Raw genomic sequence first — 134,445 nt, forward strand, 5'->3', positions numbered from 1 at the left:
CCCTCTCTCTCCCTCTCTCTCTCTCTCTCCCTCTCTCTCTCTCTCTCTCTCTCTCTCTCCCTCTCTCTCTCTCTCTCCCTCTCTCTCTCTCTCTCTCCCTCTCATTGCGAACTCCATGGAGAGCAGGCTGGAGTTGCCTGGTCCGCTACAGTCTGGGGCTCTGCAGCACCAACTTGTGATGCGGAGCACAAGGAGGGCACGGGCCCAGCCTTGGGAGTGAAGCCCCGGCTCGCCGGCCCCTAGAAGGCCTTGCCTGGGGAGACCAGCCCGGGCACCAGTAGCTGCAATTTACTGTTGTTTTCAAGGGTCCAGAGGCTTTGGAAGGGGGACAGACGCATCCCCAGGCGTCCAGGAACTCCAACCTCCAGAGACAGGTTTTCTCTGATGGATTCCACCATTGCTCAAGCCCTGGAGAGAGCATGGATCCCGTGTCCACCTGAGGCCAGCTCAGCCCAGAGCTAAGTCGCCATGGTTACCAGCATGTTTGTTTTTGCTGAGCTGATGGCAATTTGTGGTACTCCAAAAACAATATTTACAAGTCAGAGATGCATTAGCTGTGACCAGCGGGTGGACATCTGCTCCAGCTGGAGCTCTGGGCCCCTCTGGTGGGAGCTCATGCTTCTGGACAGCCCCAGGTCAAGGGAATCCTGAGCCCAGGCCACCCTTGACCCTTAGCCCAGATCTGTCTGGGTTAGGTGATTTTCCTGCCCTGAAAGAGAATCAGAAATGGAGACAGGGACAGACTGGCCTCCCGCAGCCAGGATGTGTCCTTGAAGGAATTGAGCACTCAGAGGATGTTCAGGGAGTGCCAGCTACCCTACCTTCCCAGCCATGTGTCTTCTGTGCAGTAAGGGGTTAACTCGGAGGGGTCAGGTGATCAGACCCTGCACACTCCAAAGGACTGGCTTCGCAGGGTCCTGGACTTGACCTCCGAACCCTAAGAACCTCCCCGCCTGATAAGAACATGTTTGGGCCCCTGGGTCTGACCACTGCAGCGGGTGGACCTGGCAATGGATTGATGTGGGCAACTGGTTGTGAGTGCCTGAGGCTTTAGGCCTCTTTGGTGTCTGCAGTCTGAGAAACTGACCTCAATAATAACCCTGGACTCAGAGGCTTGGGTGGGCTTCCCTGGTGGCAATGCTCAATCTGGTTTGTCATACATCACTGCTGGGACAATCAAGTGCTATCTGAGGACCTCCCCTGGAGGCTGAGTCTCTCCTGGCCTCTCCTGGTCTCCTCCCTGTGTGCCTTTCAATCGTTGATTGTAATCTGTCCTTTGGTTACAGAAGGCTGTGCCTCTGTCCTACCCGTCTTTGTTTTCTCCCGGGGGGTTTCTGTCTTTGTTCTTTTAGGTATACATGACAGTAGAGTGCCTGACATATTATACATTCTTGTGGCTGTACATGACGGGGGGTTTCACTGGTTGTGTGTTCACATATGAACATAGAAAAGGGAAGTTGGGTTCATTCTACTCTTTCCTATTCCTATCCCCCCTCTTCATTCCTCTTTGTCTAATCCAATGAACTTCTACCCCCACCCCACCTTATTGTGAGTCAGTATCCGCATAATCAGAGAGAATATTTGGCCTTTGGATTTTTTGGAATTTGCTTACTTAACTTAGCATGATAGTCTACAGTTCCATCCATTTACCGGCAAATGCCATGATTTCATTCTTCTTTAAGGCTGAGTAATATTCCATTGTGTATAGGTACTACATTTTCTTTATCCATGCATCTGTTGAAGGACACCTAAGTTGGTCCCATAGCTTTGCTATTGTGAGGAGCTGCTATAAACATTGATATGGCTGCATCACTGTAGTATGGCCACTTTAAGGCCTTTGGGTATAGGCCAAGGAATGGGTTAACTGGGTCAAATGGTGGTTCTAGTCCAAGTTTTCTGAGTGATCGCCATACTGCTTTCCAGAGTGGTTCGTTCTGAGTCTTTCTGGAGAGACCTCTATCCTCAGGGTTCTTGGGGGACCCTTGGCACACCTGTCTCCCTCCTGTCCAGTGGAACAGGAGGCCGTTCCTTTCTGCCCTTTACGGGAGGAATTTACCTTCCAAGCTTCACCACGTCATCTCAGAGCAGGGAGCAGGCTGGTCGCTGTGCACTGGGGAGAAGAGTGACCAGCCAGGTCCTGGGCTCCACTGCCTTCCTTCCCTCATCTGAGACTCCAGGCCCAGGCAGACTCAGCCCGTCCCAGGCCCTGGAGCCAGTCCCCAGAGAAGGACAGCAATCCTCCTGCCTGGTCACTGTCCTTCTCGGGCCCGGTCCCGGGCAGCCTGGTGGCCCGCTCTGGCAGGGAGCCAGGCCTCACTCCAGGCTGATTTCTACCCTCGGGCTGGCTGTGGCCGCCTGTCCTCCACCTATGTGCTGTGTTGGAAGCCTGGTCTGCCGGGCCCGGGAGTGACCTGGCAGCTCCTCTCTGCTGTCTCTCTGGCTGGGGGTGAGGGCAGGGGAGGTCGCACCCCATGTGCAGGGCGTGCACATTGCCCGGCACACGATGGAAGGTCCCCAGACGTTAGCACTAGCAATCTTGCCTGTGGCCACCTCAGGGCCGGGTCTCACTCCCGGATCCCAGCAGCAGAGCCGCCAGCTGACAGCGCTGCCTCTGCCCGGGTCCCTGCCACTTGCCTGCCCCAGAAGCTCTGCTGTTGGCTCCCCACCCGGTGGGGTGGCCTGGACACCTTGTGTGGGACACACCCACTGCAGGGCCCCCATGTGCCCTCCAACTTGGGGGTGCTGTTCTGCCGAGGACTGTGCTCTGCCTGCAACCAGCATGTCCTTGGGGCTTTCTGACAGGGCTGTTCCACTCGGCCTCTCTGGGGCAGGGCCCGGTTTTGCAACCTAACCCAGCACAGGCGATAAGGCCAGGCTGAGGTCTGAGGAAGCACAGGGCTGTGGACAGTAAGCTCAGCTCTGCACCGGGAGGCCGGGCTGGCATCACAATGTCACCCCTGCTTCATCCCAACAAACTCCGGATGGCCCATCACTCTGACGAGGATGACAACTCCTGAGCCCACTTCTGTGACCCTCTCCACAGACCAGACCCCGAACTCAGGGAGACGAGATAGTTCCTCCCAGCCATGAAATCTGTAAAAAAAGCATGGTTAAGAATTCACTTAGAACTGGTCAACATGAGCCAAGGTGACCTAAAGTTGCCATGGCAGTGGGGACTTGAAAATCTGATGTCATCCTGCTGTCAGTCAAAAGTCAAGAAATGGAGCTGGGCGGGACACTCTGGAAACTTCTTTGGGATCCCAGAAGGAGACACTGCCCCTCTCCTCTCTGAGAGGACCCACTCTCTCTGTTGAGAGTGTCCCCTTTCCCTTTTCCTTCTATGAACTCATGCTCGTTTCTCTGAGCGACATATCTGAAATCTTTCTGACTTGATCACAAGAACTCGGGTTTGCTGGGGGCGGGGGGGTCTTTGTGCGCCTCAGTTTCCCAGAAGACCCCAGCCCTGTGACAGCTCCCCCTAGCAGGGATGCTCCTGGAACGAAGACAGGCCCTGGGCTGATGTGCACCAAGCCCACTCGGGGGCCAGGCGCTGTGTCCGTGCTCATAGCATCTCTAATAACGCCACCTCTGCCTGCAGGAGCAGAGACTTCTCTTCTCAGAGAGGGAGAACGAAGTCAGGAAACGCCCGGCCAGCGTGCGTGGAGGCCTCCGTCTGTCGCGCAGTGACGGGACAGGAAATCTCCACACTTTGCCCAGCTACACTGCCCTAGAGATGAGAAGGGGCACTGTGTCTCCTTCCCTTGGAAACCCAGGTGGGAGAGCAGAGTCCACAGTGCACTGCCAGGCAGGCCTTCCTCCTGCTCTCCGGGCACTCACAGTGGTCATTTCCATCCTGAAAGTCCAGCATCACCTTCTGAACTGTTGATAGGTCCTCCCAGGAGCCACCCAGCAGAGACATGGCCCAGCACCCAGCAGGCCTGAGGAACAATTTCAGATTCATCTTTGCTCGCACACAAGAGACTCAAACCAGGCAAAAAAAGAACAAGAGAAGCCAGGGCTGTGGTTGCTATAGAAACAAAGGGATGCTGCAGCCCAAACTCAGACCCTGGCTTAGGGCGCCATCTAGTGGACATCTTGAGAGTTGCAGCCCTGGCCGAGGACCAGAAGAAAGTTCCAGTGATCCTCCACCTCTATGGGCCCTTCACCTCCAACCCTCTTCCATCAGATTCCACCTCCATCAGACCCTTTTCCATTAGCCCCTCTGCTGTAAGTCACAGCCTGGGATCCTGGGCTCCAGGTAGTGTCTGAAGATCTGGACTTTCAGGGACACAGAACCCAGCAGGCAATGACCCACCAGCCTCAGGGAACCCCAAGACCACCTCCACGCCTCAGAGGTGCTCTGCATTCTAAGGTACAAAAGGGGCCTCCTGCCCATTCCCTCGGGGCAGAGTGACAGCATGGACTTCATAACCAGGTGGGTTTGACTTACATTTCACCCCCGATAGAGGAGTCGAGCATCTTTGGAAAAGCTGCTGTTTTAGTCATTTTTTTTTTAGCCTCTGTGATCAAAACACCTGACAAGAGCAATTTTAGAGGTGGAAAGGTCTATTTGAGGATCATGGTTTCTGAGTCCTCCGTCCATAGATGGCCAACTCCATTTTTCTGGGCCCAAGATGAGGCAGAACCCAGAGTGTGGAGGAAGAAAGCAGCTCAGGACATGGCACCAGGAATCAGAGAGAGAGAGTGCCTCACTAGGGGCAAAACCCCAAAGGCACACCCCCAGTGACCCGCTCCCTCCAGCCACCCTACCTGCCTACAGCTACCTCTGGGTTAATCCCTATAAGGGGATAAATGTACTGATTAGGTTAAGGCTCTCATAACCCAATCTTTTCACCTCTAAACTTTCTTGCATTGTCTCACACGTGAGCTTTTGGGGGACACCTCATCTCTGAACCATAACAGCTGCATGAAGTCCTCAGCCAAAGAGGGAGCATGCTCATGCCTGGAGGACTCAGCACAAGGGTCGAATATGACCATGCCTGCAGGGTCCCGCCCACCCTCCACTCTGCTTTGGGGGGCATCGTCTGGAGAGTCTGCGAAGCCCTGAAGTTTGGCCTCGCAGGTGTTTCGTTGCACCACCCAGGGTGACATCTGCATCAGGGACACCTGAGACCTTCCCTCTATTTTGACCCTCTCTGGACGGATCCCATGAGCCATGTCAGCAGTGAGCCTGACTCAGAGGCTCTGAGCTGGAAGCAGTGCTCAGACCAAGGATATGCCTGCGCAGCAGCTGAGACTAGTTGGCATCCCAGACTCTCTAGTGCCGAAGCCCCGGGAGCACACGAGTCTCTGTTCCTCTCCCCTCCGCCTGCCTGAGGTCTCCCGGCTTTATGGTGTGTGTCGTGCCCACAGCGGGTTTTCTTCAGCTGGGTTGTGAACACTTGGGAGCAAGGACTCCCTCTCATCCTCCTTGTCTTCCTGATGTCAGCGTAAGGACTGGGGTGTGGTCCACCTTCCCTGGTTGGATGTAGATGGATACGTGGGTGGGTGGGTGAAGAGAAGCACGGAGAGATAGGATAGAGGGTGGGTGGGTGACCGAGCGCGTGGGTGGCTGAGCGCGTGGGTGGCCACAGGAGTAGAGACCTGCTGAAGCTTGAGGATGGTTGCGTGTGGCCAGAAGAACAAGAAGATGGCTGGCTGGGTGGGTGGGTGGACGGACGAGCAGGTGGACGGAAAGATCAGTAGGTGGGTGAGGGGCAGGTGGCTGGCCACAGGAGTAGACGCCTGTTGAAGCTTGATGACGGGCACAGATGTGGACGGTTGGACAAGATGGGTGGATGGACGAACGGATGATGAGTGAGTGGACCAGATCAGGGACGCCCACAGCATCAGGCCCTGGTCTCCATCAGCCCCCGCTGTGCTCCGCAGCTGTGGGGGGAGCGTCTCCTTCCTGTGCTCTCTGAGGGCAGGGCTCTGTCTTAGTCTCACCATTTTGTCCAGAGCGCTGAGCTCAGGGCCCGGGGCACTGTGACTGCTCAGGAAGACCTTGTCAGAGCCTTGGGCGTGGGAAGTTAGGAGAGGGGAGACGGAGTTCTCATTACTAAGAAAACACAATAATAGGTGGAAGTAGCCTGTTTATTGAGATTACATAGGAACTGCAGATGAAGTTTGAAAGATGGGGCTTTAAAATACATGCCAAGGACTTCGCCTGAAACCCAAAGAGCCACCCGGTGACGGAGCTCAACACCTGGGCTTCCTGATGTCTCATGCTGCTTTTCAAAAAGGCAAATGGCAAGGACTGCCCTGATGCCAGAACCAGCGGGCACGACTCAGGAAGGACCAGAGATGTGTTCCAGGCTCCCCAGGAGACCAGCCCTCAGAGGACGCTCCGTGAACCTTGGTGTGAACTCAACCGGATGGAGAAGCCAGCACACTATCACGTCTCAGTGCCGAGGCAATTTATTCTGCTTGTTCAAAATGGGTCATCCACACACATGACTCACGGTTACTCTTGACCTGAGAATATCCAATAAATCAAATTGTTCCTTTTCCCAAATGTCCTGTAGGAGTAAGTTAATCATTTTCTTTAACAAACTCTTTTTCAAATTTTTTTAGGTGTGGATGGACAAAACACCTTTATTTTACTTATTTGACGTGATGCTGAGAAGCGAACCCAGTGCCTCACACGTGCGAGGGAAGCGCTCTACCTCCGAGCCCCAGACTGACCGCTAATTATATTCAGCGAAATTACTGTCAAGACTGAAACCTAAGACCCTGTTGTCCTTCTAAGATCATCAGGGGGAAAACCTGTATTTCTAGATGTGAGCTCTCAGGACAATTCTGAGTTATTTCAAATGAGGGGAAAGCAGTGTCTCTTAGCATAGCGTCATCGAGGAAACCCAGGGGAACACATGTCCATTCGAGACCATTTCCTTGTTGGTTCATCCTACGACCCCAGGAGCATCCCTGTCTACCCCTTCCCTGCGTTCTCACCGTGTGGTGGGGACATTGCCCCCTCCCGCGGGGTGGGATCCCATGAAAACATGGCTGTGGGCACGTTTGGAAACGTGAAAGAGCAGTGTGTGTGTGTGTGTGTGTGTGTGTGTGACATCACTTTTACTCACTAGAAATATATTCCTATTAACAGAGTACCTTCTGAGTCACCTTATTTTGTAAGTAAAAACAACCTGCTGGTAAGTGGAAGACAAGTTAAAGTGCATCCACATCTACTAAAAATAGCATTCGCGCTGCCTTTACAAGATGGATCTATTTCTGAAAGAGTGTGGCAGGGACGGTCAAATATCCCCGGATCGTGAAGGGCCGTGGGATTGACCGCGTGCTGGGCGCCGGCTTGGGCGAGCCAGGGTGGCAGGACCCGTCGGGGAGGCGGGGCCTGCGGGCGGTGTGCCGGGGCTGGTCGGAGGCCCGGACTCTCCAGCACTCTGCCCACGTCTCCGACAGGACGGGCCCTGGGCACAAGGGGCTGTGGTCGTCGGGCTCATCCTAACACTGGCACAGAGCGCCACGCTCCTGCTAGTGCTTGACCGGCGGTGACCTGGGTGGGGAAGGAGGCGCCTGGGTCAGGGGGCAGGCGGGAGCGAGTTCACAGAGCAGGCGGGCTCCGCACCTTTTAAAAGTATTCCTTTAAAACAAACAACACAGCGCGGTGGCCCCTCGCCCAGCCTGTCGGTGCGGAAGGCACTGAGTCACCTCTGGTGGCCTCCAGCACATGCAGGTGTAGAGGGAAGGCTGTTCTCACCCTCCCCAGAAAGTCTGCGTGACAGGGCGGAAAGGCACCCTCGTACATGAAGCTTGGCCGTCTGTCCTAGGCATCAGCCGCAGTAGGGGGCCACCCAGAGACCCATCCTCGCATGCAGCCTGGTCCCTGGTGAGAGCCAGTCTTTGGGGACATGCCTGAGAACAGCCCCTGGCATGTTCAGCATTTGGGCTGGGCCATACCTGGGGGAGGCCCTTCGGCCATTTCTGCAGTTCTCAGGCCCCTCGTGTGGTTGGACTTACCACACTCCTTTACACATGAGGAAACCGAGGCACAGAGAGGCTCGGGAGCTGGCCCAAGATGGCCCAGCAAGGGAGTGGAAGCAGGGGATTTGGGGCCGGTGCCTGGGGCTGCTCTCACCACCCTGCATCCTACTGCCTCTGGTTTCTTGGGGATAGTGATATGCCACCAATCAAGCCCTCATTGATGTACCATCATCCCTGTCCTCTTTCTGGCCACTGAAGGGTGCTTTCCAGGAGGAGAGGCAGCATCTCCAGTTAGGGAGCCCAAAACACCACCGGCACTGACTGCCCTTTGCCACGCTGAGATGACTGAGGGGGGCAGGACACTGACGTCAGCGCCTCGCCTACACCCACCTCCAGGTCGCTGGGCCTCCTCTTCAGAGAACACCTGGTAGCTGAAGTCGTCCAGCTGGATTTTGAAGTCCTTTGTCCGGTCAGTCTGTGGTAGCGCGTGATCAGGAAGGCCGCCACCCCTGCCACCACGGCAAAGCCGGCCACCACGATGAGAATGAGGTAGCCGGTCCCCAGGCCCGGCTTTGCACATGCAGCTGCACCTGTGGTGTGAGACAGGCCCCAGGTGAGAGACCTGTGGGGCCAGGAGGAGGGCAATGCCACGGACAGCAGGACCTGGAATGGCGAGCGCTGCCCACGGCCACTGCTCCTCAAAGCATGACCGGTTTGGTGGGGGCAGCTGGCAGAGGGGAGGCCTGTGTGTGCTGCGGGTGCCGGTGGGTACGCTGCAGTGAGCACGGCTCAGGCGGCCCAGGGACCTGGCTAGCTGTGGCTGCGAGGGCAGAGCACCAGAGAGACAGGAGCGTGCAGCCCGCTCCCCAGCAGCACCACCTGGGCACCCGCACACCCGCCTCCTCCCCGGAAGGGAGGACAAGCGCCCCACAGGTGCTGGTGCACCCAAGTTCACAGGCACTCGCCACGGTAGCTGCAAAGCCAAGCAGCCCTCATGTCTACACATGACTGGGTGGGCCAGTGCCGTCCAGCCACATGAGGGCAGGGAGAGGAGGAGCCCCCTCACTGTACCCGACTCACTGCAGCAGAGGAGTGGAGAGCGTCCCGTGAGCGACAGGCCCGCCCCACACATCGCACAGCCCTGTCTACACAGAGTAAATGCACCAACAAAACCAGAGGCGGAAAGCAGACTGGCAGCTTCCAGGGCCCAGGGCCAGAGAGTGGGGAGACGGGGAACCGGCAGGGAGCTGGCCTCCGGGGAAGACGCGTTGGACTGAGAGAGGAGGTGGAGGCACCGTGAGCCGCTGAGCCGGGGTGTCAGCACCACTGCCCGGTGCTCTGTGAACCTGGCCACACTGCCTGAGAAAGATGCGGGCCTCTGCCAGCCCCCAGCCACTCCAGCACCCCAGGGGATGGACCTGACCACCCGCCACAGGCCCAGCCCGTGAACAGGCATGAGTCCCAAGTGCCTACAGCAGGGTGAGCCGGGGCCCCGGCCACGTTCCCCCAGCCCCTCCGTGCCACTGCAGGGGGGCATCTGCAGCACAGTAGAAGGCCTGTCTGGGATGAGCCTTCCTGGGCGACCAGAGGCCCTCACAACCCCACTTCCCACCTGTGGCGATCTCTGGGCAGTTGCCCAAAGTGGTTGCTGCTCTGGGCCTCCCAGCCCACAGCAGAGGGTGTTGCTGTCCACAGAGTCATCCCAGCCTGCTGCTGGGGCTCCCTCGGGGATGCCTGGACAGTGAGCTGGCTGCAAATGGACAACCATATCTCCCAGGAACAGGAAAATTCTGGAACCTCCTGCCCCACTGCATGGGCCCTGATCTCCCAAGGAACCCAAGACCCCCAGGCCCTGGCCAGCCATTTCCCTGGACAACTGCATGGGTGGCCTAAATCCAGACCCCAGGGGCAGTAGAGTGGGCCCTCCCCTTGGGCTGGGAATAAGCGTCCTCCTGCCAGTACAAGGGGTGTCTGCACTGAGGATGCTGGAGACCAGGACAAAGGTGACAGGCACCAGCTGCAGCTGTGGAGCCAGAGCCAGCCCAGACTGTCCACCCAACAGTAGCCCCTGTCCCACTCCTCCCCAGCTGGGCTTCTGTTGCCTGCCCTGGAATACTCCTGACTGGCCCGCTAAGTCAGGTGGCTCAGAGTGGGGTCCTCAGGCCAGAAGCTGCCCCGACTGGTCACACAGTCCAGGAAGGGCTCCAAGTCCATGCAAGACGCATTAGAAGTGGGGAAGTGTCCATCACAACTTGACTTAGGCTTCGGCAGGTGCGTCCCGTTGTGCAGGGTACCCACCTCTTCAGGTGGCGTGGGTCATACGGGCAGGGTGTGTGTTCGTCCAGGGTGCATGGGGAACTTAAATAACTGCAAAGACACTAAGCTAGGAGGGCTTTTGTAAAGGGGACAGAGAGGGAAAGTGTCAAAGACCCTCCTATCGCCTTCCTGCGCAGGCCCAGGAGGAGCTGGCCTGCCCCGGAATTTAGAGTCCTAGGTCAGTCACTGGGGAGGCCTGGCCTCTTCACTTCTGAGCAGCCTCGGCAATCATTCCAGACCCTCCCACTGGGGGTGTGTGCACGCCGTGGACATCAGCCTAACACTCTGCCCACCTCTTTCAAAGTGGAGCTCTGGCAAGTGTGAATCAGTGGGCCATCGAGTGAGGCAACAGCCGTCAGGATTCCCACAGACTCTGATGCTGATGGACTGTGTGTGGGTAGCACCTGGGAAGGACCAAACGGATTCTACCCCGTGCTGGGTGCTGGATCGTGCCACCACGAGACACTCCAAGACCAGACTCCCAGTGCTGCAGGGTGAGCTTGGTCTGCAGGACGTGACCAGTGAAGCTGAGGCCCTGGGGTTGGCGGCCAATCTGATCCGATTCATGAGCGTTCTGATGAGAGGTGGCCACGCGGAGGCAGAGACACGGAGAGAAGGACACGTGAAGACAAAGGCAGAGACCCACGTAACAGCCTCCAGCCAAAGGACGGGCAGCAACTGCACCTCTGCCGGACTTGGAGTCAGCCCTGCCCCCACTGTGGCTCCAGACCTCGTTGTTCCAGCGACCAGGACACCCGAAGGGCTGAAGTGGAGGACCCCTCTAAGGAGCCAGCCCAGCTCCCTGGGAGCAGAGGGGCATGGACCCAAGGGCTGGAGCAGAGGCCAGCTCCTCCAGACGGCGGCGGTGCAGACTCACACAGTTCCCAAGGTCTGGAGGCTGGTCTTGCTTCTTCCCTTCAGTGGGGGTGACGGTGAAGGCAGGGACGGAGGACAGATACGGAAGGGATCTGGCCTCCAGCCTCTCCTCACTCTGCAGACGCCCATGCTGCTGCGGCTAACGTTCTCTGTTACCCTGTGGCAAAGTCCCCACCTGCTGCCAGATTCCACGTTTAAATTATTTTCTGCATGTTGTGTGATACTATTGACCAAACGAAAGCTAAGACTACAATAAGTAAGAATGGCAAACAAAATGTATCATCCGAGTCCTCGTTTTGAGCCGACCAGTTGCACGCTGTCTGTGCTGGATATGCCAGTACGGTGCCTCCCAGTTACAAATGGCTGACGCCATCCAGCGATTTACACGGGCCAGGCTCTGTGTGAAGTGGGAGTTGTTATCACCCCCAGTTCACAGGTGAGGGAAATGAGGCACAAGGTACTATCCAGCCTGCCCACAGTCACCACGTCATCATCAAATGCCAAAGTCAGGTTTTGAATCAGGACACCTCACAAATCAGCTTCACACAAAGATTTTGCTTCTCCTACAGCCCCATCGGACACTCACAACCTTCTGATGTAGGTTGTGTCTAACCACTACAACTTCCCTCTACAAAGAAAAAGCAGAGTGCCTGGCACATAGTAGATGGATGAAATAGTAAACATGTGGATGGATGGATGAAAGGATGGATGGGTGGATGGGTGGATGGATGGATGGATGGATGGATGGATGGATGGATGGATGGGTGGATGGGTGGATGGGTGGATGGATGGATGGATGGATGGATGGATGGGTGGATGGGTGGATGGGTAGATGGATGGATGGATGGGTGGATGAGATGGATAGGTGGATGGGTGGATGGATGGGTGAATGGACAGATGGGTGGATGGATGGATGGATGAATAGATGGATGGATGGATGAGTGGATGATGGATGGATAGACGGATGGTGGATGGGTGGGTGGGTGAAAGAGTGGATGGACAGATGGATAAATGGATAGATGGATGGAAGAGTTGATGGATAGATGGATGAATGGATAGATGGATGGATGGATGATGGATGGATGGATCGATAGACAGGTGGGTGGATGGATGGGTGGGTGGATGGATGGGTGGGTGGAAGAGTAGATGGATAGATGAATGGATGGATGATGGATGGATGGATGGCATTCAGGAGATTTAGTAATTTCCATTTGACTGCACAACTCATACATCGCAGCCTAACAATCATACTCAGTTCTACTAACTCCAAGTCCAGAGCTCTCCATACTCGTTGCGATGTTCCGTGCAATGCCTGTGAGTGCATGGAAAGGGAATATGGTACATGCTGGGGTCCCAGACTGACAGTTCTCTTCAGCCATTTAAGAAAATGAAGCATGCTGCCTGGCATGCAAATGAGACAGGTCCCGAGGATACCATGGAGCAACTGCCCAGCCAGGTTTGGAACTTGTGCATTTCAGATGCAGAGTGAGAGCTGGGGTCCAAGTCCTGTCCAATGAAGTGTGCTGTCCCAGAACCTAAACTAAACCAGCTGTCCTCGGAGAACCCCTCCATGAGCTTTGACCTAAATGCAAAGATTCTGAGTCCGTGGGCCTGGGGTGTGGCCTGGTAGCTATGTTCTTATTTATTTATTTATTTATTTATTTATTTACTTTAATTTCCCAGATGCTCTGGATGAGAATTGGCAGCCGGGAAACACTAGGAAGGATCTCTTTTCAGCTCCCTCCTGCTTCCTTGCTTCCAAGTCTTGGACAGGACTTGGACCCCAGCTCTCACTCTGCATCTGAAATGCACAAGTTCCAAACCCGGCTGGGCAGTTGCTCCATGGTATCCTCGGGACCTGTCTCATTTGCATTGCCAGGCAGCAGGATGGGGACAAGGAAGAAGGGACAAAGGATGGCTTTTGGATAGTTTTTAAGGAGGGTGCCTCTGAGTGGCCACCACCGTCCCCAGGCCTGTCACTGGCCAGAGCCCACTCCTATGGCCACACCCTAGCTGGCAGGGAGGCTGGGAAACCAGTCCCCTTCCGGGAGCCATTGTGCCAACTACCCCCCCGGGCTCTCTCACTGCAGAAGGGAAGAGAAGGAAGTTGGGGACCTCTGGCAGTTTCTGTCTTAGTACTCAAACCACAAAACCATTATTTTTTTCAAAACAATCTGATCGATCACATTGAAAAGAACTCGTGTTCCTGAAAAACTGATTTTGAGAATATGTGACATGTAATCAGCCGAGGAAGACTCACCCTGGGGGAGAACAGAAACACTGGCTTCTGTTATTGCAGCCTCAGAATAAAACAGCATTTTCACGCGCACCAAGAGTTCGATGCCACCTGTTTGGGCCTAAGCCCTTCCCCTTCACACCACTGCGTCTACCAGGTTCCGAAGCTCGCCCTGGCTCCCCACGGCCCAGCTGAGCAGCTAGGCTCATCCTGTGGCTGACTCTGAGCTTCACCTCCCCATGGGCTTGTGACACAGGGAACCAGGGTCACGCTGGCTCACGGCCCCGAGAGCTAGCTCGGCTGCCGCTGTCTCTATCATCACGGGTCTTTGGGAAGCCCTTTACAGCTCCACGTTTGGAAGCAGTTGCTCTCTGAGCTGCCTGCTGGCGAGTGGGGTGTTTTCTTGTTTATCCAAACCCAGCCGTGGACTCACCTTGCGACCGAACGAGGGGCCCCCAGGACATCTGGTGCACGACGGAGCCTTCTCTGCTTCTCCACAGCCGGGAGTCATGGCAGTTCTGTTGTTTTGTTTGAAAGGAGAAAAGCTTAAAATTAGTTTTGCACAAGACTTCTGGGGCATTAGCCAGCTCTCAGGGTGATCATCTGATAATTCTGTCCTCCAGGTCATCAGGTCACTGGGTGGATGAGTCTAGGAGGGACCTGGGAGACCAGACAGTGGCTCTTCCCAGTGGGTGGTGCCTGGGGCGGAGGAGCAGAGCACACCCACCTGGGCGGTGGAGGGCCTGTCCCTTGGATCCCTCCCTCCAAACAGACCCCGCTGGGTGGAGGCTGAGTCCCCTGTGCATTCTCCACAGGCTACTGGCACCCTCACTCCTCCTAGTGCCTTTGCCTTGTGCCACCAGCTCAATTGCCTGCCATGGGTGGCACTGTGCCCTACAAAATCACCGACTCCGAGGCCCAATGCCGGTCACTGGGACCTTGTCGGGTTCAGGAGCCCGTAGGACAGGCTCTAGTCCAGTGCAGCTGGTGTCCTTATAGGAAGGGAACACTAGACACGGAGACAGACGTGCACAGACGAGAACGACCTCCACAGGCCAAGGAGAGCTTGAGCAGGGAGAGGCCTGGCAGAGGCGTCCTCGCTGCCCAGAAGGAAGCAGCCCTGCTGACACCTTGAAGGTGGACGGTGAGCTTCTGGCTTGTTCTCGGTCCAGTTTGTGGTACCTTGCTACAGCCCCCCTGGAAATGAACATGATGCCATTCTGGAGGATCTAGAAGGATCTATGTCAAGGTCAGACCACACACAGCACAGGACTGGCCTTCCTGCAGAGGGAAGCTTGTGGCTGGTGACCTTCTTTTCACTTCTGAGGACCAAACGGACCGGGTGGGCACACGAGTGTACCCTCCGGGACCTGTCATTCGGAGTCATCTGTTCCCTGTAGGACGGTCTACTATTTGAGAAAAGGTGACATTAACTAAACCGGCCACACACGTTTCTTCTCTTGTGCACAGCCTGCCGACAGGTGTGGGTGGATGAGCTCAGAAACAGGCACCCCCTCCAGAGGAGAGACACACGTAGTCTGAACCAAAGGCCCACAGAGCCATCTCCTGCTGGGACAGGACATGACCACACACATGGTCACTTTGCCTGTGTCCAGTCTAGAGGACAGCTCTGAAGCCTCAGGACTGCAGGGCACCTTGCAAATCCAAAGGTCTGAGGAGGTGAGATCTAAAGCTGTTCGTGCTCCCTGCGTGAATTCTGGGCACGGGGAAGGAAAACCCACCACCACCTCTGGTGCTTGGCAGTGCTCGTCGACGTCGCCAGACCACACTCAGTGAGGCCAGACTTTACACCTGAGCCTTCAGCTAGCCACCTTGGGAGGAGACTCGTCGCTGCCGGGACAGCCAGCTGAATAGCACAGCCTTGAGGTTTGTTGGCCAATGACACACCCATGTGCCCGAGCTCGCCCGGGCCCTCCCCCAGTGCTGCCTTCTTCCAGGGCCAACCTGCAGGGCCCAGCGTCCCCACTCAGATGTCCCTGAGCGCCCGCTCTTATTAGCAGAGCTGCTTCCTCATAACATACAGATTTGTGCCGGCCACAAGTCAAGGAGCACAGACACTTACAATCCTGCACGTGGCTCTGGGGGACTCCACGCAGACACGCAGCCGGCAGTGCAGGTAGACCACGGAGTTATTGATAAAGGAGAAGACCCTCAGCTTGAATTGGGCCTTGCTGGAGTTGCCGTTCTCAATCACACTGGTGTAGGTGTTGGGGACGGGGCAGCTGAGGGAGGAGACAGGCTTCTCAGCATAAGCAGCCCCCACTATCCATCTGCATCCCCCAGGCTTCGTGGGGGTCACCAGGTCCCCTGAACCCAGGTCCACATCAGCGTTGGCCTGGAGATTCCAGGAGTCCCTGGCAGGCGACAGGGCCAGGCAGGCAGGGGTGCAGCCTCCCCCTGAGCCCTACCTGTTATTAATGAAGCCGAAAGTGAGGGGGTCGCCCGCGTTGCTGGAGGGGGTCGCCCAGCACTCCGTGAGGACCACCTTGAGCTGGCTGGTCTGCCTGTAGAGCCCCACTTGGATCTTGACGTAGTCACTGGCAGACACACTGTGGTTTTGAGGTATGGGAGAATCTCCAACGAACAGCTGCATTTTGGTGACAAAATTCCCAGCGCCATGGAGGTCCTCAAGGACAGTGTGGAGCCTGCGGGAGGGAGCAGCCTCAGGGGGCGCCCTCTGCCACATCCTTGACCCACGCCCCCCTAAAGCAGCTCTGAGGAAGGGTGGAAATGGAGGAGGACCCTCCGTGAGAGCAGACGGGGGCTGTGTGTGCAGAGCTGGCCTCCTGGGTCAGACCCCAGCTGTGGGCAGAGACTCCTGGGCAGAGGGGAGGGGGCCTCGCAGCAGGCAGGGAAGGAGCCCCAGGAGTGCTATGTGGAGGCTGTGGGCCCTGCAAGCAGGAGGCCCGGCCTCTTTGCTGCTTGGCAAGGGGTGCAAACTTAGCCCTCTGGCTAAGCCTAAATAGGACTGAGGCAGGAATTTGGGAAGCTGCTAGCATTAATCAAATCCCAGCCACTGTCTATTTGCATAGTTAGCCTCAAAGAAGGGTCTCAAATGGTTGACACCGTGAAGACCTCTAAGATCAGGTGCTAGGGAGAAGCCAGAGCCATAGCAGCCAGTGGCCTGCCACTCACCCCCACTCTGGAGCATAGCCTAAGGATGTCAGGAGGTCATTCCGGAAGGTACAGTGGATGGGGCTGAGGATCTTCAGGTGGTGGATGATACCCTCCGGGGAGAGGTCACTCCTCAGCACGGTCCTCACCACGGTGTTTGTCAGATTCTGGGCACAAACAGGGAGGCAAGTGAGCTCCCAGGGCCCAGCAGGCCCCTGCGTGAGCCGTGGGCCTCAGCTCTGGGTGCTGGGAAGCTTACCCCCAAAGGTGTAAGCCCCTGACTACTGTTCCCTGAAGTGAACTGCCGAGGAGAGCGGGGAGTCTTGGCTTCTGCTTCTAGCCGTGACCCCCCCGAGGGAGGGGAGGCAGAGCCGGCCAGCTGTGCACAATCCCTTTCATTGGCGCAGGTAAGTCCTTGGAGAAGGCTTAGCTTCTGACAAATCTCAAAAGCCCTGGAGAGCTCCTGTACACTGGAGCCGGGCCGCACAGAGGGAACGGAGTGCTCTTTCTCAAAGTGCCCTGAACCTGCGCAATGCAGCTGTCACACCAGGTCTTGTCGGGCTGAGAACTTGGGCCTCCATCTCCAGGCCCCACCACCATCCCGTAGGAGACAGTGACTCGGCGGAGCAGCTGGTGTGTGCCGCGCCCCGTGGGCTGTGGTGGACCCAGGCCTCTGTGGCTCGCACCTTAACGTCTGCCCTACGCTCCCGAGGCCAGTGCTCGCTTGGGCCCGAGGAGCCAGCTGCCACCTGCCACGGCCACCTCTCACCCAGCAGGCAGACCTGTGGAGAGCTGCCTGGCTCCCCTCTGCGGCCCACACCCCGCAGGAGCCCTGAGGCTGGGGCTGCCGCTCGCCTCCCCAATGAGACTCCCCCAAATCTTGAGGAAAAAGAAAAAAAAATCCAAAAAACTCTTCTTCAGTGTGCGAGTTGGGAGCGGGGGACTCTGCAGCCACTGGGATCCTGCAGGTGGCTCCTCAACCCAGGGCCTTCAAGGAAACGGAGTCACGCTGGACGCCGCCGTGCTTGCATACAAACACTCACTCTGCATGGCCTCCGCTCCAGGCGGACCCCACCTTCCCGGCCCCCCGCAGCCCCAGCTGCTGGTGTCCGGCACACTCCGCATCCACCACGTTGCCATTTGGATCTACCTCTCCTGTCTGTGCCTCTGCCTGGCCTCTGGACTCTCCCTGCCTCCCCTCCCCTGGGTTGAGTCCTTGATCAGCCCCAGGGTTGGAGTCTGAGGTCCTCCTCAGGATGTCCCCTGTCAGCCTCCAGCTGTCACCCCCTGTGCCTGTGGCTCTTGGTTTCATCTGCAGCCCTCCTGTCCCTCTGAGCAAGCATCCAGGCTCCAACCAGGAGTGCCTGAGGTGAAGGTCCCGCCAACCTCCTGGCCCTCCAGGCACTGGGCAGAGCACAGGGCACCGCCCCTCACCCTGGACCCGCAGACCCTGCTGAGCCACCAGCCTCACCCTAAATGTGGCTAATGTGCCTGGGCCCAGGGTCAGGGGACTAAATGTCACTGTGCACACACGACACCCAGTCTGCTCAGGGCCTGTGACCCTGCCCCACCCCTTTTTCTAGAAAACAAGACCTCAAATTGCTACAAGGCCTCCAAGGACAAAGGCCAGGCCCCCTGGTTCATGCCCTGATGTCAGGACCTGACTTCCCCGGTGAGGATGTCCTTCTGGCCCTCAGCTCCTCGGTCAGCTGCCGTGCCCCTGCCCAGCCATCCCCTTAGTCCCAGCTCTAACACAGCTGTCCCTGCCCTGTGGGAAGTCCACCCTTCCAAGCATGCTGCCAGCTCCGGGCCCAGCAGCCGCCCGGTCTGAACCACAGCTGAACTTCTCCACGAGCTCTCTGTCTCCTTAAGGCCACTGCGGCCACCTCCCCTCACCCCACAGGACCACGTGGGCCTCCCTTTCCCAAAGGGCTCCCCTCGCCTGCACTGGTGGCTCAGTGCAGAATCCTCCCTGCCAGAGGCTCTCTTCCCACCCAAAGCTGACACAGCCATCTGTGGAGGCCACAGCCCTCCACAGAGCTTCCGGCAAGGGCCCGTCCCCACAGCCAGCCTGAGGGTCCCCTGTGCTGCTGTGTCATCTCTGAATGGCCGAGATCCGGTCACAGATCGGGGGACAACCCTGCATGCCCAGGGCTTGGCCCTCAGCTAGACTCAGGGAGGACCCAGGTGTCCCCCAAACAAGCTTTGTGTTTGAAGGGAAAGAAGAGGTAGAGAGAGGGAGGATTCATGTGACCTGGAGACCACTTCCAGGAAGCAGGGCCTGGGTATCCCAGGACCTCTGGGTCCGGTCACCCGTGGGGCAATGTGCACCCAGCTGCGAAGGTCTCCAGCCCAGGAAAAACCACTTTCCCAGACCAGGTCCCTCGCCCAGAGCCTCGAGGCCCCTGGAAGACCTGGAGCCATGTCCTCCAACAGAGCCGTTCTGACAAATGCCACCAACATCCCCACCCACACAATGGACATGCACACTCACCCAACACACTCACCAGCAAGCACACTCACCATACTCACTCACACATGTGTACGTATGTACAGACACTTCCACACACACACGACACCACACACACTCACACATTAACAACACACCGCCTTCACTCACACACGCACAGTTGTACCCAGGCCAGTTACACCTATTTTCCTGTTCATGCTCAGATTCATGCACACAATCATACACACCTAAACACACATAGCCATGCACAACAGACAACCACACTTGTGGTGTTTACATGTATGTGCACTCACACACCCATGTGTAAAACACACTGTATTCACACAAACATATTTGCATACACACATGCACAGGTATGCATATTAACATGTGTTCACACAGATACGTGCTCACACACAGATCTATTCAGAACACATTCAGCCACTTGCTTGGGCACAGTGTGCACACTCACAGATGTACCAAACACAGTCACACATGTGAACACGATTTCACACACACAGCGGCCCACACACATCTGCACACATTGCTCCATTTGGGTGGGAAGGTCCTTGTGCTGAAGGCCCAGTGCCAGCCCACAGTGCCACTGGAAGGGGGAACCTCGAGGAGGTGGCCCCCGGGGGCGACGTGGGGCTTGCCCTTGAAGAGACGCTAGCCCCCAGGCCTTCCTCTCGCCCCTTGCTTCCCAGGGCTTTGCCCACCACGAGGCAGCTTTGCCCACCACCACAGGCCCCTGCCATCACATTCTGCCTCGCCACAGGCCCAAGAGCAATGGCCAGCCATGATCTGAGACCTCCTAAACTGTAAGCCAAAATAACCCTTTCATACTTAGCTGATTTGCCTCAGGTACTGCCGCGGTGATGGAAGTCTGACTAATACTCACACACTCATTCATACCTGTGCATAGGCACGTTCATACATACACATGTACATGACTATTCACACTACACACAGGCATATTCACACACGTGCATACCTGCACACGTGGAGGTGCTTATATATGCATATGCATATTCACATGTATGCACACATGTGTGCTCACACATACACACACACATGCACAGGAATATCCTCACACATGCGCATGCATGCACACATGTCTGAGCATATGCATAGGAGTGTTCACCATATGCGAACACATGTACACTCGTGTATACTCACACACACACAGGTATTCGGACACGTGCACACGTGTCTGCACTCACATCCCCACATGGCGCCTGGCTTTCCTGCCTTTTTACCCTGCCTCTCCGTCCCGCCCACACCGGGAGCACTTGCTAAGCCCCGACACGGAGGGACCCCCGGCCCTTCGCTCCAGAAGGGATCTCCTTCCTCTGTCTCTGGCGCAGGCTGCTCCCCAGCTAAGAGTTAGGCTGACCCACACCTCCTCCACTGGATTCCTGTGCGTGGAGTCGGGCGGCTCAGCATCCAGGATCTTGCCTGGTCCCCCAGGCCAGATGACCACCCTCCCCTTACGAGGTCCAGACGACTCGCAGCCCCCTGCACCTCCCTGTGCATTCCACGCCCGGCCTTACACTGTGCACAAGGGTCCCGCACTCTCCCCAGCTGGCCACCAGGAGCACGTGGGTGCTGTTGCTGCTGCTCACGTTGCAGGAAGGTTGTCCCAGGTACAGGGAGGACTCGGGGATGGCCTCCTGCTGCAGGAAGCGTCTCCGGATGGCAATGGCCACCTTCTCAATCTCACAGAGCACCCTGACTGCGCCAGTCAGGTTCAGCCGTGGGTGCAGGTCCTGGGGGGCTGGCCTGGCGCCACCTGGCATGAGGGCAGCCTTGGTCCCAACTGGCATGGGGGGACGCTCTGGGCTGGGGGCCTGGGTCAAGTTGCCAGGAGAGCCACCTGCAGACACAAGGAGACCAAGGGAAAGGGTGGGTCTCCGTGGGGCTGACCTGGGCTGGGGAGAAACAGCTGGGGAGTCACTGCTCTCTGCAGCAACCATGCCTGGGGACTGCTTGCTGAGCCACAGTGACACACAACATGCTGTGCAGCCAGCTGCTGGGCTTGCCCTGGGTGCCTGGGGTTGGGGACCTGAGGGGATAATACTGGGGATGTGCCAAGCCCATGGGCAGGGAAAGTCACCTGTCCCCGGAGGCTGGAGGCCAACTGCTAATGGGCCATGCGGCCTCCCTCCAGGACCCGCACCCTCCCACCCCTGCTCTGGACCCTCCTGCCCCGACACCCTGCCAGGAGTCTGTCAGGGCCTCCCACACATGCGTCCGTTCTCAGGGTGCCCATACTCATAGAGCGGACCCCAGGCTTTGCTCAACAGGCCTCGTGCCCTCCTTCCTGGCCCTGTTGGCCCCTGCTAGCCTGGAGACTGCCTTCCTTCATCTCAGGTGGGGTTCACCTAGTGCCCTGCAGCTTCTCCCACCTCTTGGATGCAGAGCGAATGGCTTCTCCTACAGCCGCCCCACCCACCACCCCAGCACGTTGTCCTGTAGCCACCCAGACTAGGTGCTTGGGCCTCGTCCACCTTTAGCAGCCCTGTCCTGCTCAGTGACCACCCACCACACCCCATCCCCCTGTCTCCACCTTACCCCCTGCCAAGTGCCACCTTGGCTATTCCTTAAGACCAGCCCAAGACACCTCTTCCAGCAAGCCCTCCCTGACCACACTCTGGTGGGAAACAGGTTGGTCTCTGTGCCTCCCGTTTCTACCTTAAGCAGAGCATGTTGCACATGTCCTGTTATGTAAATGACCATCTCCCATCTCTGAAAATAAGAGTAGGAAGGAACGTGCACACACGCCCCCCACACAGGAAACTCGCTCCAGCACATCACAACCGTGTTGACCTCGCTGGGACAACAGCCCATTGCGAATGAGTGTCCTTGAAGAACAGGTCGTGGGGTGGTATTCTGGAAAGGGGGTCATGACACTATCACCTTCGCAGCGTCTTCCAGAATGTTCCACACGGGAGTCCGGGGCACCTCCCTGGCAGCGGCAGGTGAAAGACCCCAGGGTGTTCTGGCAGGATGTCCCAGGCACACAGTCGTCTTCCTGCCTCTCACACTCGTCGTAATCTGCAAGGCGTTTAGAGAACAGAACAGGAGACATCCCCAGGGCTGCGGGGGCCATGGGGAGGCTTTGCCAGGCTGGCGGCTCATACACGGCCCCGGGGAGAGCAGGTCTCAGAGGCAGAACTGAAACGCCCCAACAGGAGCAGACCTGGGCGTGTGGCCAGCTCTGGACAGCACGGGCTGCTGGGAGCTGCTGTCGGGGTGTCTGCAGAGGCTGCTGTGCAAGGAGGCAGCCCGAGGGGAGGGGGGCTGGCAAGGCAGGGCCGGCCCCCAACCTCGGCACCACAGGCCTGCGTCTCACCAACTCTCCTCCTGCCTGGCTACTCAGCCACAGGCCTGCTGCAGAAAATGGAGGGAAACAGGAAAGCAGAGCACAGAACACGGAACCCCATAGGGCTTGCTGGCCTATTTCCACCTGGTCTCTGAAGACAGACGCCAGGCCGGCCCAGCTCCAGGGAGAGCATTCGCCTGGGCTGGGTAAGGCCCTGGGTCGCAGCCTCCACCGACACCAAGTACGTGCTGCCGCTTCCCTTCACGTCTTTCTAGCACCTTCCACCCCAACAGGCCTCGTTTTCATAATCGACGACGACAGACTACAGGGACGTGATTTAGTACATTTCCTACCCCGGGACTGTGGGTTATTTCCAGTTCTTTTGCTTTTAAAGTAACCCTGAAGATGCATATGTTGCATGAATAGTGGCCCAAACTGAGTTGTTTTCTCAGGACAAAGTCCTAGCAGTGACACTCTAAAGCCAAGGTGGAGGCCCTTCTGTGCAGCGCTTGCCGTCTACCGCTGGTTGATTCCTGAGACGGGGGAGCAAATTCCACCCTGGCAAATGCCTGCAGCCCTGCTTCATGGCACCTGCACTAGAATCCGCCCATCGCATCATCAAGAGTCTCCACTTGTGATTTGAAAAGCAAAGAGAGCATGTCACGTCACCAGCAGTGCCTTTGGTGACATGCCTTTGCCAGCACTTTGTGTCTTCTTGTATGGGTCTCTTTGGGTCCCTCCTGCGCCTACCCATAGGGTTCTTGCTATTTGCTGCCTGTTTGTATGATCTCTCTATATTTAGGATGCTACTCCCCATCAAATTATTGAACATATTTTGGGCTTGCTGCTCACTTTATGATGGGCCTTTATTTTACTTGAGGTAGAAGATTTGGGTCTTCAGGCCTGGGGTGTAACTCAGCGGTAGAGCATGGGCCCAGCATGCACAAGGTCCTGTGTTCAACACCCAGCATCTCAGGAAAAAAAACTGCCTATTTATGTAGTCGAGGATTTCAGCCTCTTTTCTGGAAAGCCGATTTTCTTTGGTAAATTCTTCTCATTCCCAAAATCAGAAAATATTAATCCTCAATTAAGAGGTCTTAAATTTTTTATACACATAACTAATAGCCATTTAATATTTATTTGTTTTCTTTCTCGCTCGCTCGCTCTCTTTTTTTTTTTTTTTTTTTTTTTTTTTTCAGTACCAGGGATTAAACCCAGGGGTGCTTAACCACTGAGCCACATCCTCAGAACTTTTATATTTTATTTACCGGGTCTCTAAGTTGCTTTGGGACCTCGCTGAGGCTGGTTGAACTCACAATCCTCCTGCCTCAGCCTCCCAAGCCCCTGGATTATAGGCATGCGCCCCTGTGCCCAGCTCGTCCTTTCTTTTCAAGCATGATCAAGAGAAGAAGCTATTGCATCTTCTCCCTGCTTTTCTTACCCATTGCCCCACTCCTGGGAGCCCGCCTAGGAGGAATCTGGCTGCTCTGAGGGACTCGCCTCCCTCAGCCCACAGAAGCGGGCAGCAGCAGTGGGGCCGGGCAGCAGCCAAGACAGCTCATCCCTGGGTCTCTGCAGGTTCACCTGAAGATGTTTCCAACCCTAAGCCTAGGCAGTCGTCGAGGCCATCAGGACAAGGAGGGTCCGGCTATGGCGCACTCAGCTAGTTCTGGAGCAAGGCCACAGGAGGAGGCTCATGGGCACACCCCCCCAAGCCAGCAGCCGGCTCTTGCTGCCCCAGTTCTGAACTTGGGGGAGGTCCCCGTTGTGCCTAGCCTCCACATACCCCATATGGAGGCCCCGCCTCGGCTCCCTTCCAGCAGAGACGCATTCTGAAGGGCGGAGAGGAATGCAGCAGACACCTCCCTGACATCCAGGTCCACCATCACCAGCAAGTCAAACTCCACCACGCCGCCGCCCTTGGCGATGCTGGTGACGTCCACTCGGATCCCGCCGGAGTCCATGTGCTGGCGCAGCGTGGCTGGCAAGGAGTCCCCCACCTTGAGATTTAAAAACCGTGTGAGAAAAGTGGGGTTCAGGACACGGGCCACAGGTCCTAAGGGCAGGTCCTCCTGGGATCCTGCCCAGCTGCACAGCTGGCGCACAGCAAAACCGCCAAAGCTACAGGCCTGCTCTGGACTCCTTTCCCGTCTGCAAAGACCCTTGCAGCACGAACCCCTGCGAGTGTCTGTGATAGTGAGAGGGGTCCTGCTACTCCCCCAGACCCGTAGGCAGGTCAAGCGGGGAGCGGGTGCACAGGTGGGGGCCCACCTGCAACCTGGCGGGTAAGGCATCACAGAAAGCCTGCGACCCAGCTCAGAGATACAGAGGCAGGGCCCTGAGCGGAGGTCATGGGGAGCCACCGACCCCTTGCTCCCAACGCTGCAGGATACCTCCCCTTCTGCCTTCCCCCCAAGTGCCCAAGCTGCTTCCCCAAGTGCATCTCCAACAGCCTCAGCAGGACAGGAGGTTCCCACCTCTGGAAGGCTCGCCGTGACCTCCTGTTATTCAGGGTAAAACTACACATTACACCGTCGTTCCATTCCAGCCCATCGTGGTCAAAATGCCCAGAAAGACCCACGACCTCACAATAGCGCTCACCATTCACAAAGTGCCAATCTCTGGGAAAGGGCACCCCCAAGACTCCCCTCACAGAGGACCACCAGCTGCAGAAGCTCGAGATGCCCACTCATGGATTTACTTCCCCACCTCCGAGCCACCCAGGGGAGCAAATCCACTGTCCCCTATCAGAGGCCAACCGCCCAGAAAGACCCTCCCGCATCTGCCTGAGGTTGGCTCAGGTAGCTGCTGTCACTACGGATATCCACGTAACGATGGCCCCGGCTTCCTAGCAGACATCTGCTTAGTCCTGAGTCACTGTTACCCCGTCAGGAGGCCCTGCCAGGAGCGGAGGATGAGTCAGGTGCCTCATTAACCCATCGCCTCCCCAAATTCGCCTTCAAGTTCTGCATAGTCTTGTCACACGATTATCTGCCATCCTGAGAGTCCAGAGCTCAGAAAACCAAACACAGGAAAAGAAGGACATGGCTTAAAGGGGAAAGGTGACCCCAGAAGCCTGGCGTGGAGACGAGCTTGCCCGTCCAACCTCCAGGCCTCCAGGCCACCAGGAAGGGTCAGAGTGTGTGACTACCCCTCGTCCAGAGGAGTGGTGAGCTCCCCACTGAGCCACCACAGGAGCTGAGAGTCCCAGGATAGGGGAGGCGGGACCCCAGGTCCCCACAGTTCCACGGGACCGGCTCCCAGAGGCAGCGTCCATGTACCAGCTGGGCTGCCTGCCGAGGGGTTGAACGGAATCACCTGTCACACCCACTACTGGGTGGCGCTGCCGGCCCCTCTGCTCTGGCAGAGCTAAAAGGTGAGATTGTCAATGCGGGACAAGAGGACTAGAGAGGGAGCCCTGCACCCCACCTTCAAAACCAGTCACCCTGACCAAAACACGGAGATCTCTCTCTCGCTACGTGGTGACAGCATACCCTTCCAAGGAATACGCCTGCTACGGCGGGAAGAAGCACACGAGTAGGAAACGATCTCTGCAAAGGCAGGTGACCCAGCACCATAGCGCCACAGCAGCACGAGTCATAATGGACGAGAGGAAGCAGACCCCCGCCCATCAGTGATGTCTGCACAAACAGGGTGTGGTCCTCCCGGGACTGGCGGAACCCAGCCCCAGAAAGGAGGGCTCCTGGATGAACCTTGGAAGCATGAGCCAAGGGAAAGGAGCAGACGGTGCCACCTGTGGTGAGCTTCCAGTCCACGAGCGTCCAGAACAGGCCACCAGAGACGGAAAGCCCATCAGTGGTGTCCAGAGGCCGGGGCAGTGGCACACAGCAGGGACTGCGTTTCTCTTCAGAGTAATGAAAATGTTCTGGAATTAGATAGTGGTGATGGTCGTATGATCTCGCAAATATAGTGAAAGTATGTGCTTTAAAAAATATGAATTTCATAGTATGTGAAATAGATCTCCGTTTCTAAAGGTCTTTGTTTGTATGTTTGTTTGTTTGTTTTTAAGCAGGGGAGGGCCTTTCTGCTCCACAGCGTGCCTGCAGGAACAGCAGTGTGAAGCCAGGGTGTGCAGGGACAAGGTCTCCTTCTCCGGATGCACCTGCGCTGGGCGGGTGGAGGCCAGGGCCAGAGACTGGAGCACCCTTGGCCTCCCAGAAGGAAATGAGGGCCTGCCCACGACTCACCACCCTGAGGAAGCGCTGAGTGCCGCCTGCGTGGCACAAGGATTCTGAAAGCCCGGCGTTCGCCAGTCGCACTCTGCCACGGAGCTTCTGTGCAGCTGCAGGACGGAGAACAGGCGTGTTTCCAACAGCAGTGCTGCAGGTAGGTGGCATTGTCATTGCCACATTTCCATGTTGGCCAGAGCACCAAGCAAGGCCGAGCTGCGCGCCACAGAGGAGCCCAGCCCTGGCCCACCAGGCTCCAGAGTGCGTGGGACAAGCCTGAGCATGGGGAAGAACCTTCCAGGGGCTGCAGGACGAGCTCAGCCCTGCCACTCTTCCCGCTCAGCTGTCTCCCTCTGGGCTGTCACCTGCACACCTGTTCAGGCAACTTGCCTGCAAGCCAGGACAGCTTTGAGGGCAAAGGGAGACTCCAGTAAGTAATTAGGCCAGGGCCGCTGTGTAGACCAGCCGTCCCGGGGAAACCAGGACACAGGGGTCTGCCAGGCCTCTGCTTGTCGGCACAAAGTGGTCACGTTCCCCTCCCTTCACAGCCCCTCGGCTCGCTGATGTGTGGTGCCATCTGAACCTTCGCCCTCCATGGAACTTCTAGGACTACACAGGACATGGCCTCACCCAGGGACACCATCGAGAGGCGTCCTGGCTTTCAGCACACAGACACATCCATCCTTGTTCAGTCTGTCACCAAATATTTGTGAAGCGCCCCTTACACGACAGGGCATCTAGCAGTAAGGGAGGACAAGCTTCTCCTCTTGGGGGGCTTGAAGTGTGTCCTCTGAGAGCTGCTCGGTCTTAATACGAACCACAAAGCTGTGCAGCTGCACCTTCCTGGATGAACCTCAAGCCCCATGTCCTTGGGGCCACCACTGTCACTGCCACGGATCCAGAGCTGTGACAGGTGGCATGTGCAATCTGATCTAAAAGCCACCAGAGCAGGACAGGTGCACAGGTGAGAGCGATGTAGACCCAGCCTCAGGCACAAGGGTCACACGCCCACGTACATTTTGTACCTCCAGAGTGAGGGAGAGCAGTAGGGACCCAGCTTCAGTTCTCAGACTTGGAGGCCACCCTGCCTGACCGTCCAACTGATGCTGACTTCCCTCTTCTCGGCGGCCATGAGCTCACACAAGCAGCACCTTCACAAACCATGCTGCACTGTCACCCCCCCAGCACAAGGCTGACCAGGACAAGCAGAGCACAGAGCTATGCTCCCTGCACCCCAGCAGGTCATCTGCAGTCCACCCAAAGACAGGGCCGCCGCCGTGGAGACCCTGCACCCACGCTTGGGAAGCTCCCTGGGATGTGAGGACTCACTGCAGAGTCACACAGATGAGTCACGAGTTTCAGAACATACCAGGTGACAGGCTAATGGGGAACAGAGAAGGCCCTCTACTGTGCTCAGGGACAGGGGCCTGCTCCCACGTGCCAGAGCCCGTGCTTGGTATGGCCTGACTCTATCTATCCCTGTCCCTCTACCCGTGGCACCCGGCTCTGGAGGGCCATTGGCAGGTGACTGGCAGCGTCCCTGAAGGCCAGTCCACGGAGTGGAGGGTGGGAGGGGACAGGCCAGCGCCATGAGCACTTCCCCGCAGTGCACCGTGAGGGCACGGAGGCAGCATCGGGCACGCTCTGCAGAGCCACCGTTCTGCCAGTCAGGCAGCTCCTCCCGAGGGGAGCCGCCCTGTGCTGCTCGCGGAGCGTGGAGTAGAACATGGAACCCAGAGCCACGCCAGCCAGCTCTCGCCAGCCTGAGCCTCCCGCACTCTTCATCCTCTCCTTGCAGCCTCATCCTCCCTTAAGAACCGGGGCTGGGGTGAGCACACCCCCACAGTGACCATGAGGCTCAAGTGAAAAAAGATGGCAAGGCGGCCGGTGATTCCGAGGCCTCACCTGTCCTCACTTTCAGGTGCGCTCCGGGGCCTCCTTCCCCACACGCTCCGGCCACAATCTCCACCAGGTGCAAGGTGCCAGGCCCCAGCCCCGACAGAGTCACGCCTGTGTCCTGGGTCTCCAGGTCCTGGGCAGGGCTCCGTGGGGAGACCAGTGTGAGCCGGAAGGTGGGGTGCAAGGTGAGATTCGCCACCCACGCCAGGTGGAAGCTGGAGCTAGTCACATTGGAGACCGTGACCCTCTCGATAGGGATGGGGACTGGGAAGTGGAACAAAAGGTCAAACGTGAAGGGGAGGAGGGGGGGAGCAGGGCAGGGGAGGGGAGGGCTGGAGAGGGGGAGGGGAGGGGAGGATGGGGAGGGCTGGAGATGGGGAGGGAAGGGGAGGCGAGAGGAGGGGAGGGGAGCAGAGGGGAGGAGGGGGAGGGGGCTGGAGAGGGGGAAGGGAGGGGAGGAGGGGGAGGGCTGGAGATGGGGAGGGGAGGGGAGGTAAGAGGAGGGGAGGGGAGGGGAGGGGAGGAGAGGGGAGGGGAGGGGAAGGGAGGGCTGGAGAGGGGGAGGGGAGGAGGGGGAGGGCTGGAGAGGGGGAGGGGAGGAGGGGGAGGGCTGGAGAGGGGGAGTGGAGGAGGGGGGGAGGGGAGGGGAGGCGGGCTGGAGGCAGGGAGGCATCTCTCTTCCTAAGGAGACCACACACTACCACTGAGGCCGCACTGCTCTGGGCTGGTCTCCTCCTGCACAAGATGAGAGGCTGCCCTACATTTTCCGCAGGCTGGGACACCAGGCTCTAGGAGCTCGGTCACCTCAATGCACATGGGCTGAAAGCCCCCACTGAGGTCTCCCTCCTCAGCTAACTCACCACAGACAGGGCCCTTCAGGGAGGCAGGGATAGGGGTCCACGGCAGGCCTGCAGAGGGGGAAGGTCCAGGGTCCTCGTTCTGCAGTCTTGTGGCGCTCAGAGACGTCCCCTGCGGGGGAGGGCTGCTGTGCCACACAATGTGGCCAGGGGGGCGCTCCGCAGGGCCAGGCCAGGAGAGCGGCTCCGCGGTGGGGCTCCCCAGAAACTGTCCGGGGGTGTCCAGTGGGCTGTCTGCGTCCCTCTGAGGGGAGCCATGGGTTGGCCCAGGACTCCTGAGGGAAGAGGTGCCGGTGCTCCCCCGGCCAGTCCCCAGGCCCGGGGTCATGCTGGACGCCGCCTCCTCCATGCCTTGCACTGTGCTGCTCCTGTGGATCCTGACGGTGACACTGCCCCCTCTCCTGGGTGGGGGTCCTGGGGTCTGGGCCTGGCTTGCTGCCAGGCTGTCCCATGGGTGCCTGGGACTGAGGGACAGTGTGGGAGTCTCTGGGCCAAGGGCGGCTGCCCCTGTGCAGAGAGCTGGGGCTGTCATCTCTGCTGCTGCAGACGGCTCACCTCCGGTGGGGCTCACCACGTCACCTGCTGTCACCTCTGCTGCTGCAGACGGCTCACCTCCGGTGGGGCTCACCACGTCACCTGCTGTCACCTCTGCTGCTGCAGACGGCTCACCTCCGGTGGGGCTCACCACGTCACCTGCTGTCACCTCTGCTGCTGCAGACGGCTCACCTCCGGTGGGGCTCACCACATCACCTGTGAGACACATCCACCATCAGACACCAGAAACATCTGAGCAAAGCCCACCCATTCCTCCCACAGCCCAGATTCCTCCTGGAGAGTAGCACAGCCACCCAACAGGACTGCTCTGCCTCCCCAGAGACCCCAAGGGAGACACAGGCTGGCTCTACGGGCATTCAAGGAGCCCATCAGCAAGCTCCCTGGCCCTCAGAAGGCAAGGTGGGCCCTGAAAAGGAAGCTGAGACCCCACAAGCAAGCAGACAGCCACCTGGGGCTGCAGACCCAGGGCCCGAAGGCAGGGCTTAGTGCTCGCAAGCCGCAGCTGGCTCCCCAGGGCTCTGGGGCAACGGGACAGTCCCCCAGTTTGCACTCAGTGTGGGACTTAGTGCTCGCTGCTGTCAACTGCTTGCTGGACATTAGATAAATAAGGAAGTGGGAGACGAGCTACGTGGACCTCGGCGGGCAGGACAGACACAAAGTGCTCTCCCAGGGGCCTTTCCTGCTCCTCCTCTTGCTACACAGGCCTCAGCGTGGTGTCAAGCGTGGCTGGGCCTCTCCACTGCCCACACCCTGGTCCAGGGCAGACATGGCAAGTCAATCACAGCGTCTGAAGTCAGCAGGTGGCTCCCCCTGCCTCCCTGCTCAGGACTCTGGTGCCCCTGCACTAAGACCTGGGGCCGAGCTGTGGAGGAGCAGGGCTCGGAGGACCCACAGACCTCTCTCCAGCTCACCTGGGCTTCAACACCCTCTGAGGCTTCCCAGGAGCTCCTGGCGACTTTGGTGGGTTTCTGTACCCCTTCATAAAAACCTATTAAAATCATATTTTACAACTGCATTGGCACAGAGATGGACAGAACTCAGCTGGACTCGTTGTTTTATACATGAACCATCGTCTTATTTTCTTTCTTCTGATCTTAAAAGAAACTTAAACTGTTTCGTGGACACTTGCATCAGCTTGCCCCCCTCCTGCAGCCAGAGCGGGGCTGGGGACACGCACCCTCACAGGCCCGGCCAGCCCGGGAGGGGTTGGCGTCCCTGGAGGTGTGGCACTGGCAGGTGTACGAGCCTTCCAGGTTGATGCAGCGAGCGGTGGGGGCGCAGTCGTGCTGGGAGCCGTCTGCACACTCGTCCCAGTCTGCAGGGAGAGAAGACGGAGCCAGTGAGGAGCCGGCCGGACGGTGGCCAGAGGCGCCCTGACTCTTCTCCTGGGGGCCAGGCAGAGTCCGCCAAACCCCGGGTGCCAGTGCCCAGGAACAAGCACCGCATGAGAGCCCCTCGGAAGCCTGACCTCCAACCTGATAAGTGGATGCGAGGACGGACCGACAGCCTTGCTGGCCTTCACTGGGGCTGGCCTACTGGGACGGGCGGGGAACGGTGGCTGGTTCGCGTAGGCGTGAATGGGTTCCGCTTGGATATCCCTTGTTCTCACCCCAAGTGGCGGGAGGCTTCCTCCTCCAGTGGAGTCCCTAATGCTTCATGCTTCAACCGAGACACGGCAAACAACAGAACCTGGAGCTCTCCCGTCACGCACGATGTGGACTCTGCACCATCTCGGAGCACCCAGGGTCTCAGCAGGCTCGGGAGCCCCTCCCACCCGTGCCCCAGAGACCCCGCGCGGGGTCCCATGTCACTGGGAAGCCCTGAACTTCTGATTCGGGCAAGGAAGAGCAACAGTCCTGGGTCCTGGTCCATCCTGTCATCCCCCGTCTGCTCCTGAGACCAGGTCGCCCCACATCTCCCCATCAGTGGTCAGCCAGTACTGTTGCCAGGCCAAAAGTCAAAACGGAGAACACTCCAGGATCACCGTTCCCTCCTCTGTCTCGCACCTCCTTGTTTCCACTGCTTCTGGTCTCCCTGGGGACCGCCAGCCCACCTCTAACCTGCCCTAGTAAAGAACGTGGTCCTGCGTGCTCTGACACCAGACTTCACCGGCGTCGAGGAAACCTGAAGGCGCAAAGCCCTCATGCTGGATTCTGGCCAGGAGAAGCTGGGGTCAGTTTCTCCACAACCTTGCATGTCTGTCCTTCAGTCCAGAACCCTCTCTGCAGGTCGCTGCCCTCAGGGAAGCCTCTGGGCTGAGCGGTCAGCTGGGGATGGGGGCCTGCTGGCCAGGACGACTCTGACAGGAGCTGCTTCTGCTAGAAAAGCAGCCCAGACCAGGAAGCAAGCGGGTCCCCCCGGGTGGGAGTGGCGGAACAGAGCAGGAGGGCCTCGGCCCTGTGCCCATGAAGCTCAGCAAGCTGCAGGTAGAGGTTCCCGGAAGGCGATGGCCCAGCCTGCCAGAGAGCTCCGCCATGGCTGGGACCGAGGCCAAGGAAAGGGACTGCGTGGTTCCTGGCAGCCGTGCGGCTGGGAGAGCTCAGAGGCTCTCACTGTGGTCCCAGTTCTGCTTCGTGCTGTCTTCCCAGATAGGTCGTCCCCAGGGGTCAACCAGATGTTCGCCTGCTGTGACAGCTACTTACACGTGGCCCTCAGGGTGACTTTGCCATCATGCCACATGCCTTCCTGAAGCATTACCCAGCCTCCAGCCTGCAGGCCACTGTACTGAGCCACCGAGGCTGGGGTCGGAGAGGCCATGAAGCAGAGGTGACCATCCAGACAGTCACTTGGAGTGCACAGTGACTCACCTGGCCTCGCTGCCCCCAGCTGGCGGCTCACGGACAAGCTCAGAGCAAGGCGTGGGCAGTTTAACTCAGTCTTACACTAAGTGTAAGCTGGCTCCCCAGCACAGGGAGAGGCAGGTTGCTGCAGTAAGAGCTGCCAGGGGGCTTTGCACCCATGGGCTGCTCCTGTCCAACGCCCTGCCCAGGAAGCCACAGACTCAGGGCAGATGTGCTAAGGGCAAAGATGAGGGCACAACGATCCCATGCAGCTCCTGTCCACCTCCAGCATCAGGACACGCTGACCCAAGGGCAGCGAGCAATCCACAGTGACCTGGAACGGTCCAGCCCTGCTGCCAGGATCGCTTCCTGATGCACCTGAGCAGAGGCGGCTCCCTCCTCCCAGGAGCACGTGGTGTTGTCCCAGAAGGTGGGGCTCTCTCAGGGAGGGACCCCAATCCCCACAGCTGGCTCTGGCTTCCCGGGGACAGGACTGTACCCCATAGTGGTTCTGCTGCTCCAGTGTCCAGGGAAGCCACTGGTTCCTGAGTCAAAGTCTGTCCAGGCAGGCTGCCTCCCCCTGCCAAGACAGCCTGAGGCCCGTCATCACTAGACCCACGAGCCGGCTGGGGTGGGCGTCTCACAGTGGCGCCCAGGTTGGAAGTGCTGGCCCGGCAGCACTGTTGTGGGCATTGAGCAGCAGCTGAGGGCTCTTGGAACTTCAGGGGACAGGTGGCAGGGATACTCTCAACTGCCTTGTGAAACATCAGAAACGCAAGGCATGTCTTCTTTCCTACCTGTTTCCTACGGCCGCCATAACAAGTATCATAAACTGGGACGTTCCCAGCAACAGAAATTCATTCTCCCCGTTCTGGAGGCCAGAAGCCTGCGATCAAGGTGTCGGCAGGGCTAAACTCATTCTGGGCAGCTTCTCCGGACTCCAGAGGTCCCTGTGCTGCGGTGCGTCCCTCCAACCACTGTCTTCCCATGGCCCCCTCCCTGCCTGTGTGCTTTTCTGCTTTCTGCCTCTTATGAAGACACTTGTCCTAGAATTTAGGGCCCACCCTAAATCTAACCACAGGTGGATCTTATTTTGAGCTCCTTGCCTTAATGCCATCTACAAGAACTTATTCCAAGAAGGTCATATTCTGAAGTTCCAAACAGACATGACTCCTGGGGGCACCGTTCAGACCACTACATCCCTCACACCCAAAGCCTTTTTGACCAAGATCTGGAGTAGCCTGGCCATGGTCCTTACGTCAGGGAGGCAGGGCTGAATCATCTGGACTGCTGGTCCTCAGCCCCGCAGTCCAGCCAGGCAGGGCCCTATCAGGTACAAGGGCCACTACAGCACGTCCGTCTGAGGGCACCACCTGAACAGAGACCCCCAGGCTAAGCACAGGGCACCAGGAGTGACTCCAAGTACAGATGCCATGCCCCCTGCACTCCTGGTCAGGGGAAGGTTGGGGCAGCCCGCCCACCACTGAACTCAAGGGGGATATTGCTACCTGCTAGGCCCAGCAACCACTGGGGGACTCCGGGGAGACTCCATTCCATGGGTGGAGCCCAGCTGAGGTGTGGGGAGTCGAGACTGTGTCCCACTGCAGGGTCGGGGCCTGGCCCTGCTGGGGAACAGCAAAGCCAGACTCAAAGTTGGCACCCTCACCCTCTCTCTCTCTCTCTCTCTCTCTCTCTCTCTCTCTCTCTCTCTCTGTCTCTGACTATGTCTCTGTGTCTGCCTCCATTTCTCTGTCTCTATTTCACTGTCTCCATGTCTATGTCTTCATTTCTCCCTGTCTCTGTCTCTGTATCTACTACTGTCTTTGTCTCTATCTCTATCTCTGTGAGGCTCTCTATCTATCTCTGTCTGTCTCCATCTCTCTTTATGATGCTCTCTCTGTGTGTCTTCATCACTTCTGCTTCAAGGTGACATTACATAAAATGAAATGACATGTAGACTAATCAAATAGGCCCACAGGGGAGCTTCCACAGACATCCTACAATGCCAGTCCCTGACCAGACACAGGGAATGCCCATTCCCTGTGCCCATGTGGACCCCCAGTCCCATTTTCCTCAATATTCTGGACCTGTAGTTAACAAGAGGAACCATCCAGAGGGAATCAGCCTTGTCTCTGTGCCTTCCCTGGGTTCCTTCTCCTGTCTGGAGCAATGAGAAGTGGGGTACAGAGTGGGGGACCTGGTCCTGGGCCTTGGCTCTTGTGGAGGAACACAGATAAGCGTTTGCTCTCCTTTACTTTATTTACCTTTTGGATAAGGGAAAGGTTGACTCTAAATAAGGTTGCCTAGTCTACATCCATGCTGGAGAGACATCATGGCAGCTCAGTCCAAGCACGAGCACACATACCTTGTACTACTGTCCCCTGCTGGTCGATCTGGAACACTGTGCTTGAAGACAGAAGCTGGAGCATGGGAGCCAGAGTGGAGACAGCCACTGGAAACTCAGGGTCTTGTACTATGAGTCTCAGCTTCACTACCAAGCTTCCTGCCTGGAGAGATGTGATCTGTACTCTGAGCTTCCCACGTCGGTATAGGTCAGAAACTGCTGGTGGAAAGGAGTTCTCAACCTAGTCAAGAAAAGGACAGAGTGCTCAGACATGGCAGCAGAAACTTCTCTCAGCTCGTAGAACCCCTACCAGGCTTTCCCTGAGACAGCTGAGCCTGACCTGGTCTTGGAGAACCCATTGCGACCACTACCATCACGCTCCTAGCCCTGTGGCTTCAGATGAACAGTCCACTCTGGATGTTCTGAAGTTTGGTGTGAAGGTAATTTTCATATGTGGGTGAGAGACAGACTGTTAGATTGATTGATAGACTAGTTGACAGAGGAGAATCACCAAGGAAACATCCCCATGGCTATTTGGAGCTGTGCCCCTTATTACTGGGCTGTATCTCCAGAAAATACAAAGACAGCTCCAGGAGCTCCAGGTTGCCTATGTTCTAGCAAGGAAGACACCAACCTACCTTCTGCCACTCAGTTCTTGTGAGTACAAGGAAATTAACATTGAAAAAGAGAGTTTTCTGAGAGCCTTCGAAAGCTAATTTCTCCTGCAGGTGGATGCTGGGAGGTAACAGTCTGTGGGTCTCTTCAATTTCCACATTCTGCAAATGGAGGCACTAACTGCCCTTTTGTTCCAGACTGTCTTTCCAAGGATGTTAATTTCATGAGCAGCCTTGGGACATAGGGATAGTGGCTTCCTCTAGAGAAAAGGACGCCCTGTTTACTGTCCAGGATAACAAAGAAACGTCTCCTTTTGAAGCAAAGGCTTAGGCATGTTTGACTGAAGCCTATTATAAAAGACTTGGGTTCCCTAAGTGTGGGGGTCCTCACTTGACCTGGATCCCCTCTATGTGCATCATCCACCTGCACACCCAGCAGAGCCCAAAGGGCCCAACACGATGCTCAGGCTGCTTGCCATTCTGGGAGTAACAAGTTTCTGTCTTTGACCCAGGGATCTCTTGTCTGCTAACAGCACTCATGACCCTGTGGCAGACCAGCCTTTCATTTACAAGAAAGGTAAAAGTTCAGCCCTTTCATAATTCTTGGTAGTTTATTAAGCCTGTTATTCTCCAGCTCAACATCTGTGGATAGATAGTATTTAACACTGGGTTAGTTCCCCAGGCCGTGTCCTGATGTTTCCTTTAGCCACAAGGAGGAAGGGAAGTGGAGACGGTTGGTAAGTGTTGGCTGGTAAATCCACACCATTGCAAGAAGACAGATTCAACAGCAGATCCCGCTGTGTGATCAGGTGGTATAGACATTTTGATCAATGCACAGATTCTGAAGACAGATTGGTCAGATATCTAAGTTAACTACCCCATGGGGGCAGGGTGGGATGGGGTAAGTCCTTACTCTGTGAGGTGGCCATGGCCCGCCTGAGGCAGCAGTGACTTGTGAGGTTGCCATGACCACAGGGGAGGAGCTGGGCGTATTGCCCACCGGGGGTAGTCCTTGCCCAGAGGACCCCAGGCGAGGTGTCTGGGGCCGTCTTTACCTCACGCAGCAGCTGCCGAGAGAAGTTCCTGTGTTCCGTGCTGCTGCAGTCGAGTAGCTGCTCCGTCAAGTTGCGGTTGACGATCTTTATTGTAACTCCATAAACTTGGGCATCTGAGACGGACAGTGAAGCAGAGTAGCTGAAACCCTGTGGTTCGAAGGCACCTGCTTCTCTGTCAGTTTTCTATAAAGCCTACTTTTTAAAGAAATATTTTTTAGTTGTCAGTGGATCTTTTATTTTATTTATTTATTTATATGCCGTGCTGAGGATAGAACCCAGTGCCTCACACATGCCAGGCAAGTGCTCTACCACTGAGCCACAGCCCAGCTCCTAAAGACTACTTTTTGAAGAGGAAAGTTTTTTGAAAATAGATTGAGGCATGAACCTTAGATTGAAATAGTCAAACTGGGAAATTTGATGTACTGTGTTTATATCTGCACTGAAGTAAAAGAATTTACTGATATAAGCCACACTTATGGCCAGAACAGGGACATTGAAGAGTCAGGTACAAACCCCACAGTCCACAGCAACAGGAACTGGATTCAACCAGCTCCTGGAGGGTAGGAAGGCCCCTCCAACTATCCTTACCCAGGGGGCTGCTGCTTCCCTCTGCCCTCTTCACAACCACAAGGCCCAGCCAGTCCTCTGCGGCATCCCCACCCAGGCCCCCAACACTTTGGGTGATAAACTGGCCCCGTTGCTGGAACCTTCCAGGTTTCAGTGCTGAGAGTCCTGCCTCCATCTTGCACAAACCATCATCAACAAGGGAGGTTGCAGTTGCTCTGATGCTGGGAAAAATAGTCCAGACGGGACAGTGTGACATACGTCACTTTTATTTATCATGAGAGTAAGACCTCCACATGCACAGTCAGAAGGTCAGGAGCATTGGAAATGGGCCCTGCTGCCGCTCTGGGTCCTGCTAAGTGTTGACAGCTGCCAGCTGACCCCACCCTGGCTCAGCTTGGTTAGCAAGCTTTGGGACAAACAGGGTTATCACACAGCCCATCACCTGGCACACCAGGATTAAGGGCACAGAAAGTTCCCTGAGGTTTTGAGAGCAGACTCCTAACCCAAGGCAAGGCCTCCTGAGATGCCCAGTGGACACCAGAAGCTGTGGATGGCATCCCACTCTGGAGACAGCATGTTTTTTTCTACACACACACACACACACACACACACACACACACACACGCCCCTATGATAAAGTTTACTCTACAAATCAGGCAGAGCAAGAGATGAAACAATGACTAATAATAAAATAGAAGAATTGTGACAACATGCTATAACAAAAGTTATTTAACACTTACAAAATGTAGAATTTTTCCATTTGATGTTTTGAGACCGCAGTTGACTGCAGGTAACTGAAACCCAGAACATCTTCATGTTCCAGGCTGGGCCCCTGGAAATCCCCATCTGAGCAAGAACCCAGTGTGCTTGTGGCCCTGGTTCTCGGGCTCGACACGGCCCCTCCTGCCTGTGCCTGGTCAGCATCACAAAAGGCAGTCACAGAGCCCTGAGGACGTTCAGCCTCCCCGAGGGCTTGGAAGCCGGATGCACCCAGAGGCTCTGGGTGACTGCTGCTGCAGTAACGCCCACCTAATGTGCAGGTGGCCTGGAGGCCACGTTGCCAATGAACCGTAAAGTGAACAGAGCACCCTAGCGGGGCTCTACTGACAAAAGGCATTTTGCAACACCAAGAAAGAAAGAAAATGTTGGAGAGTGGAAGAGGTTGGCTATTCAGGAGTCTTCTAGAATCTTCCAAATGACCTATCCTTAGCGTGGGAACCTAGGTATGTTTTCATGAGAGTGGAGCTGCAAATTCTTACCATCTGCCCCAGTGGAGAGAGCGCTGGCACCCCAGAGGGTGGCCACAGGTGGCACATCCCAGATGAGCTGGAAGAAGTGTGAAGCACTGGTGGGGATGGGAGGTGACACACAGGGGGACTGGAAGATTCCAGTAGGTGACCACTTCTCAGGCCTCGGTTTCCTCCAGGGGAATAGAGAGCCTCCCTGACCCCTGGAGAGACGGGGCAGGCCCTGGGAAACTGAGACCCTGTGCAAAGCCAAGGGCTTGTGTTCTGCATGCTGGGTGACTTAGCTCGGGGGTTACCCGAATCTGTTTAATCAGGGTGTAGGCTGAGTCATGGAGGGCTGCTCATCCGTCCACGGTCATAGTTGCTGTCATTGCCTGGATCTCTGGGCACTAAACAGACCCTGGCAGGGTCTTTATGCAGCACCATGCCCTGAGCCTGGCCCGCAGCCTGGGCCCCTGTTGCTCTACGTTGAGGGCACACGTGGGACACAGGAACAGGATGCCTCGGAGCCCCCGGCACTCCTCACCTCACAGCCCACAGCCGCAAAGGCCAGCCTGGGGGGAACTCCCGCCACTCACACCTAGCCAGACCAAGATCTGCATGCTACTGTGACCCCCAGGGTGAGGACAAGCAGCAGAGTGGGCAGGACACCTGGTAGATTGGACGGCCACACCAGCCACCTCCTGACGCTGGAGTTCTAGCTGTGAATGCGTCGCCTGAAATTGGGGGAAACATTTCCTCCCAGCACGGGGGTGGGGGCACTGTTAGCATGCTTGTGTGTCACATGGGAAACGGGGCACACTTGGCTGTGGAGACCTGAGCGAGCTGCTAGTCCGATGGTGGGAGCAAGTGTGGGGAAGCAGGTTAGCATGCCCCCAGCTGCCGTCCCTGCCTGTCTACCTGATGGCCTCGTATGGGCCACAGAATGGTCCTCAGAGAACCCCCAGGTGCCTCTCAGATGTCAGAGTGAGCCCTGGATGAGAGCCGCAGGGGAGCAGGGGAGCCCATGCAGGGCTGCCAAGCTCTGTGAAGCTTGCGGGGCAGAGAAAGCTGCAGTTAGGTGGTGACTTCTGGCACAAGGAGGAGCAATGTGACATGCTGGGACCTCAGGGCTGGGATAGCAAGACAAGTCCACGAGGTTGCATGGGGTTCTGGCCCATGCCTTACCTGTCTTGATGGTCAGCCAGGCAGAGACGTTGGCCCCGCACCCCTGGTAGCTGGTCTTCACGCCGTACAGCACGCCGGCCTCCAGCCCAGCCACCTCCAGGACCAGGTCGCTGTCCAGGTGTCTCTGAGCACCAGCTCACCCTGCTGGACCTGGACGTGAAAGGTGTGGTTCTGGGTGGAATTCAAACTCCAGGATACCCGGAAACTGCTGCTGGTGACGTTGAGGGCCATGTAGTCACAGATAGGAGGACAATCTAGGGTAGCATGGGGTCAGGGGTGGTGCACAAGCCTCAGGGAGGGTGGTCCATCTTGCAGGCAGGCAAGAAGCCCCACCTCCGATCAGCCCACACTAAGTCCAGTGGCCCAATGCAGGGCCACCTGGCATTTTTCCCAACCATGAATTAAACCTGTTGGTTCAAAAAAGAGACAGCAATGCTCTCCTTCCAGAAACTTCCCATGAAGGATCCAGGCCCTTCAGGAACTTTGGAAGGCAGTTCCAGATTGCTTCAAGGTGCTGGGTATTGAGATGAAGGAAGGAAAAAGCAAAGGGAAACCTGAGGTTCAAGTCACAGACCCCCATTGCTGAGCCATGCTAGAGGGCCCCAGCCCCAAGACGCTGTGATCTGTCTGCACCACCAATGGCTCTGCGTCGTGTGACTTTTGGTGATACCGAATCAGTGGTTAACAGATGTCAAAGCACCGTGGGGACCGTCCACAGTGAGGCAGCGCCGAGCAAGGCTGTAGGGCTGCGGCTGTGAGCCTGCCTCCATCCCCCCGGGGCCGCGGGCCACGCGGACTCACAGCGAGCCTGCTGATTCCCGCTGATCACTGCGGGCTCCACGGTCCCATCAGGGTCAGGACCTGGCCCACGGGGTCTGGTGGAATCCGCTTCACCCCCCTTTACTCTGTCCTATGGAAAGCCCAGCTCCAGGGAGCGAACACCAACGCGCCAATAACATCTCTTCTGAAACTCAGCTAGAATTAAAGCTGTGTTGGGGAGGAAAGTCTGGCTGTCCACAGACTCTGAGAATAGGAATTACATCCAAAGTAGGTGACCTGTAGGCAAGGCACCAAGGTTTTCAGGTCAACATTTTAGTTCCATTAAAAAAAAAAAAAAAAAAAAAGGAAACTTAGAAAAAAAAATTTGTAAAACCATAGTAAAGAAAAAAAATTTCAAACTACGTGGCCCCTCAAAGTCCTTTGTGTGAGAACTCAACGCACATATTCTAGTACTGTGAAGAAGTACTGTGAACACAAGCCGATGCTTCTTCCCAGTAAAAACAACAGACCAGTACAACCATTTCCCTTTTGGCCTTGGCTCCAAGAAGCCCAGAATCAAGCTTAGTGCCCAGACAGAGTCCCGTGACGTGGTCCTGTGACGTGGTCCCGCGACGTGGTCCCGCGACGTGGTCCTGCTGCCTCCTTCTTCCAGCCGAGCACCGGGCTGCCTTTCACAGTCCTGTGTGTGGCCATGCCCTAGGGAGCCTCTCAGGTCCACCTCCAAGTGGTGGGTACAGAGGGCTGGAAGGCCTCCCTGGCCCCCACCTGGGATCGGGATCAGTGACATCCATGCAGATTCTTACTGCTTCCTCACGACAGTCCTAGAATCAGGAAGCGTAGTTTTAAAAAAGACCTGACTCTTCCTTTACTGGGCCACCCTGTGGTTTTCTGCGTTTTGGTCACAGAAGCCAAGGTGGAGCTGGTTCACTCCTGATGACGTCTTCCTTTGTGGCAGGAGGAGCAGAGCGTGCTCCCCCGAGAGGCCTGACAGTGTGGCCCGGCCCCGCTCCATGGCCTCTGGAACCCAGCCGGCCTCTAACCACTGCTGCTCGCCCATCTGCGCCTCGGGAGCACACGTCTCTCCCCAGGACCCAGGAAGGGCTGCAACTCCTTCTCTGAGAACCTGCGGCCCTTTCTGATGGTAGTCAAGACGTGCACTGAGTGCTTCTGCCTCTAGGTGGGTGGGGGACAGGGTGCCGGCCCAGCACCCGACAAACAGGAAAGCGGGGCCCAGGCCAGGCTCCAGCAGCCACAGTTCCTGTCTCCTTCTTGCCACTTGGAAATCACACTTAGCATGTGACAGGGTGCCTCTCTCTACTGTGGGCCACCCTGAGGTGTCCTCTAAGAGTGTCCTTGAGCAGGGCGGAATGGCGATGATGTGAATGTTTGCCAAGAACCCAGAGGCTGGTGTTGGGAAGAGGTCTGAGGCAGGGCAGGTCTGACATGGCACGTGGTTCCTTTCCTAATAGGCGTTATTAAAAAGCCAGGGTGTTCTTGGATTGTTGGGTGGAGTCTGCACACCTGGCACTTTGAAGGTTGTCTAACGGCAGCTACTGCGTTTCTGTACTCAGATGAGCACTTGGAGAAAAAGAATCCCTTCCCATCCAAAGAAAGGCAGCCCCGAGGCCAACACTACCTGGACATTTGCAGCTCCTTCTCCCACGCATTGCCCTGCGGAACTTGCAATTGCCCACGTTCAACCTCTCTCCACCAACGACATAGGCAGTGTCATATGCTCCAGGTTTGTTGAGCTTCTACTCCACACCCACGTTGACACAGACACAGGAAAGGACCAGGGGATGCCACAGCAATGCCAGACAGGCCTAAGGAAGTGTCCACCCTAGGCAGCCTCCAAAGGCAGTAGCCACAGGGCCACAGGGACAGTCAGGAGGTGTGAGTTCACTCCCAGTTCCAAGCTCATGAAGTAGCCCCGATGACATGCACGCCACACTCTGTCCAAGTTGTCAGTGTGCCAGACGTGGTGTCCACATACCCCTGGCCACCATCCCAGCTGAGGCTCTTCTGTGATGCCATCTCATAGAGTCCCAGAAGCGTCAAGCAGTAAGTGGCAAAGCTGTTGACATGACAGTTCTCTCGCTTATGCCGGCTACTGTCTTGAGAAGTTGACAGGTTCTCTGGAACGCTAATTCGGAAAAAGGGTCTTTGCAGATGTATGTAAGCTGAGGGTCTTGAGATGGGGAGAGTGTCCTGGATTGCCCAGGGTGGCCCTACATGCAAGTGTCCTTACAAGAGGCACAGGGAGATTGACAGTCAGAAGAGGAGCCACATGAAGCCATAGCAGAGGAAGAACTGAAGGCTGTGAAGGCTGGAGATGTGGCCACAGGTCAAGGAATGCTGGCGGCAGCAGCGGTGGAGGGGCAGGAAGGGACTATCCCCAGGCCCCCGGGGAACACAGCCCTACCCAACCTTGCTTGGGCTCAGTGATTCCTGTTTGGCACCTCAGACTTCCAGAAGCCTGAGAGACACACGCCTGCTGTTTAAGCCACCTAGTTTGTGTCACTTTGTCACAGCAGCCACAGGACACTCAGGCATATCCTAACTCTGCTTCAGGTAGATTTTGAGGCAACCATCCCGCTACTGGGCAGAGCACACTGGGGAGAGAATTGCTGTCTAATTGACCAGCTCCTAACTTCCTGAGGCTAGCTCTGCTTCTGCAGGTCCCCCTCGAGGTATTTGAAAACTACAGCTACTCCTGCACATGGTCTTCTCTCTTCTAGGATAAACCCCTGGAACCTGGGTTTGGGGTCCTTCATTAGCCATCACCCTCCTCTGGTTATTCTAGTTTTTCAGGGTCCCTCTTAAAATGTGGCCCTAAAAAATACCACTCAGTTCTCGACTCCGTGCACGATCTGAGGACCCCAGCAATGCGGGTCCTGCAACCTCCCGGCTCACCAAGGGTCCTGGCTCCTTGGCTTCCCCGCCCCACAGCTGGGAGCACATCTGGAACCTGACCCTCCTCTCAGACTCCTGTCTGTGAGTCTGGACTTTTGTTCCTCCAGGCAGTCCTGACCCTCCAGCCATTCAGGAACATGCGCTGGGGACACAGCCTTTCCGCCATGTGTGTCAGCCACATCTTCTCCCTGGGCCTGCCCACTTGACACCCGACCCTGGTGAATGCAGAAGCAGGGAGAAGAGATCAGGGCTGAAATCCTGAGCACTCGCATGGAAAGCTGGCTGGAGCCAGGAGCGCGGGCTGGGGCGAGCCTGGGCTGCCACTCCTTGCTCGCTCTGCTGCTGCTGCCCCTGGCCCCTCTGCCTGCCAAGCCTGGGTTCAGGAAGCCTCTCCTCATGGAGCTGGAAAGCTGGTAGGCTCCAGCTGAGAATGGAGGCCTGGGAGAGGGACCTTCCTCAAGGTGGACCACACTCCTGGAACATTAGGTGTGGACCGAGGCTATTCCTTACGGGTTTTGGTAAGTGCAAGAATCCAGCTGCCTCGTGTGTCATTAATTGGGTGACGAATTTCACAAGAAAATATCTGAGATTTGTGCTGTATTTTCCAAGGACTGAACCTCTTAGCCATTCCAGGGGATTGCTCATTCATATTAGCATCTAAATTTAAAACACATGCCGTTTCCTTAGCAATATGCAATTGGAACTTGCTCTGACTCTGATCTGGACACGCTGGAGCTGTCTGTCCTGCCCTGTTGGGAGGAAAGCGAGGCTGGGCGGCCTCTGGCACGGCTTCATCCTGGCCAGCTTGGTGGACGTCAGCTCACAACGTTACTAACTGTGAACAGAGCCTAATACTTTTCCAGATAACTGCCCAGAGTAAAAATAACTGTATCCCAACCCATGTTCTCGCTAAAGCAGGGATTCTCAACCTGGGGTCCACCACCAGGACACCGCAGCTTCCACACGAGTCTTGGGTACCTCTGTGTGGAGAGCGGTGTGCAGCTCTGACCCGACCCTCGGAGTGGTGAGCTGCGGTGGTGGAGGAGGGTTTTGTTGCCATGGCTGGCTTGGTGGGCTCCTTTTTTGTTTCGTTTTGACGCCCAGAGATCCTAGGAATGGCTACCTTTCCAGCTTCCCTTTAATTGAACCGACCAACGCAGCTGTGCCTTTCATTTGGTCAACAACAGATCACACATACTTCAGAAGCTGTACCACAAAACCCAGGGCATGTAGCAGCCCAGCTGAGCTTGTGTAAGGGCCACACCCCGAAGCCGTCCCCGACAACACTCTTGGAAGGCGAGCGGCACAGGACTACTCTACTGCCTCCCCCAGAGCCAGGACGTGTCTGGCAGCGAGGAGGAGACGGGCCCTCCCCCAGACGCCCTAGCCTGGCTGTGGGTAGAACATTCCAGCACAGGAGGACTGACCCTGGGCCCCGCCATGGCAAGCATCAGCCCCTACAGGAAAGTAGAGTGGCCCTCAGACAGGACAGACAGGTCACAATCTCAGGGCACCCTCTGGCCAGTGCAATCCTGTGAGGACCAGGGGGAGGCACTTAGGTGCACAGGGTCTTCCCTCACGTGGGCAGCGTCTATGGCAAGCAGCCCTGGGTCCTGCCTCCGGCCTCAGACACAGGCTGCACCTCTGCTCCTCCTCCCCTGCCTCCCCTGCCACCATGAGGGCTTCAGCCATGCCTGGCACGTTCTTACAGGGTCCAGTACGCTTAAGCAGCCCTCCTAAACCCCAGGGGATGCTCGGTGTCCCTCTGTGCCTGGAACTGAATGACGTGCTCCCCAGGCTGCAGGGGAGAGAGGGAAATGCCACCTCTCAGTCAGGCACACGGGCTCACAGCACTCAGGGGCATCTGCCACTGAGGAAGGCGAGGACGCCCTGGCTTCTCTGCTCCATCCCGTGTAATGACCACGGTATGCTCCAGTGGCCAGACTGCAGCTGACATGAGCTTCCCAATGCAAGCAGTGGATTTGGGAGAGATTGGCAGGAAGGGGTGATTCTGGGAGGAAGGGGGCAGTGAGGGGCTGCTAGGAAGACCAGCCACAGTGGACCCTAGAGGTGACCCCTCAGGGAAGCTGGGGTTGCCCACAAGCCCCACTCTGCAGGGTGAGGAACCCATCTCCTGGAGTCCTCTGGAAGGGCAGTCGGGGAGGAACACCAAGCCCAGTCCAGCAAGAGCAGTTGGCAGAGCACCCTGCAAGGGGCAGGGGACAGCGTGGCTGGGACTACTGTCTCCCCCTGGGGTGTGAAATCCTGGTTGTGTTTTGCTCTGTGGCCCACATATTTATACACTGAGACACATTCTCTAAAGGGCTCCATTGGATAGTCAGGTACCGAAGGGGTCCAAGCACAATGGAAATGGGGTTTCCTGCTCCAGAGCCAAGGTGGTAAGAGATAAATAATAAAACAGAACAACTTTAACAATACACGATAGTAAAAGTCATGTGAATGTGCTCTCTCTCCATCGAAATACCTGGCTGTATTGTATTCACCCCTCTTGGAATGAGGTGAGAAGGCACAATGCCACATTGGATGAACTGGGGGTGATGCAGGTGTGTGACGTCACTCTACACTGTCACACCAGGGGAGTGACACGGTGTTGTGATGTCACTCTACACTGTTACAGCAGGATCCCTTGAACGCAAACACTGCAGTGCTGTGACAGGTGACCTGAGAACTGAGATGGCCACCAGGTGACGAACGGGTGGGTAGCACATACAGTGTGGATACACAGGACGGAGAGGTGCCTCGCGTCCTGGGCGGGATGGAGCGGGAAGGCGCCAGAGTTCATCACGCTACTCAGAAAAGCTCTTCATTTCAAATCTATGAATTGCTTACTATTTCAGACTGTGGCTGATCACAGGTCACTGAAAACCCTGGAAAGCGAAACCAAGGATAAGGGGAGGCCACCGTGTACAGTCATTTCTTCCCATAAGCCCCGGGCTGGCAGAAGCCAGTCACAGCCCAGCACCTGGGACACTAGAACTGAGCCAGGCTCTCCCTCCTCATCTCTGCCAGCACCCACCCCACTTTCTGCCTCTAGGTGCCCATACCAAGGCAGGGACAGTGCCAGCTCTTGCCTTGGTCACAGAGTAAGCCTCAGTCACGCCCTCATTCCCCAGCAACTCAAGACCAGCCCATGCACACCAGCCCACACCTGCCGGCCTCCAGGAGGTTCCAGCGCGGCCGCTGCCTGTGGGCCCACGGCAAGGTGGGTGCACTGGACGCATATCTGCCAGATCAGAGGGCGAATGCAAGAGTGGCTGCTGGAGACCAGGGTGGCCAACAGCACAGCGAGGATTCTGTGCCTGGAGCCAGCGGAGACCCTCCCGCCGAGACCCCAGCCTCTCACAGGCTGCTGGTGGAGCCCAGGCTTACCTTCGCCGGCAGGGTTGGGCGTCCGGGGAGCCAAGGCCGACGACACCTGTGGGCGGACGCACCGGAAGGAGCCCTCCGCGTTGATGCACAGCTGCTCTCCAGAGCAGGCGTGGAGCTCGCGGTGGGCACACTCGTTTACATCTGTGGAAGGGGGCGTCCCGAGAGCCCATCACTCTCCCCCCACAGGCACGTCCTTCCTGCTGCCCTCACCAGGCAGCTGGAACCCTGGGCAGCCTCTGCGGCCAGAGCACGTGCTTCAGTGTCGGGCTGAGTCTGAGTGGTCATGGAATGATGGACCCCCGGATAAATCACGTGATAGGCAGTTTTCTGAATGAGAAAGAGAATTGGAGCAGCCCTGGCTGTCCTCGGTGGGCCTGGCACCCAAGTGGCCCTGTCATCCTCCTCCTGGGCAGACACCAACACCCGGAACAATGACCTCGGTCAAGGCCACTCTGTGCCCAGGGCAAAGCGAGGCAAAGCCAGGCCACTTTACTGGAGTCTCTAAGCGGTTAGCTCATGTGTCGCCCACAACGCACAGACCCCCTTCTCTTGGTGCATCCTGTGATCATCAGCTCTTTTCCATTTAAAGCCACTCTGTGCCGTTTCTCCACAACCCATAGGGGAGATTTACTGAGATACCCAGTCATAGAACCATCCCCATCTCAGGATTCAATCCAGAACAAAACCTTCTTCCTTAAACCCTCCCACCCACCCAGTCAAATCCATGTCCTGCAGTAGGTCCACAGCCTGGCGAGTGAGCCCTCTTGCTGGCCAGGTGTGTTCCTGTGACTGCCAGTGGAGGGCACGGTCAGGACACAGCAGCACTTGGATTGTGTCACTGAGACAGCCTGGCTTGGTTCTCAAGGATATCCACGCCTTGCCAGAAAGGTAATGCATCCCTGGGGTTTTCACGGGCTCCCAACCCTGGCGCCTCCGTGTTGACCTTCAGCATCACAGACCAACCCCGTGGCCCAGGGACCGTGAGCTGTGCCCTCCTGCCTGCTCCTGCCTCAGAAAGTGTTTGACTGGCCCCCGCCACTTGTCCCCATGCCATGGCGGCTGCTCCATGCTGTGGGGCCAGAGTTGGGCGGCTGACGGAGACCACGTGGCCCACGTTGACCCTGTGGCCCTTTCAGAACAAGGTTGCCAACCTCTGTCATAACAGAAAACACCTTGCACTTTCCCCCGGAACCAAGGCCACATCTGTGTGCTTCAGCAAGTGAAAACTCAGCTGTGCACAATTCTGCTGAGAGAGACTTCTGGGCAAGGATGTCCTTGTCAAAGGTGGGAAGGAGGCCAGAGGGAGCCTTAGGAGGCCCAGGAGCTGGAAAAGCACTCTCCTGGAGAGAGCCCTGGGGTTCCCACTGAGGGCCCTGGATGGAAGGAGAAGCCTGCTAGGAGGAGGGAAGGCTCGGCGGAGAGGCGGGGAGGGAGGTCTCAAAACCTGTGCTTGGGAACCTGAGTTTAAGCTTGGCTTGCAAAGGAGCTGCAGATAGGCCCCACCACCCAGCACTGCCCCTGGACACCGGGACCCCTCCCCTCGAGTGTGCAGGACTGGTCCTGGCCTTAGTCTACCTGCATTTGGGCCACTGGGTCAAGGAGAGGACCGACCTTGCACCTGGATGTTGACCACTTCATAGACACGCTTCACAATGTCATCCAGCAGGGCAGAGATGTTGGCCACCGGCAGCAGCTGAGACAGACCCAGCAGCAGCCATGACAGCGTGGTGGAGGGGTCCTGGCTGGCTGAGCTCAGGTAGTGCACAGCAGGGTCCAGTGGCTGCAAGGCACTGGTGACCTGGAACCAGAATCAGAGCACCCAATGGAGAGGACAGGCAAGGAGCCCGTGGTGAGGAGGAGTATGCACACACCCGTTCTGCTCTACAGAAAAGAGCTGCAGCAAGACAGTTATTGCTGGGATCCTCCCTGTGAATGCCCTGCAAACTAGACTTGCACAGGCCTTACACCAACAGTGGAGGTGGGCTGAATTGTCCCCCCAAATGTACCCCAGCACCCCTGCCCTTATTAGGAGACGGGATTGGTTAAGGCGCGCTCATTAAGTGGGCCCCAGTCCCACATGCCTGGTGTCTTCATCAGCAGGGGAAGCTGGAGCCTGGAGGCAGACACACAGAGGGAAGGCGGGGTGAAGGGACACTGGAGAAGATGGCCACACAAGCCCAGGAGGGCGGGAGCCCCTGCAGTCCCCAGAGGAACCAGCCCCAGCGACACCCTGATTTTGGATTTCCATCCCCTACAATGGTGGGGCCTTTTGCTTCATCCACAGGCCTTCCCGAGTGGAGGCGTTCTGTGCCCTATACCTCAAGGCGCAGCTGGCAAGCGTGAGTGCCAGAACCCGCCAGTGATGCGCCCTGAGTGCGTGGTTTGATGGCAGGTGGGTTGCGTCTCTCTGAAGCTGGCGTCTTGTTTTTGTTTTTGGTACCAGGGATGGAACCCAGGGGCGCCTAGCCACTGAGCCACAACCCAGACCTTTTTATTTTTTATTAAGAGGCAGGGTCTTGCTAAATTGCTTAGGGCCTCACTGAGTTGCTGAGGCTGGCTTTGAACTCATGATCCTCCGGCCTCAGCCTCCCCAGTCACTGGGATTACAGGCGTGGGCCACTGGCCCAGCTTGAAGCTGGTATTTTTAATCTGTGAATTCCAGTTTGGTTCAGGGTCGGTCTTTTGGGGACCACTCACAGGGTGCCCCCTGCCAGCCCACCCTCAGCACCCTCCACCTCCCACCCACCAAGGAGTACAGAAGGCGAGTGTGGTTTCGCATCCTGGGGTCCACACGCTGCAGGTCCTCGAAGTCCATCTTCACCAGAACGGTCACGTTGTACCAGCTCACCTGGCTCCTCCCTGGAGTGGCACCTGCATCTGGAAGGCAAATACTGGTAAGGAAGGACCCAGGGCAGGGCGGCCATCAGAGGCCCCTGTGGTGGGGTGGGACAGAAGGCTGGAAGGCGGGAGGCCAACCTTCACACACCCTTCCCTCCATGAATCGCCTGCCCACTGCTCCTCTCTCTCACAATAGCCATAAGGACCACGGGCCCAGCCTGTGGGGGGCTAACCAGGTCAGAAGGCCTGGGAGCCAGAGCAGAGGGACCTGAAGAGGGACTCAGGCTGCAGTGCCCCTCCTCAGCACCACGCTGCACTGGCGTGTCAGATCATCGGCACTGCGCCATTATACCTCTACCTTTATAGCATTAATATCAGCTAGCATGATACATGCCTGCCTCACCCAATGCACCACATAGCACTATGTGTGAAACAGGACCGAAGCCAAGACGGTTCAGTGGTGTGGTGAGCACGTAGCATACCCTTCACACTCTTGCTTTATGGCTGTACGCCATGCCCATAGGACAGTATATGTTTTATGTGGTTCTTCTACATATTTGTACACAACCCCCAGTCAGGAGAGAACTTTCCAGATCTGCAGACATGGCCACTTAGCACCTGCCCTTGTGCTGGGAGAAGGACTCGGGGTGCTGAAACCCCTGCCGAGCAGCCAGCCTAGCCTCCCGTGGGGCAGCCCACCTGCAGCTGCCAGGAGATCTGGTCCCTGCCTGCTGGAGGGTCTCCCCACTCCAGGGCACTGAGGGCCCAGCCCTCCCCAGCGCTCCAGCCAGCAGACCCCGGGAGGAGCCCGCTCGCCTGCCATCAGCTGCTGCTGCTCGCGCCCGCACTCCCACCCCTTCCTCGTGGGACCCTCCTCCCGCAGCCCTACCGTGGGGTGCGGAGGCCACACAGTGGTGGCCCCCTGACCAGGGGCAGCACTTCTGCAGCCCAGGGCAGTCAGTGTCCCAGCTGCACTGCAAGGTGCCTGGCTGTGGCCCTGCGGTCGGACAGACACCAGGCCTTGATGCAAACTCCCCAGACCGATTCAGGGCTGTGGGAAAGGAGAAAGGAGACAATTAACCATAGAGGATTTTTAAAAGGCCCTCGGCCAGCCGCGGGCACTGTGTGCAGAGTTGGACCCCTCCCGTTGTTCCTAGCGGAGCCAGGCTGGGGCTCAGGACCACCTCCAGCCCTGTTGCAGGAATTTGCTGGGCTGCCAGGGCAGTTTTGCAGAGGTCCTGGGGCCTCCTTTTCTTCAGGAGTCCGGGGATGGAGGCTCTACGGCCCTCTTCCAGGACCCCACGTGGCTTATAGTTCACCCACTTGCTCAATCCAATCAAGGAACATCTACTGAGAACCTACTGTGGTCAGGCACGCGCTCAGTGTCTGGCCCAGCTGTGGCCCAAGACAGAGTCCTGCCCTTAGGACTGGATTCCAGTGGGAACCAAATCTGCAGGTGAACCTACAGAAGGTCACGTAGGAGCAGAGCCTCAGGATAAGGGAGGGCCGGGGGTTGTCAGGGAAGGTGCAGGCGGGAGGTACCGCGCCCAGCCCGGAGCAGCCCTGCAGACTCCAACCCTGAGGCCAGAAGGCAGTGAGTGTTGGTCCGCAAAGGAGAGGCCAGTCCCGTGGCCTGGCTTGAGGCGCAGTGGGGGCGGAGACCCTTCCTATGTGTGAGTGTGGGCCCTGGGTCATCCAGTGATAATGGGGACACTATTGGTGCCCCCAGGCCCTCCCATTACTTTGGCCAGCTCTGACCCTGACCTCGCCTGACCTTCTAGCTGCCTGGCTCTGCGGGAACCCCGAGAGGCCTGGAAACTCTCCAGCCCACTTCTCAGCTTTGGACAAAAGCCGAGAAGTCGCCCCCATGTCTGTGCCTTCCCCTTTGCCCTCTTGCCCCCTGGGGGCACATGGCAAGAGCTGGTCCAGGTGGTGGTGGCCCTTCTGCCTGCTAGGGCAGCCTCAGCAGGGAGGGAGACTGTCACGATGATTCAGAAGGGATGCAGAGGCCGGTGGCAGAGAAGGCGAAGAGGTCAGACAGGGCATCAGCTACAGGCCTCTCCAGGATGTGCCAACAGACAGGCGGGAGGAGTGGTGTAAGGGAGAGAAGCCTCCGGGACCCTCCCAGGCTGCAGACCTGGCACCCACCTGTCTCAGGTCCTCAGCTGGAGAGGCTGCAGGGAGAGTGGCCAGGACCTCAGGGTCCAGCCTTGTACACGTGAAGCCTGACAAGTTACTGGATACCGGTGTGGAAACACACCAAGCAGTGCACACACACCACCCTGTCACTCCAGGGTCAGCTGAGGCTGTTGGCTGCTGAGCCCAAGGCCCACTGGCATGGTGTGTGTTCCCTATGAACACAGCTTGGTATATTTCCAGGCAGATGTGGGATCCGCCAGGATGGAGTGAGCTGCGGGGGGACAGGGATGATGGGGTGTGAGGCCAGGGACAGATGGAGTCACCTGCAAGGTGGGTGGTCCTGGGGACCAGGAGCTCAGTAGTGGGGCAGGGGCAGCCCTGGTGGGCTTCTAGAGGTCTTAGCAAGGGCTGCAGCTATCTGAGTACATCCAGGTCCCACAGGGGAACCAGCCAGGAGCCCAGGGAGATGGCATTCCAGCCTCGGGAAACCATGAGAGGGAGAAGAGGAGACCCTGGAGCTGGGGTGAGCTCCAGGAGACAGCGGACACACATCAATGCCCAGGGAGAGCCGTGGGCAGCGGCGCAGAACTCTCCAGCCAGCCCCAAAGGTGGAGCCAGGCCGGGGGCAAGGGCCTCGTTACTGGGAGGAAGACGTCTGAGCTGGGAGCCCAAGGAGGATGAGCGTGGGGTGGAGGGCAGCAGAGGCCCAGTGTCGGTGCCAGGAAAGGCTGGGAGCTCGGCGCTCTCCATGCTCAGCACCCCAGGGGCAGGTACCGGGTCACCTGCAGGTGCTGCTCCATCCAACGTGGTTCAACCCAGATGCACTGGAAGCTCTGTGTGCTCACCAGTGGCCCATGGGACTCTCACGAGTGCAGTTCCAGTCCTCTCCAGTGCCAGGAAGCTCCATGAGTCCCACTGGTAACCAGGCTCAGGCTCTGGAGATGTCCCCATGAAGGTGGGGAGGCCGGTGACCGACCGAGCCCAGGGACGCCTTGAGGGGCTGTGCTCCACGGTCCCTCCTCATGGGGCTCTGTAGATGTTTTGCAGCAGAACAGAAGACGGTGTCCCTCCCTGCTGCTGGGAACACCTCTCTGGTGGCCAGCCTTTGTCTGCCAAGGCGGAGCAGGGGTAGCGGGAGCTCTTAATGCACGAGGGTCCCCCAGCTCTCTGCACCCAGAAACTGGCACTGCCACTTCTCGCTGTGGAACTCGCACTGCTGAAGTAACGCCCTGCTCTCCGAGTTGCCCCAGCTGGCCCTTCATTTCCTTGGCATCCAGGGGGCGACACTAATGTCCCTAGGTCCCAGAAAGGGCCGGGCCAGCAATGGCTCTGGAGTATGAGAATGGACGTCTGCAGAGACCACAGAGGGAAGGCGGGCTCCCTGCCTCATCTGTGTTGTCAACAGCCAGGGCCTCAAGGCCCAGCAGACGCCAGGACTAAGGGTGAGGGGCTCCTGGGACGAAGCAAGGCAATGCCAGGCGGGCAGCAGAATCCAGCTAACACACGGGGTCCCAGGCTCGGCGCCTTGACTGGGACAAACCACCCCAGTGACCCAAGATGTCGTGGTAGAGGAAGCTCAGTGGGGTGCAGGGAGCTCTGTGCCCCCTTCGCCCCTCTTCCGTAAACCTAAAGCTCTCCTAAGCTGACAAGTTCATGAAAATTAGAAAATACAGCCCACGCCCCAATCTGGCCCCTGCCGCGGCTGCCTGATCCACAGCGGTGATTTCAGTCCAGGCTCTGCGACTGGCTTTGGGGACTACTGGGAATCCCCTCCCTGCCATCAGGGAAAAGCCGATGCCTCCAACTTGGTCAGAAGTCAGGAATCTCCGTCCTTGCCCAAATCAAGGCCAACCATGAAACCAGCACCTGGCTGCCCAGGTGATCTGACTCCCAGGTTTCTGTTCAGGCAGCAACACCCAACGCCCTGGGGACTGTGGAACCCATTGCCCTGTGGTGTCATCCCTGCTGCCTCCTTCCTCCAGCGCCCCAGTTGTCAGCACAGAGGGACGGGAAGTCCGTGGGGTCTCCTGGTCCCGTGGCGTCCTGCACTTGCCCAAGGAACAAGCGTTTGCCAAGATGCTGAGCCCATAGAGGGGACCGTGAGAACCAGGGTGTCCTGGACATGGTGAGCCTTGGCAAGATGCCTGGCTCCACTTCCCAGAAGTTACTCTGACTACGTAATCCTACTCGTGGGTAGCAGTGTTTGTCCCTTGTGATTTTCAGCATTACTTATGATAAAAAATTGGAAACAACTAAATGTTAAGCAACAAGAGACTGCGTAATAAGCACTACTACGTCCATGGAAGGTAGCCATCTGAGGCTACCAAACAGGCAGTGGGTAATACCTGTTGACACGAGAGACATCTGGGTGGATCTGCCAGGTGGTGAGAGGGAAGGACAGAAAGTCCTGCTTGGGCCACCGTCCTCTTTATACAAAGCCCGCCCTGGGTGTAGACCAGAAGACAACTAGCTGGGGTTGCTCCTGGGTGGCAGGCTTTGGGGTACTTTCCATCTTCTCCGTGCTTCCAAATGGTCTGTGTGGCTGTGCATTCATTTTTGTAATTACATTTTTAAAGTTGAAATCAAATAATGTGACTTATTATTGCATTGCAGTCAGGCTCACGGGAGGAAGAGGGTCCAGACCAGAGGTCGCAGTCACGTGTGCTGACTACCTGGTCCCTTTTCTGATGCCCGTTTCCAGGGCAGGGACAGAGGGGAAAGTCTGGCATTTTGCAGCTGTCTGGAGACGAGGTGCTGAGGCAAAGGCACCAGGGGTGAGAGGCATGTCATTCTCGCTTGGGTGACGGAGGCCCTGCCAGAGGAAAAGTGTCCGTGGGCATCTCTATCGCTCCCAACGTCTGCCTGTGGGGGCCGGCTCTGGACGACCTTGGTCCTCTGCAAATCGGCTGTAGGTCCTGGCTGCCCAGGCTGAGGCCAAGTCCGCTGCTCCAGCTCTATGCAGCCAACCCTTCAGGAAACGGTCATGCAGTGATCCAGAATGCTGGGCAAGGCTTTGCTGCCCACCCACATCTGTGGTGGGCACATCACGTGGTGCCTACTGGCAGCTCAGGCCAGTGTGCAAAGACAGGCGCTGGGAAGAGGCAGGTGTTCTTGACGGGCCCCAAAGAGCAAGGGTGCCCGGCAGAACCTTGGACCGTGCCACATGACGAGCCCTGGCAGCAACAGGGACCTTCCCGGGGGAGAACCCAGTGACCTCGGTGCTTCCAACATTGCCATGGCTGCTGGCCTCCAACGCTTCCCTAGAGCAGGGTGAAGCTTGGGGACTGAAAGAGTCTGTGTGAGGCCAGAGACTCAGGTGCTCCTGAGCCATGGAGGGAGGAAGATCGCCTGCCTGGCCTGTCACGAGAACGCCGCCCACCACGCCCGTTTCCCCTCCTTCCTCTCCTTCCTCTCCTTCCTCTCCTTCCTCTCCTTCCTCCTCCTTCCTCCTCCTTCCTCTCCTTCCTCCTCCTTCCACTCCTTCCTCCTCCTTCCTCTCCTTCCTCTCCTTCCTCTCCTTCCTCTCCTTCCTCTCCTTCCTCTCCTTCCTCCTCCTTCCTCTCCTTCCTCTCCTTCCTCTCCTTCCTCTCCTTCCTCTCCTTCCTCTCCTTCCTCCTCCTTCCTCTCCTTCCTCTCCTTCCTCTCCTTCCTCCTCCTTCCTCTCCTTCCTCTCCTTCCTCTCCTTCCTCCTCCTTCCTCTCCTTCCTCTCCTTGCTCTCTTTCCTCTCCTTCCTCTCCTTCCTCCTCCTTCCTCTCCTTCCTCTCCTTGCTCTCCTTCCTCCTCCTTCCTCTCCTTCCTCTCCTTGCTCTCCTTCCTCCTCCTTCCTCTCCTTCCTCCTCTCCTTGCTCTCCTTCCTCTCCTTCCTCTCCTTCCTCCTCCTTCCTCTCCTTCCTCCTCCTTCCTCTCCTTCCTCTCCTTGCTCTCCTTCCTCCTCCTTCCTCTCCTTCCTCTCCTTGCTCTCCTTCCTCCTCCTTCCTCACCTTCCTCTCCTACCTCTCCCTTCCTCTCCCTCCTCTTCCTTCCTCTTCCTTCCTCTCCTTCCTCTCCCTCCTCTTCCTTCCTTGCCTCCCTCGCCTCCCTCGCCTTCCTCTCCTTCCTCTTCCTTCCTCTTCCTTCCTCTCCCTCCTCTCCCTCCTCTCCCTCCTCACCTTCCTCTCCTACCTCTCCCTTCCTCTCCCTCCTCTTCCTTCCTCTTCCTTCCTCTCCCTTCCTCTCCCTCCTCTTCCCTCCTCTTCCCTCCTCTTCCTTCCTCTCCTACCTCTCCCTTCCTCTCCCTCCTCTTCCCTCCTCTTCCTTCCTCTCCTTCCTCTCCTTCCTCTCCCTCCTCTTCCTTCCTCGCCTTCCTCTCCTTCTAGGCTCCTGTCTGGTCCTGGGGCTCCCACTACTAGAGGTGCTGCCAGGATTTGAGAGCACCTTGTCCTGTCCTGCCCCGTTGGGCCCTTCCCCCTCTCCCAGCTGTCCCTTACCTGACCCACCCTGCCTGCACCTGCCACAGGGTCACCTGTAGCTCCCCAGAGCACGACTCCCCTCCTGAGACTCGCTAACGGGAATACTCCTGCCCTCCCCTCACCCTGATGAGTCCTTAATTAAAGGTCCTAAGGCTCTAAAATTGGGCCAAGGCCCCATGAGAAACCAGTGCTGGTTTGCTGAGGGAAGCAAAGGTGGTGGGGAGGTCACCAACCACCAGTCTACCTTCCATGGGGATTAGCGTGTGGAGCAAGGCAGGGACACAGGTGCCTGGCAGGGCTGGAGGCGGAGAGGGGCTGAGGATCGGCCTCCCCTGGGGCTGCTCCCCACTCTTCAGCTGGGAAACTTCCTGAGTCCTGGCAGCAGTAACAGCTTGGAAGGAGTGTGTCTGCCACGGGTGAGACGGGACGGGGCAGGCCTCTGCTGGCCTTCACCTGCCAGGTCACACTGCCTGCCACAGTGCCTTGGGCCACGGGGCCTTCACAGCAGCAGGCTGGGACCCCAGGGTGAGCCCAGCCCCAGGAGGCCATGCAGGAACAACGGCAGCGGGCCTGGCTGGCCCTTGTTGCCCGTGAGCGTGGCGATAGGAACATGGACGTGGGGCTGGGGGCTGGGAAGGGACTCCTTAGACCCATTGCCTGACAGATGGCCAGGGACACCCTGTGCCTGTCCAGCACTGGCTCTGAGGCCAGCCCGCCTTGTTTCTTGTGCAGAGGTGGCTGGTGATGGTGGAGCCCATCAGCCTCCTGTTTAACAGGTGTCAGCCCAGAACCTTCAGCCCTCTCCACACCTGGCCCTCAGAATGGGCAGTGGCAAAGTGTCCACCACCCTCCCTTGATGACATTGCACTGGGAGGCCTGGGGGTGCCCTCGGGACAGGTCAGCAAGCTCTGAGCCGACCGAAGCTCTCCCACCAGAGCCCTGGGGTGGAGAGGAGGCAGGCTCCCAGTCTGCTGGTGTACTTGCCTGGGCCACAGGGATGTGCCCAGGACTCTCGCAGGGAACCCACAGCTGGTGCTTTCTGCCCTGGGGCTGCCGCCCTCAAGTCCTGGCCAGCTCTGCCGACGCCCAGCTGGACCTAGCCGGAACCCCTTCCCACATGCCTCCACAGAGGCAGGAGAGGACCTTCTGACTGTGCAGAGGCTCACTCTGACCTGGTACTGACTCAGAGTGAGCAGCACCACCCACGCCCGCTGCCTCTCACCCTCCCTCCCGGAAGGGGTCATCTGAGCCCTGCCTGGCCCCACTGTGGTCCCACCGGTTGCCTTGGCAACAGCCACCTCTGCTAACAGCAGTAGCTTCGCACTGCAGGGTGGAGGCAGGAGGATGTGGCCTCTGGGTGGTGAGGGCGGGAGACCTGGCCTTTCCAGCTCTCTCCCACAGTGGGTTCAGGCTAGGATGTGAGCTGAAACCCGCACCTCACAGCGGCCTTCAAAGGGAAAAGGCTGCACAGCTGTGGAGGAGGCTGCACAACCGGAGGCCAGGGAGGCTTAAGCTCCTGCCTTGATGTGCAGTCCTGGGTGAGAACCCGAGCTTCTCAAGTGGGCCCTGACCAGCGGCTTCCGCGTCACCTGGGAACCTGCCGGGAAGGCTCATGCATTTTACCGTGACCCACAGACTCGGAACCCTGGGAGCGGGGCTGAAGACACCCTTCTGATGACTCTGACGCACTATCAAGGTCAAGGAGCCGTGTTCTAGGAAGACCCAATCAGGACAGGGCTGGCGGCAGGCACAGTGACCGTCCCAGGACCCCTCCCCGTGGGCACCGGCCCCGGGCCCTGGACTCACGCAGGACGCAGTAGAGGCCAAGCTGCTCGTAGCCCTGGCAGCAGTCAGTCACGTTCCTGGACTCGGGGACCGCCACGGCCAGGTACTGTGTCCTGTACACAGTCTTGGGGCACCACCTCCACGGGATCCAGCCACCGCAGGACGCGCGGGTCACGTGGGAGGTCTGGACCGCCTCCATCCTCTGGACGCTTCGGGTCTGCAGGTAGCTGCACAGCTGGTAGCTCAGCAAGGACAGGCCTTTTTCTAACAGGGCGTGGGCAAGGCGGGCGACCAAAGGAAGAAGAGCACCAGCATCCAGTCAGTGCCCCTTACGTGGACGGCCACCTCCACCGGAGCCAACCGACAGGATCGCCATGCTCCAGGCCACTCAGACCCCACCGCCTGCCAGCCATGGCCTTGGCCTCCTGTGCTGAGTGGTGGGATTTGCACAAAACGGAAAGGAATGTGCGTGAACGCCTGCCTCAGCCCTAAGAAGCCCTCCTCTCCAGGGCGAGCCGCCTCCCGCGCCCAGGGCTCTGACGATGAGCATGCTGAGGAATCAACACCAGACGTCAGCCACCCATCCTCTGCTCCACATTTCTGGTCCTGCAGGCTGTAGAATCTCGTGCACAGCCGGCTCACGAGCCTCAGGCTGGGTACGTGGAACACGGTCAGGCAGTGACTCTCCCCTCCTTCCAGAGGCCTGCTTGTGCAGGCAGAGGACCGTGGCAGCTTTTGTGTGATAAAGAGGAAGATAAATAGCAAATATCGTAGCCACATGAGAGAGGTGCCTAGATAAGGAACCCACCACGACTGTCACTATTGTCACGGGGGAAGGAGGACACGTCACCCTGCTCTAGGTGGGGCTTCCCACTCACCCCGTAAGGCCCTGAGCCTCTCTACCCTGGAGCCTGGCTCCTACACAATGCCCCTTGACCTTTGTCAACATGACCGCTCTGTTCTTGAGACTTGGGCACTGGTGACAGCCCTCCGCCTCTTGGTCATTGTTTCCCCCCAGGTGGCTCCTGGGGCTTCCCGTCCTCCCAGGGAGCCTCTGTCACCTCATATCACTGAAGCTTCTTGGGGTAGAATTGTGTCCCTCTAAAATATGTTCCGGTGCTAGCCCCCAAAAGCTCAAGAGGCAACCCTGACTGGAGACGGGCTCCCCTCAGCTCCCGTAGCACCAGCAGGGCCCCTGCCTACTGGACGTGGGCGTGGGGTGAACGAGCGGCTGGCCGGGGCCTGTCTTCAGACCCTCAGCCTCCACGCCCTCCGACTCACTAGGCTACAGCCCCTGGGTAGGGCCAATGCCACGACTTATTTCCCTCCATGAGCAGCGACATGAGGAACTCAGAGACAGGGCGGAAGTCATCCTAAGAGAGCACTGCCTTTGTGCCCACGCCAGAACAGCACCTCCGCAGACGCTCGCCCCGGACTTTAGGGTGACCCACAAACGTGCAGATGGCGAGACCTGAGAGAAATGGGGCAGAGCCAGCCCTCGGCCAGCTGGTGGAAGGGGTGCAGACTTATTCTGGGTGAGCGCCAGAGGGAGAGTGAGCCCTCCCAGCACAGAGGCCGAGCCGCCGTCTTCCTGGGGGCTACTGCGTCCCAGTCACCCCCTCAGGGACTCTGGGGGTGGGGGCGACCTGTTGCTCCTCGGCCAGTGGTAGGTGCTGTCCACTCTGGAGGGCACAGAGCCCTCCTGACGTGGGATGGGGCAGGAGCTAGGGTCTGGGGTGGGGCAGCTGAAAAGCTCAGATATGACCTGGGGAGGCTGAGAGAGCGGCAAAACGGACCTGGGCTCAAACTTAGTGACCATCTGAGCAGGACAGAGCCCGAGGTATCCAGCATCAGCCAGCCCTAGAGGGTTTCATGTTCACCTGAGGAAAGATGTCCACCAAAGCCATGATCCCTGGTGTCCAGAGAGCCACCTGGCCCCACCTGTTCATTACAGGTTCCAGCTGATGGCCAGCAGGGCCCTCCTGCTGGCACACGTGTGTGTGCGCCCACTAACACACGCTCACACACATTCCCACACGCCCACGTGTGCACACGCTCACACACGTTCCCACACTCCCATGTGTGCACACACTTGCATGCATGCACACGTTCACATGCTCTCACTCGGGCTCACACACACTCACACCCGCTATCGCCTCCAGGAAAGCTGCAGCTGGTTTGGAGACAGCACGGGTCTCTTCAGACTCCCAGTTGAGGAAGAGATGTTTAACAGAAAATAACTTTGAAGCTTGGAATCTCCATTTCATGAAACCCGTGGTTTCAGAAATCCAGGGATTTCTGTTTGTTGGAGATGCTGGGATGGAACCCAGTGTGCTAGCGTGAGCTCTGCCCCTGCGCCACACCCGCCCCGCAGTGAGCTTTCACAGCCACTTTACAGACCCTGTGTCTCCTGAGGCCCTGACACCCTTCCCTCCGTGGGAGGAATTCTGCACTTAGGGTGACGTGGCCAAGGGCAAGTCCTAACCTCTCAGGCCTCCCTGTCCTGACCTATCATCAAAGACTTCAATACCTCCAGGTCCAGGAGATGATCTCTAAGAACTTGCTGTCCCCAGGGGGGTCCAAGGACCTGCTACACCTCCATCACCCACACAAATGCAGTTTTAGGCCCTCGCACCCACTGCCTGCTCTGAATCTGCATTTTAACCCACGGACTCCCAGGGCACCCGGAGGCATGTGGGCACTGAAGGAGTCCTTCTGGAAGCTTGCAGGGTGCTCCCGGCTACACTGCAGCTTGGCCAGCCAGGAGCTAGAGCAGACACGGCCTTGCCTGCCCAGGTGTGATAAGACCCACTCGCAGGGAGCCCCTTCCCTAAGAATCACCCAAACTGAGCCCAGATGCCTCACCTGTGAAGCCGCTGGCCTGGCTCAGATCCACAGCACTGGCCAAAGTCAGCAGAACCAGCCCCAGAGTCCCGGGCATCCTCTGGCTGTGTCAGTGGCCGCAGGACCTAGGGCTTCCAGTGCAGCAGTAGGAGTCCTAGGCAGGACACAAAGGGCCTGTGTCGCCTGGGCCCCAAGGAAAGGCCCTTCTGTCCCCTGTGCCGCTGGTGGTGGCAATGGCTTCAGAGGGAGCGCTTGCTGGGAGCAGTCCCTTATGCCTGCTCGTCAATGCCCGCCACTGCTCCATTGTTTCCCTGGGGGCACCTTCGTGTCACAGCCTATTCTTGCTCCAAGCAGATGGCATCTTTTGGGAAAGGTGAGCAGCCACAGCTCCAGTAGCATCGCTGGGTCCCATCTCGTTGATATGCAGAAAATGCATTGCAGACCCAAATCTGAGTCCCCCATGGAGTGCAAAGTATTCTCTTACCCTATCATTGCAAACTGGAGGAGAAAACGGGGCCAGATCAAAGTGGCCCATCAGTCAGAGAGGTGCCCTTCACACAGCTCCACAATGCAGTTCAAAAGTCACGAGCACGTTCACCCCACCAGACCCTGTTCCTGGGAACAGCCGGGCTGCGTTCACAGAGATGCTCACTGCCTACGACTGAAATGGAAAACCACCTGTGGCACAGTCGCAGGTGCGGGACAGTGAATTACTGCAGAGCATGTGACATTAAAGAGTTGGGAAAGGCCCCATGGAGATGTTTTAGCAGCATGAGGAAAAATGAGCACTGTGAACTCAAAACAAATTTCATATAACTCTGCCTGCAGAAGGCTACCAACCCAAGCTTGCAGGAAAGTGCACAAAACCCAGGGAAGATCCAGGAAAGAAAAGAAAACCTTTTGAGGGGTGGTAGAATCACAGGAGACATTTTATTTCAGTAATGGCATGTGACATGAGAAGCGGATTTTTAAATCTCATACCAAACCCTCTCCAGCCCACAAAGTCTCTGCGCCTCTCACTGCTTGGTGTTGAAAGCTGTCGGCTTCTCTGAGAAGACCATGGGGAGGTACAAGGGACACTCGCTGGCAGCTCAGTCATTCCCTTGAGTCCTAAATGCAAAGCTGAATCTCCCAGGGACCGTCCACCCAAGGCCCTTGCCCAGGTTGCCATGTCTCTGGTCTCTGTAGGTTGGTCTCCCAGATGACTCACTGCTGAGTCTACACCCCAGAGGCCATGGCAAGAACTCGAGAGAAGCTGGGAACCACCGCAGCCAAGGGCGCTGCGCACAGGTCTCCTGGAGGCCGGCGACGGCCCTTTACAGAAGTCCAAGCTTTGCGAGGCTCGGCCCGTAGACCTGTGTAGTACAGGTTAAGAAGAGAGAGTTTTTTAAGGAAAGAATCGACTCTAAAACTACCATGTTCCAGGAAATTAATTTGATTAGCATTAGAAGAATAAACAGAACAGAATTACTTACGATTTAAGTAAATTCAGACACTTAAAATGCAATCAGAATCTGCTTTCTTAGGAACATTCTTCTTTATTCATACTTTTCACACTTTAAAGGCATGGAAGCTACTTTTTGGTGTAGTGGTTACTATATTTTCAATGTCCCTGTCATATCTCATTAAAGCTTTTGTTGTTTTTGTTCTTTTTTAATTCTTAAATTATTTTTATTTGTTGTAATTAGTTGTACATGGACCGTAGATTGCATTTATACATTTTGATAGATCATACATAAATAGTGTGTAATCATTTTTCTGATTATACATATTGTAGGATCACATCAGTCATGCAGAATCTGCTTTATAATATCATATTTACCTTCTCTCAGGACTTTTGCTGCTATATTACTGGAAAGTTTCCATAACATGGGGGGTAAATCAGGACGACATTATAGTTTAAAACTCCTTTTCCCTGCGATTCATGACCACCCTACAGTGTGGGTCCTTCACCAGGCTGGTTCCTGGGAAAGGGGCCAAGGTTCAGGGAGACACGTGAGAGGGCCGGGACCCCGGCCTTAACCCCGCCTCCCGTTCCACTCCATAGCCTGCCCGGTCCCTCTGGAGAGAGCATGGCGCCGTCCACCCCAGGACGGAGAGAAGGCAACCCTGCTGCCCAGCCCAGGATGGGAGATGGTCAAGACATCCCAGCTGAGGCCTTGGCAGTAGCTTGGGATTGTCCTCCTGCTCTGTCATTAAACTCCACCTAACTCCTGTCATTAAAAACAAACCAAGCAACAGTCTCTAGTAGGTCTCCCTGTCAATCACTCCTCCACAGAGGCACAGCAAAAGGTGAGAGTGTGTGTGTGTGTGTGTGTGTGTGTGTGTGTGGTTTGTGAGAGTGTAATTGTGAGTGTAAGTGTGTGTGTGACTGTGTGGGTGTGTGTACAAGTGTGTGTGAGTATACACGTGTCAGCCTGTTTGAGTGTGAGCATGTGTGGGTGGGTGTGTGCAAGTGTGAGATGTGGGCATGTGGGTGCGGGTGTGGGGAGTCGGGTGAGTGTGTGCTCAGTGAATCCACGCTCCGGCCTTCTTCTCTGGTCATTAACTTGGCTTGCTGTCCACCTTGGCCTCGTCGGGCGACGCAGCCGCTGCAGGGATAGACGGCTTTTGTGCTAGATTCGCTGCGGCCAGGGTGTGTCCCTCAGAGGGTCCCAAGTCACTGCCAGGATGCACCTCAGCGCAGACAGACCCACGTGCGGCCCCGCAGGGTCCACACTTAGTAGGGCAGGGAGGCCACTGTGCAGGTGCCGGGTTGAAGGACCCACGTGCACATGTGCACACACAGCACACTCACCCAGCTCACTCACGCTGACGCGGTTCCACTTCACACCTTCACACTCACACCAGCGCTCACATATCACATCTCTCACACTTAGCTCTCACACTAGCTCATGCACATTCACACACGTGCCTGCACACTCACATCCACACACACACAAGCACACAGACACAAGGCGGGGAAGGGCCTGCGGCATTGGACACGGTCTCGGCCACCAGGATTCACCTCCTCCACCCACAGGGAAGGTGTGGGCCTCCCTCCCTGATGGCCCTTTCCCACCTCGGGTCTGAGTGCTGTGACCCGTGTGCTCACAGAGCTTCCGCAAACCAGTGCAAATGGCACATCTGTTGTCACCCTGTGGCTGAAGTGTGTCCACAGTCGTGGCCAGGATGGGGGTCTGTGTCTCCGGGACAGAGGAGCAGGGCCACTGTGAGGCCCTCCCACTGGTCCAGGGCTGGGAGGGTGAGAAGCCACCACTAATGTCCAGTTGCCTAATGTCCCAGGCAACCACACCGGAACCTTCCCCTGGGAGGAGAGGGAGGGCTCCCTGAGGTGGGGATGCTGGCCTGGAGGGAGGGAAGAATGGGCAGGGATGGGAAGGGCTGGCAGCAGCTCCATCCAGGGGAGCTGTCCTGGCGGAAGCGGGGACTCTTGGAGATTCTTGTCCTGGCTGCAGAGTGATGCCCTGCCCTACTGGGACCCAGTGTCTGCGCCCTGCTCGTGGTCAGGAGCAGGGTAGTGCGGGTGGAGGTGGAGAGACGCCTCCTCTCCAGGAGCTCTGCAGGTTGGGACTCATTTCCAGGGAGAGCTAGCAGGCAGGGGCAGTGGCGGAGATGAGCCAGAGAGTAGATTCATGAATTTGGAGGAGGTCTGGATCAAGCTGATCCGCTTCCTGCCCACTTCAGCAGCTCCCTGGTGACCGCAGGCCTGAGACAAGGCTTCTGGGGTGAGTGAGACCATGTAGGAGGCAGCCTCCAGCTTCTCCACAAGCTGTCACAGATGTTCCCAAGGACCCTCCTTTCTACACAGGGCTCCCTCTGGGTCAGCTTCCTCTTTCCTGAACCCCTGGCCCTGATGCCCTGTCCAAGGAGTTGGGGACAGAAGGCAGCCGTGGCCCTGATGTGACAGGTGTGGCGGCCGCCCTTGCTGTGCCTCCAGAGACTCTTGAGGGAGTCTCAGCCCACTCAGGGAGGAGCCTGGAAACCGAGGGAGGAGGGCAGGGCAAGGTGGTCTGGAGCAGGTGTCCCATGCCAAGGGAGGGTAAGACAACTTTTGTGGTACGTCCTGCTGTGAGACCCTCCTGGGGCTGAGAACGCTCCAGAGCTTCCTCGCCAGGTGCAGCTGGGAAGGGTTGGTCCTGCCAGGGTGGGGGGTGGCCAGCAGGAGACGGCGCTGCCTCTCCGCCCGCCCCACAGTGGTCAGGGCTGGCCCTGTGCTGCCGCAGGTGCCGGGCTCCCTGCCTGGCTGTGGGGTGGAGCGTGGAGACTGCTCTGTCGCGGAGTCTCACCTGGAGAAGAAAGCGCGCCTTCTCAGGTCTGCCCGCGCAGCAGTTTCAACTTCTGGAACAGCTCAGAGAAGAGGCAGAAAACAGGAAGTGAGAGCTGGAGGGCGGGCGGGGTGGGGAGATGGTGCAGAACACCACGCGTGAGAAGCATCGAATCTACCAGAAAGGGGAGGGCAGCACAAAGGGACTTCTCTTGGATGAGGAGTTTGTTTTCCATCTGGGGGGGAGTCCGCGCTCCGCCCCGGATCCACTCCCTCCACAGCATTCAGCACATCTTCCTTGGGCCACTGCTGGGCACTTGGCGATGGTCAGACTCACCAAGTCCCAGGAAGTCTTTGGTGTTTAAACTGAAGCTTCCGAAAGATAAGTCTGTGACCTGACCTCCATACCTGTGGACGAGGCCTTCCGTGAGGTCGGGTCTTCAGATGTGATCAAGTTACAGTGAGACCACACTGGAGTACAGTGGCCTCCGGCAATGTGGCCCAGGTGCCTAGGAGGAGAGGGCAGTATGGACACGGGCACCCAGGAGGAGGCTGACAGGAAGAGCCGGGAGTAGGACCTGAGAGCCAAGGGACGAGGAATGGCCAGCAACCACAGGAGCTGGAGCAGAAGATTCCCCCTCGCACCTTCCGAGGGAGCAGGACACCGTAAACACCTTGCTCTTGGGCCTCCAGCCTCCAGAACCGTGGGAGAATAACTCATCTGAGAGCTGCACCCCTCTTGAAGTGGGCATTGTGGCAAAGTGCCAGCAACAGCAGGCCTCAGTCACCTGCAGTCCCGTGCGCAAGGTACTGCATCCCCTGTCTGGGGTGGGGGCAGGATGACAAAGGACCAAGGCCTCCGTGTCACTCAAGGTGAGTCAGAGAAGGTTGACTTAAATTTCAGCAGGAGGAATTCAGGTCAGATGGCGAGGGTTGTTAAGCCCTGGAATGCCTCACCCTGTTGTGATAGGGGAAGCTGCCCGGGGAAGCCCTCCAAGGTCCCAGCCTCTGCACCTGAGACACCAACTTCAGAGAAAGTGCGGCTCCTCCAGGAGCCCATGACGTCAACCACGGGTAGAACGGGATCACCCCGCTCTGAGGAGCGTGGTACAGCCAGTGTACAGAAGGAGCGCTCAGGACCAGCCGACCACGTGAATGCAGGTCTATCTTGATCACCATGCACATTCTGAATGGCCTTGGAAGGCTCTGGCCTGGGTTCTCACCTGCAAACAAGGCAGCGTAAGGCTTACTGGCCAGCAGTGGCAAGTGGGTGACAGTGTGGATCTCGGAGCGCAGAGGCATGGAGGGAAGGCAGGGCTGCGTTAGGAGGCTGGCCTTAGGGAGGTCCTCCAGGGGTGCTGGGGTCAGGACCCCGAGTCTGGAAATCTGAGTGGCCAGGGCCGTCCAGGGACAGGGTGGGTGTGGGGCAGATTCCCAGAACCAGAGCAGAGACAGAGCTGAGCCACAGGGACTGGTCCAGGTCCATGGCCAGCTGCAGTCAGAGGCCAAGCTGAGGCCTCAGAATTAGGGCCTGACATGGGGGCTAACACTCAGTAAGGACGACAGGCTGGGTCAGGGTCAGAGCAGTGGGGTCAAGTGCTGATCCAATCAGCCCCAATTCCAATCCTGACTCCTCTCTGCTGCCCTCCTGTCCTCGCCACAGGGTCGTCCTTCCCACACCCCTGGCACATGGCTCCTCACCTCCTCACATTCTTGTCCCCTTTGTCCTTTTCAAGGACCTGACAGATGAGGACAGCACAGGAAGGGTACCAAGAGAGTCTCCTGGTGCCCAGCCTGCATCCCGTATACACCAGGAGCTCATCAGATGTTGAATAAACAGTCTGGTTAGCTAGCACGCACATTAGGGGATCCCCAGAGACAAGCACACAAAAAAGTGTCCCCCAGACAGCGTCTCCCACCCTCCTCATCCTCAGGAAGCCGAGCGCCCAGCAGAACCACAGCGAGGCGCCCAGGACAGTGTGACCATGGAGACAGGCAGTAACGGCTCATGCAGGCCGCATGTCTGCCATGGGGATCACAAGTGGGGAGAGTGGCTCTTCCTGAGAGGGAACCGCGTGTGAGCCTGCTGATCCCTGTGGAGAAGCTGAGGCCCGGGCGCCTCTGGTCTTGAATGTCCTGTTACCTTGTATTTAAAATTCTTAAAGGGCGGCAGTTCCTCCTAGAGCTGACCACTTTACAAACCACTAACCTACGATTCCCCATTATACCATGAAGACTGGCAATGACTCCCTCACAGCCCAGCCTCTGCCACTGCTCCCTCTGCCCGCTCTGAGTTTCCAGGCACCCAGAAGTTCAGGCGTCAGAGAACCAGGAGGGGACGCAGGACTGGCACCACACAGGGGCGTCTTCTGAACCCACTGGAAAAATTCAGAGCAGGGATTTAAACATAGGCCGCCAGTGGAACCAGATGCAGAAGTCTCTGCGGGAAACGTACCCGCAGGCAGGAGTTGCCCTCCAAGGATGGCCGCTGACGCTGAGGATTGAGTTACAGGTTCTTAAAACTTGGCATTTCCTTCCAGATGAGCTACTGCTTTTCCATTCTCTGAAGGTTCAGAGGTTTATGTTAAGAAATGCATTTGAAGTGAGTTAGGAAAAACACACCCTTTCCAAAAGCCCCGAAGGATGTGCAGAAAGACCAGCCCAGCTCTCCTGGGGAAGCGGGGCTCGGGCCCCAGGGTCAGCATTTGCAGATAAGTGGGTGAGTGTTTACCAAGAGTGTTCCGTGGTCGGGTTTTGTATAAACAAGAGGCAGACTGATGAGAAGGTCCAAATGGAAAGACCAGCTTGGAATGTCTTGCCGACGGGCGGAGCTGTAGGGAAGCCTTTCCATCCCCGAAGGAAAGGGTCGGGCGCCTGAGCTGTGACTGGCAGGGAGCCTGCTGGACTCACTCAACCAGGGAAGAGAAAACCAGCAGACGGCGGGGAGAGGAAGGAAGAGATACCAGTCGAGGGCAGTAGTGTCCAGCAGTGTCCCCTCCACATTCATGTCCACCCAGAATCACAGGATGTGATCCGATTTGGAGAGAGGGACTTTGCAGAGGTGATTATGGTAAGGACGGTCATCCAGGGTGATGGACCAGGGTGATGGACCAGGGTGGGCCCTGCCCTCAGTGAGTGTCCTGAGAAGAGAGCAGAAAGGGGACAGGGAGCAGGCAGAGGAGCAGCAGGGCTGCAGGCCAAGGACCCAAGCAGGCAGCTGCCGGCAGCCCCGAAGGAGCCCCTCAGGACCGTCAGAGCATCGAGCAAAGGGGGGTCCTGCTCATGCCAAGAGCAAGATCTGTTTGCTCACGGAAGAGGACACCTCTGGACACTAGAATGTCACCAACTCGACAAGCAACTTGTCCTCAAGACTGCGCAAATTATTTTGAGGAAGCGCAATGAGGCTGCTGCTGGGCAGGCTGGGGCTAAGAAGGTGAGCTTGGGAGGCCTGAAGTTCCACCCAGCTTCCCAGCTGCATCTCCCGGGGTCCGTGGTCAGCATGCAGGGGCAGGCAGCCTGGCCCAGTCAGCTCTGCCTGTGCCAGTCTTGAGACTATGGCCATGGTGACCCCACTTTGCCAAGGGAGGGTCCAGCAAGCTCCCTGGAGCATTCTAGAAGTGAAACCTAGTGATGCAAGATGCAACCTGATTCAATGTCTCCTTTGGGCAACTTGATGGACGAGAGTGTCCTTTGGTTATCCAGTATGTCTCTTGGAAGTGCAGTATCTTTCTACGAAGGAATCAAGAGGAGAAGGAATGAAGGAATGAAGAAGGAAGGGAGGAGGAAGAGGGGAAGTGAGGGCTGGGGCCAGTCCCTGGAGGCAGGGCTAGTCTGCCCCTCCCTCTGCCCTTCACAGAGCCTCCCCGGCTGCCTTCAATCACAGGTCCAACTCTGGGGCTTGGTCCTGCAGGTGTGTCGCCATCTGTGCACCTGGGAGCCCCAGGGGGGACATCTGTGGCTTGCCCTCATGCCTCAGGAATCACCGGAGTGAGACTCTCTTGCCACCTGCAACCCAAGACCCAGCGCCCAGGGGAGGAAGGGCAGAGCCCCCATCCTGACAGCACCTGACCTGCTTGCTGCCCCAGCATTCACACACGGATGTCCCAAGCACCGGGCCCTGACTTGTCTTCCTGCCCCAGCGATGTTTCAGGGTTGTGCTTGTGGTCCAACGGAGACTCTGTTACCAAGAAGCCGGGCCGAGTGGTGGCCACTCAGTTTGTTCCTCCTTTCCCTGTGCAAGCCCCTGGCTGCCCAGGCGCACAACCCCCTCCCTCTCCCCACTCATTCCACCCCAGGGAGCAGGAAACACCCCTGTACATGTGGAGGGACGTGGTGGGACAGAGCAAGGCCTAGCCCTCTGCTGCTCTCATGCTACCCCTCCTGATGCCTGCCTGCAGCCTCTCCCACATGACCAGCCCCAGCTAAAATGCAAGTCCTCGCAGGTAGACCTGGATTTGCCGCTGACTGATGTCCACCCAGGAAGAGAACATGATGGACAAGACACACGAGGAAGGGGGTTGCAGGGTGGAATGCGCTAGGTGGCAGGTTTGGGGGCAGCAGAGTGGACCCTGAGGATGGAAGAAATCCCAGAAGGGAAGAGGGGATTTGACCGCAGGGGGCAAGGAAGCTTCAGGGACAGGGGACAGCAGCAGAACTCTGCACTGGGTCACTTCAGAATGTGCAACGCCCAAGCTGTGCTCAGGTGGGTCACTCCTGCTGTGAGCAAGGTCAGGGCCTGTGGGACATCACCCTTGTTCTGCTAGGGTGTGCTGGGGTGTTCAGACTCAGTGCCCCAGCACCACTGATTGACCTGGAAGCCTTTGGTCCAGAGCCATAGAAGGTGCGAGGGGCCAGGGAGCCAACCCAAAGCATGGTAAGTCCTCTTCTGCACTTCCAAGGGCCCCTGCTGGTTGCCCCTGCACCAGGCCAACTGTGGCCATGGCTTAGAGGTCTCCCAGAGGCTGCATGAGACACAGAGGGAGGAAGTTTTCCTTGAAAGCCTTGGGCTAACTTCCAGTGGGGTTCCGGGGTCTCGCAGGAGCAGAGCCTCTGATTCCTATGGGACTCAGACCTGGGCTCCAAAGCCAATCAACTCAGTGGCCTGTTTCTTTATCTCTTGATAGAAAATTGGTGATATTGGCCAAATTATATTGTTAAACTGTGAGCATGAGCTCATGGGTGAGAACAAATGCCACCATCGTGTAGAGCGATGATGCGCCCACTGAGAATGTGGAGGAAAACTGGGGAACTAGAGAGAGTGGGGAAATGGAGAGGGACAAGTCACATTAGCTCTTGTTCACATGTCCCCACAGCAAGAGTCCCTCCTAAGGGAAGTGAGCCCGCCGCAAGCCCCTTCATGGCCACATGTGAACAGCTGACCCCCGAGGTTTCCTTGGACACGACAGAGAGAGGCAAACAGGTCCTGGCAGCCGAGGGCAGGTGGGACAGCAAGCCTCAGCAGCGGCATAGATGGATCTGGAAGCAGCACAAGCTGTGGAGCACTGGCTTCCAACGTTGATTTGCACGACTTTAAACAAGCCCCTAAGGACAATGGGAACGTCCACCTTTGGTTTCTTGAAGGTGTTGGAGCTGCATCCAGGACGGCTCCACCTGAAAGGGCACCACCGGGCAGACCCGGAGCAGCCGCGCCCACAGATGGCTCTGCTGGCAGTGGACAAGGGTGAGACCATTAGTGGGAGAACCGCGGTGAGCCCTGTGCTGGGGACCTCTGAAGTGACGGCCACCAGGTGTGACCTCGGGGTAGCCCCTGGGACGGCCTGGCTCCTCTACTGGGTCGCCATGGGTCAGCTCTGTGAACCAGAGCCGTGCCTCCGCAGGCGAAGGTGGGCGTTCCAGAACAGCATTCCGTCATCGCCACCAATGTGTCAGGCAGGTGACATCCCCGAGCGCCAGTGGGAGAACCGTCTGTGTGACTCAGGCCAGGTGTGGTTCCTTAGGGGTCTCCTGCCTGCCCGTAAAGCACGCCCGACATTCTGCTGCTAGGTCAAAGGTGTGATAAACTTAACAGACTTTTAAAACCTTCTTCTTTTCCTTCTTTAAGGTGAAAGGCAGGCTAAGCCTACCTTACTTTTGCTCATGATCCTCGGCTCCTGGCCGAGGTGGGGGTGCAGGCGATTGCCTGAGGGCCAGGTCAGGACGCTGTGGCCTGGACCTGGGCCTGGCTCAGGGCCTGCAGAGTGTGGCCAGGCGCCGTCACGTCCTCACCTCTCACTCTTTATCTGCACAGGCCCTCAGAGAGACGAAGGCACGGCACAAGAGTTCTTTGAGGGAGTGACCCACACCGTGCTGGGACAAAGAATTACTATTCAGTTTGCAAAGACAGACCGATCAAGTCAAACCTGGGAATTTGCAGCTTTAACTTAGCTGGCAAGTTTTCATTCCTTCAGAGTTAGCACACAATTTGTAATTACACCTCTGATCAAAGAGCCCGGCCAGAAATCTGTCCAGCCACACAAAAGCAGCCCCCAAACCAAGTTCAAGAGCAGAGAGCCAGGTTCTGCCTTCTTATAACACAGACTCAGGACAGGCTGGGCAGGATGGTGTGGTCTCATGGTCAGCACCCTGAAAGCAGGTCACTGAGGTCACTTGTCCTAGAGGCAGATGTGTGAGGAGGTCAGCCAGGGAGGTGCCTCGTTGTGGATTCTGCCTGTTGACGAAGGGAGGACTTGCAGATTCTTAGGCTTTAAATAAAAACGACTTTTATGCCACTGGCTCTAATTTTAGACTTTACTAAGAAAGGTGAAAATGGTCCTTCCCCTTGATATCATTGGATGAGGACAGATAAGTGCACTGTCAGCTCCAAGGCAGGGTCCTGGCAGGATAAAAGCAGTCTCAAAGGGCACCCCATTTGGGTACAGCAGTGGATTGACCTGGGATGTGGCGATGCTGGTGACATTGGAGAACATCAGCATTCTTAGAAGTATATGCCAAAGGTCCAGAGGGGAGTGGGGGTTGGCTCTGGCTTATCTCTCAAGGGCTCGTGTTTTGAAGGCTGGTTCCCAGTGCAGCAGTGTTCAGAGGTGGCGTTTGGGGAGGTGATCCGATCATGAGGGCTTTCACTGGTGGATTAATCCACTAATCAGTTCATAGCTGATGGCAGTATTTGGAGGTGGTGGACACTTTGAGAGGAAGGGCCAAGTTCAAAGAATAAGGTCACCAGGGATATGCCCTTGAAAGACACCTGGTCCCTGGCCTCCCCCAACCTCTCTGTCTCTCAGTCTTGCTCTCGATGTCTCACTCTCTTGCCTGGCCAACATGAGTTGGGCAGCTTTGCTCCATCATGCCCTCCCACCACGATGCTCTGTCTCACCTCAGGCCTGGAGCACCGGAGCCAACTGACCATGAACTGAAACCTCTGAAGCCAGGAGCCAAGGTAAATCTTTCCTCCCCCGAGTCCATTTTCTCAGGTATTTTGTCACAGCAACATAAAGCTAACACAAGGGCTAAGCGCCAGATGTCTGCAACCTCTTTCCAAATTGTTTTCTCCCCAAAATTAAGACATACACACACTCATTCTGTCTCAGTCAGCTTTTTGCTGCTGTGACCAAAAGACCTGTCAAAAACAGAGGAGGAAAAGTTTATTTTGGAGTTCACAGTTTCAGAGATCTCAGTCTGTAGATGACTCGGGAGGAGAGAGTGGTGGAGTAAAGTGGCTCAGGACGTGGCTACTGAGAAGCAGACAGAGAGCTGGGTGAGGTGGCGCACACCTCTCATCCCAGCAGCTCCGGAGGCCAAGGCCGGAGGATTGTGAGTTCAAAGCCAGCTTCAGCAAAATGAGGTGATAGGCAACTCAGTGAGACCTTGTCTCTAAATAAAATACAAAGTAGGGCTGGGGATGTGGCTCAGTGGTCGAGTGCCCCTGGGTTCAATACCCTGCCTGCCCCCCAATCAAAAACAAAAAACTAGAGAAAAAGTGGTCCACTCTCCAGGGACAAAATACATACCCCAAAGGCATACCCCAAGGACCCACCTCCTCCAGCCACGCCTATCTGTTACCACCCAGCTAGTCTCCATCAGGAATTAATGCACTAACTAGGCTAAAACTATCATAAAACAATCATTTCGCCTCTCAACTTTCTTGCATTGTCACGAGTTTTGGGGGTCACCTTTTATCTAAACCATAACACAGACACAGACATAGGTGCACACATACACGTATGAAGAGAACATGGGCAGAGGTAGACTACACGTGTAAGAAAAGAAATACGCTGAGAGATTATATTAGAAATGTAAGCAAATGGAGCAAAATGCTAGCAACTGGTGAAGTTGCTGAAGGCTAAGGAACTTCGTTGTACTATTTTCACAACAATTGTCTAAGACTAAACTTTTATATTACCCAGAAAATTTAGAACATTCTGATGACAACACGAGGTACCCAATCTCATCAGCACTGGCCCAGGGAGCCTGCTGTGCAGCAGGAGGGAACATGCTCAGGGCCAGGTATGTGGGCTTGAGAGCCCAGGCCGTGGTCACCCGGTTCTGGCTGGATGCCACCTGACCCCTCAAACCAGGGTCTGTTCCTGAGGTGTGCAGCGGTAGCCCAGAGCCAGACCCAGCCCCGTGACACTCAGACCCAGGGTGCCTTCCCTCCCCTCCTCCGCACCTGGAGCCCACAGCTACCCCACCCGGAAGCAGGACCAGAGAGTGAGGAAAGCAGACACCAGGCCACTGTCACCACGGTCACCACAGGTACCACCCCCCACACTGTGGCCTGACCCAGCATCACACCCACCGGGCCCCATGGTGCATGACTCTACCAAATTTCCCTCCCATTCACTGAAAATGGCTGTCCTGGACACACAGTGCAATGGCAGTTCAATCAGGGCCCCTTGGTCTCCAGGAAGCAGGGTGGATAGGGTGCCCAGCCCACCTACAGGGACACATGAGGCCTCAGCAAGTGCCCAGGCCCCTTGGCCCCGTCCTGTCCTTGGCCCTTCTCTTTTGAATCAGACCCTGGTACCCTGACACCCCCACTCTGCAACCCACTCTCTGAGTCCTCTCAGCAGCCTGATGGCCTCCCAGCCACGCCCTCTTAGATGACCGTACATCAGTCCTTCCTCAGCCTCTCACAAACGTCCGCTCACCATACACTCACAGCCAGCTCTACGCTGACCTGTGATGACCCGCGTCCAGAGCCATGCGGTACAGGCTGGCTCCTCCAGGTGGTCCCCAGGCTGCAACTTGAGCACCCCTGGGAGCTTGTGAGCCCCTGCCGGGAGCTCGTGCACCACGCTGAGTCAGAAGCCAGTCTTACGGGGTCTCTGGGTGACTCCCGTGTCCACTGATGGTTGAGACATATTGGTTTAGGTATGTTTGCTTTGGGGGAAAGAAGCGGGGAAGAAACAGGCAAGAGTGTTAATCCGGGTGTTAAGCCTGGGGAGTGATCATGGAAAGCTCAGACGCGCCCCTGTTCCGCTCCGTCTGTCCCTGGCTGTGGCAGGGTCTGACGTGCCCATCACAGGCGAGGTGAGTCAGGTGCCCTCAGGCAATCGTATGGCCAATCTCCCCCTCGTCACCGTGGCGAGAGTAAGCATGCCCCACAGTGCCCAAGCCCGCACAGGAAGCAACAGCCCTGCCTGCCAAGCCCGTTTTCTGTCACCCTGACTGTCCCTCAGACAGTCCAGCACGGTCAGGCCACACGGAATCAGCACAGAGCAGTCCAATAGCAATCGCCCCGCCAGGGTTGGGGGTCTGCCACTGAGTGCTCCTCTGCTCAGGGGAGCCAGCCAGTGACCTCACACCTGGCCTTCATCTGGACTTTGTGGTGAAGACCTAAGTAAAGTGGGTTGAGGCGTTTCCTCCTGATTGTCGCCGAGACAGGCATATTACTCAGGAACTGCAGCGCCGTGGTGATGACTTCAGAATCTTAGAATGAATTCCATTTGGCCAAAATAAACTCCCCAGGGTCTCATCGCAGAGCTGGACATGGCTTCACTTAGCCTGAAAGTCTGCAAATGCACGTCGGGTCCCCGTAGGTAAGAGACAGCAAGAGCCCCCAGGGAGTGCAAACCGCCCAGAGTGAGCCCAGGAAACCCAGCCATCTCCCCGCAGACGTGGAAACCAACGGCTCCTCCATGGCTGGGACTAGAGATACTTAACCCCAATTTTGATTTCCCAGAATGCTTCCCTCCCAGCACAGCCTCCGGGAAACCAAATATTGTCCTCACTAAGACAGGCTTTGAATAAACACTGCCGTTCAAGATTCCAACGTGCTTCAAGTAAACATGAACGAGCGCTCAGTGTCTGAATCCTGCCCTCTTGTGTTAAGGACAAATTTTGAAGACCATGACCCCCTCCTGGCCTTGACCCAAATCTGCTGAAATGGGTTTCCTTTTCTACCTGCATTTAGAGACAGAGAAGGACAATAGGCAGGTGGAGGCTGAGCAGAGGCACAGGGTCAATTCCTGGGCTGCTGCACTTGGGGCTGGGGATGCTCAGCCAAAGGCGCCTGGTGTGCCCCCTCAAGCTTACAGGGAGAGGACACTGTGTGGTTTAAGCAAAGGCGGGCTTGGAGATTGCAAAGGTATATCTATAAAAAGGCTTCCATAGCTACCTCAAGTCACCAGCCAGGTCCACTGGTGGTGACCATGGAGCCACTTCCGGATCCTTTGGGAAGTCAGGACAAGGATGGGGGATGTTACCTAACAAGATGAAGCTCTGCACAGAAGGCAAACACCTCTAATCCTACTTCGTCTTTTTTAGCTTGCATATCAATTAATGGGCCAGTCAGCTTTCCATTACTGTAAAACAATACCTGAGACAAACTACCTTAAAAAGAAGAAAGGTTGATTTTGGCTGATGGTTCTGGAGGCTTCACGTCATGATTAACTAACCCTATTACTCTGGGACCTGAGGTGGAACAGTGTACTACCAAAGGGAGCACTTGCAAAGGAGCCTGTTCACCTCACAGCCAAGTGCAAAAGGAAGGCAATAGAAGAGGCAGGGGCCCTCAGTCCCTGGCAGGGCAGAGCCCTGACCTATGCCTATGCCCCAGCTCCTGAAGCTTCCACCACCTCCCAACAGCACCACGCTGGGACTCAATCTTTAACACCTGGCCCTTTGAGGAATGTTCTGGATCCAAACCATAGCAATCAGCTTCCCACTCCACTGTGGTCTCTAAGGGTCATGGAGCTGCTAGAGGTGACTGCCCTCTGCTTCCTGTCCCTCCTTGTTGCTGGCTGAGCAGCCGGCCTCCTCCCCCATGCACACTCCCCAGGGGCATGTCCTGGAGAGGACAGCAGGGGTCATGCAAGGCTGAGCTCGTGGGGACACACACAAGCACACATCCTTACTTCAGCTGCGCTGTGCTCCCTGCCACCCATCCCAGCCACCAGAACCTGGTGCCTTGGAAGGTTGCTAGCAACTTACAGCGGCCTGGACTTCTCTTAGCCCTCCCGCCTCTGGGGCCTCTGCTCCTACAGGGGCACCGTGACAGACGCCAGGCACAGGGCGCGCTGGAGCCTGGTTATTCTAGGGGAACTTCACAAGGTAGCTGGGCTCCTGGTGGGCTGGGAGGGAGGATGGAAAAGCAGGAGGCCCTGGCCCTCAAAAGCCCTGGGGTGGGAGAAGGGAGCAACCCCTCTCACTCACCCGGGAGGAGCAGGGAGGGAGAAGGCAGTGCGTAGGCGTGGACCCAGCTACCCCGGTCCTGGAGCACAGTGGTGGCCGGCACTGAGGGTCTGCTCTGGGGCTGTCCTTACACTGCTGCCACCTCCCACCGCCCCACCCCAGCCAGCCTCAGAGGGGCCTTTGCACCCAGGAACCCTCCTACAGGCAGAGCCAGGCCCCGAGAGGCCCAGGGCAATGTGGAGAGGAGAGGGGTCCGTGTGGCTGGGTTCCCCCCTCCTGCTGGCCTCGGCTGAGGAGGCCAGCAGGAACTAAACAGAAGCCAAGGAGCACGTGGGGCAGGGCTGGGGCAGAAAGAGGCCGAGTCAGAGAGGCTGAGCCTGCGTTTCCTCAGGCACGGTCCACAGTTCAAGAAGTTGCAAGGGGCACGAGGAAAGAGCGCAGCGCCAAGCAGTGGATCGATCGCCAGCACCTGAAATCAACCTCTCCTCCTCCTCCCGCCAAGCCCAAGCAGAGCTGCCAGTGGGGTGTGACCAGGCGGGAGAACCCACAGCGATGGCAGGAGCAGGCGCCTCCAGCTCCCAGGGAGACCTGTCCTGGGGACAGGGGCACTTGGGGACACACAAGGCTGGAACAGGGCTTCAGAAGGCACCCCAGCTGAGGCAGGCAGGTGGTGAGGCCCTGGGTCCCCCCAGGGGACGCCATATGTGGGACACCAGGTATCAAAAACCTGGTGGTGGAGTCCAAGGTCACACGTGGCCCGCGGTGGGTCATCTGACAACACGGCTGAGGCCCTGGGGACCAGGGAGGAGCCCGGGGAGGGAGTGGCTCAGCCTGGCTGCCTCCTGCGCTCCCCTGATGCAGAGAAGCACCACCCTCGCCGGCAGCTGCGAGGCCTGGGCTCCCCAGGTCCAGGCACCCCAGGTCCCTTGCCAGCTGGTTGACCAGCCCAGTGCTCTGCGCCTCCGCTTCCTGTGGGTAAAAGGAGGCTGAAGAGTGACACCTAGTCACAGGCCACTGCCAGGACCCGTGATCCACGTGTGCAGTGCTTGGTAACGTGTTCTTGTTGCCATGACTGTCCACCTTGTGGGAAGTACCCCTCAAGGGCACCAGGGTAGGCGACGTGGAGAAACCAGTGGGAGGGTGGACGTCCGGGCCTCGCCCTCCATGTGGGGGCGTCCTTCCCTCTCCAGCCTTCGTGGTCTGTGTGGCCTCATGACCACCCTGGTCCTCCAAGGCCTTAGGCCAGAGCAAGTTGGCGCTCCTGAGGGAGGGTCTGCCCGGGGGGGATGCAGACAGGATGATGGGTCCGTAACAGAAGATAAACAGATGCTCCAAATACGATGCCCTGTTTAAAGAATCTGGAGCCCTCTCCACTGCACCCCATGCGGCCTGCCTGCCCTCCTTCTGTGGGGGCTCCTGAGCCCACCTGAGCTGACTGGACAAGCCCTGCCCATCAGTGGCCACAACAGGCAAAAGGAGCTTGGTGACACCACATTGAGCAATTCGGGCCCAATTCTGCTCTGGGCCGTGTTACGCCACTAGCCGGGAGCCTTAGGGGAAGGTGGACTGAGCAGTGCCCTCTGTGTCACGGCAGTGTCTGCCATCCTGACAGCCCCGCCGTCAGTTACGCAATCTGAGGCCCGTCGCACACACATTCCCAGTGGCAGGCGCAAGGGCACGGCACCCCTGCGGGCACCTGCTTCCAGCCTCCCGACTCCAGTGTGCCTCTCTCCATTTCAGACCTCACCCTGCAGGGAGGCCAGACCATGTCCCGGAAGAGATTGGCACCTGACCCAGGCTGGGATGCAGGCGCACCAACGGGCCCGCAGACGTGGTCCAAATCGCAGGAAGAAAGCTGCCCGCCTAACGTCCACCCCGACAGCCTCTCTCTCCTCCCCTCGGGCTGAGCACCACAGCAAGGTGGGCTACGGGGTGATTTAGACACAAGCTTTTTGTTTGGGGTTTTTGTTTTGTTTTGTTGGTACCGGGGATTGAACTCAGGGGCGCTCAACCACTGAGTCACATCCCAGCCCTATTTTTTATTTTATTTAGAGACAGGATCTCAGTGAGTCGCTTAGTGCCCTGGCTAAGATTGGGTCTGAACTCATAATCCTCCTGTCTCAGCCTCCCAAGTCGCTGGGATTACAGGCATGTGCCACTGTGCCTGGCAATTTAGACACAAGTTTTAAAATGTCAGAAAAACGTAGCTCCAGAGGTTTTTACCCAAAGACAATGATGAATTTACTCAACCACTCACACTGAACGGAACTGACCACAGTGTTACACCCAGGGTAACTTAAGAGACGCACGTGCGTTTATTTGCCTGTTCTTCACTTACACTGGGCACAGCTGAGCACAGCACGTGAGAACTTTCATAAATGCCTTTGTTTCCTCGCCATCCCTCTCGAATCCGAAGACGAGCATTTGGGTAGGAAGAGCTGACTGGGGCGGCCCCAGGCCCAGCCCAGGAGGGAGGAAGCACCGCCTGTGGTCACCATGTCACCCTGCGGGGCTGGCCTGGAGGTCCAGCAGAGCCGTCCAGGGCCAACTGTGGCGGGAAGAGGGGCGGGGGCGTCGCCCTCCGGCTGCTCGCACTCCCAGGCCTCACCACCAGCAGAACCAGGGACGTTCTCTAGGGAGACCCAGGCAGAACCCCTGGGGTGCCTGCAGTTCCCACTGAGCGGCCAGGACTTCCGGGCAGGCCGCAGTGGGCAACGGGTGGGCTCTATTTAGTGTCGTGCTCTGCAGGCCAAGAGCGTTTGCTCCTGCATGGGTGTGAAGAAGCTGAGTGCTGCAGAAAGAACCACGTCCAGGTTCCCTGAGGGCTGTCCCGGGGCTGTCCTCTCGCTTGGCTCCCCTCCTCCCCACCTTCGCCGCCCCAGCGGTCCCTCACCCCACCCTCCCCTCCCCACTCCCGCTCGTCTCCTCAGAGGACTGTGCAATCCTCAGGTGGCTCCCACTGGACACAGGGTACCTTGCGCGTCCACCTCTCCATCAGTCTGCATCCTAGGGATTCGGCCTCTGACCCCTCCTCCATCCAGCCTCAGCTTTCCGACCCTCGCTCTGGCCAGGCAACTCTCTTAGCTCTGCCCGGCTCAGACCACGTGTGCACACTGTGCCATGCACCAGGCTGTCTGTGCCCCAGCCTGGCCCTGGGCGGGAGGCCCTGCTGTAACACCCTGGTCTTCCTCACACACCCCAGAATGGCAGCGTTGAACACGTTTGGAATTTCACATTTGGTAATCGTCTGTCTTCTCTATGAGGTGGTACACTTCTTGAAGGCCAGAATGACCGCAGAATCCCTGGCCCTGGTGTCAAGTCGACAGCCAACACTCACCTGGTGGGTGAGTGCATAAGAGCCCCAAGGGACTCAAGGAGCAGGCGAGCCGGCTCAGGAGGGAGGGCTGCACAAGGCACCGTCAGAGCTGGCCTTCAAACAAGCAGGGAGCAAGGCCTGGCGGGCTGGCTTTGAAGCGTGAAGGGGCAGACACCTGCTGGGCCTGCGTGGAGGAGGGCAAAGCTACCAGCACAGGGAGTCAGTTCCCGCTCTGTCCCCACTGCAGAGCAGCGAGACTTTGCCAAGACATCAGCTCAGAACCCAGATGGCGAAGCCGGCCTCGGAGAGGAGTCAGCCAGCCTCCTTATCCAGCTGACCAGCCAAGATGAACACCGCAAAGGGAGAGCTCCCTTAGGGGCCAGGGCCACAGGAAGCACAGGGCAGCCTGAAGCCCAGCAGGAAGCACAGACAGGCCATCCCAGGACCAGGCGGCCCTCCAGGGTGTGCTGCGATGCCCCTACAAGGCCTTCAGAAGAGGACTTGCAGGGGTACAGCAGGATCTGGCATCTGGGGTGGGACCCAGGAGACCAAGGCCCCAGTGCTCCACAGGAGTATTGAAGGAAACATGGGGAATCCACAGACAGGTCGGGCCCGGAGGGAGAGACCCTGGGGATGGGCCAGCCTGGGCCAGGCTGCACCGTGGCAAGGTCAGGTCATCCTGCTGGGCGCACACAGGAGTGACCTCCACAGGAATGGGAAACTCCCTGGAGCAGCTTCAATGCCGAGTCAGAGAAGAAGCTGTGGAACATGCCCTGGCCTGCTGAGGCTGTGAGGGCCCGTGTCCACCAGAGCGGGGACTCCAGGGAGCTGCCTGCTCTCTGCTCTGAAAACTCACCTGTGTTCCTGCTTCTGCCAAGCACAGTCCAGGCACTGGGTTCCTGGACACAAACTCAGTGGCTTAAAACAGCAGACTCATTCCCCGCCACAAATGGATCTTACGTCTCCCCCAAACTGACATGTTGAAGCCTAGCCAAGGTGACAGTGTTGGGAGGCGGGCCTTTGGGAGGCCATAAGGTGGCGTCCTCAGAGGGCAATCAGTGGTCTCGTAGGAGACTGCAGGTGGCTCTTCGCCCTCCACCATAGGAGCACAGCCAGAAAGCCATCCGTGAGCCAGGAAGCCCTCGCCAGAGTCTGTCTGTGCAGACTCCGTCAGACCTCAGTTCTGCCCCAGCCAGAGGGCTTTCTGTTGCAGCAGCCGGGATGGATTGAGGCTGCCTTCAAGTTCTGCGGGTCGGGAGTCTCAATCAGGGCGTGGGCAGGGCCCATTTCTTGTGAAGGCCGCAGAGGAGCCTTCACTTCTGAGCCCCTCCAGTGCTGAGAGACCACCTGCACCTTCAGGGCCAGCAGCAGCAGCTGGGGACCTTCTTCCGCCCTGACTCTGACCTGTGCTTCTGTCCTGTATCTCCTTCCCTGCTCCTGGCTTCCTCTTTCTCTTGGAAGGACCCCGAAGTGACATTTGAAGCCTGTTTGTGTAAACCAGGATCACCTCCCCATCTCAAGAGCCTTCACTTGGTCACATCTGCAAAGTCCCTTTTGCCACCTAGGCCTCACATTCCCATGTCTGGGGAGGGGTGTTACACATCTCTGGGAGGGGTTATTCTGTCTGCCACAGCCCTTGAGGGTGAAAGGCGTTTGTGACCTTGTGCTCCAGGCAGCAAAGGATAGAGCACAGCAGGGTGCCGGGACCCAAGACTGAGGCCGTGGGAGTGTAGGAAGCAAGTCCCCGATGGAAGCAGAGCCTCAGGCAGGGAGCCGGGACCGCGTGTGGGAAGGCTGGGTGGCCAACGCAGGCAACTGGGAACTGCTTCCCCCTTGCCTGCAAAGACCCGGGCTTTGCAGCTGAGAAAGAGGCAGGAGTCCGTGACACACTGGAAGGGCATCTCCACCGAGGGCCACCTTCTTCACCAGGAAATGAGCGACTTCCCATCTGACAGGATCCAGCATCTGAGGGCATCCAGAGCCCTGGGTGCCTCCGCCCTCCCGGATCTGAGTGTGTGGCTCCAGGCAGAAGGAGCGAGGGCCGCAGAGCAGCCGCAGCGAGGACACAGCTGGGTGGCGGGTCGGGAGCGCGAAGCTCCTGGAGAGTGGAGTCGTCTCCCACGCCACCAGCCGTGACGCTGCGAGCTGCGCTCCTACGCTCTGTCACACGTGTGCTCAGCTACGGCTCAGGCCTGGCATCTGCTGCGGGGCTCGGGCCTCTCTCTACTTGTCCAGGAGGAGCCTGGCCGCGGGGCCTTGGGCCGACCCCCGGGGCCATGGATGGCACAGGAGCTTGTGGCGACGCCCGGGAGGCGGCATGGGGGCCTTAGCGACCCCCGCTGCCTGCTGCCTCCTGGGCAGTCCGCTGGCCCTGCTGTCTGTCCTCTTCTTCCTGTTGCCCTGCTGTGCCAGGTGCAGCTCACTCTGGGAGCCGCTCCAGGCAAAGGCACGTCCAGCCGCCTTTCGGTGCAGCCTGTTTTAAAGTGAGCTTTCCCGACCACGTCTCAGCAGAGCAGTAAAAGCCCAGGCACGGAAGGGGCGGATGAGGAGGCTCCCGCCAGGCGCCTCCTTTGATGGAAGGCGGGCTCTGGCAGCTCCGCTTCGAGGGAGGCCGGCAGCACCCAGCAGGCTGTGGAGCGTCAGGGCTGGTCCGAGGAGCGCCTCACCCACCAGCCATGGGACCAGCCATGGGAACCAGTGTGTCACAGGCTGGCTGCAGAGGGGAGCTCTGAACAGCCAGAGATGGGGTCGAACCCCCACTGCTGAGCCTCACCGGAGGCGTGGGACCCCCAGAGAAGAGACTAAGACCAAGCCTGCGACCATTCTTTTGTGGGCCTCTGGAAGCAACCAGATCACCCCATCTCTGTGTCCTTGAGACGTTGACAGGAACCTTGATCCTTAAACACACACAGGAGACCATCTTTGAGGTAAAAAGCCTGGCCGTGCAGGGTCAGGCTGCTGTTTTGAAATGGGTCTTCCCCTGGCCCTCTGGTCACCCCACCTCGGCGACCTCAGCCTGCCCACTGGCCCCTGCCTGACTGCATCCTCGCTTGTGGCCCAGGATCCTGCCTGGAGCCTCTGTCCAGGGGTCAAGGGAGCCGGAAGCTGCCCTCGGGGTGCCTCCAGATCCCCTGGCCCACTGTCCCAGTCGCCCCTTTGGTCTTTGGGAGGCCCTGGACCACTGCCCACCTGGTCTCACCAGTTCCTGCCTCTCCTTCAACCCACTTGCTTTTCCAAATTGCAAAGCCACAACTAACTTCCAAAGTCGCTTGTTTTACAGACAGAACACGTGGAAATGCTAACGTGGATTGAGATCCAGCTAAGCCCCAAACAAAAACAGACGGCAGAAGAAACGACACGCTGCTTCCCTCTTTCCTGTTCCTGAGGTCTGAGGCCGGCTGGTTGGAGATGCACTTCCCGTGCCTGGCTGGGGGCTTCAGAGCTGCCAGGAGGGAGCTTTCAGCGTCCTCTCCTTCGAGGGAAGAAGGACAGCCATGATCTGGGAACAAAAAGGACACTTCCCTTATCTGAGTTCACCAGACCCATTAACCCAACTGTTCTCACACCCTGCAAGGCCAGAAAGGAGGGAGGCGTTTATGGGCGCCAGAAGTATACACATATGCTTTCATTATAACCTCTTAGGACTAAGATGCCTTCATCGCATCTTAAACCACAGAAAATGTGATTTGATTCAGTTGAGTACAAGATCTGCCCATGTTGGCGTAGACACGGGAGGTTCCATTCTCAGCAGGGCAGGTCTGCACACAGTGTTCCAGGGCGTACAGCAGCTCTGAAGCCCCACGCACCACTGCTGCTCTGCCTGCTTTCTCTTTTGTCACGTGTGCTCCTCTTAAGTTGACCCACAGAACAAGATGGCTGCTGCGGCTCCAGCCGTGACACTCACATTCCAGTCAGTAGAAAGAGAGAAGCAGCAGCTTGCAAGAAAAGTGCCCCATCCATTCAAAGACCTCAGAATTCCCGTGATACATTTCCGTGAACATGTGTTTGACAGAATACCAAATGAGGGACAAGAAGGCCAAGACGCCGGGAAATGTGGTCGTTTAGCCGGGCATATTGCCAAATAAAACTGAGTTTTATTACTCAGAAAGAAACGGGAGCGGAGGCGGATGTTGGGGTGGGCACGAGTAATCTGACACAGGAACGTCTCCTGTTCAAAGGAAAGTCTTCATCATTGATGTTCCCTTTCTTTATTTCCGTCGTTGCCGTGTGAAGAGTCAGAGTTGCAGCCGGCGATGAGAGCGCGGTTTCCTAGGGTGTGAGGTGTCCCGGGCTCCGGCCCCAGCCCCACACACTCACACACGCACACACCAACACCTGGGTTCCATCCACACCCAGCTCCTGACCGGTCAGCGGTGGCCCGGTATTGATGAGCACTTGCTGCACGCGACAGCCCACCTCCACCCTGGCCTGGGGCTTGCTGGAAGGCTGCAGTGAAGTCGCGTGATGCTTCTGACTCAACCCGTGTGTTTATGTCCTAGGGTTTCCATAACTAGAAGCCGCAGGCTGAGGCTTAAACCAGATGTTCATTTTCTCACATTCTGCAGGTCGAAGGTCCCTGGTGGAGGTGCCACAGTGCGCTTCCTCCTGAGGCCTCTCTCTGGGCTTGCAGGCAGCCTTGTCTCCCTGCGTCCCCCGGGGTCATCCTCTGTGTGTGTCTGTCCTCGTCACCTTTTCTTATAAGGTCATGAGTCAGATTGGACTAGCGCCACCTTAGTGAGCTTGTTTCACGTTAATTACCTCCTTAAAGATCCTGCAAACACAGCCATGCTGGGGGTCCCTGGAGCGAGGGCTTCCCCATGTGAACTGGGATACCACTCAGCCCCAGGTGCCCCTGGAGCTGTGGTGGCCGCGTGCCACGGGAGCCCCGTGCCAGGGTTCCTGCAGCGCTCTCTCCACCCAGCGGCTTCACCAGAGCGCAGAGGCCAAGGCCCGCTTCTGACAACGGGCCCGGAAGCCGTCCTGAACGGAGCTTCAACAACTCAGAAGGACGCTGTTCCATCACTGAGCTTTGGTGCTGCATCAAAAAACAGGCTGATTTTAGGAAACTGTCGTTTTCTTGGAGCAACTTGGGAGCTCCATCTTGGACCACCTTTTCTAAGACAAACTCACCGACACTCTTGAATTCTGCTTCCTCACAGGGGAATGAACCGCTGGCCTGGGCAGTGTGACTCCTTTCTTGGCTTCCTTGAGCCACGCTGCCCAGGCTGTGTTCCCTGCCCCATGGACATGAACAGGGTCACAGCTGACCCATGCAGTCCCAGAGATGGGCAACCAAAAGCTGGCAGGCAGCAAGGGCCCCGGCCCCTGTGTGTGTGAATACCAGACAGGAGACAGACGGAGACCTTGTAGAACAAAGGAGGGTGCTCGGCACTCCCGTGACCTCGGGGACAGGCAGCCCAGGACCAGTGGCTGCAAAGAGGTACAGATGGGGGAAAGGCCACCAAGAAAAACCCAAGGACAGAAACTGGGCCACATCTCCTTACGCTGGTGCCCAGAAGGCCCGTGCCATGGCTCAGCGCCGTCCTGCAGGAGAGAAAGGGAAGCTGAGAAGCCGCGTGAGCCCTCTGGCTCTGCCCCGGAGCCGCTTGCTTGGCTGACCGTAAAGCTCACCAGCTCTGGCGGTCACGCAGTTGGGCCAGCGGTCGTGTCCTGAGGCTTCGCTGCAGAGGCACCCTGTGGTGGGGTCGTGATGGTGACAGTCACCAGGGCCACCTTTCAGGACTCAAAGGCCACTTGCGTTAAGACCACCGACTCCGGTTGGGCCCGTGCGGGTGTCTGATGGGCTACTCTGGCCCTCAGACGATCCCGAAGCCGCCGTCCTGAACGTGCGCCGTGCAGGGCCACAAAGGTGCTGGTGCACCGCGGACCCTGGCCGCTTCACGCCGCCGTGGCCTCCGGCTTCCTCCGCTCCACAGACACCCGGCCCCAGCCCCCACTTGGGTCCTGTTTCAGGCAGCTTTTTGGCTGCTGTGACCAAAAGACCTGACAAGAACAATCTTAAAGAGGAAAGGTCTACTTGGGCTCCCGTTCCAGGCAGCCGGCTCCATTCCTCGGGACTCAGGAGAGGCAGAGCATCTGGGAAAGGGTGTGGCAGAGGGAAGCAGCTGGGAACATGGCACCAGGAGGCATGCGCTCCCCTGGCCTCTGGCGGATACACCCCCAAGGACGCGCCTCCTCCAGCCACCCACCTGCCTGCAGTGGCCCCGGGGGATCCCCGTGGGGGTTGATGTGCTGCTGATCCCTCCCAGCCCTTCCCGCAGTGTCACACAGCTGCTGGGGACACCTCAGACCAGACCACAAGGGCAGGTGCCGAGCGACAGGCAGCCAGGCATTTGGCCCCTGGCACTGTCAAGACACAGGCTGCTCCCCAGCCTCTGCCGCCAACCAGCTCCCTGCCCTGGCACTCCTGGCGTATGTCCCTGTGGCGCGCCTTTTCCAGAATGCCATCTGACCAGAGGGCCCTCGGCACCTGGCTTTCCGTGCTCAGACCGATGCATTCACGGCTGCCCACTCGTGCTGCGATCCTCTGCTGGCGGTAGTCCGTGTGGAGAGCGCCTGTTTCCTCACCCAGGAGGTGGGTGCCGCGTGGGCATCTCCCACTTGAAGGGACCGCTGCTTGTGGGTTGACCCCGGTGCACTGCTGGGTCCCTGCAGTTTCTGTGCAGAACACGCGGCTGGCAAGGCTCGCCCAGCTGCTTCCCACCACGGTCGCAGCACTGCACCTTCCCGCCAGCCCCCACGGGAGCGCCACCCGCTTCACACGCTGCCAGCATTTGGTGCTGGGTTTTGAAACTCAGCCAGTCTCACAGGTGTGCAGTGGTCTCCTTGCTGCTTGAGCGTGCCGTTCCCTGTGCCCACTGGCTGTCTTGGGCTGGCTCTGCCTCTGTGCGGCCCGTTTTCTCAGGTGTTTTTCCCAGGCCAGCTGCTCCCAGGAGACACCCTCTCTACTGACGCCCGGGAGGAGCCTGGACGACAGCCATCCCGCCCAGGCCTGCTGGGGACAGTTCGCCACTCTATGGATCACCCTCAGGCGTGCTGTGAGGAGTGTGAAAGCAAAGTCACCTGCACTCTGCACCATGGACCGTCCTGAGAGCGGGCAGGATGGAGCCACACAGCCGAACCTGCAGCTGGGCCAGGTGTGGCCAGACCTAGCTCGTTGTGCCCAAGTCTGATGGCTACGCACAGGGCTGGACCCCCAGCAGGCGGCGTGGCCTCACTCCACGCCCACCACTGAGGCCTTGCTGCCCTGGCTTCCTGCCTCCCCCTCCGCCGCCCTCCGCCCAGCTCTCCATGCAGTTGATGAAGCCGCCTAGCCTGAGCCCCTGTGACCCCACCCCGTCCTCCCAGGCTGTGCTGCTGCCCTGTCAGATGCTCCAGCCAGCGCTTCTCAGTCAGGGGCCACTGCACCCTGCGGGACACGGGACTGCCTGGAGGTAGCTCCGGGTGCCGTGCCGAGGAGGGGCACTGCGGGCATCCTGTGGCCGAGGCCGCCCTCTCACACTCACGGGCACACAGGGCAGGCACGGGGCAGAGAGTCAAGTGCCCCCAGCAGGGCTCGGGAGGAGTAGCAGGCACTGGCTCCACGCCCCACGTGCCTCGGGACCAGCGTCATCAACGTTGTGGCACGTGCCTTGGGCCACAGCGTTGTCACCTTCTCGTCTTTATCTTCATCAGGGAGAAAAGCAAAGACAAAGCGCGAGGTGAGTGAAGAGGGGCACGTGAGGCCGGCGCTGCCGCGTTGCCGGCGACGACCCGAGCTCGCCTCTGCTGCGCGTCCCTTGGCTGGGCCTCATGGTCACACGCCTGTGCCGCACGTGGTGACGGCCATCCCGCACCACGTGTAACAGGAAGGCTCACCGATTTTCATTCTCGCTTTGCTAATTTTAATTTGGAGGATCAACAAAAACTTAACTGGTTTTTTAAAAATTTATTTTCAGTCGTGAATGGACACAATACTTTTTAAAATCATTTTTGTGGTGCTGAGGATGGAACCCAGTGCCTCACATGTGCTAGGCAAGCGCTCCACCACTGAGCCACAACCCCAACCCCCATTATGGTTTTTAATTTATTTTCAAACTCAGTTAATTTATTTTTAAAATCAGCAGTGGCTCAGTGGTAGAGCGCTTGCCTAGCACGTGTGAGGCACTGGGTTCCATCCTCAGCACCATGTAAAGATAAAAAAATAAAGGCACTTTCAAATATGGGGGAAAGAAACCACTTTAACTGTATGTTATAGTTAATTTCACATGTCAACTCAGTTGAGCCATGGTACCTAGATATTTGGTCAATCGTGATTCTGGATGTTTGTGGAAAGGTGATTTTGAATGAAATCTGCATAGCATCAGCAGACTTTTAGTGAAACAGATGACCTGCCACTGTGTGGGTGGGCCTCATCAAATCAGTTGAGGGCCTTGATAGAAAGACTGAGGTCCCCTGAGGAAGAAAGGATCCACACCCAAATTTCAACCCTTACCTGGGTCTCCAGCTGCCAGCCTGCTGACTTGCCAGGTTCTACATCTCATGAGCAAATTTCTTAAAATAATCTCTCTTTCCACACACATACACGTAAATACACAGTACATATTATTTTTCTTATAAAATGGCTTGGTATTTTTAAGTGACTGACACCTCCTTACTCACATGACCCTGGCTATTTCCCCCTCGTGTTTTCTAGTTTCTTTGAGACAGAGTTGCTTTGCAGGCATGGGTAGCTCTGTAGCTGCCATGAGGACACACAGTTGTTTTAATTGGCTTTTTTGCTGCTGTGACCAGAAGACCCTACGAGATCAGTTGGGGGGAATTTACTTGAGAGCTCACAGTTTTGAAGCTCTCAGTTCATGGATGGCCAGTTCCATTTCTTGGGGCTTGAGGGGAGGCAGAAGTGTGTGGAGGAGAAAAGCAGCTCACAACATGGCACCAGGAAGCAGACAGAGCTCCTCTCACCAGGGACAAAATACATACCCCCTGTAAACCCAGCAGCACAGGAGGCTGAGGCAGGAGGATCGCGATTTCAAAGCCAGCCTCAGCAACTTAGTGAGGCCCTAAGCAACTCAGTGAGACCCTGTCTCTAAATAAATACAAAAAATACAAAATAGGACTGGGGATGTGGTTCAGTGGCTAAGTGCTCCTGAGTTCAATCCCTGGCACCATTAAAAAAAAAAAAAAAACCCAAACCATAAATATATATATATATATATATATATATATATAATTATAACACATAAATGTACACACACACCTAAAGCCACGCCCAATGGCCCACCTCTTCCTCCAGCCACACCCCCCACAGTTACCACCCAGTTAACCCTTGTCAGGGGATCAATGCACTAATTAGGTTAGAACTGTCACAACCCAATCACTTCACCTCTGAACTTCTTTGTGTTGTCTCAGGCGTGAGCATTTGGGGGACACCTTACATCGGAACCATCGCAACCATCATCCCTCAATCTCTTTAGGGGTGGGTTCCAGGACCCCTTGGATACAAAACTCCACGGGGCTCAGGCTCCTTGAATGAAGCGCCCGTGCGCACCTGCGACTCGCTTGTCCTCCTGTTGGCTTTAGGCACCCGGGTTTCCTACAACACCTGATATGATGTGTTATGTCATAGGTGTCACACTAGATTGTTTAAGGAATAGTGACAAAAAAAACCCTATACGTGTTCAGTGCGGAATTTTTTTCAAATATTTTCAGTTTGCAATTGGCTGAACCTGAGGATGCAGAACCTACGGGCACAGAGGGCCCCTCAGAACCATGCTGAGAGCGGCTGTCCAGAGCTGGGGTCGTGGCCATGAGGACAGCAGAACACAGGTGAAGCTCAGGTCTGCCTGTATCTGCCTCCCAGGAGGAGGACACTCAGGCAGGTGGGGGAGAAGGGTGCAGGGCAGGACTTCAGGCCAGAGCCAAACCTGGAAAACAGGCCTGGAGGACCAGCATCCCTGGTGCTGCTGGGCACCCAGGCACGAAAGGACAGCAAGCCAGGGCATGTCCTTGTCCCTGTCCATCTTCGGTAGATCCTGGAACACAAACAACCGTGATGAATATTTGTCAAATGAGCAAATGAATGGAAGACTCCTGAGAGGTCACACTATAAGAAGTGTCCGGGTGCACACAGCTTACGTCCTCTGCTCTTCTGGGTCACTGGCTTGAGTCTTGCAATGAACCCCTGGAGAGGCTGGGATGTGACTTGGTTTGGTCCACAACCTCTCTATTAAGCACCAAGAGATGCTGCTGGCATGAATTTCCTGGGAGAAAGGCTTTCCAAGCAGGGCGAGGTGAGGAAATGGGAGATGTGCCAGTTACCTGAGCTGCAGTTAGCCCTTCCCTATGGCAACTGCACCTGCCTGTGAGCCATGGTGGTCGGGAAGCCTGCAGGGACAGTTCTGAGCTGGACCCGCTCCATCCTGCGTCCCTTGGCTAAGGCAGGGGAGACAGGAGGACACTCGTGCTTCACTGTTGAAATTCCAACTGCCCTTTTGGTTTTATTTTGAGTTTCCTTCGTCCTAAATCCCTGATCCCAGCCATTTCCCCACCTCCTCCAAACCTAGAGCCAACAGCTAGGTCATTCTCTGCTGGGGATTAGCCCCCAAGTCCTGTGGAGTTTCTGCAAGTTGGACTGGTGATGTAGGCCCCCGCCTTTGAAGCCCAATGTGGCTGTGCAAGTAAACATGAGCCAGTTTGGGGACACTGGCATGGGGACAGAAAGCTGTAGTAACTCGTTTATGTGCAGGCTCACAGACCAACCTCTACATAATGGGACTGAGAGGTGTGTCCTGGACCTGGGGAGCTGCTGGATACTGCTCTGGCTGGGGGGTCAGAGAAGAAACCGTGGCAGTGGTCCATCTTATGTTTTAAATGTAGCCTCTGCTGCTCTGCCACTACGACTTCTTTTTAAAATGGACATGTTTCTCTTCCTCTCTCCCTGCCCCTCCCTAGTCTCAGGGAAACAGGATCACCTTTCCTCCCCATCCTGGACAGAGCTATCTGTGCTGAGCACACACCCGCCACAGGGAGAGTAATCCTGACTTTGGGGATGGCACAGAAGGTCTCAGGAATGACTGTCTCCCCAATTCACAAGTGGATCACAACTCCAGCAGAGAACACGTGGAATGCAGCCCCTGAGTCACCTCTTTAAAAGCCCCTGCTCCTGCTGAGGGGCAGACCCCAGCCTGTGGGACAGGAGTCCCCTGAGTTTCTCCTTTGCTAGCAAAACAAGAAACCTTCTTTTTCCTTTTTCTCAAAACCATGTTCTTATTGGATTGGCATCAGGGACAAGGACCGAGCTTTTAACAACAGAACTGCAAAGCAGCACACATGCTGACCAGTAGCCTCTGAAGGGGGACCAGAGTTTTTAGCTCATCTGCCCTGGAGACAGGACAATGCTACACTCAGGGATCATGTGCCCCAAAGGACAACTGTAAGGTCTATCGGCAACGTGAGGTCCTTCTGCAGAGTCCTAGTTTTTCTGTGTAAAATCCTCTTGAGTCACTAGTGCCAAGGTCTGAGAGGTAATGAATTGAGTGCCCCGATTCCCAGTGATTCTACACTTCCCCCGTTATCACACTCTGTGGTTGGTTTTTGAGTCCTCTGTCAAAAGACAAAATCACTGTTTAGTTTAATGATCCTGGAATCGGGCAACACTTCATTCCAAGTAAGAACCAGGGTTCTGCGGGGCCAGGCAGAGGAGGTTGGTTTTACAGACAGAGAAGGCTGTGAGGAAGAGCAAAGCGCAAAAGCAGGCTGGTCATTTCAGTCACTTTCCCTGTAGGTGGGGCAGGGAGCATGTTGCTCCAGGTCACCTTTTTTGTGTAATGATCAAGGCAGAAGGATCTTCATTATCACATCGGTTGAAACTGGCCTGTTTGGGAAACCTGGAAGTTGTCTGATCCTGATTTCCAGTTTTAGCTGTGATGTGGAACTTTAGCATAAATGACTCCATTTTGATTTTCAGCCTGGCCTGTAGGGGCCTGGTGAAGGAGTTCAGTACAGAACAATGGCCTTTTGTAATTTTTATTTAACAAACTTTCCAACATGTCCAGATTTAACACCAGTTCAGTAAGCAGCCTCTCCTGACATCCTAGTTTTAAACCATTATACATCTGGGTAGAATTTCTTTGAATTTTTCTCTAAGCACTGATTTTCACTTTCCCAGCTTTTACAAATGAGGAAATAGGATATTTTGAGCAAATTCTATCAGTTGATAATCATACAGGTCAAGGACGAGGGCTGTCTCTGTCTTATGGCCTTTGCACGGATCTCACGCTCCGAGTTTCCCAGACTCGGAGCGTGGCTGATTCAGCTCCACTTTGTGCCTGGCTACTCACTCTCGCCATGCATGCCAGGACACGTCCACCTTGTGGTGTGCTCTCCAGACTGAGTCCCGAGGCCACTCCCTAGTCAGCACAAGAACGGCAGCCTCTCCAGCTCCCGTTGGGTGCTTCCTGGTGCAGGGACTGTGTCAGCACCTGAACTTCGTCGTCGCATCCTCACATGCAGCACAGAGGCTGACTGTGGTGTCCCCACTTCACCAATAAGAACCCAGCGGTGCAGAGGCCACGACACTCCCCCAGGTCATCCAGCCAGGATCTCCAGGAGCTGGCCTTTCCCCTGAGGACTCACCACCCACACCACGTTCTGAATGTGGCACATGGGCCTCTTGGTGCCTTTGTAAAAAGAAAAACCCAAGTATCTGTGAGGCTGTCTCACACTAGCTGTGCCCAGAAGAATCCCTACACTACAGCTCCCATCTTCATTTGCTGACACCAAGGACACTTTCTTGGTTCCTCTTCATTTCAGAAGTAAACGATGCTTCTCGAGCTCTGGGTGGCCCTCTTTATAGCACCATGGGCACCAGGTCTCGGGTCTGAGGGCTTCCCACCCAGGCAAGGTGTCCCTGCAGGGCCGCCCTGCCCTGTGCTTGTCTGCTCTTCGGGCTGTATTTGCTTCTGCATCCTCTGCATTGTGGTGTGTCTTTGGTCCCATTTGAATGTGGTCTGGGCGAAGCTATTTTGAGGGTCAATTGACACTGCTGAAACAAGGCCTGCTGGGCCGGCGCAGCTCAGAGGCAGAGCATGTGCCTAGCTGGAATGAAGCACGGGTTTAACCCCCAGAGCCAAGAACAAAAACAAAGACAACTGATGTCTCTACTGTGACTGAGACGTCTTGGTGGTCACTTGATTTTTCTTGGCACCTCAACCCTGGGTGGGCCGCCACTGTGCTGGCCAGTTTGAAAGGGAGCAAGTAGCGAGGCCCCTCCCTCAGAGCACCAGGGGTCTGCTTCAGCATATCACACTCCTGGTAGGAGATTAACGACATTATCTTGACATCCACACCACAACATTGTGATCTTCCTCCCACACAGCTCCTAAAGTCCTCGGAATCTTCACAGTGGTAAGTGAAGGCCCTCCGTGTCCTGTGAGCTGACTGCTGGCTGGCAGCCCCCAGGGGGCTTCCCCGGATGGGGGTGGGCGCGGGAAAGAGCAATGCAGCAGGACAGGGACCTTTAGTCCCAACTGCTGCAGAGGGGGCGGGCAGAAGGTTAAGCTGCTCACCAGTGGCCAGTGATTTGTCAATCATGCCTTCCTGAAGGCAGGGTGTAGAGCGCTGCCGGAGGGGAACACGGGGAGCGCCACCCTCCCTGCACCTCAGCCTCCACAGCCGTTCATCTGGTCCTTCAGAATATCCTTTCCAACAACCTGCAAGCACGTCTCCCTGAGTCTGTGAGCCACTCTACCAGACAGTCCAACAAGGAGGGGCTGGGGATCCCTGGCTTGTAGCCAGCCACCAGAAGCACAGGTCACAACCCGGGCTGACAACTGGACCCCTCAACCTGTGGGACCTACTGCCATGTCCAGGTAGACAGTGCCGAACTGACTCAGGTGCCCAGCGGCCGCCCACTGCTGCAGCGCCTGCTCAGGGTGTGGAAACCCCGCGTGACCGGCATCCAGGGCATTCACCGAGACAGAGTGGGGAAAGCATGAATTCCAACTTCCCTGCAGACGTGCCATCGCGATGGCACCAAATCATCACTCCAGGGCATTGATCCCAAGGGAGAGCTGGATCTGAACAGACGTCAGACATCAGAGGGCCGCCCCACTGCCCTGGCACATGCCACTACCACCTCATTTCTAAAATGTAGTTGCTTTTGTAAGGTAAGGTATTGGGAATTCTTCCAAATGTTATTTAGAAACTCTAGACTTGCTACAGCCAACGGCATGTAAAATGAGTTCCACATGAGGCTAAAACCACAGGGACGTCACTGTGGTTCTCCATCACCGGCCATCCCCACCTAACGACTTTCCAAGTGCTGGAACTTAACCGTCATCAGCACGGCGGGGGCAGAGCACCTATTTTTAGAAGTGGTGATTTCACAGGTACGGGAGACAGTGCACCAAATCCACTGAGTCACCTCCACCCAGGGAGTGGGGTGCAAGGGCAGCTGCTCTCAGCCCAGAAAACTGATGAGATCACTGGGCCCAGTTTTTTGGAGAGTGCTCCAAATGCAAACTTCAGGTGGAAGTTCTGCAATAGTTTATAAAGTCTTGTTCTGAAATCAGTTTTAAGGAAAACTTGAGGGTAAACGTGGATTCAATTCGTAGCATAAGCACACTAAACTAAAAACCGAACTCTGGCGGTGAAGTTCGGCAGACACGTCAGAACCAAGCTGAAGCGCGCACCAGGTTTCTCTTCTCAGTGAGGGACTGAGACTGCTGACTCTCACACAGCACTCAAGTCTCCATGGGCCAAGAACAAAATCAGAAAGCAAACCAGAGGCCAGTTCCATCTCGGGTCCTTTCAGAAGAGCCCGGGTCCATCACTCAGCCAGCGTTCTGACCAGTCACTGGTTATGTGTGCAGTGCCACCTGAAGCTTGGGGTCCAAAACAAACGGATGCGCTTGGCTGCCCTGGAATGCCACAGTGGAAAGGGCTGCCTGGGTGAGGTTTCTCTGGCGAGTTCATCGTCCTCTCCCACAGCCTGGGACCTCAGCCTCACATCCAGAGCAGCAACCGTCAGCTCCCCACCCGCTTGCCCAGGAGTCGGCAGAGCCTTCGCCAGGGACAAAGCTGGACCCAGGGTTGTTGCTACTGCACAGAAAGGGGGTTATCGATGACCCCGAGTGCACCCCTGAGCCCCGCCCAGGGCACGCCACGCACTGCGAGGACAAGCCCTGCTGTGGCCACTGCTGGGTCTGGGCCCGGGAGGGGCAGGCGGCGCTGCTCCTTGCCTCATACGCCTACCAAGAGGCCCGTCTTCCCCCAGGGAGGGTGCCCACTCCTTGAGGGGAGAGCCCATCCTCACAGTGCCAAAGTCTGATGGGGACATGGTCACGACCCTGCATGAAAAGATAGCGGGTTCCCTCCCTCCACATCCCTCACTCTTTGGAAACAGCTTCTCAACCTCTTCCCTGATCAAACACGGGCCTTGCAGTGTGGATCCCCTGCTTCCCACTTGTTTTCAGTTATACACACTTTTCTCCCTTCCCAAGCATCTAACCAAAGTGCTGTGCTCTGGATTCGCCCCCTCCCATTGAGGGAAGAACAAGGATAAGGGCTGAGCAGTGAATGAATTCAGCCAGCTACATCTGAAGCATTTCGGAGCAGCGTGATTTATTGAAGGTCATGGGCGTCACTGTCGGAAGGTTCCAGCTTCCCTTCCTCCTCTTTCTAGTCTTCAGGAAACTTGCTCTCTCAGCAGGTAAAATGGAATTATTATCCCTAAAGAGCAGAGGGACTGGGAAGATGGGCTCACGCGGAAGGCACACAGCAGACACTTGTTGAAACGTAGCTGTCACTCTTCACCCCAGTCCAAAGCCCTGGAGACAGGAGCATCCATCTTTCTTTACCAAAGAAATCCCATGGTGTGAATTTTAAAGGAATTACACTCCTCACTTCCTTTTATGATAGCAGCTTACAGAACAGCACAGAGGAAACTGCATCCAAATTCATGTTCTTACTGTGCACAAAGTTTATAATCAAACAGAATCACTACTGCCATTACACACACACACACACACACACACACACATCCAAGTCCTCTCACCAGCTTCCTGAGGGCAGAAGGGTTGCTAGAAATTGGCATGGAGTTGTTGGTGTCCTTTGGGGACTACCAGCAACTGCTGAGCTGGGGGAACCTCAAGGTTGGTGTGTAAGGCTATGACAAGGACTGGGAGGAGAGGCCCTTCAGAGAACACCATGCCAGCATGCCCACTAACATAGTGGGCAGGGCCTCAGCTTAACTGCCCCTTTTTAATGGTAATCTTTAAGGACGGGGCTTTTCTGTTGTGAGAGCAACACTTGACCAACCAACTTCACAAGCTGAAGAGTGTGCCTAAGCCTTCCAGTTCTGGGCCGCCCTGTGTCTGAGGTGGTGGCCATATGGAGGTGGCTGTCATAACCCTGCTTCACAGCATTCTATCATCTACCACCCTCCTTAATTTTCCCATTTCCCATTCCCTTTTCTATCATGTCCTTTTCAGAAGTCACCCCTGCCCCATTTTTCTGCATATAGGAATGCTATCTTCATATGCAGGAGAATGTGGTCAAATTCAAAATCTTGAGCTGAGGAGGGTGTCTGCGTGGGCTCGAAATGCCTTCTCAGCATTCTCACGAGGCAGATGGAGATCGGGCAGACAGAGGCGGCAATGGTTACCATGGACATGGGGACTAGAGTGACACCACCAAGCCTAGGAACGCCAGCTACACCAGGAGCTGAAGAGGTGGAAATGGACCCTCCCCACGAGCTGCCCCCTCAGCCTTGACCTCAGCTTGGTGATGCAACTTAACGCCCACCTTCAGAACTGTGGAAGAACAGACTTCTGTTGTTTTAAACCACCAGAGTTGGGGTAATTTGTTGAAGTGAAGGAAACTGATAGCTCACCCTCTACTCCGGCCTAATATTTTTAAGGGACAAGTACCCAAACCACAGGCTAGGCAAATTTGGATCCCCAGATTTGAAAGCTCTGCATTTGAAAATGAAATGATAATCATGGCTGAGTAAAACTTCCCAGTTCCAAATATGGAAAGGCTTGTTTTAAACCCCATGCAGACTTCCCTCCCCCCAACTTATGAAAGGCTGTGTTTGTCTGGCACAAGAAATGCAGACAAACTGAGTTTCATAGTATTACTAACACCACAGTGTTGGACACCACCGTAACCCAGTTTCTAAGGAAAAACGCCAACCATCCAGAGCAGCTGGCTCAAAAGCAATGGCCCTAGCAACAGCCCAAAGCTCTGGGAACACACAGGTTCCAGGCACTGCAACACAGAAGCACAGTCCTTTGACTCATGGGGAAGAGATGGGTAAATGTCGTGCTGGTGTAACTAAAGCACAACAGGAGACAGCTTTGGTCTGATGCTTGCAAGGGAAATCAGATGTGCCATTCACATTGAATCCAGGGAACTCGTAGAGGAGGGGATGAAGGGGGACACCAGCTTGGGGCAGGCAGAGTGGAAGCCACCTGGCAGCACTGACAGGCCACAGGCAGCACTGAAGCCTCAGGTCACTGGAAGCCATGGAAGGGTGGTACTGACCATAAAGCAAGTGGATCAGACCTACGCTTAGGAAGATGAATCTGATTTAGAGCTGGAAGAGAAGGAAGCAAAACTGAACCGGAACTTGGCTGAGCAGCTAGATTGGCCACAGGAGCTGGGAGCCAGGAACAGCAGAAGCAGCACTGTCGAGGATGGTTCCAAGGGGCCTTTAAGAGGTAGACTTTTAAGACCCTGTGACGGTCAAATGCAGAAATTGAGAGAAATAACCATGTTTCTGGCTGGGGTAACAGGGCCGACAGTCCCTTAAAGCAGGATGGGGAAGGAAAGAACAAGCAGACAGCAAGTGCAGCTATGAGCTTGCTGAGGGCATGGCTGTGGGTCATTTAGCCATCTTGGTAGACGGCACCATCTGAATGGCCCAATGAGGTGTGTTCTGTATGAGCCCTCTCTAGCGCAGAGGGCTAGAGATCCTGGGGTGCTTCAGGGCAGAACACGCACTCCATATACACACAGAAAGCGTCTATCGCAGACCAAGCCCAGGCTGCCCATGCAGCGGGCAGGACAACAGGCAGTCCGGGGAATGAGGGGTTCTGGCAGGCAGGGCCAACAGCACCGGCACAAGCGGCACTAGCCAACACCTACACAAGGAGCTTACCCAGGGATTAGAGGAGGCTAAAAAGGTGCTGCAGGGGTCGGGTGGAGAGGTGACAGACCCTGGAGCAAGATGAAACCGTCCTGGGTGGCAGGAGGGGAGAGGTCACTCAGGTGGAGGGAGAACTTCAGCCAGAAGCAGGAGGCCCTGGTAATTTGGGTTGGGATGGGGGAAACTGTGAGGCTGGTGTGGGCTGGAGTCTGAACTTAGGCCAGGAGCAACACAGAAGCTGAGTACCTGGGTGAGGGAGTGCCACCGCACCTCTGGCTTTTTAAAAAGACACTTTGGATACAAAGTAAGAGTAAAGAAGAGGGAAACCGAGAGGCTGAAGAGTCCGGATGCCAGGTGAGCTGGAACGAAGTGGCTGTGTTGCCAGAGAAGCACTTAGGAGGTAGGACAGACAGGACTGAAATGACTGGCCCAATCCCGGAAGTGAAGGGAGCTCAAGGATGGCACCCAAGTTCCTGCTCAGGTAACCAGTGACTGTCCTCGGGATGGATGAGGCCCCCGCCCCCAGGGCAAGCGTAACAGGGGAGCCAAGGTCATGGTCCTTAGGAAACTGGACTGTGAGCATGGGCAAGGGCAGAGGAACTAACACAGACCAAGGAGCAGTGGAGAGGCAGGAAATACAGGACATTGAGACCTTAACTGCAGCCATTGAGTTTGAAGGAGGAACTGGTAACTGTTGCAAGTCAGAGGTCAACTAAAAGGTCAAAAGTTTCTGCTGCATTTGGCAGCTGGGTCAGCCAACTGGTGATCTGTGGCTTCCAGTGGACAAAGCAGTGTGCATCATGTTCAAGTAGCTTAGAAACCAGCAGGTGAATAGGTAGCTAGCTAGGGAAACACCACAGGGCAGCCACTTTTGGCACCAGGTATAATAAACCAAAAACTGGAAAACCTGGCTTCCAGCTCAGGCTCAGGCCCATATTGGTTTTCCTGCCTGTAAAATGGGGATAACAATGCTCACTCAGCCTTGTCACAGGGGACCCTAAAACTCAAGGCCGATTGCCTCCTTCTGAATACAAGGCCACAGTTTGCTTTACCACCACACAGTTCAAAATAGAAAAACATTCTTTAAAATTCTTAAATAGGAGTAGGAGAAAATTTAGGGTGCCAGATTCTTAACACCAACAGTCTTCTAGACATTAGTGAAACTAAACAAACAAAAGAGCTATTAATTTGGAGACAAGTTCATCTGTATCACCCTAATGCAAGATTATTTCTTCTATACACTCCTCACTTATTAAATTATTTTAACCTAAGTTCATGTGCATAAACTCAAATCTTCAAAAATTTGTTCTGAAAATTAACATACACTGGAAAAGCATTGAAGCTAATTTAAAATCCAGGAGATTTTAAGGGTTGGTTGTAGAATTTCCCCGTCATAACACAGACTCCTGGTCTGTTCTAAGCTTTGGAGAACGTGTCTAGCTGTCCTACGCAGCTTGTCGGAACTAAAGCAGCTTTCTGTAGAGCTGGCATGTGCAGTCTGGCCTTTGCTATCTAGCTGGGTCGTAACTGAAAGTGAAGTGTCTTCCAGCACATGGAGCCGCGCTGTTCACGCAAGAAAACCCACGCTACATGAGGGCTGGAACTGCGGACCCTAAGCTGCTTCCTCCTGATCACTTAATTCAATACTTGCTTTTAAAAAAAGAGAGGTTCCCGTCTGTGAAAGCGTGTTGGACAAGCATGGGACAACGGGAGCGGACACTGAATCTGCCGCGGGGTGCACCTGAGGCCCTAACTAGTCTCCTCCAGGTCTCTGCAGCCGTCCCTGGCGCCTGGTCATTTCAGGAGAATGGAGACCCGTAGTGCAGTTGTCCAGCAGCGCCGCGTCCTGGGGCTTCGCAAGCAGGCCTCGGCGACCGGTACAGCCAGCGGCCACCTGGGCACGGCCTCCGCCAGCGCGTCGCAACCGCCCTCCGACAGGCTCCGCGCTCCAGGTCCCAGCGGTCCCGCGGGTGCGCCGCTCCCGGAAGCCAAGAGTCCAAGGCGGCCCCGCCGGCAGGACTGCGGCAAAACGTCCGCAGCGCCCACGGCCGCAGCCTCGTCAGTCCAGCGCCGCCCCTCACCCCAGCCCGGCCGCCTGCCCCGGGGACCGCAGACGCGGGCCCACGCACAGAGCCCGGCCGGCACAGCCCCGGACGCGGGGCACCGGCGCGGATCCCTCGCCTCGCCTCGCCCCGCCCTCCGGCCCCGCGCCGCGCACCTCCCTCGCCCCGCCCCCCGGCGCCCGACGGCCAATCCCAGCGCCGCGCACGTGACGAGCGCTGCCTGCGATGACCTCATCCCTGGTGTGGGATGACGTCAAATTCAAGATGGATGGAATCACAGCGGCAGCGGCGGCTGCGGCGCGCGCGAGCCGAGTGTGAGCGGAAAGGGGCCCGGCGTCTGCCTCGGGGTTGAACAGCGGTGAGTAACGGTCACGCCCCTCGCCCCAGGAGAACCGCGGAGCCCGGTGGGGGGCTACGGCCTCCCCGCAAAGCGCGGCCTTTCCTGACGTAATTCTGAGGTGATTTCTCTCCCCTTTTTCCTCCGCCAGCGGGTTGCGGGCTTTGGACGCTTCTGCGCGTGCGCGGAGCCGCCGGCTCACCGAGCATGCCCGGGCTCCCACGTAGCCGATTGTGCCTTCACACCGCGCATGCTCCATGCCCGCACTTGGCCTCGCCCTCGCCTTGGCGCATGCGCGGCTTCTCGCCGGCCGCCCCGCTCGCCCCGGCTGGGCTGCCGGCCGTCGCGGCCCCGCAGTTCTGGGGCGCGCACCCCTCACGCGGAGCCGTTGGGACGCCCAGCGGGCCGGGCGCGCGGCCCCGTTCTGGGTAGCTCGGGTAGACCGGGCGGCGGGCGCGGGGTCGGTGGTGGCACCCGGCACCTGCCGCGCCGGGAGCGTGACAGCTCCGGGGCTAGGCGGATCCTCCTGCCCTGCGCCCCCAGCGGACGCCGGGGCCTCGCCGCGCGTCGGCACTTCCAGAGCCCGAGGACCTGGCCCGCGGCTTTCCGCGGCTCCCGGGACTTCGTCTGGCCTTGCTCGGCACCAGGCAGCGTCCTCCGGAGACGCTCGGTGCCGGTCTGCAGAGCCCGCCTCGTGGGCAGCGGCCGCGCACTGCCAGCCCCCAGGCCCAGTGGCCGCGGAGCCGCCAGGGGCGGGTGGACAGGTCCTCGGCAGGCTTGCCGCCGGGGAGGCCTCGTGCTGGAGCCCCCACCGCCAGCCCTGCACCTCTGCATCCGCGGCCTCGGTTCCAGCACCGTCCAGTGATTGCTGACCAGCGTGACCCCGAGTCACGAGTAGAGTTTGTGTCACGTTCCTAGCACCGTGTGGCTTAATCCATTTTAGGAAGATTTCTCATTGAAAATTATTTTTAAAAACGATTCCCCCTCGAAGGAGTAGATCTAAATCCCGCTTCCACCTTTGATCACTAGTAGTCATTAAGTTTGACTTTGTCCCTAAATATTGTTGTTAAAGAAAAAGTTGAAATTTGAGGCATTGGTTTACTTAAAAGTAAGTTTGTTTAATTCATTCTTCCTTTTGACACTTAGACTTATTGGAAGTATAGTGTATTTCATTCTGTGGAAATAAACGTTGAAGAAAATACAAGCCCTCCCCAGAAAAATTTACAATATTAGGTGGCAGGGAGTATTACACAGATACACTGGTAAGGGAAAACTAAAAATAACAAAAGAGGGACTAGGTTGTTAAACCCCTGGACTGAAAGGAGATAACTGAAGGATTGAAGGGTTAGGTCACAGGTGTTAGTGACTGGGCAAGGGTAGAGGAAGGAGAAGAGGCCTCTGGCAGAGGAGACCTGGCTAGCAACAACCAAGCTCAGCAGGGAATGTGGGAAAGAGCAGGAATGAGGGTGTGGATCTCAGGTGCTGTACTGGACACCTGGGTTATGCTGTGATGAGTATGTTGGGTTTGCACAGAGAGGCTGGAGTTGCAAGAAGTCTGAGCAGACTTACAGAGGTGGGATTCATTGTCCAGTAGTTACTACATCTACAAGATCCCAGAAAGCACAGAAAAGGTCTGATGCTGGGCTCTGCAACAGACTTTGGAGAAGTGGAGGTGAGCCAGTCTGGGAACTGAGCCTTGAATTGAGTGAATTCTCTCTGTATAGTGCACAGATGAAAACGAGGGCTCTTCCTTTCAGGAGTCTCCGGAGGAAATAGATAGCTAAGCAGATCCACTGACATAGTTGGGGGTTATTGCAGAGGGATCTAGAATTGTGGTAATTGAAATGACCCATCTGCTGGCTATGGGCAAATTGTGAAAGCTTTATAGAGACAGTGACATTTCAGCTGAATCTTTCTGTAGACAGTAACCAGGTAAAAGCCATGTAGGAAAGCTCCTTCAGGTGCCAGAAACTGGACATGCAGGTTTGTACGGTAGATGAGGAGTGTTCAATAAGGATGCAGAGGTGAATTGAGAGTGAGGAATTTGCATGCAAGTCTGTAGTTTGGATCTTTCTCCAGAAAGTAACAGAAAATAGTATTCTAAAGCAGGGCAGTGATTTGACCAGTTTTATTTAAGGAAAACAAAAATATAATTACCACTCCTGCATTTTATTGGAGTAGAGTTCACAAAAATCAATATATGTTTGTTGCTGAGCAAGATACCATGTTGGGCATCCACAGCTCTCGCATGGCTTATAGTCCTGTTGGAGAGAGACACATGATAGCAAGGGAAGGCCATAAGTAAGCACTACACAGGTGGTGCCCACCATGTAAATGATGGAGGCATTGAATGGAGAAGCAAGCTGAAGTTGTTGAGGAGACGAGTATTAGTTTGCTTGAGCTGCTGTAATAACGTACCACGGACCAGGCAGCTTAAACAACAGAAATTCATTTTCTCACAATTACATAGGTTCGAGGCCTGAGATCAAAGTGTTGGCAGGGCTGGTTTCTTCTGAGGCCTCTCCATGGGTTGCAGACAGTCTCTAATGCCTATGTGCTCACAGGGTCTTCCTCCTTGTGTGTCTGATCTCTTTTTTAAAGGATAACTTTTTTTTTTTTTTTTTTTAATTAGGGCACATTTTAACTTAATTACTTCTGTAAAGACCTCATCTTCATTCTGAGGTGCTGGGCATTAGGGTTTTAACATGTGAGGGCAGGGCTACAACTCAGTTCTAACAGAAGGCTTCCTAGAGGACTTGGAACTTGAGCTGAGCTGGGGAGGAGTTAGACACCATCTGGGAAGCTTCAGATGGGGTAATAAAAGCAATAAGACGTACAGGTTTTATCTCGGGAGTATTGGAAGCAGAAAGTTATGAGGAGAGAGTTAAGGGGAAGACTTTTTTTTAATATGTTTTTAGATGTTGATAGACCTTTATTTTATTCATTTATTTTTAGGTGATGCTGAGCATCAAACCCAGTGCCTCACACATGCTAGGCAGGTGCTCTACCATTGAGCCACAACCACAACCCCTAAGGGAAAGAATTTTAAAAGTAGTTTGAAAGCAGACTTTTATAGCACCTTAGGATCCATGTTTTTTAAAAAAAATCTTCATTTTAGCCTAATGAGGAAACAGGACAGAGATTGACTGTGTTCAGACTGGTCCTGGGTCTCCACTAAATTGGTGTGTGGCACTTCCTGAGGGTCTGCTACACCTCTAGGCACTGCACTCACATCACACTGGATTTTTCTATCAGAGCACTTAGCACATCAGAAGTCGTCTTATTTGTTTGTTCCCTTGTTTATCATCTAATTTACCTCACTGGGTCCTGGGGGCTTTTTTTATTTTGAATACCCCTATATTTCAGACACATTCAACTGTGCCTTGCACATAAGAGGAGTTTAGTAATAAGCTGAGTTAATAATAGCAATACTTAATATATATGTTGTGTGACAGATCAACACTCTTTTAGGAAGCTTGGTCTAGCAGCAACATTATAAAGCATGGGTTTGGAAGGCATGACCAGAAGAGTGAATACCATGTGGAAACATATTAGTTAGGGTTCTTTAATAACCAGAATAGAAACTAAGTGGCTGACTTGAATTGAAAAAGGAATTTATTTTAAAGACAACAAGGTTGCTCTTGGAATTGAAGGAAAATCTAAAAAAAACTTAGGCCAGGAAAGACAGAACAAACCAATTCCAGGAGTTCTGTATTGGGCACTAGTGGGTTGCATTTTCAGGCCCCCTCTGAGAAAATCAGCTTCGTTCCTCTGTTGCCTTTGTCATCCTTTTCAGAGCCCATATTCTAGGGAGAAAGTGTCTAATTGGCCTGGCTCTCGGGTGTGTGCCTGCAACCATCAGACTGCTCATGGGACAAGTGTTCAAAGCAGAAATTAAGTAGCTGTTCACAGAAGGAGGAGGTATGGCTGCTGGGTGGCCAGAACAGACAAGCTACCTGTGACCAGAGACCACCCTGCTGTGGTGCAGTTAAGACTTGAACTGCGCTGGGAAATCATTCTGCTGGTGGTGGCAGAGAATGTGTATTCTTGAATCAAATTCAAACCCAAGAGCAAGAGATAGACATTCTGAAAATGTGATGGAGTGGAATACAAGGTAGTAACCTGATCCTCTTGAAGGATCAGGTAAGCTAGTTCAGCCATGAAATCTGAGGAGCTTTAGGTATTTTCTGGATGTCTGCATTGTCAACAAGTGAGTGAGTGAGAATGAGAATGAACTTCTGTGCCAGCTTATTGTCACCATAGAACAGTAAAATCAAATGGAGAGAGTTAGGCTAAATCCAGAGGTGAGGGTTTGCACATGAGCTGTGTGTTTTATTCCAAAGTCAAATGTAGGTGCATTGTGCGTTTAGCTGGGTGTTTGCCTTTTGTTCCATGCATTTCCCCTTTATCTGGTATCCTGATTAGGATTATTTAAGCAATCTCCAACATTCCAAAGGATCATGGTTCCCAGAATTCAATTTAGGTTAATGTTTGGAATCTTGAGAGACATTTTCCTTTAGAACCATTAGTAAGAGTTCTGGGGAGCCAAGCTAATTTTTAATGCTCCTTAGCTTTGCTACAAGCCTGAGTTTTAGTCTCTAAAAGAAGGTGAGATTATTTTGGCTCTTTTTATCTCCCTTTCTCACCCCTCATTCACTTCCTAGTGCCCTTGTATTGAGTGCCTGACTGTGCTTCACTTTCTTCTTCTGTCCCCAGAATGGTCTGTATCACAGATTGCCCACCTTACCTCTGTCCCCTCAAAAATCTTCATTCTTTGCAGCTGATCTGACATTAGTATAAGGAAGAAAATTACTGCATTAATTAATTTACATTAAGATATGGGTGCCCAGGCCCCCTTAGCATTTAGTATACTAGAGGACTTGGGGATCTAGCTCTGAAGGGCTTTGTGGCCATTCTAGGGGACTGGAACTTGAGCCCAGGCAAGCTTCGAGATCCCTGTGTTTCTCCCGTTTGTGGTAGAAATGTGGAGACTAGAACCTTTGGTGTTCCTGTAATTGGCAAGGGAGTGAGTCCCATTCCTTCCCTGATGTTCCCACTAATCACTCATCAGCTCTCCTGCCCCCTTAGCCAGAGTAAGAGCTTCCTGGAATCCCATTGCTGTCACACTCTTGGAGTTCTTTATCACACTGTTGTCTGACCACAGGAATGCGAGCTCCTGGAGAGCCAGAGGCTGGCCAGTTTGCTCACCTCCCATCACCAGCACTTCTGTGACATGCCCTGTGGATCAGGCCCTCAGAGCACTCAGGAGACAGGGGAGTAAGAGGTGTGCCTGCAGATGGGACATGTTTGCTGACTAGGGCTCCATACGCATTGCTTTGTTTGTACCTCGCAGAAGTTTCATGTGGTGGAGATAGTGTCTGCCCCATTTAACAGGAAACTAGACCTTTGAGAAGTCCAGTGGTCTTTACAAGATAACATACCTAAAGGTGGTAAGTAACTATGTGAAAGTTTTTTCCACAGAACTGTCATGTCTCCCATGACCTGTTAGCCATAAAGATGCTCTCATCTTGAAATTTCTAGAAATGGTAGAAACGGTTCAGGCAGAGTGTGGGAAAGTATTTTTGGGTGCGGATTCCAGGTGGTCAGTGAGTCTGGCTTTCTGGAAGGGTTCCTTGCAGCTTTTTCTGCTGCTCATAAGCAGTCCTTTTCTTCTACTTGTCACCCACTTTTCTTTCAAGAGTTTTCAGGCTTTTCCAGCATGGCTGAAGTGATGGAGCCTGTTTGTTGAGCTGGTAGAGACAAGCAGTGGAGAGGAAGCCTGCTCTGGACACCAGAGGCATCATTTTTGTGAGATACATGGTCTTCTGTAGGAGATCCTGTTCTCTTTTTGAGGGTACTGGGGATTGAACTCAGCCACTGAGCTGCATCCCCAGCCCTATGTTGTATTTTATTTAGAGACAGAGTCTCACTGAGTTACCTAGTGCCTCGCTTTTTGCTGAGGCTGGCTTTGAACTCGCAACCTCCTGTGTCAACCTCCCAAGCTGCTGGAATTACAGGCGTGCGCCACCGTGCCCTGCTGAGATCCTGCTCATTCATAATTAAAATTATTCGTGAGAACTGGAGTCTGATGTACCAGCAAATTTACTCTTTATGGATCAGAAAAATGCATTGAGGAAAAAGTATCCCCAGCAACAAAGCTGACCTCTTCTCAGTTTTGAGAATTCAGTCTGCATTTCCACCAGCCACAAAGAAGTTTTCTAGATCATCTCATGACACTCAGCAATTATGGTTTTCCCTTTTTGCCTGCATTCCCAAGCATTTATATTTTCATGTAAGTTGTTAAACTCAATAAATAGACAACACCTACTGTGGTTAAAGCACAAAAATCCAGAATGTTAATTGTCTGATTGCTGCTAGAAGGAAAGGGGTCTAGTTGTTCTCAAGGCTTAATAATTGAATTAAAATATAAAAGCAGGGGCCTTAAATGAAGGTGAGGAGTCTGCACTGCCCAGCCCTATCTCTCCAGACCTCTAGAGTCTTGTAGGAGTAGAAACTGTCACTCTCCTGCTTGAAATCCTCTAGTGGCCTTATTTCAGACCCAAGACCTCCCCATGCTTCCATCTTCCTCTCCAGCCTTGTAATCTGCCCTACATGTGCCCTTCACTCCAGCCAGAAGTTCCTGGTACGCCTCAGGCTCTGTCTTGTCCCTTGATGTTGCACATGCTGCTCTTCTTTCTTGAAATACCCTTCACCTTTCCTCCCTTCTCCTCCCCATGTTCCCTGATTCCTCCCCTGACTGGCCTATACTGGGTCCCTCCCTCTGCCACCTGCATACTGGACTATCGACTGGTTGCCTTGTCCTATTCCTACACTAGAATTAAAGTTCCAGAAGGCAGCTGTGTATGTTAGGTTGGCATCCTACATGTCTAGTAGGATTCTGGCACATTTAGGTGGATGCCTCACCATGAGAAACATGTTGAATAATGATTAAGAGCCAGAGTCTGGAACCCGACTCCCAGCTTTACTACTAGTAACCACAGGCGAGTTATTGACCTCCTGAGCTTCAGTTTCCTGACTTGCAAACAGGGTGGTAACACTATCTAACTCAGAAGATGATGTGAGAATATAAAGGAAACTATAGAGGCAGTATGGTAGAGTGTTCATATCTTAGCCCAGGAGCCTGCTTTGCTGCTGCTTATTTGTGTGGCATCGAGTAAGTTACTTAACTCTCTCTGCCTCAGTTTCCTTATCTGTATAATGGGAATAACAGTAGTACCTAGGGTTATGGGAACAGTGAATTACCATATGAAAGATGTTTGTTTTTGTGTATGTAGCAGAGTAAGCACACAAGTAGTAGCTATTTTTAGGTAGGTAGTGAGGGTTTGAGTGAGTAGAGTGGAAAATAAATATTGCGAAGTTACTCTGTGTATCATAGCCACTTGGACATCCATAGCCACTTCTTAGGCAGGCAGTCTCAGATGAGTAAATGGAAGTTACAGTTAAGAGAATAGTTTCAAACCCCAAATAATTTTAAGGGATAGAGGGTATTTCTCTTACAACTTAACTCTTAATGACTTTATTATTATTCTCTAATTCCTGGATATTTTTGTTCAAAGACAATAGAAATTTGTGGTCTAATAGATTGGAAGCAGTTACTTAGAGCAAAAATAAGGATCATGAAGAAGGGATAAAGAAAGAAACCTTTATAAACAGTGAACAGTGAGAAGAATATTGCTGTCTGGCAGTAGAGTCCATGGGATATATGGAATAGAATTGTTTCACCTCCAAGGACACAGACATACCTCCGTAACCTGTACCTGTAGTTGCAAGTTCTCTTTGTGTCTTAGTTTGGATTCACCCCAAAGCAGACCTTGATACAGAGGTTTAGATGTAGAAGTTTATGTGGGAGATGATTCCAGAAAGCACAAGAAAGGGAGTAGAGCCAGCCCCAGTGGTATACACTTGTAATCCCAGCTGCTCAGGAGACTGAGGCAGGAGGATCATGAGTTCAAAGCCAGCCTCAGCAACTTAACAAGGCCCTAAGCAACTTAGTAAGACCCTGTCTTCAAATAAGAAATAAAGGGTTGGGGATGTGACTCAGTGGCTCAGTGGTTAGGTACCCCTGGGTTCAATCCCTGGTACCAAAAAAAGGCAGGGGGAGTAAAGGATCCCCAAAAGGGATGTATTAGTGGACACATTGTCACTCATATAGAGTGTATCAGACCTGGATTCCTTTTTTAAAAAAAATCTGAACTCCTGATTTCTCTGTCAGACCCTATGTCAACTAAGGGTATCCTTCTAACTTGTGGCAGAATTCTGAGGCATATCCTAACTCTTTCCCTCTCTGGCATTCCTGCAGTCACTCCATTAGCAATCCCAATGGCTCTGCCTTAACATCCACTGCCACTACCTGGTACAGGCCACCTGGATCATGGCAGCAGACTCCTCACCAGCTCCAGTTTCCACTTACGTCCTGTGCTCTTTGGTTTATTCTCCACGCCATAGTTATTGTGTTTGGTTTGGTTTGGTTTGGTAGAGGAAAGTTAGTTTATTTGAGGCTCATGGTTTCAGAGGTTTTAGTCCATAAAAGGCCAGCTCCATTCCTCAGGTTTTGAGGTGAGGAAGAACATCACGGAGGAAGAGTGTGGTGGAGGGCAGCAGCTCACATGGTGATCAGGAAACAGACTCTACTTACTGTATACAACATATATACTCCAAAGCCACGCCCCCAATGCCCAGCTGCTCCAGCCACACCCTACCCGCCTTCAGTTACCACTCAGTTAATCCCGATCCAGATTAATTCACTGATTGGGTTAAAACTCTCACAATCTAATAATTTCTCCTCTGAACCTTCTTGCATTGTCTCACACATGAGCTTTTGGGGGACACACCATATCCAAACTATAACATATTGCCCTTGACCTACAAAAGCTCACAACGATCTCACAGTGCAAAATATATGTTGTCCATTTCCAAGAGTCCTCATAGTCTCTGAGACTTAGGGCAAGCTTGCACTGTGAGCTCCTGTAAAAATCAAAAGCAATTTACAAGTATCCAATATATAAAGGTACAGAGTGAATATTCCCATTCACAAAATTAGGGGCCTAGAAAGAAGGGATAGGACCAAAGCAAGACTGAAGTCCAGCTGGGCAAACAAGTTGTGAAGCTGTGTGTCCAGCATCTGGGGCATATGGCATTGTGATGTTCTCTCCAAAGGGCTTGTGTAGCTCTACCCCTGTGACCATGTTGGTTGCAGCCCAGGTAACCTTTCTGTTGGCTTGTCTCTTCAGTTCCTACAGATTTCCTATGACAATGTCCCACCTTACTGGCATTTCTTAATCTTGGAGGTGTCCGCTGCAGCTTCAGCTTCCTCCTGAGATCTCCACACATCACCCTCTCAGAGGCTGCCCACAGGGACTCATACCTGCTGCACTTTTCCAGGCCTCCCAGACCTAACTTTGAAATCTTGGTGGAAGCCTCCATGACCCCCTAATTCCAGCATCCTGCATTTTCTGCAGAACCAGCACCATGTGGTTGATGCCAAGGTCTACTACGATCTTGAGCAGTAGCCAAGCCTCCTGGAACCCTGGCTGCAGCAGTCTCTGAGGGTCTGGTTAACTGAGCATGTTGAAAAGAATTTCCTAGGCCCCATTGTACAAGAAGAGTACTCCACTGGTCTCAAGAGAATTTTTGCTTTTATTTCCTAGAATCAGATGGATATGATCTTACCAATTCCTGAGATGCTCTCAAGCCATCTTTCTTATTGTCTCTGGACAAAGCCTTTAGCCTTTTAATGGCAGTAATGTCTTTAACAACTGCAACTTCCTTAACTCCAGTTTTACTCTGGCCTTTCAAATCATGTTTTTTCAATATTTGTGCTCTGCTTTCTGTTTCTGGTTATCACAGTAAATTTAGCTAAAAGTCACTAGCAATATCCATGCTACCACCTGAATGTTACGTAGCCTAGAATTTCTTCTGCCGGATTAATAAATCCATTGTTTTAAAAATCAGCCTCACAGAAATTCTCAGGACACAGACAAAATGCAGACAACTTCTCAGCCAGAACATAACATGAATGGCCCTCTAACCCATTTACTAGTAATGTCCTCCTTTTCATCTAAACCCTTAAGCCCTGTCTTCACTGTCCACAGTCCTATTGGCATTCTGGTCTTCTAAGCCCCCACCAAAATCAGCCGTTAAGCTCTGCTTACAACAACCTAAAGCATTTCCAACTTGCACTGCTAAACATCTCAAAATTCTTACCATCAATTCCAAAAAGCTCCCAAAAAATTCTTAACCATAAGGTCAGGTCAGTCATAGCAGCAACCCCACTCCTGGTACCAATTTCTGTTTTAGTTAGCTTTTTTGCCACTGCAATCAGAAGACCTGCACAGTGGTAGAGGAGGAAAAGTTTGAGGTCTCAGTCCATAGAAGGTTGGCTCCATTCCTCAGAGCTTGAGGTGAGGCAGAATGTAACGTCTAAAGAGTGTGGCAGAGGGAAGTGGCTCGTGTGATGATCAGAAAGCAGAGAGTAGCTGTTATGTTTCTAATTAAAACAATTCAGGCTTTGTGATTTCTCTGCTCAGAGTCTTCCAGTGGCTGTGTATTTCCCATTGTGAAGTTCCCCCAGTGGCCCACTCAACCCTGTGCAGTCTGTCTTCTCATTGCTTCTGGGATGTCCTCATCCGTGGCTCTGTGGCTCTTTTGCTCCAGCCCTCCCTCTGCTGTTATGGCTTCTTTAGGCATATTCAGGCTTGACCCTCATTCCTCAAGTCTTCTCAGATGCCATTTTGTAATGAGTGAGTGGCATAAGAAGTTCCTGGTACCATTTGTAATGTGTTGTAGGTACTGAATAAATAATAGTAATTATTTGACTCTCAAAATAGCATTGTATGGAAGTAGCTATTATTGTCCCTATTTTATTGTGGGAAAAACTGAGAGAGAGGTTAGCTGGCCCAGAACACTGACTGTCAAGCTTTCTTGATTGTCATCCAAGGTAAGGAATGTATTTTTCTTTACATTTCAGCCCAGTACCTGGGTTACATGTATAAACGAATGTGTCTGTTTATAACTAAAACAAGTTTCCCAAGCCCTTAACTACATTTGATACATTCTGACATTTTCTACTCTTAGTTCTTTTCTTTCTTGTATGCTTTTAAAAATGCTAACAAACCACAGAGTTTAGTTTGAGAACCCCTTTGACAAATTACATGTCCAGCCTTTGCTTCTGCATCTGTTGCTCTTCCCTGTGGCAACATCTTCAGAGATTCTTCCTACCACAAACTGCTAGTACACAGCTGAGTTAGTACCTGTGACATTACAAGCTTCTTTTTCTGCTGACCTCTGTAAAAGATGAAGTTTCTTTACACAGATAGTTGTATGGTACTTAAAGTGAGGGAGAAAATCAAAATAACTGAAAAGGAAAAACAAAGGAGAGCATCTGTCAAACACAAGTAGAAGAATTAAGTTTAACAATTGATATGAAATGATGGCAGGATGGAGTGAAGGGAAATCTGATGTTCTTACCCAGGCACTGGTTTGTGGCCCCGCTGAAGTCATCCACCCTGGAAGCACAGCCAGACCTCTGAGTCAGCACTTTGCCGAGGAGTGAGAGTCGGGCTGAGAGGATGTGTATGGTACCAGGTCACTCCAGACGGGCAGCCTCACAGACTGCTCTCTGCTGGCTCTGCAGAACCCGGACCCGGGGTGACGAGCCAAGGCTGGCCCCTGGAACCAGGAGAAAACCTTCAGATGTGCTGGGGCTAGGTGTGGTTACTCTGCAGTGTTAAAGAGACTGTCACATTCTTAATCACTTCGGATCCATTCTCATAGTAAAAGTAGATGTCATGGTTGTGTGTGTGTGTGTATTTTTTTAATTTTTGGTCATGCTAGGGATCAAACCCAAGGCCTTGTGCATGCTAGACAAGCACTCTAGCACTAAGCTGCATCTCAGTCTCATAATAATAAAGAGAAGATATTATAAAACCAAACTAAAGAGATGAAGTGTTAAGAGTGGTAACCAAAATCCACACACAGAGTCACATGGAGAGCCAAGCATTGCCTCTGTAAGAAAGCCTGTCTTCACTGAGAGAATGAGAGAGTTAATCTGGACCCTTTTCTTTGATACTGAATTAAATACCTATTTATCCTGCAGTTCTCAAAAGTGAAGCACATGAGTTAGTGCTTACTGTGTTAGCGGCTAGCCCTGTCATCTTTGCCACATCCTTCAGGAGGATGCACCATTGCTCCTACTTCACACAAGTCACCTAGCAAATGTGCCTCAGGACACTGGCTCACAGGCTCACGCTTACCACCAGGTTCGGCCCACTTTTATATTTGAGGGGAAATTCAGTGAGACTTCATCCAAACCCCTTAATTAAGTTTAGAGCCAGGCCAGTTTTCTTGATGGTATTGTTGAAAATGCCATTTGGTTAGAATAATGTTGGAGATTGCAAGATAATTTGTGTTTAAAAAAGGTCTGATCTTTAGTGCTTCTAACTTTTGCTAAACACTTTGGTTCAATGATAATTAGCCAAAATTTTTCTCTTTCCAAATTCTTACCCATTTTTAAAGGCTTGACAAGACCTCTACTTTAAAACCCATTGGTACTATTCACATTATATTTAAGTGTATACAATAATAAAACTGATTAAGAGTCATAGACTTCAGAGGTTTTAGTCATTCTCCAAATTAATGAGAAATAAAACTAAGCATCAACTGGATAAGGACCCTAAATAATAAACTAGTATTTTCTAAGTATCACTTCCATATATAGCACCCTTTGTCTGAAGTACAGTCTTTAGTTCCTAAAATTCTCCAGTTGTAAGGACTGATGATCTTCCTAAACCAGGAAGCATGTTGTTTTTTTACTTTTACTGTTGTTTAAATAAGGTCATTTAGAAAGTGTCTGTTGAACGCTGGCACCTGTGGAAAGACAGCTGGCTCCACCTGCCCTGGTGAGGTTTTCACCACAGTTTTGGAGATAATTCTACTTTCTGTCTTTCAGAGAGACCCGAGCGATGGAGGGGTTGCTGCACTACATCAACCCAGCGCATGCCATCTCTCTGCTCAGCGCTCTCAACGAAGAGCGCCTCAAGGGGCAGCTGTGTGATGTGCTCCTGATTGTCGGAGACCAGAAGTTCCGAGCTCATAAGAATGTCTTGGCTGCCAGCAGTGAGTACTTTCAGAGTTTATTCACAAATAAGGAAAATGAGTCGCAGACTGTCTTTCAGCTCGACTTCTGTGAACCAGACGCCTTTGACAACGTGCTGAACTACATCTACTCCTCGTCCCTGTTTGTGGAGAAGGGCAGCCTTGCCGCTGTGCAGGAGCTGGGCTACAGCCTGGGGATCTCCTTCCTGACCAACATCGTCTCCAAAGCCCCACAGGCTCCCTTCCCAGCCTGTCCCAGTAGAAAAAGAGTGTCCATAGAGGATGAAGAGACCAGTTCTCAAAAGAGAAGTGTCATCGTGTGTCAGAGTAGAAGTGAAGCACAAGGAAAGGCTGTCAGTCAGAATCCGTCTGATCTGAGCCATGCTGCCCGGCCCTCACCGAGTAGCGCACCCAAGACCAGTACCAATAAACCAGCTCCAAAGCCAACAGAGCCACTTCACAGCCTGTCAGTAACTGAAAAGAGCTGGCCCAAAGAGAGTTCCGTGGGGTTTGCCAAGTCTCTTGAGCATTCTGGGTCTTTGGATGACCCTAGTAGAAGCAACTCGGTGAAGAGGAATGCAGTGCTTCCCTCAAAGCCTCTGCAGGACAGAGACACTGTGGACGATAAGCCAGGGGTAAGTGGTCAGCTTCCCAAGGGAAGAGCTATAGAGCTGGCCTTGACAAGACCACGGCCACCTGTTTTGTCTCTCCGCAGCTCATCAGAGACTCCCTATCTCTTAAAAGAAACTAACAAAGGAAGTGGTCAAGGTGAAGACAGGAATTTGTTGTACTATTCCAAGTTAGGCTTAGTGGTCCCGTCCAGTGGATCTGGTTCTGGAAACCAAAGCATTGACAGAAGTGGCCCACTTGTTAAGAGCCTCCTCAGACGGTCATTGTCAATGGATAGCCAGGTTCCTGTCTACTCACCCTCCATAGATTTGAAACCTTCCCAGGGATCGTCTGCAGTATCCAGTGATGCACCAGGGAATATGTTTTGTGCTTTATCTCAAAAGTCATCTTTAAAAGATTGTAGTGAAAAAACAACCCTAGATGACAGGCCTCAAGTGCTACAACCACATCGCCTCAGGTCCTTCAGTGCTTCTCAGTCCACAGACAGGGAAGGGGCCTCCCCCGTGACCGAGGTGCGCATTAAGACTGAGCCCAGCAGCCCGCTCTCAGACCCTTCGGACATCATCCGCGTCACCGTGGGAGATGCAGCAGCCGCCACGCGAGATCTGCCTCTGAAAACAGAAGATGACCACAAGGACATGAGCAGGCTCCCGGCAAAGAGGAGGTTCCAGGCAGACAGAAGGTCACCCTTCAAGAAGGCGAAGGCAGACGAGCAGGGCCCTCTCGCATCAGAAGGTAACGGTGAGGACAGCACAAGCCCTCCCCTGGACGGAGAGTTCCCAGATTCTGACTTGAACAAAGATGGACTTGGTGAGTTGGAGGGGACAAGACCAAACAAAAAATTTAAATGCAAACATTGCCTTAAAATCTTTAGATCAACAGCAGGTCTCCACCGCCACGTTAACATGTACCATAACCCAGAGAAGCCCTACGCTTGTGACATCTGTCACAAGAGGTTTCACACCAACTTCAAAGTGTGGACACACTGTCAGACCCAACACGGCATAGTGAAGAACCCGTCACCAGCCTCTAGTTCCCACGCAGTTTTGGATGAGAAATTCCAAAGAAAGCTGATTGACATAGTGAGAGAGAGGGAGATTAAGAAGGCCCTGATCATTAAGCTGAGGCGCAGCAAGCCTGGCTTTCAGGGACAGAGTAGCTCCCCAGCACAGCAAGTCATCAAGAGGAACTTGCGCTCTCGAGCCAAAGGAGCTTACATTTGTACTTACTGTGGAAAGGCGTACCGCTTTCTCTCTCAGTTTAAGCAGCACATAAAAATGCACCCCGGAGAAAGACCCCTCGGAGTAAATAAAGTTGCTAAGCCAAAAGAGCATGCTCCTCTGGCAAGCGCTGTAGAGAGCAAAGAGGTTTACCCGTGCCGCCTCTGTAATGCTAAGCTCTCTTCTCTTCTAGAGCAAGGCAACCACGAACGCCTATGCCGGAACGCCACCGTTTGCCCTTACTGCAGCCTCAGGTTCTTCTCGCCCGCGCTGAAGCAGGAGCATGAGGACAGGTGTGAGTATAAGAAGCTGACCTGCCTCGAGTGCATGCGCACCTTCAAGTCCTCCTTCAGCATCTGGCGGCACCAGGTGGAAGTGCACAACCAGAACAGCATGGCCCCCACTGAGAACGTCTCCCCACCCGCGCTGGACCACAATGGCGAAGTAACAGCTGCTTCTAGGCCCCAGCCCCAGCCAGAGCCTCATAAGGTAAATCACATCACCACACCAAAAGACGACAATGCGTTCAGTGACTCTTCAGAGCAAGTGAACTTTGACTCAGAGGACTCCTCCTGTCTCCCTGAAGACCTTAGTCTTTCTAAACAACTGAAAATCCAGGTCAAAGAGGAGCCAGTGGAGGAGGCAGAGGAGGAGGCGCCCGAGGCCAGTGCAGCCCCTAAGGAAGCAGGCCCCAGCAAGGAGGCTGGCCTGTGGCCCTGCGAGAAGTGCGGGAAGATGTTCCCAGCCCACAAGCAGCTGGAGCGGCACCAGGAGCTGCTGTGCTCAGTGAAGCCCTTCATCTGCCATGTGTGCCACAAAGCCTTTCGCACCAATTTCCGGCTCTGGAGTCACTTCCAATCCCACATGTCTCAGGCCACAGAAGAGACGGCACATAAAGAGGCAGAAGTATGCCCTGTACCCACAAACTCTCCCTCGCCACCACCTCTGCCACCGCCGCCGCCCCTGCCCAAGATCCAGCCTCTGGAACCTGACAGTCCCACTGGCCTGCCTGAAAACCCCACCCTGGCCACAGAGAAACTGTTTGCACCCCAGGAGTCGGACACTCTTTTCTACCATGCCCCACCCCTTTCAGCAATCACATTTAAAAGACAGTTTATGTGTAAGCTCTGCCACAGGACATTCAAAACAGCCTTCAGTCTCTGGAGTCACGAACAGACACACAATTGAGAGACCCACACTTACCCGATTTGAAATGGGAGACTCCTGAATTGTGAACTGTCCTAAAAATCAAAATATTTTTTAAAAAAGAATAATAAAGGTTGGAAATTGTTATGCTTGAATTTAAGTTTGAGATAAACTGAATTTAATTAGAAATGTCCTAACTCAACCTCAGAAATAAACTCTAAAATATTGTGGTTCCAGACCTCACAGCAATTGTGGGGTGTGACTTCAACAGCGGGGTTACTGTTGAAATTGGATTAATCTTGATGGATTGCACAGTCCTTATCCCAAGGTGTCAGTATAATCATTTAATTGAGGTTTTTGGTTTTTACTGATTTGTAATTAGTGGAGTGCTGTCAGAGTATTCCTTCTTCTGATTATTTTAGACTTCTGAGTTCTAGTTAAATCTTAGCAATGTTCTTAAGGCCAAAATGTATCAGGAAGAAGTGGAATTGTTGACAGTATTAGTTTAGATCTTAGACACCTTAGCAATAAAAAATGATAAACCTCAACTTTAACAAGTTATCCTGGCACTTGAGAAAAACAAATGTTTGGTATTTTGTGGTCACGTAAGAACTTTTTCTATGAAAATTGTGAAAAATTAAATCAGCAATAGTCACACTTAGATTTTTACAGAATAATGAAAACTTGCTCTCTGTCACTTAGTATGTCGAATAATGGTCATGCTTCACGAAAGACACGGAAATGAAAACATGATGTACAGGAGTCCGCATTTACAGGAGCTTCAGCTGCGGTGGGCTGTCATAAAGACCTCTGTATCACAGTTAAATCAGACCTGCATTCAAAGGACCGTGTGTGTTTGGTTTCCTCTGATTTAGTTTGTCACAAATTGAAAGTCTGAGTGTAATTGGAACAAAACGCAAAGCTGACATGGTACTCATTGTGGATTTGACATTCGTATAACAGGTATGTGGGGACAAGTGTGTAGACAGACCCCAGCACTCGAAAGGAGTACAGCCACTCTACTTTCTGAACCACCACTTCCTTCTGGAGACCTCAGCAGAGGAGGAAGCCCCACCGTGCACTTCGGACGTGCTTTCCAGGAACAGTGCATACAAACACACGGCCTCCTGCCTCTCTGTCTTTTGTAAAGACTTCTGTTAGGATGTGTTGGAGTTTATGGCGGTTAGATTATCAGCAGAACCATTCTGCTCTAAGTCACGACTTAATATTCAAACGTGATAAAGCACTTACAAAGGGTCCAAAACTGATTTTTGCTACTTATTTCGGTTCATAGGGTTTGGGCTTTTTTTTTTTCCTACTTTGTGTCAGTTGTAATTAAAAGCCTTTTAGTAGGTGTTATCCAAAGTTCATTCGGGTATTTCAAAAGGGAAAACTTTAATTCCACTTTTGTGGGGAGGGTTACATATATAAAAGAAATATTAAAACCACGAGGTCCTTTGTAGGTAGCGATACGGATTAAGACTCTGAGTTTATATATTTTTTAAACAGATATTCTTTCAAATTAGAAAAGTGGACTTGGATGATTGAGAAGCAGTTTTCAATTTGTGCTCTAATGGAAGAGAACTCCGCCCATCCATTCTCATTGTCAACATTCCACACTAACACTGGGAAAGAGCCTTTTTTGAAACAGGCATTTTTATAAAATACTAATTGACTTTGTATATTATAGAAATTATATATGAAAATTTGCCTTTTATCCTTTCACTTGAAAAAGCTATCAAATCCCACAATATTTTAGTAGTTATTTTCTATTTTGTTCTTAAATTTGATGAAGAATGGAAAATAAAATTAGGTTGCAGTTACTGATTCTTGCCATCTCTATATTTTCTTGAAGATAACTATGCATTGTAAAGATGAAACTAAAGCATATGACCTTTAATGGAAAACTTCATGTGGATCATTGCACGTGGAATTCGTTCCGTTAGTGCGGTCTTTCTTACTCTGAGCGCTAGCTGCCACGTCAGAACAAAGCAGTCGGCCTGACACCTACATGACTGTTGGCATATCTGTGGTAACTCCACGAATAATCTTGGCATTGCAGATTCAGTGTCCCAGGACTTGAACCTTTATGCTACATTTTTGAAGATTTTTTTAAATAGTACCATTAATCAGTAAAAAATATTTTTGATCTCAATATAGGCTCTGCATATGTTAGATTTTAAAAATTAACCAGTGTTTTGTCTTGTTCACTTTTTTTTTTTTTTTTTTTTTTTTTTGTCTAGGCAAGAAATATAAGATTTCAAATAAAATTTTGAACCAAAAACATTTATAATGCATTTCTGGATTTTTCTATTACTTTTTATAATGTACCTTAAAGGCATTAGGCTGAAAGAGTTTATTTTGGTGGTCAAAAACAGAAAATGCTTCCACTCATGTAACTATTTTAAATGTTAAGAAGTAAAATAATGAAAGACACGTTAATTACTTTATTCAGTAAACAGTTTTTTAAAGAATGTTTATCTCTGCCAGTAGGCAAATATTTGGTGTAAAATAAATTGGTCTTTCATCATTGCAACTCCTTTAGATAGTAAAGATATTCTTGTAAATGTTTTTTCTGATTGTAATTAATTTTTGAAAATGTAGAAAATTCATTTATTCCTTGTAAGTATTCAGGATGCCTGCTTTTTTATGCAGTGTGAAAAGAATGTAAAATGTTTTAATATATTTGTTAATCTGAGAACTTGTTATTGAATCCTTTTATGTGGGGTAGGGAGGGAGTAACATAAAAGTGTTTTTTATCACAGTAAGCAATGGAGGTAACAAATATTGTGCATTTTAATAGTAATACTTCAAGATTAATAGAATATTCATGCTTAAGACTAGTTGGTATGCATTTATAATTTTACCAAAATGTTCAACTAGCAATTCAGTAATGAATGTTATTGACTTTTGTGGGGAGATATATGTTGTTCGGATATATGTTTGGAAATGGATCATATATAGCCCTCTCTTTTAAAAATTTGTCCAGCACTTAATGGTTATCACCTAAATCCACACAAAGACCCTATTGGTGCTAATAAGAGCAGCAGCTATGGGACAGGAATGGAGTGAGCCCTTTCCTGGAGTCCTGGGTGGCTGCATCTCCTGCCTGGCTGAATGGTCAGGGTGAGGAAGAGACAGAACTGATTTGAGGTTGACTTTTGTTCCCTCAGATTGGGTTCCCATGTGCATACACACCTGTGCAACTAATCCGGAACTACAAAAGGAAAAGGATTTGCTTTTTCTTATTATGTAAATAATTGTCACTCCTAACAAATTTCTTTATAAATCTCATTCAGTTAACTATTGGAACATTACAAGTCAGTTTGTCAGTTTCTGATATCTCATTGGTGTTTTTGTAATAATCATGAAACATTAATTTAAGTAATGGTAATACACATTCTTTAATAAGTGTTCAAACACTGGCTACTAAACTATTTTAAGTTTTAGAAATACATTTTCCTCTTGTGGCTCTAGCACTTTAAGAAGTTTGATGTCTGCATGATTTCGAGTGGGCTCTTCAGTGTGCACCAGGGAGTGCAACGGCCCAGGGCATTTCCACACAGCAGGAGGAAACTCCGCCTGGAGGAGAAGGGGTCAACGTCAGGTGTTCCTCAAATTCCGAGAACCCAGGCATTTCACTGTAAATCTTTACAGTAATTGAATCAGCACTCTTTAGTCATTTGTTAGTGTGGTCCGAGTTTCCATAGTTATTCTTGGTTAATACTAATTCCAAAAGGTGGATCATTTGTTACTGACTAATCCAAAACTGTCTCACAGTTTGCATTGAATATATGCTTATTGTTTAAAGAAACATGAATGAGTGGTTTTGTAATACATTTTGTTCTTAGGCCTTTGAGTAAATAATTTTTTTAGGAATAAGCTTTTTTTGGACTGAAAATTCATAGTAAAATAGAATATCTAATGTTAATCCATTGCTTACTTGTACCTAATTCTATTGTCTGTTCACTTTGCTTAAATCTTAACTAAGAATGATTGAAGTCAATAAATTTGTACTGTATTTTGCTTTGAGTCGTGATCTCGTTACATTTTGCACTTTGATAATAACAATTAGCATTTACTTTTATGAAAGTGAAGAGAAAGTCCTCCTATTTGGATAATATGGATATCCACTTATGAGTGACGGGAGATAGTTGATTTTCCACAGTTCCTGGTTTCTTGTAGAATTAAGTTTGTATTAAATATATGATAATTAAAACCAGATAAGCAGTGACCTTTGCTTGTCCACTTTTTTCATTTCTGTTCAAAGTAATAGCTTCTAATTCACCTTTTCCTTTGCTTAAAAGTAGTAGTTTTTAAGGTGAATGTGAGAGGATATGAGCACCTAAAAAGAAAGTTCTGTGCACTTTGCACTGGTGTTTGAGCATGGTAATTGATGAGCTAGTTTTCTCTCCTGACTTAGGGTCTCGATGTTGTATTTTTCATTCTAAAGAGGCTCTTTGGCAACACGGGATGCAGTCTGCTTTTATTTCCGTGTTAGTTTCCCGTGACACGAGAGCTGAGCGGTAGGTGTTGCACCAAGCTGACTGGAAGACCAGGTACTAGGGAGAAGGGAGGAGACCCACCACCATCGTTGATGGGGTGCAGGCTCCAGTGCCATGGCTCCCGCCTCCTTGTTCTCCTTTGTTGATGTCTAAATTGGCCTTCTTGGGAACAGCTGCCTGAAAGATTCTTGAGCACACCACAAGGACAAATTATTTTTTTAAATTATTTCCCTTCACCCTTCTGTTCAGTTTGTCACTGAATACTGTTTTGTTTAAAAAATGTTTCCTTTCCTCTTGGTCATAATAGTCTTTTGGGGGTTTGAAGTTGTCACACTCTTGCCTCATCTTGCTCGGTCATCACACACTCAAGACAGTAAGTGCCATCGTGACAAGCCACGTCCCCAGTGTTGAAACTTTCCCCTGCCAGAAGCTAAGTCTGTTTCAGATCTTATGAGCGTAAGTTCTAGGGAACTAAGAAGGTGGGGTGGCAGGTACTGCTCAGACATGGCAGATGTCTGGAGAGGAAGATGCCTCATGTTATAAATACTGTAGCACGAATTTGAGTGTCACCGTCAGCTGCTGGCCCACATGCCCCACAGTAGATCCCTTGGTCAGCTCACCTGCCTTGAGATAACACAAACCTGCGTTCACCACGCTGAGTGTCTTCAGCCCTGCTTACTGTGGCTGGCACGATTTCCTCCAGGAAATGCCTCCTGGCCCTTTCATCCACTCTCCTCCCCGGCCCAGAGCGGTGCTTCCTGACAGCCAATCACCGCACTTGCTCTTTTTCTGTTTTGTCCAGGTCCCTCCATTAGACAGGGAGGGGCCTGAGAGCAGGGTCTATTATTCATGTGTTTCCAGGTCTGACAAAAAAGGTGACTATTAAGCATTTGAAAAATAAATACAGCAAAGAAATCTTGGGGGTGGGGGGGCAACAGCTGATTTGTTTCAGCTGGTGATAGTAGGCACTCAGTAAATATGTCTGTGTAGATTCCCTGGGTTTCAGTAGCTGGTGATAGTAGGCACTCAGTAAATATGTCTGCGTAGATTCCCTGGGTTTCAGTAGCTGGTGATAGTAGGCACTCAGTAAATATGTCTGCATAGATTCCCTGGGTTTCAGTAGCTGGTGATAGTAGGCACTCAGTAAATATGTCTGCGTAGATTCCCTGGGTTTCAGTAGCTGGTGATAGTAGGCACTCAGTAAATATGTCTGCGTAGATTCCCTGGGTTTCAGTAGCTGGTGATAGTAGGCACTCAGTAAATATGTCTGCGTAGATTCCCTGGGTTTCAGTTCAGCTTCTAGAGACCCACAGAGTATTTTAGTTTTTACATGGGTCGCGGTAAACTCGAGGAGAATAGAAATGTGCCAGTGGCCGGTCTTAGACTGACGAGTCCCTTTGACAGGTCCTTTGTGACACAAACTCGTGCTGCCTTCATGGTTTTGACGTGTGTCACTGGTGCTGCTGAAGTGCTCATTGGGTCACCTCAGTGCACATGGTTGCCTGCTGAGTGCATTGGCTGGCACTGAGTGCCCGTTACAGGGAGCTTGGCGGGCTGCACGTGGTGAGGGCGCAGGACGTGGCAGACCTGTCTGTCCCTCGTGCTGCTGCTCACTTTTCCTCCTTCCCCCTTCTCAGGCTACCCATATTCCTTGTCTCCTTCAGTTTGGACTACTTCTCCGTCTCTGACCTTCATGGCCTTGATCATTTGGACAACTGTGAACGGTTCCTTTGTTGGCGTGTCCCTTAATTGGAGTACCCTCAAGAGTAGGTATGCGCTTGGCCAGAGTGCCACAGAAGCCATGTTCCCTTCGGGTCACCAGTGGGCAGCCCAGGGTGCCCATCTGCCCTGTTGGTGTGATAGTTCTAATCATTTGACTAAACTGCTCCCCCTTTGTAGTCATAGATGTTTTCTGAGGAGCTATTTTGAGAGTATGTGAAATGCCATTCATTATTTCAGTTGTACCCACTGGTTTGGGCATCTGTTGATGCTTCTTGCCTGGATTGGTTTTTTTTTATGGTCATTACCAAATGAAGATTTCCTTATCCCACCATTCCCTCATTTGTGTGGCCTTTCTGCCGTAAGAAAAGAACGTTCTGTTACTCTCATTCGTTTCCTTGTTTCAATGTGTATGTAATGCGGATTCATGGATTCCTATATCCTTCAAAGGGTCATAGTCAGTTACATCATTTTTAAATTTGATGTTCAAATCAGTTTGAATTTAGCAGTGCTAAGTTCAGAGCAGCTTCCCTGATCTTCAACACGTGCCTTTATTCTTCCTGTGTTCTTCCTTCGGGGCACAAGTTCATAGGACTTCCGTCTTATTTCTTCCCTCCCACAGTCCCTTTTGGTGGAGAGTGGTATGGGAACTTCAGTCTGACCTACTGTGTGCTCGTTGAACTCGTGGATGCCCCAGGCCTGTCAGCAGTCAGACGTGAAAGGAGGAAATACACATGCATTTACGTCTGGACTTAATTCTGGACCTTCTGTCCACATGTTGAATTTACAGCTCAAGAAATGAGCCATCAGATGGTTTGGATGCCGGCACCACAGGGGCTATCCTTGGCTCCTGGCTTCCATATGAGTACTTCCCCTCAGATGGGGAGAAAACAGACCTGGTTTCCAATGTTCCTGCACTAACCCATCTCCAGCTGCCTGGGCCCACCCTCCACACTCAAGCTGACCATCCACATCGGGAATCTATCTGCTGAGTTTTTGATGAAGGAAGAAAGGGCAAGGCGGGAGGAAGGACAACAACTGCTTGTTTGTCTCTTTTTCCTTACAGTTCTATCAATTTTGGTTTCACATAGGTGCATAAATGTAGAGGATTGATTTGCTTACCCCTCTATCATTTTTTAAATGATCCTCTTTGTGTACTATAAAACCTTCATTTGTATTAATATAATCACTGCTGCTTTCTTTTGATTAATTTTAGTATTTATTAGCTTTCTATTATTATTAAAAAATACCTGAGATAACGTATTTAAGGAAGGGTTTATTTTGGCTTATGGTTTCAGAGGTTTCTGTCCTTAATTCATTGACCCTATTTCTTTGGTCCTGTGAGGCAATATCATGATGAGAGGACATATTAGCAAAAAGATCTACTTCATCGATGGGAAGTAAGAGGAAAGAGGAAGAGGAGCCTGGGGTCCCTCTGTCCCCTTCAAGGGTGCACCCCCACTGACTAAAATCTCCCACAGTCCCCACTTCTTATGTGTTTCCACCATTCTCCAGTGGCACCAAGCCGAGGACCCAGCCTGCAGGACATTCCAGATCCAAACCATAGCAAGCATGGCGTGCTTCTCCCATTCTTTCACTTTTAGCCTACTTATGTCACCACGTACAGTGTTTCCTGCAGTCAATGTATGTTTGGGTATTGATTTTTTTCCCCAATCTGATATTCTCTGCCTTTTAATCAAGGTATTTAGATCATTTACATTTAATGTGATTGCTTATATGTTTGGCTTAAATCTACTGTCGTCTTATTTACTTCTCACTTATCCCATCTGCTGTTTGCTCCCCATTTTATCTTTTTCTTCCTTCTTTTTGATGAACTGGACCTTTTTTATGATTTGTGGTCTCCTTTGTTGGATTATTAGCTGTAACTTTGTCTTCTTATCTTAGTGGCCACCGTAGGGCTCACAGTCTTCTTCACTTCACAATAACCAAGTGACATTCGGCTTCTTCCCACGGAAGACTCGCAGCCTGCTTCTTCCCTCTCCCAGCCTTTGCGCTTTGTTATCACACATTTCACTTCTAGGGATGCTCGAAGCCCCCAAGTGAATCATTATTATTATTTTCCCTTCAGTCAGTGATGTTTAAAGAGGTCTGTTTAATAAGCAGGCCTGCACAGTCTCCATGTCCGTGTCCTTTGCTGCCTCCTCATTTCACCTGCAGACCAGGCTCCGCTCAGCCACATTCCTGCCTTAGTTGGTGCAGGTCTGCTGGTGCTCAGGTTTTTCAACTTGTGTGTCTAAAATGTATTTATCCTTCCCACCTGAGAGGTATCTTTGCTGGACTAGAACTCTACATTGATAGGTTTTTTTCCTCTTAGTCCTTTAAAGATGCTGCTTCACTGTTTCTGACTTAGACCATCTCGAGGGGAAGCCTCTTGTCCTTACCTGTGTTCCTCTGCACCTGTCTTTTTGACTCTGACTTCTTTAAGCTTTTTTCCTTATTACCAGATTTGGGCCATCTGATTGAGATGTGCTGTGGTGTAGTTCTTGTGTTGTGTGCATGCGCAGGCACACTTTGGTTCATTTAATTTCTTAGATTTTTGAGTTCATGGTCTTTTAAAATCAGAATTACAAATTTTCCAGCCATTATGTCTCCCAGCAGTTTTTCTTTCCTGCCCCTCTTTCCTTCAAAGCTCCGATCATACATATTTTAGGCCATTTCAAATTGTCCCCGTAATGGCTGTTGCCCTCGTGACTTTCTCCTGAGTTTCGCTTGGGTGGTTTCTCCTGTTGTATCTTCCAGCTCACCAACCCTTTCCTCACCTGCCCTGGCCAGCTGGTGGACTTGTCCCCTCTGAGTGTGATCTGAACTTGTCCCCTGTGTTGTGCTGAGTGTTCTGGCTTTCGTCAGCGCCCGAGCAGAGGGAGTACGTTGGACCATTGGCGTCCTCTCCTCCTCTCCTGGCACCTGCTCCGCTTCCGGGTCGGCTCAGTCGGTTTCCTTTTCTCCTCGTCCTGGGCAGCATTTCGTTGCCTCTTGTCGTGTCTGCTCATGTTTTATTGGATGGAAGACACACACAGTTTACTTTGTGTTGAGCACTGATCATTTTTGTATTCCTGTGAATATCCTGGAGCTTCGTTTGGGGGACATAATGGACTCACTTGGAAACAGTTCTATCCTTTCAAGATTTTCCTTTAAACTCTTCAGTGGGATCAGAGCAGCATTTAAGTAAAGATCCAGTTTGCTTTTACTGCAGCAAATACATCCTGGCCACCCCATGAATTATTTTGATAAATGTGCAAACTTGGGGTATTTTCCCCTCTAATCCTTCCAGGTGGTTCTTCTACCAGCCTCAGGAGGTTTCCTCACATGCTAAGGATCCGGGGCTGCTCTAAGGCCTCCAGAGTTTGTTCTCTCCCGCCTCCCGCCCCCCTTCTTCCCAGCTCTCCTCTCCGGCACAGCTCAGTCACAACCCAGCCACCTCTTCTTCCCAAGCTCAGTTCAGGGAGACGCCTCCCTTCCTCTCTCAGGGTCCACAGTCCTTTTTTGAAGGTTATTCTTTCATTTATTTTATCTGGAGTTGTTTCTTACAGGATGGGAAATCCAATCTCCATTATTCCCTTTTGGCTAAAAGTGGAACCAAAACGTTATTATTGATAGATTAGCTAAAATACCCTGGAATACCTGGCCACTGGATACCTGTGGCTGCTGTGCCAAAGCTTACTGTGGAAAGTCCCTCAATTCCAAGCAGTTTATGTATGAGAGAATTCAGTTAAGAGTTTCTCAAACTCGACGAAACATCATGTACCCTCATTACTCAGTCCTCTCGAAATTTATCCCCTCAGCCCTGCTGTAATCAGCTCCACATGGCCTGTGGTCACTTCTGCTCCAGCTATGTGAAGGAATGATGGTGGAGGGAAGTTAGAATGGAAAGAGGCGGGCATTTCTTCTTCAGTAAACACATGGTCACGGATTCAGAGAATTTGCTGAAGCAAGATATTTATGACTTGGAAATGGCTGTCCTTGTGGGAGACCTGGAGCTTAAGCTTCATTAGCTTCACAGTAAATCTGACTTTTTTCCCATTTCACACAGTAAAACCTGAGGCACAGCCCATGACATGGATGTCACAATCTGACAGTGGGTCCCAGCCTGCTGCTGGACAACACTTTACTTTGGCCCGATCTTCGGATGACCTGGGGGTAAGGGTGGGTGATCAAGTCAGGAAGATTTCAGGCATGTCACGCAGCCTAACAGGCGTGAGTTTATGAATGTGTACGAAAAGAGAACAGGGACACTCGGAAGGGAGTGTGTTCTCAGAGAGGAGAGGGACAGCGTGCCCCTCCTGCACTCCAGTTTTATTGGGGATCCCAGAGAAGGTCCGAGAGTCCTGCCCAGGTCCACTTCTTGACTTTTGACTGGCAAGAGGGTGACATCAGACTTTCAAGTCCCCACTGCCATGACAACCCGAGGTCATTTTGGCCCATCCTGATCACTTCTAACTGAATTCATATCTGTACATTCTTACGGGTGCTCTTTATCTCCCTGAGTTTGGGGATCTGGTCTGTGGAAAGGGTCACAAAGTCTCACCCTTCAGGATCACCTGGGTCCCCTTATCGACATCATTTTGGGCCTGCATTCTCCTGCAGATGGCAGGGAGCTCTCTGCGGAATGTGACATATTCTGTCCGCTTTGGCCTGCGGAACTGCAGGCAGGCTGCTTCTTGGAAGAGCACGTGGGTCCATTCTTCGTGATTATTGCCGTGGCCTCGTGTTGCCGCCGCTCCTGCCTGACCGTCCTCGATCACCTCCACCAAACTTTGCTGCTCTGTTACTGGCTGTCTTTCCTGGAATGCTCCCAAGCAAGAACTCGAGAAGAGGGGAGGGAGCGCTGGCGGGTCACCTCTGCAACACTGGGGTTCCCTGAAATCCCAGCCGCAGCTCCACTGGCCACAAGCAGTGGAACCCCTTCTTTCCTGAGAGACCACTGCTCCCCTCGCCGGAGACTGCTCAGAGGTGGGTGTCTTCTTCCAGGTTGGCTTTGCCAAAAACAGTTACAGGGAAATGAAGGTTCTGGGATTCTGCTGAAGCTCAGGAGCCAGAGGTTGATGAAGGAAAACAGTTTTGTTCAAAGCTGATCTGAAGGAAGGCAGGGCAGGCTTCCGTCCTTGGCAGGTGGGGGACTCAGGGATGCCACAGCTTTTATGAGAGGGAACAGGGGGCACAGCGGGACGAACACACAGGAAGTCTGGGGCTCGCCCTCTCAAAGGCATCCCCTCGGTCCTGAGCCTCCACTGCCTCCATGTCACGTCAAGGGAACTGGGACCTCCTGGGCTGCCTCTGCGTTTCCTCTCAGGTAGACCTGTTGCCGGCTGAGAAGCGGGGCGGCCCACAGAGACTCTTGGAACTTAGAGTGCCTTGTGAAGAGGTCTGAGCATGGAGGGGCGGGAGGAGCAAGGAGGCGACGCAGTTAAAGCACCTTCCCACAGGAACTGGAGGAGACAGTCTTGTTAAAGAAACACCTCCCAGAACTGCTGTGTTACAGATTGGTTATTAGCCCTCGTTTTCCATTTGTGAGGTCAGGCCTCTTACGATCCTGTCACCTCTCAAGGCCTCGCCTCTGGACACTTGTGTTGGGTACCAAGCCTCTAACACATCTGGGGGACATTTAAAATCCAAACCATAACATTCCACCTCGGGCCCTCAAAAGCTGATGTCCGTCTCACAATGCAAATTGCATTCAGTCCCTCTCCAAGAGTTCCCTTAGTCAGTAGTTCCTTCACTGCTCGGAAGTCCAAGCCTGAAATCTCCTCTGAGACTTACTTACTCTCAGCTGTGTGCTCCTGTCAAGATTTTAAAAAATAAGCCAGGCAAGGTGGCACACAGCTGGAAACCCAACTAGTTAGGGGTATGAGGCAGGCGGATAATAAATAGAGGCCAACCTTGGCAACTTAGCGAGACCCCGTCTCAAAATTTAAAAAATAATTTTGAAAAGGGGCTGAGGATGAAGCTCAGTAGTGGAACACCCGTAGGCTCAATCCCAAGTAACACTCCTCAACCCTGCCCCCACAAAAAGTTACGTGCTCCCAAATGCAATGTCATAGGCTTAACACTCCCGTTCCCAAAGGAAGGAGTAGAGAAGGAAGAAGTGGACCAACAGGACTAGAACCCCAGAGGGCAAGCAAGCATTAGCTCCTGTAGCTCCGGGTTTGGCGTCTGGTGACACCGTGTGACCCTGTTGCCTTGCACGGCCTCCCTCTTGGGCTGCCTCTCCTTGGCGTATGTTCCTGGGGTCTCTGACTTCCTGGGGTCTCTGACTTCCTGGTGCTGCAGCTTTGGCTTCCCTCCCGTATCTTCCTACATTGGCCTCTCAAGGGAATGCCATAGGATCCCGACCCTGCCATGCCCTCCCTGGCCTCCCAGTCTTCCCTTTGAATCTCAGGGAAAGCCTCCATGACCCTTGCCTTCAGAACCATGTGGCCAACCCCAGGACCAAAGAGCCAGGCCCCTTTGGAATATGGCTGCAGTGCCCTCCGAGTGCCTGAATGGCTCAACTAGGGGAAGCAAATCCACAGGAAATGATCCTCAAAGTGTCCCTGTGCTAGTGGGATGCTCCAGGGTTCTCTTCTCAAAACAAAGTCTTTCAAGTGAGTTTACATGTTTTTACCCCTGTCCCTGAAGGGTCTGGCCACTTCCTGAGGTGTCCTCAAGACATCTTTTCTATTGTTCCATAACAGAGTACTTGGCTGCTGCTGCTGCTGCTGCTTTTTTTTTTTTTTTTTTTTTTTTTTTGTACTGGAAATTGAACCCTGAGGGGCTTTACCACTGAGCCACATCCCCAACCCTTTTTATTTTTGAGATAGGGTCTCACTAAGTTGCTTAGGGCCTTGATAAGTTGCTGAGGTTGGCTTTGAACTTGTGATCCTCCTGTCTCAGTCTCCTGAGCAGCTGGGATTATAGGCATGTGCCACCTTGCTCGGCTTACTTGGCTTCTTTTTAATGGTATTAATCTCTTCAGAAACCAACTTAGCCTCAACTCAAATGGCTCATTTTCTGGTCAAACTACACGTTTTTCAGATCATTCTTCTTTGCATTTTGTTCTCGATTCTCATCGTAAGCCTGGATAGAAACAATTATCAATAACTAGACCAGAACCTGAATGCTACACTGCCTTGAAATTTCCTCCCCTGGATGAATGCATCCATCACCTTTAAACTCAGTCACACACAAAGACTCAGGGCACAGACAAAATATAAACCTGTTCTTTGCCAGAATATAACATGAATGGCCTTTAGCCCAGTTCCCAAGAGAGTCCTTGTTCCCATCAAAAACCTAATCAGCACAGTCTTTACTCTCACATTCCTCTCAGCCTTCTGGTCTTCTGAGCTACCACTAGAATTGTCTGTTAAGCTCCCTTACAGAATTGTAAGCTTTTTCTAGGCTACTTCTCCAAGCTTTTCCAAATTCTTCTTGCAAACCAATTCCAAATGCTTCCAAACCACATAGGCAGGTATAGGCACAGCAATGACCTCAGTTCTCAGTATCAGTTTTAACAAGAGACATGTAGGCATTGCTTGGCACCTTGAGCAAACAATTTTGAATTCAGCTCCATCTTCTTCCTCTTACCTTCCATGTCACTGTGGACCTGACCCTGAACTTTGCAAGCCTCAGAGTTCATGCTCTTTCAGCAGCCTTTAATGAGCACCTACTATATGTGTGATAATTACTAAGGGCACAGAAACCAATGAGATATAGTGAATCTCTACTCCCTGATGAAGTAAATGGGAGCAAAGAATACAGCCTGCAGGCCACGGGATAGATTAAGTAAGGCAGAAGTTGGGACAGTATGTGACATGTAGTAGCAGTCAATTTATATCCATTTCCTTTTCCTTTCATTTCTTCTTCCCAACCTCAGTGTCTGGAGACTGATGCTCTCAATGCTGCGGGAGGGCGGCGGAAACCCATGCTGGCCTGGGAAGTGCTAGCCGGCTTGAGAGTGCTCCCCTGGGGGTGACCGCACGCTTCCTTCTCTCGCCAGATTCTGACTGGTTTCTAGGGCACTCTTTACTTTCGGGAAATGAGAGGCAAAATATAAAATTGATGCTTCTGAAGGTTCAATGAAAAAAGAAGAGGGAGGAGGAGGAGGAAGGATGAGGAAGGAGGAAGGAGGGAGGAGGAGGAGAAAATGAACCACTGAAGAATACAGGGAAACACCCCCTCGTGGCACCTCCCTCATATTTCCTAATGGCGTGCACCTTCTCTGTCTCACTGACGTGGCTCCCTGCAGCCGGTCTCAGCTGCTCTCCCTAAACAACAAGAGCTTGCTGCCTGGAGTCGAGGCCCAGTGGAGACTGGGAGAGTCAAAGCAAGGAAGCATGAGCAGCCTGAGCGAGGTGCACCTCAGTAGCCCTGCTGGGGTGGAAGCTCTTCCTGTGGGCCCTCTGAGGTCCTGTGAAAGCGTCCCCGAGAAGGCAGGACCGAAGAGGCGAGCCCTTGTCACTTGTCCTCCCTCTCCTGTAGCTCACTGGGCTAGGTCTGCCCCAGGGGATGTCTTCTGTCATCGCAAGATCTCCACGTGCCCCTTAAGAGCAGGGCCAGCCCGTGTTGAGGTAGAGAAACCAGGGCAGGAAGCAAGAGATGCCTGCAGCAGCTGAGGCAGGATGCCAGTGTCCACCTGTGCACAGCTAGAGCATGGGGGAGGCCCCTGCATAGGTCAGAAAGACACCCGGTGAGGCCTCGGATATGTGACACCAGGCAGGACTGCAGCTCTTCCCAGGTGTGACCCAGAGCAGGGACCAGTGCACCTGGCACATTGCTGGCTGCTGGCTATGACCTAGGGAACGCTGAATGGATGGACGGATGGACGGACAGACAGATGGACCAACAAATGAGAACAAAGAGCCCCCTTTTCTTTGTGGCTGTTACTAAGTGGAGAAGCCAGGAAAGAAGTGTCGTGGAGCTTCCAGACGGTGATCTCCTCAGAGCAGGAGACGCAGCGGCACAAAGCAGAGCCCCTGCGTCCATGGCCTTTCAGAGCAGCAGCCTCGGAACGAGGCCCTGGACCCGTGCCACCTTAGCCCACTCTCTCCATTGCTCCGCGCCTCGTCCAGGGCCGACGTCCATTGCTCGGTCAAGACTTTGAGGTCAGGCTGAAGTTGATCAAGTTTGCAAATACAGTAAAAGCTGGAAGAATACCAAGTATCTCAGGGGCAAAACAAATGAAGAAGAAGAGTGAACTTGGGCGCAGCAAGGACAAGACCACCGAAACCTTCGTACGTGGGTAGGAAGTGTGGTTGGCTCGGCTCCCAGAGCGCGTGTGGCCCGTGGCCTGGAGCGGGACACGCCTGCAAAGGTAGAGAGAAGCGCCTTGCAGAGGAGCAGAGCAGGCGGCCTGGGACTGGTGGCCTGGCTGGGGTGAGAAGAGGGGCGCAGAGCCGCGGTGACAATCAGACGCTGACAGTGGAAGCAGAAAGGGGCAAATACGAACTCTTTAAAAGATGGAGACGTGAATATGTGAAATGAAAAACAAATTTAAACACGGTGCTGGGTGTGGTGGCACACGCCTATAATCCCAGCGGCTCCGGGAGGCTGAGGCAGGAGGATAGCAAGGTCAAAGCCTGTGTCAGCAAAAGTGAGGCGCTAAGCAACTCAGTGAAACCCTGTCTCTATAAAATACAGAATAAGGCTGGGGATGCGGCTCAGTGGCTGAGTGCCCCTGAGTTCAATCCCTGGAACCAAACAAACAAAACAACAAAAAATTCAAACATGCTCCACGCACCCAAGATTCTAGGAGCATCATCGTGGCCTCACCCTCAGCCCTGACCAGCCCTCACCCCTTCTCTCCCTGGATGGCAGGTGGCTGTCAGCACCCAGGGGCCAGCCTCTGCCCTGGGACAGGGTGTCTAGGAGCCGAGGGCCTGCACCTTCTCCACCCACAGACACTGGCTCTGGCCCAGGTTTATTTTTGTAGTAACCCTGATGCTTCTTTTCTACACCTACTTTAGTAGTTCCCTTCTTATAAGGGACCTTATCAAAGTACTAAACCAGGTACCAACCAGAACAGTTAAAAACCCAGGGACGGATGCAAGCCACTCAGGAGTGTGCCGACAGGGGACGGCTGCCAAGTCAGGGCACCAGGGAAGTGGCTCATGGTTGCCCGGCACAGTGACGTCTTAGATCAAGCTGGGGACACACACTGGGGCTGACATTGAAGGAGTTTAGGATGCACTTTTTACTAAGAGGCCTTGGTAAAATAACTGTCTTCTATGTTTTCCAAAAGGCCAGAAATAGTCTTCAAACTCGTTATCTTTACATTGGGCCTTGCTGAGGTCTGAGCGTGTCTCCCAAGTTCAAGGGTTAGAAATTTCATCTTAACGCAGCAGTGCCCAGAGGCAGGACCTGTAAGGGGCGGTGAGGCTGCAGGACTCTGGAGTGAGTTGCTGCAGCTGCCGTAGGGGAGTGGGTTGGTCATCCTGACAGGGGGTCAGTTATAAAGGGGGGTCAGGCCTCCTCTCGTCCTCTGCCTTCCACCATAGCAGGCTTGCACCGTGCTCTTGGGCTTCCAGCCTCCAGAGCAGTGAGATGCACCAGTCTCCACTGTTACCAGTCCCTCGGTGTGTCCCAGCAGTGTGAAACACACGGCCTTATTGTCCCATCTTGCCTCCTTGTCCCGGATGGGGACACCACTAGGAACACCAACCCCTACCCCACCTGTGGTCACTTTGAAAGAATTGTTATGTTTTTAAAGGACTATTCTTTTGAAAAAAGTAATGGGTGAATGGTTAGATTGTCTGAAAGTATTTGTAAATTAATTGTAAAAATGCCATAAACTTTGCTGCGCGATTAACTTCTACTAAATGTTCAACTGAACAGAATATTATGTTCACAACTGGTATGTAAGAAGAAATGCATTCACAAAAGTATTTTTTAGAACTAGCTTATCATTTTATTTGAGGAATGCACCATATTTAGAATCAGGACTGGTGGAAAGAACTGCCCCAGAGGCAGAAGACTGGTCAGTGTATCCTGCACTGCAGTGTGTGGTGGCCGCTGCTGTGGCAGGTCCTGTGTGGCTGTGTGGCTTTGTTGGCAAGCTATGGCCTGCAATCCCACACTTCGCCCGTAAGTTCTGGTCATGAACTCTGGACACTGTGTGGACACACTTTGGGATCCTGCTGGACTTTGACTTGGCCTGTGGAAACCGTGCTGGGCAAGGTCCCGCTGCGCTCTCTTCTTTGGGAGTCAGGCAGCTCTGCAACGCTCCGAGTGGTACGTAATCCACAATCATGCTGGTTTTTCCAACAATCTAGTCACTGGTTATAAATTAGGTCCACCTTAGAAATTCTGGGTTCCACGTTACAGGCCACATGAGGCCAGGGAGTCTCTGAAACCAGCAACATCTGTGGAGAAACAAGCAAGAAGGCTGCTCTGCAGTGGAAAAAAGAAACAGTGGAGCCGGAGCCCCGACCGAAGGCACGAAGGACTGTGACAGTGTCGCTGGAGGTGGCTTTAAAAACGGCGTTGCCCGTGTCCCCTCAGACGTGGTGTGTGCATCACAGACCACCTGACCCCTGGACTGACACCTCTGTGAACGAAGACAAGCACGAGCTCATGAAGGCTGGATGTAGAGGAGAACCCTGCTTGTCACACCTAAAACGCTGTGATGAGACTCCCCCAGACCCTCTGCTCTCCAAGGTGACTTCAGACTCAGTGCAATCATTATTATTAATTATTCTCCAAT

General features: G+C 54.1%; 2 protein-coding genes and 1 long non-coding RNA gene across 17 annotated transcripts; 2 read left to right on the forward strand and 1 right to left on the reverse strand.

The window, feature by feature from the left end:
* Window positions 1–7,400: 7,400 nt before the first annotated feature.
* On the reverse strand, window positions 7,401–52,523 carry UMODL1 (uromodulin like 1; the record flags this gene model as incomplete). The annotated part of the gene is given in 25 exon segments (XM_079155067.1): window positions 7,401–7,516; window positions 8,335–8,534; window positions 13,806–13,890; window positions 15,456–15,615; window positions 15,802–16,038; window positions 16,529–16,674; window positions 20,510–20,832; window positions 21,876–22,013; window positions 24,068–24,281; window positions 26,490–26,584; window positions 28,377–28,634; window positions 29,231–29,728; window positions 29,807–29,863; window positions 30,960–31,097; window positions 34,928–35,147; window positions 36,576–36,688; window positions 39,557–39,661; window positions 39,664–39,810; window positions 46,640–46,780; window positions 48,251–48,437; window positions 49,386–49,516; window positions 50,367–50,528; window positions 50,944–51,055; window positions 51,242–51,377; window positions 52,462–52,523. Coding segments are annotated over 25 exon segments (4,122 nt in total). The 3' UTR covers window positions 7,401–7,459.
* A 12,646-nt stretch (window positions 52,524–65,169) lies between these two features.
* LOC306638277 lies at window positions 65,170–71,691 on the forward strand. Of its 2 annotated transcripts, none has more exons than XR_013757457.1 (3): window positions 65,170–65,768; window positions 70,274–70,641; window positions 71,209–71,691. It is a non-coding gene; the product is annotated as an uncharacterized lncRNA (long non-coding RNA). The 2 variants fall into 2 exon arrangements; XR_013757458.1 differs by lacking the exon at window positions 65,170–65,768 and adding an exon at window positions 69,287–69,834.
* A 28,585-nt stretch (window positions 71,692–100,276) lies between these two features.
* On the forward strand, window positions 100,277–120,558 carry ZBTB21 (zinc finger and BTB domain containing 21). 14 transcript variants are annotated; one of them, XM_079155990.1, is made up of 5 exons: window positions 100,277–100,438; window positions 104,214–105,867; window positions 106,420–106,709; window positions 112,533–112,695; window positions 113,385–120,558. In XM_079155990.1, exons 4-5 carry the CDS (start codon window positions 112,652–112,654, stop codon window positions 116,566–116,568), a joined length of 3,228 nt encoding a protein of 1,075 aa, XP_079012116.1. In that variant the 5' UTR covers window positions 100,277–100,438; window positions 104,214–105,867; window positions 106,420–106,709; window positions 112,533–112,651; the 3' UTR covers window positions 116,569–120,558. The 14 variants fall into 14 exon arrangements, with proteins under 14 accessions (XP_079012116.1, XP_079012120.1, XP_079012122.1 ...); XM_079155994.1 differs by having other exon boundaries at window positions 105,582–105,867; XM_079155988.1 differs by lacking the exon at window positions 100,277–100,438 and having other exon boundaries at window positions 100,777–105,867; window positions 113,385–113,551; window positions 115,574–120,558.
* The last annotated feature ends 13,887 nt before the right edge of the window (window positions 120,559–134,445 follow it).

Source organism: Sciurus vulgaris (genome assembly GCF_902686455.1).
Source record: "Sciurus vulgaris genome assembly, chromosome: 10".
NCBI classification, from domain to species: Eukaryota; Metazoa; Chordata; class Mammalia; order Rodentia; family Sciuridae; genus Sciurus; species Sciurus vulgaris.

Bases quoted from the DNA above. Each gene is read 5' to 3' on its own strand.
- ZBTB21 (XM_079155990.1), top strand. From the start codon at position 112,652: ATGTGCCTCAGGACACTGGCTCACAGGCTCACGCTTACCACCAG. The intron at 112,696-113,384 runs GTTCGGCCCACT...TCTGTCTTTCAG, and splicing joins AGGCTCACGCTTACCACCAG to AGAGACCCGAGCGATGGAGG.